The sequence below is a fragment of the Eupeodes corollae genome, chromosome 1 (assembly GCF_945859685.1).
Source record: "Eupeodes corollae chromosome 1, idEupCoro1.1, whole genome shotgun sequence".
Classification (NCBI taxonomy): domain Eukaryota; kingdom Metazoa; phylum Arthropoda; class Insecta; order Diptera; family Syrphidae; genus Eupeodes; species Eupeodes corollae.
The window spans coordinates 30,817,603-30,961,781 of record NC_079147.1 but is presented as its reverse complement, the minus strand read 5'-3'; the positions used below and the strand labels follow the sequence as shown (position 1 = coordinate 30,961,781).

Genomic DNA, 144,179 nt, shown 5'->3' with positions numbered 1-144,179 from the left:
AACTATTATGACATGAGCAAAATAATAAATGCTAAGTCATCTTCCTCATAAAAACTATAATTATTATGTTTTATCCGACTCAAAATAAAAAAATGTTTTAATTTTCAACAAACTAGTGTTTCTGTAATTTATGTAAATTCAAATTATAAATAAAAATAACTTCTTTATGTGTGCTGTTACTGGGGTGAATGGAATTTCCAAAAAACGTATACATACATGCATTTGTATTTGTAAAATTATTCTTTTTATCATAAACAAATTATACTGAAATGCTTAACTATGTGTCTAATTAATTCAATTTTAAAAGTCCCTCAAAGTAATTTATAAAGCCAATGTTTTTTTTTGTCGGAATAATCAATTATACATATTTTTTTAAACAAATTTTGATTTCGTTTTCTGCAATTTTGAATTTTTTTGCAAAAATAATTATGATTTTTTTTTGTGGTTTTTGTTTAAAATTATTGTACCCAACTAGGTCACATATTCTTGCTTTTATAATCAAAAAAAACTGATTCATCTTTTAGGTACTTATTTACTAAAAACTTGATTTTTTTTTTACATAATTTAATTTCATTTTGTTTAATTTACTTTACTTTTATTTTATTAGAATATGTTTAGTAAAGTTCTTCGTTATTTTTGCGTTTTACAACAGCAGTTTGAAAGAAGGTTGTTAATCTTTTACATTTTCAAACAAAAATGAGATTTAAATTAAATTTAAAAAGAGACTGAGGTGCAAATCACACTGATAACTTTCCATACCGTCTATCGATTTGTCTTGCTTTAAAAGAGTGTAGGTTCTCGTGTTGGGTTCAAAAAGTAGTCAGTTGAATAATTGTTAATAATTTCAAAATTACCAACAATATTATTCATATAATGTATTAGATTAGTTTTAAAATATAGTTTTGTTAAATAGATTTTTTATTTTTAGTAGGAAACACATTTTTACTAATTTATTTGCGTAGCATTTTTTTTTGTAGATTTTATTTTTTTATGAAAAACAAGACTGTTAATATTTATAAAAAAAGAACTGAATATCGAAAATGTATTTTTTATTTTTTGTAAAAAAACTGTCATTTCGATTTTTCTCAAAATTTTATTGAATGTTGCCAATAATATTTTTTAAAAGATAAAAGTTAATTGAATTTGAAAAGTTATTTTAGTCGAACATCTTTTTTTACTAACTTTTATTAATTTTATTTAGGTTTTTATTTTTTATAAGAAACCTGTCAATAAGATTTTTCTCTAAAATTTACCAGATGTCAAAAACGTTATTTTTCGTTATTCTTTCGAATTGAAAGTTTTTTAACAAAAAATAAAACCATAAAAACGCATTTCTAAAATTCGTCAAAATTGATTTTCGACTTAAATGTCTTTTCAAAAATTAAAAATATTGGTTTCAAACTTATTTTATCTCACACAAAATATTGTTTTTGACTTTCAGTGAATTTTTGATAACAAAAACAACAAAAATAATCTACGAAAAAGAGTACGAACATTTGGTAAAAATGATGTTCGGTCCTCGATATCAATTGAACCATAGAAGGTATTGACTTCAAATTGATTTCATTCATCTAATTTGTATTTGTTTATATAAGAAATACATTTTTATAAGAAATGCTACTAAAAATGATAAAAATTGGTTAAAGGCTAAGAAATCTTGTTATTAAAATTAAATTTTGAAATTAAACTATGTATATCATCATATGCAAAATATTGATATTAATTTTTAAATTGTTTAGAATAATTCAATTGAAAACCTTTTTTACAAAACATGAAAACCTACAAACCTTTCAAGCAAGACAAATCGACAGACGGGATTGGAAGTTATCAGTCTGGGTCGCATCCCAGCCTTTTTTTATTAAATTAATGTTAAAACAGAAAAGAATTTTTTTTAATTTTGAAAATGCTAATTTTATTCCTTTTACTGGTATGTTTTTAAAATTATGTATTTTTGAACTATGTTATCTTAATCCCTTGACCCGTTATTGTTATTGAATCTTCAACAAAGAAATGTAATCGTCAATGGGCAGTCATCTAGGACCAATCTTATTTATTTAATTTATAAATGAGTTTGTTTAGATCATAAAAATTCGTCAGTCCATATATATGCTGATGACTATAAACTTTTCAAAAGAATGAACTTTTCAAATGAATGAAATCTAACCGTCTACTTTTGCAATAACATGTTTCAATCTTGTTCCTTAAGTAGAGTTTCAACTTTTACTGACTTTGGTGTAGTCTTAAACTCGAAACTTACATTTACTGAGCATATTAGTTTTGTTGTTAGAAAAGCAAATAGAGATTAAGAGATTTAATCGTGATTCTGAATCACATTGCGACAGCTATTACTTCGAACGAAGACAAATACTTTGAAAGTACACGCTTCATTCCATCAGAGGCATTCCTCTTCATAGACAGGTGCGGTCTTATAACGAACATATTTTCAGCTGCGCTAATTTATCCCATATTGGGTACTATCTCTAATTAAGACTTATTTCAAAAGCAATTCTTATCGTGAAAAGTGCTTAACCGTTTGGATTTCCTTCACATCATTCCATGGACACAGTAGTGGTTTAAATTTGAAAGTAGCTATATAGGCTCTAGTTCTCTACGGATTGTTGCTCCTTCTAATTGCTATATTAAATGACAAAAAATTAATACAATTTTTTGAAGTAAATAATTCTAGAACATAACATTTATTTTTATAGTTTTTTATGTTTCAATTTTATTTTACTTATATAAACATAATATGTATTATAAATAAATATATATTTATACAAAACTAACAACATTCTTATATAAAATTTAAAGTGAATTTCCCATATCTGTTTTAAAGTTTACACGATATTAAACGGTTAACTGAAATAACTGTTTGTATTTTGTGAGATAGAAAAAATGTTGGCATTATTTTTCTTAACTTAAAGCTCAATTGTTTTTCAGATATTTGGGTTTAAGTTTTTGAAAGTACAATTTTGGGTGCTACGCTTTGGAGGAAGACATTTGAAAAAAAATGAGTGATGACACATTGTATGGCATTAATGTTAACCTTAAAATTGATGTATAATGCAACAAAAGTTGAAAATCAATACCATGTAATAAACATTACTTATATCAAAATACACCTTAATTTTGTAGGAGACTTGGGCAGATGTAAACAAAGGGTATGATCATGAATTTATAAAACTTTGAATTTGCTATAGACGTAGAGTTTCATCCTCTATAATATTTATAAACAGATCTTAAAATTCTCCCCATTGCGTTTTTGTACACACGTTTTAAGAAACAGTTCTTATTATTGATTAATTTGAATGTAATACGAATGGCTTAAATACTTAAAAGAATTGGGCAATGTGAATCAAATGATTCGATCTTGGAACAAAAATGTACAACGGTCTTATCGTTAAAATATTAATATTTTTCTTCCAAGGTGTACGTAGACCAAAAATTTTTTCACTAATGTTACTTGCAATCCACGCCATAGGCATTTGATTGATAAAAAATCAATCACTTATTCTACTTGAAAAATCAATCAAATTCAGATTTTTAACATACTAGCTGACCCGGCCTCGCATTGCTGTGGCTAACGTTATTTTGTCATATTTCATTGATGTAAACCATGTAAGCGGAACGGTACAGGGACATCATACATAGATGCCATTTGTAAAAAAAACACATACAAAATTGCTGCTAGCACATAAAATTGAAACAGTAAAATTCACTGTATTTTGTTTACTACAAAATAAATGTAATCAATAATAATCAATAAATTGTTGCAAATTTAAAACGTTTGGAAGTCAACAGATGTCACTATCGGTTAGAATAGTTTGGAGCTAACAAATAATTGTGATTTTCAAATAACAGACAAATAATATTGCGATCATAAATTGAGATGTAAGCTATCCTATCTATCAAGTTCGATCAAACTGCACACGGTGATTAAATCCGGTTAAGTAGTTTAGGAGTCTATAATAATGTGTCAACGGTCTGATAGTCTAAATAAGACAACTACGTACGCCGACCATCTATTTGCTTACAGAAAAGCCTGAAAAGTTGATATTATTAGATTTCCTTACAATGAAAATAAACGTCTATCTAAAATTCCGAGAGAATTCTGTTTTGTACTCCATTGGCTAGGGCCACACGATATTATGTGGAGTGGCGCAAGATGGTCGTTGATCCTCACGGGTAGCGATTAATCAGCAAAAACTATTGAATTAGGAGAAGCCGGAAAGGCATTAATAAAATTTAAGTTAGTTGTATGTCACGTTTATAAGTAGGCTAGTTTTATAAATGTATGCCCAGCTTTAAGATAGTCGACAAAAAATACAATAAAAGTGCATAGGACGCCATGCTAAAGGTATAGAGACCTGTTCTTGTGCCACTTAAAATGTTTGTTTCACTTCTCACTTTTCTTCTCATGAACAGTGCTTAGCCATTACAATTTGGCATACAAAAAGAGTTCTCTACGGACTTTTGCGCCTCATAATTTATTTATTATACACATATGACTTAAAACCTAAATAAAATTTTGAAGTGGATGTTTTCAAAATATAAAATGTATTTTTAAAGTTGTTTATGTTTCAACTTTCTATAACATATTTCGCATTTAGAGTTAACACGAACAAAAATGGTATCAAATGAAATTTGATATTGAACTTTGCAGATTCTCGAAATTACTGTTTATACCCTATTTCAAAATGCATCTAACTATTCCAAAAGTAGAAAATGTAAGTCATAGCGTTTAAACATAAATTTAGGAAATCTTGCTTTGGGATTTATTAAGTGAAATCAAATTATACTTATTTGGAGTTACTATTTTGTATCAAAATATACATATGCTTGGTCGAATTCAATATAAATTAAAATTTTATCATTTTTCGACGTTTCAACGTCCATAGAATCTAAATCAAAAATGGTTAGAAAGATGTTTGGTGTGCGTGTGTACGTCCGTACTCAACAAACATTAGAGATATTGAAGCCAAATACGTTTTGTGTTACAGATAATATATATCCAAATATGCAAAACGGCTTTAAAAAAATTGGGTTTTCAACAGTCAGTTTTTTTTTATACAAATTAAATTCTATAAAAATACTGCACACAATTAGGAAAAAATGAATTTCGATACCTCGCTACTTAATGAAGGTATTGATTTCAAAATGATTTCTTTGTGTGCTAAAATTTGTTTTTAACACAAAACAATGCTCTTTAAACCATAATTTATACAAGAAATACAAAATAAATCTTTCAAATGCTATTAAAACCTACAAAACAAAAAATGGTTTTCGACACAAATATCTTTTCAAAACATTGAAATTATGGCTTCCAACTAATTTTCACTTATAAGAAAAGAAATATTTTTTTCAACATTCGGAAAAATTTTACAAAAAATCGAATTGACAGTTTAAAAAAAAAAAAAAAAAAAAACAAATTAATAAAACTTGGTAAAAATTTACTTTCGAATTAAATAGCTTTTTAAGAAATTGAAAATATTGACTTCAAACTTTTTTTATTTCACAGAAAATATTGTTTTCCACATTCAGTAGTTTTTTTTTATAAAAGTCCAATAGTCTACAAAAAATAGTAGGTACTCAAATTTTTTAAAAAATGATGTTCGGGTCTTGATATCTCTTAAACTTATTTCATTCATCCAATTTGTAAAAAATCGACAAAATCTATTTAACAAAAATAGATTTTCAAAGTAAACTATTTCCTTATATGAAAAATATTGTGAGTAATTTTAAAACTTTTAAGAATAATTCAACTGACAACATTTTTAACCCAACACGAAAACCTACGAACTTTTAAGCAAGACAAATCGACAGACGGAATGGAAAGTTATCAGTGTGGGTCGCAGGCTCTTTTATTAAATGTTTGATAAAAACACAATACATGAACAAGAACTTCTTATTAAATAAATATTTTTCAAAAAGACTCATTTGTAGGTACATACATATATGTAATTTTTGCTTCATTATTTTTTTTGAAAATCACACCTATTGTTATGACAACAAAGACAACTATTTTTATTATTTTATTTTCAAATAGCAAGTTTCCGGTTCCGGTATATTTTTTAATAAACAATTCAATTTTGCTTGCACATACATATGTGTTAATTTTTTAGAACTAGCGGTTCGGTTCAAAAATTTCAATATAAAAATTCAAGTTCTTGTGCCCTTACACAAATATTTTTATTATATTTTTTTCATGTGTGTAGGCGTTCTTCCGGGCCCATTCATAATAACAAAATATATCTAAATAACTCGTTGTTGAAGTTTCCTTCTGCAAGAATAAAAGGTTCTTTTATAGGAACGTGCAAAATATAATTTTATATATTATATCGGTTCAACTTCGATGGAACTTCTATAATAATATATGGCTCTTAATCAAATTGATATTAGCATGCACATAATTTAAACCAGAATCCGCATTGATTTTGCCCCGAAACCAAACATTCAAAACTAACGTACCTAATAGAAGATTCTAAAGAAATATATATGTATAACTCTTCTAATCAATATTATTACCAGTTTTATCTTCTTCTTCTACTCTTTTTTTTGTATATTTCTAAAGCAAATATCAAAAACAAAATAAACTTGTTTCCCTTTCTTTTTATCTTTTTGGCCGGTATTTTGAATTTTAAATTTCTGTTCAATATTATAGAGAGAATTACTCTTGTTTTTAATCTTCTAATTTTTAGATTTTTTTTATCTAGATAAATTTATATAAACTTGTTCTTTAAAAACCAATCTTTAAAATACAAGGTCAAATATCTAACAAATCAATTTAAAGCTAAATTTTATCGAAACTTCATTACGGAGTGTTTTTATTTTTTATTTAAATACAAAATAAGAAACACAAATTCTTGACCTTGATCATGAAAAAGACTATACGAATTTTCATTTGACCGCCATTACGACCGGTCGGAGTTGACAACCACCCCTGACCTAGTCTTCAATTTTTGTTACAAACAAAAATCTTTTATCTTCATACCATTTCTCAAAAATCTAAGAATTGATTACAAACAAAAAAGAAACATAAAATAAAACAAATAATCCGGAAATAAATTTTAAAGAATCAAATAACCCCCATATTCAAAAATCAACCAACCAACCATCATCGTCAACAGAAGATCCTTGAAAATCGGTACTAGCAACAGAAACAGAAAGAGAAACAGCAAAAGCAACAGCATCGGCCATACATAACTTTATAGCCATTTCCTGCATCTATTCTCGATTCTTTTACATAAATTCACTTCCTCACAAATTTGTATCTTTTCATCGAAAAAATATTATAGCCATCAATGATTATACAATTCAGTCGGAATCACATATGAGTTAATGACCTATGGTCACTAATAACATGCAGCGGAATCGAAAAAGACCTCTACTAAGGTCACTCGATCGGTGGATCGATTCATGAGTTTGCATAAATTTAAAGTTAAAAATAAAGTTAGAGACTTGAGACAACCGTATCTTTGCATAGGCTTGAAATTAGTGCAAGTAATCGAGACAAAATATCTGTCCAAACAAGCTTCAAGTCTTCAAGACATCTCTTTGACAACAAGCGACGGACGCACGACGACAACGATAGATAGACGACATTGAGGGTAGACGACGACGAGCGATCGACTTCGAAGACCATACGAGCGATGGTTTGGTGGTTATAGCCCTTTTTTGATGGTACATCTTCATCTTCATTATGCACTTCAAACCATAGCTATTTACGTCAATGAGTTAGAAAAGTATCTATAACCATCAAGAATTGAGAAGGAGATGCTGAGGTTGAAAAAGAAGAAGAAGCTTTTTATTTCACTTTAGGCCAAAATTGTTAGACACTTTGATTCGGGCGGGCGGCACTAAGTATCTCTTCTCTATATACCTAGAAAAGCATTCGATGGTCAAAGCTCAGTTCGTGAATGGGTTTCGTTGAATCCGGATGGCCAATAAGAAATTTATCATCAGCTAACTGAAAGAAAAATTATATAGAATAAAAACGGGACACGGATTTTTAGTTTTGTTAATTTTTTTACTTGGTTTTTGTTTTTGAGTTTAAAAATTTTACCAAAATTTTCATTTATTGGATTTTAAGTTCTATAACATTTTTAAAAGCCTGCCTTTAACTGGGATGTCAATTAAATAACTTTGTGAATAAAAGTGTTTTATTTGAGCTGCAAAAATAAAAACAAACAAATTATACACGGTTGTGATAAATCATATATTTTTCTGCACACAGAAAAAGATTAAATTTAAGACAATTATTTCAAAAATAAAGTGGTGAAAAATAAAATATACTAATCGTGCTCTTGTGGATACGAAAAGGCTGAGAGGTGAGTGACTTAACGTTAAATGCATCCTTGCTAAAAGAAAATTTTACGAGAATGTAATTTTAATCTTCTTATTTTTTTTACTCTGCATTGAATTTATGTGCATTAAGTTAGTTTTTAGAGAGAACGAGAGAAAAGTGAGCAGTGAAATATTTTGTTTTTAATTCAAAATGTGCATTTTTAGTGCGCCAGACCACCAGAGAAAACTACCCCTATTTTTGGGGCTAATAATAGAGAGAGAGCTTTTTTTGACAAGTGGGTTGTCAGTGGGTGTCTAAGAAAGCATTTAACGTAGGCTATGAGGTTGCGCTTTGAAATTATTATTAAATACCAATTTTATCTAAAATGAGGTTAAATCTGATTTGAAGTAGAAATTGGTAGTAATAAAATTAACTTGAATTTCCACTTTTAGATTATAATCATCTTTTAAAAAAGCTAATTTTGTAATAACGAATCATTATGAAGGTGCATAGAAAGAGATCTTAAGGGTTGTTAATATGTTATGTCATTAATTCCCATAAGGGAGGAAAGTAGCGACTATAATCATGTTTGAAACATCACTCACAACTTAATTTTGAAACATAAATACAAACAATATTGTCTTTCTTGTAAATAAAAAATATGAATTAGACCTGACTTTTTATTTTCTATATATTCTAACTACAAAAAATACAATTGATTTTAAGCTTAAAGTATAACTTGCTTTAGATTTTTTAATATTTATCGCACTTCCAAAAAGGCTAAGATTTCCTTAATATATGTCTACAGTTTAAACACTCAAGAATGTTAGGAAAATACGAAAGGTTTTAAGGGTAATCCTGTTGCACATTCTTCTTGAAGTTGAAATATTTAAAGAAAAAACAGAGTTGGATAAAACATTCCACATTCTTGATGTGCAGCGAAAATAGATTCTGTATATAGACAGCGAACTCGAAATTGAGTTCAAGGGTAAATTGATGTTAAGAAATAATTACACTTATTGTAAACATCCATTTAAAGTAGAAAATTAAATTGAAGATGGTTATATTAAAAAGCAAACAACTTGAAATTTTTACAATATTGTTAACCTAAGATTATGAGTAAGTTGAGAGTTTTTTGTCTCCAGAAAGAAGCAAGTAAATTTTCTAAGTGAGTGCTTTGCTTTAGCTGACGCTTTATCACTGTGTGCTCTTGGACTTCAAGTAATAAATTCCACCAGGTTACTCGATCTCTAGCTTATTATCTTCAATTTTTAATTCCAAGCCGTCGTATATCAGCCTCAACTACTTGGTCGGTCTTCTTCTTTTGCTTTTTGTTCTCTTTGAGTATTCATTTCGTTGAACAGTTTGTGCAGTTCTTCTTTGTATCGTCTCCACCAGGTGTTATATTGCCAGTTGATACAAATCGGTCCATAGAGCGAATCTAGAACCATAGAGCGAATCATGGACCCTTCATCTGCAGAGGGTCCATGCTTCTAAAGCATACAGCAAGACTAGCATGATGTGGGTTTTTTACAACGTATCTTTGATTCTTCGCGTTATTGCCTTATATCTCAATTATCTTTCTTAGTCAATGCCTGTTGTATTTACATTTATTTTTGGTGATAGATTCTTTTTTAAAACACTTCGAATGATCCTTTGTATAGCCTCACATTACCTTTAGTTCAGTATTCATACCTTGATTCTTAACTAACAGTTTTTGACGATTAAAATAAAAATCATCTCAAACACTTTATAATAAATTATAGAATGGTGGTATAATTAACATTTTTGTAGTTTAAAAGCTACTTTCCTAAAATATACTTATTTTTAAATTTTTTCTTCATCTAAACGCCTCTTAAAAAGTTTGTTTGTAACCCTTTTTTGACAGTTGTAAATATCAAAGTCAAATTTCGAGTTGTTGGCATGATATGTACTTGAACATAAAGAAACTATTTTCGAATTTAAGAAAAATTATAAAAAATAGTACGATCTTAAAATAATTTCAAATAAGCAAAACACTATTATAAAATGGTTGTGCTTTTTTACCAAAAATATTTGACTTTCAATAATAAAAACACACTTAGAAACAATATAAAATCAATTTGATAATACATACACATAAGTTTCTTAGGCTCATGTGAACTTCCTTTCCAATCCATTTCGATCCTATGGTATTTCCCTGAAAATAATAATAATAATAAAAAAAATAGGGTGCCAAAAAAAACAACGTTTTTAATTTACATACATTATAAAGATAAAATAAATTGTTAGTAATATTATTCAAAACATAAAACGTGTGACAGCATGAAGGCAATTTTATAACCCATTCCCGTCAAAATTTTGCATAAATAATGCCCGCCAAAAACTTTGAATTGTTTCAAAAAACATTTTAAAGATATACAAAAACTTTTAAAATATATAATCAAATAGGACTTACATAAATTCAGAAATGTATAAGAATATTTTGTATCGCAACAATAACAAAGAACATGAAAATTAATTCCCAATTTTTGGTAAGGTTTATTTGAATGGATTCCAGTCAATATTATGTTTATGTATTCACAAAAATTTAAAAAAAATATTGGTTGGCCTCAGGGCTCCGTTTTGTCTCCAATTATCTTTCTCATTTACATAAATGTTCTTTTTGGCTAAATCTCCTAAACATAAACTCATATTGCCTAGAGTTATCTATACATCTTTAAGTTCAAGATTAAAGATTTAAATGATAGTGTCATAAACATAAAAATACGTTTTAGTGGCGCTGCTGTTGAGATTTTTTAGAAAAACAAAAACCATTGAACGCGGTACTTCTGAGTACAAAATGTTCGGTTTTGTTGTGTCCAAAAACACAAAACTGAAACATTTTGTAGTTTTATTCTGAACTTCAAATCTTCTTATAAATTAAGGGCAAATGAAAACTTCCAAAATACGTGTACCAATGTTCGAATGTTCAGTAGGCACCGTAAAAGAGGTCTTTAAAACTACAGTAGTGCTTGATTAAATGATTTATACTTAAACTGAAACAATTTCGTTTTCATACAATGATTCACATCATAACTGAAGGTAAGCGTAAGAGAATCGCTACATTGTATATCATAGGTACTTTGTTTAATTATATTGATTTGATTTTTGATGATGGTGAATGTTTTTTGTATTAATGGAATTGCCCTTGTTTTATTTTAAAAGTAAATTCATTACAATTAAATTCTCTGCATTGTGGTAATCACAGCTTTAGCAATAGATACCATTAAATTATGTTTTAAAAGCAAAAGAAACAAATACAAATACATATTCATATCAATTTGCATATCGCAATTTTCAGTTAGTCAAAATTTAGATTCAATTCGATATATTTCAAGAAAAAAAAATTGATTGATAGAAGGTTGTTGCTTTTGCTTTGAGATTGAGCTTTAAAATAAACAGCTATAATTTCAAGTTATGTTATGTTATTATTCCATTATTATTTTGGCTTTCTTCATATCACAAAGTAGACAATTTGGTTTTATATTATTCTGATATTGTTGGGGTTATTTCAAAATTTCATCATGACAACCAATATTTTAAAGAACATTATTCGTAGACGAAAAGTAGTATCCGTGGCATGATGGTTAGTGCGTTGGACTGTCAGGCAAGAGGTCTTAGTTTTATTCACGGGTACTGCCTCTTGCGAGGAATTGACAAATTCTCCAAGGGTAATTCTAGTCATGGAAAAGTGCTTTCTAAAATTAAATGTTCGGATTCGGCATATTAACTGTAAGTCTCCTCCATCCCTGCAATTACTTTCACACAGGAATGGTTGAGAGTTGTTAGTTCTCTACGGACTGTTCCACCACCTAATTGATTTATTTTTATTTATTCACAGACGAAAAGCTTCTAGCGACTTTACAAAATTTACGAATCACTTATCACCTTAACACTTAGCCGATTTCATCTAAGCCTAAAAGAAATTTGAAAAATACGTTTAAATTTGAACCTATTCGCTCAAATAAGTTGTTAGAGAAACTTTTTAATCACTAACAACCAAATACGGTTAAAATATGAAAGTCTTTTATTTGACAAAGATCCGCTACACTCAAAAACTTTACGGCCAAAAATCAAGATTAAATAGGACTCTATTTAAAAAATTGTTTTGAGTCTTCATAAATTAAAGTTAATTAATTAAGTTCATGTAAGTTTACAGGTAAATTTTTATTTATTGAAAAAAAAAGCTTGTTTTAAAAGTGAAGCATTCAAATTATAATTTTCCATGTTGATCAGTTGATACCAATATGTTTTAAAACCTTACAAATTTTTAATTTTTGTTTTACTAGAGTATCATACAAATCAACTTAGTTTCTATTTATAACACAACTATTTTTAACACCAATCTCCAAAGTCCATTTGCACTTAAATTGGCTTTTATTATTTATTCAATAAACCAGTCGTGCTGACTGGTTAGTTTATTTTTTTCAATGTCAAAAACCCCGCCCAATTTGACCATTGACTGTGATCACACGGTCCACGTGCAATAATCAATGAACCTTTAGGTCATTAACTGACTGACTCGATATCATAGAGCATATCTTTCTTAATAAAGATTTATACATTATTTTGATAGATATTCGACAATAGGGTACCTTATTAACTTCCTTCATTAACATAGATGTGTCAAGGTTACGAAGTTAAACTCACCGGAACTTTTTCAAGTGTTGAGGTCTATCCTCTACATAGGTGGTGCCTGGAGGTTCATTCTTATTTTTAGTTAAGACTCCAATTCACACCTTGTTTTTTTTTATGGGTGATGATGATTTCAATGTTGACACAATGAACGAGTATTTCAATCACCTTGTTTCTAAGTAGTGTCATCTTCCCATTAACCATGAACAGTACTGTGCAAAAAAAAATGACAATACATTTATTTTTAAGCGGTCGTACCAACCATAAGAAAAGAAAAGATAGGTTTAATATTCAAGCCCTAGTTGGGTAAATTCAACAATTTGGGTTAAATAATTAGAGTTTAACCACGGTTTAAGGGCCATTTGTATAATGATGACCAAATAAATACCTCTTAAAAAAACATTTGAACTGTATTCAATCCCAGGAAACCCATATATTAAAATTGGTTGAGATCAGAGTTCAAATATTAAACACAGTTTGTACAACTAACTGTCAAACTCAATCGTGTTCCACATACCATCCACACTTACTTACTCACTTAAGGTGGCGCTACAGTCCTGTGTGAACTAGGGCCTCACTCAACAAACTCCTCCATCTAGCTCGCTCCTAAGCTAGATGTCTCCAGTTTCGCGCTCCAAGTTGGGTGAGGTCACTTTCCACTTGTGCGCGCCATCTGATCCACGGTCTTCCTCCACTGCGCTGTCCTGTGAGTGTGGATTCGAAGACTTTTCGGACCGAAGCATTGGTTTACATGTGCTCTACGTGAACTAGGACTGTTACCCTTCTGGCTAAGTCTACGTCACTATAAAGCCCGTACAGCTCGTCGTTCCATCTTCTCCTCCACTCATCTTCGATGCATACGGGATAGTAGATCACACCAAGAACTTTTCTCTCGAAACTACCCAAGGTGTTTTCATCCGCTTTTGTCATAGTCCATGCTTCTGCACCGCATAGCAGGACGGGGATGATAAGGGTCTTATATAGCGACACTTTGGTCCCTCGAGAGAGGACTTTACCACTCAAATTCTTTCTTATCCCAAAGAAACAGCGGTTGGCAAGACTTTTTCTGCGTTTACAGCTGAGCCTAGGTAGACCAAGTCCTTAACTAACTTAAAGTTACTTTGTTTTGCCCTCATTAAAATACCATCCACACTGCAAGGAATAAATTGTTCGCGCGCAACATAACCTCAAAATAATAATACTAATGTTTTGTTTTTTTGTATAAGATCATGGCTGGGGAAAATATGCACAGAAAGGTAATTTAATTCGTCGCTGTCTGCGAATAGAAATAAATCGAATGTGAAAGAAGAGTCAAAATATGCGAACATCCACAGTTCGCAGTTCGTAGTTCGTAGCTCATGTGCAAGATGCTTTGTAATCAAGAAACGAAGAAATTTCTTTAAGGCTGTTTAAAGATAGAAAAATGTAATCAGCTTATAAACATTTAAACCACCATTAAAGTACACATTAGTTTATAGTTAAAACATACTTAAACACTGGCTGAAACCAAGCTAAACCACCTAAATAACTGAGGTAAGATTTTAATCCCCAGATTTAATTGTTCAAACGTTGACGGTAGGTCAATATACTTATGGAATGTTAGAATGTGTGTTATGGACTTAAAGTTAAAGTTTTCAGTGAATTATTTAATTTAATATTTACAACTTAGAATAAAAAGACTTGAATTAATATGTTCTAGTTTGTTCTTAAGAACTATTATGAACTCAAACCTAGACTTGAACTGGAAACAATCTTTACAAAAAAGCATATTTTGCTCATTTTTCAATTAGTTTAACTTTTAAGGTGCGAGTTAAACCAAACTTAGTTAATCGAACAAAAATGAATGTTCAGCGATTTTAAAAGGCAGTTTTTCAGGATTTTGCATGAGGATAGGTCTAACATAAAATATTCTCTTTTCAGGTTATTCAGGGTTATCTAAAAAAAATTCTCTGAGTTTTAGTTTCAATCTTTAAAACTGCGACTTGGTTTCAACCTCTTATTATATGCTTCAATACTTTTTACAAAACATTTTTTGTACTTCTTTTTGTTGGGTCATTCTTCCTTACATATTTTTTTAAAATTTTTTTAACACAGTACTGTACAAGTTTAAACCATTGATTTTTGTCGATTCTTAAAGGTAGGTTCATTATATAACAAACCAACATCACACCGCACCGATCGGTACGGTTGTTGGGTTTGTATATATTCAAGCTCATTGTTTCTTAATTTATAACAAATATTTAATCAAGCTTTGGACCTGAAAAACGAATAAATATTTACAAGAAGCTTACCGCAAAACCACCTTTAGGTAAATTATTATTTCGTTTCGTTGCGACCAAAGAGAAACCCTTGATACAAATTTTTCTCACCATCATGCAAAGTGAGTTTGATTTGATAATATTTGGTTAATTTGATGATGGCCGCGATAATATCAATTTTTTTTTCTTGACCTTTTTGTTTAATACAAACTCGTGGCAGGTTCTATAAACCGGTGATGCATAAATAAGTTAGCGATCTATAAAGACAGCTAAAGCTATACAGAATAAACAACACCTTGTCTTGTACCTTGTGTGATGTTGTCTATAGTTTTTGGAATTATATTAACTCTTACTAATGTATTGTCCAAGACCAAGACCATAAGACCAAGTCCAAGACAAGGTTAGCAACAAGAAAAGGAATGTTAATTTGGTCAGTGTCATTTTTAATCGAATCTTTATTTATAAGTCAATAATAATGATTATTGAGTTAAGAATAAAATATTCTTAAATGAGAAAAAAAAAAATAAAGATGCTTGAGAAGAGATGAGTTCCGGAAGCACGTTCACAAGTTTAACCTCTAAATTTTTAAATAAATAATCCTCTTATAGTGCGTCTGTTTGAATTTTGTGAATAATGTTATAGACATTTGGGGTTTTGGACGGTTGATGGTGGAAGTGGATTGCGAGCATTTTTCTTGCATTTAAAAAGACGCCATCGATGAAGAATAATGAAGTTATTTTATTTTAATTTATTGATAGGTATTCTACATTTTGGTTTTGTTTGTTTTTTATTTCCGTATTTATAGAAGTTTTTTGAAATAGCCTTCGATGATGATGATGTTAAGGATGGTTAACCCCAAATGAAAACCACAAACAATAAAATCACCAGAAGTGCAATTAATTATCTCACATTATGCTTTAAATGTCATATTGTGGTTTTGAATAAAGTTAATCTTGCATTTTATTTGAATATTAATTTGAACAATTGACAATGAATTTTAGTTAATTGTGTTGTCCATAGTGCAAAAATGATGATACATTTTTTCTTAATAAGCTTCGAGCTTCCTCGACATTTGTTGGCTTGTCCTGATAATCTGGATGCTTGTTATTTAAATAAATCCAAACTTGAGTAAATGACACCTTTCTAATCAAGCCTTTAGAAAGCTGTATAAGATATTTTAACAAAATAAAATGGTAGTTAGAAATGTTTTCAACTTTTACCAATTTAAACTAGGAGTAGATCTTTTGTGCAATTGATCTTCTTGACTATTATCTTAAGCACAATAAGTTTACAGCTTGCGAGAATTATTTTGATTCAGAAACTTAACCTTCTTTGACCTTGAAAGAGAGGCCTTTTATTAATGTATATAAGCAATGTTTTTTGGTGTGCATGCATTTGAATTCTTTTTAAATGTTTTGTTTTTTTTTGCATCTTTCATTTAGGTTGAAAATTTTTGATAAAATTAGTTTTGGTAAATGGACATTTTTATTGGTGATACAAACAATTTTATTTTATTTGAAAAATTTTTCAAAAGATATTGAGATTGATGTTTAAAATAATTCTTTATAACAATCGAAAAAACCAAGAATAATACCAGTCAAAACCACAGATTGAAATTATACAAGGAGAAGATCAAAAGTGAATCAACTCATATTTCAAATGTTACTTAAAGAAAATAAAAATAAATTTAATTTAATAATATATATAACTATAAATAAACCTGCAGTGTAAACCTGCTATTTATTAAGTTTGACAGTTGTTGGCAATTTAGTTGAAAAAAAACACTTCAGATTTGTTAAAATTGTATTACGAGTTTCTCAATCAACATAAAGTCATTTTCACATTCCAAAATAAGTTACCAGTGTTTAATTGTAATGAAAACAATGGAGACAAATTTTAAACGTTTTAGTAAAAGTTAAAGCCAGTTTCAGCAATTTATAAGTCTTTAAAGATAATTTGCCTCATTTTAAACGATCTTAACATCTCACTGTCCTTAACAATTTGCTAAAGTTAAAATCACGGAATGGCTACTCTAACTTTTAGCAATTTTCTAAATCTATATAACATGTCTACTACTATTCTTATAAGCGCAGTGGATTAGTACATTCAACAGTTGGGAATTTCAATTAATAGGTCCGTTTAAGCATATTTGTTTTGTTTATGGCTGAAACACAAACATGCTTCAGCTTCGGCTTCGTCTGACATTTTCGAGTTCAGCCATAAGAATTCAATGCATGCTATCACAATGAAGCTTCGATCTTACGTTTCATTTGACAATCTTAACGAAATAACGTAATGTGACTCCAAACGGAAGCTCTAGTTCAAATTTGCTGAAAATATCCTTTGTCTGACAGAGTGACAGCTCAACAGCCGTAAAAAAGTCAACAAACAAACTACATTATTTGCTTTTGGAGGGATTCCCAATGGTTATTATAGGCTCTGTAACATACCTCCGCGATAAATTTAATATTTTCGATCTTAAAAGTCATGTTTTTTTTATTTGGAGACAAAATAACAGCTGTTAATGACAGTGCCATTTTAGAAATGTCATATTGGAAGTGTCATTCAAAGCAACCTCGAAGAAGATCCAACGTAACGCGGACGAAGCCAAAACTGGAGCCTGTTTGTGTTTCAGCCATTATTTTCACGAACTGTCACTTTTAAGACATGTGTGGATAGCCGTTTTTTAATAAAAATCAATGAGCAAATTACTAGTAAGTAAAACGAAGTAGAGGTTCAAAATTTGTCAGTTCTTCAGAAAATTGTTAAATTAATAGAAACTTGTTACCTAGTATATTGCTTAACCCTTCACAATATGTTGTTTAAAATTTTGCACTAATATTTTTAAAAGGTTAAGAGAATCAAATTTGTAATGTTTGGTGTCAAAATGAAGCTGATCAGTTGTAGATTTTGCATCCTGAAAAATAAAGCAGAAGTTTTATTTAGTTTTTAGTTTCTCAAAAATGAAATCATTTTTAATTAACAGCTGATTGTTTATTTCACATTAAGGAACATAATCGTTCCATTGAATTTATTTTCTATGTATTTCCACAATCTTACTTTAAATAAGAAAATGGTTGATTTCAATGACAGCTATTACCTGTCAAAAAAATTCCAATGATTAGTTTCAATTATAAAAATCAATTATAGCTTTAACTGGACCGTTACAAACCGTCATCTGAACAAAAAAAAGTCAAACAACATAATGCATTCGAAACACTGAAAAGAAATAGAAACACATATTTTAGCTTGACACTTTAGGCTCTGATTAGATATAAACAAGAACAAGTCTTACTATTACTTCCTTTGCCATTATTTAACTTTCAGTAGATATTTAACTATGGGATAGGTACCAGTTATTGGTTTTATTAATCAGTAAACATTTAACTTTGTTATATTTGGTATTAAAATGGAGCTAATGAGATAGAATTTTCTACAAACAAAAATTAATATTCAAATCGTTTCTATAAGAAGTACAAAATCGTTTCACGTTCTATTTTCTTTCTTTGAAGGAATTGTTTGTGTCCAATAACAGAAATTTTTAATGATAGCACCTGTCGAAAAAATGTATAATCAATGAAAAAATCAATAATAGCTTTAACCGGACCCTTATTAAAAAGTCTGCTCAGAACATTTTCTAAAATATTAGAAACCGTCATCTGAATGGAAAAAGTAAAACAAATGTAAATATCTGAAACCACTAAGGAGAAAAAGAAACAATTTTCAGTTTGACAGTCCAGTCTTCGTTTAGATACAAATTAGATAAACGCCTGTTAATTAATTAATTATCAAAAAATGGATTATCTATAAATCTAAGGTCCTTAACACTGCTCTTTAATAAATTCTACATTATATGTTCAAATGTCATGGTTATAATAAATGTTTATACAATTTTCAAATTAAAAGATTTTGCAGATTGTACAAAATAATTGTATGGAGGAATTAATTAAAAAAAAAAAACCGAAACAACCAAATCTAATAAATTTAACATTCTGTTTCACTGACTTTTCATTTATTTTGTTTTTATTATATTTTTGGAATAGTTTATGTCTGTCTCCCATTACTACAAAGAATAAGTCAAACCGAGAGTGAAAGTAAATTTATAATAATAATAGCTTCGTGCTATTATAAAATTTGGTAGCAATTTATACAATTATCATTCTCCAAAAACACCTAATTTTGTCACAGTTTGTAGACACAACAGTGTCCATCATCACACATGGTCTTAAACTTAACATTTTAGGTACTATAAGCTAAGAGATATGTGCCTTAGGGGGATATTATAACCTATTTGCTATTGTACAGTGTACATATTATGTACCTACATAACATACACAATTTAGATATTATTACATCAGAAATGACATTTTTGATGTACTATCATCTTACTTAGTTAGTTTGTTCAACAAACAAAAAAAGAAGTAATAAGAAGAACAAAATTTTGTGTGACTTAAAAAAAGTTATATGATGCATAAACTTTAAGATGTTTTTGAAGCTCAATTTATCATTTTGTTTTTCTTTTTTCTATTACAGCTCATACTCATACGAAATCTGCGAAACTATTATCACTAATGATTGCGTAGCTTTGGAATACTCTTCTTAAAGAAAAGGTTTCCATATAAACAAGAAACAATATCAAAAAAAGTATAACAATTATAAAAGACTGATTGGAGTTGAAAACAAACAAAAAACAATAACAACAATGGCGGAAACTAATCAAACGACAGACGTTTGGAACTACCTCTTTGTAGAACTAGCTGGTAAGTTCATTACAATTTAAATTAAATTTTAAACTTTGTTTTTAAAATATTGTTGTCAAATTGAGCAAATATCACACAAATCTGTTATTGAAACTATAAATGTTAAAATTTTTAAAAAAAACCGTTCGATATTGAAATCCTATCAATAAACGGTAGCCTAAATTTTAAAATTTGTATTTTACCATTCATAAAAATATAAGAAGTGACCTTTTCAAAAAGTCCGTCTACTTAATAAAACTTGTTTTTTTTTTGTTTTTCTTAATATAGGCAACTACATTCATAATTAATTAATTAAAGCAGAAATAATATTTTATAATATTCGAACTGGTTAAATTAATCCAAATAATATAAACTGACCCATGATTTGTAGCCTTAGGCATAATATTTTACACGTGCTTTGTATTTGTCTAACCTATTGACAGGTCAAACCTAAAATCAATATAAATATTCATCATTTAAAAATTATTAAATTTTGTAATATATTTATTTTGGTTTTTGTGAGTTCATTGACATTTTTTTATTGTTAAGAAGTCATTCACATCATTATTACCGTTATGGTAACTGTTTGCCAAAATCATACCTATATGATTATATGATTAATTTATTTAATATTTAAAGCCGTTTTGATTTATAAGTTTTAGCTTTAACTTAATTAGATTAGATAGATTGGAAAAAAATTATTCAAATTGCATTCTTAAAAGCAAGGTATCTTTTTTCAAATTGGAACGTATTTTAGACTTTAATATGCTTAGAGAATTCATACAATTATTACTTACTCGTCTTGAGTTGTCAAAAACCCAAAAATAGATAAGAGGGATGAAAAGTTACCATTTTAGATTAAATATGTAAATAATTTTAAAGTAATCGGGTTTGAATCCTACTTCATAACTATAAATGTAGAGTTTCCCAATTAAAGGTTTCATTTTGAATATCCAGCAATCTGGACAGCTGTCACTTATAACACTTACGTCATTACTTAAAATGCAATGATACAAGTTTCAACAACCCATAATTCGTACTTTCGCAAGGAAAGTTTTCTGACCTTGTTATTAAGGCAAAAGCTGATCACAATCGTCTTGCAAAATCTTATGATCTAACACCTAAAGTTTTTTTTTTGAGCCCATGTGATAGAGAAGGGTTATGCCAATACTAAAAAATTGTTTCAAAACCTTTAAATTGAAATTGAAATTTCTTGAAATGTTCTCATTAAAAAATCTTCTTTTTTTAAATAAACTTGAAATAAGTACACTTCTAATAGGTGTAATTCTTGTGTACTTGTATTTGAACATTTTTAAGAACTGGCTAGTAGAAGATATTTTACTCACACCTTATAATTCATTTTTCAATTCCCCAAGTACTTTAAAGTTGATGTTTTTTTGGAAGTCGAATTAAAAACTACATATAGAAGTCTAAGGTTCAATCCCTGCCTGTGCCACCTTAAATAAAAAAAAGTTTTGATGGGTACTGCCTCTTGCTAGGAATTGAAAAATCCTCCTAGAGTAATTCTTGTCATGAAAAGTGATTTCTCAAATAAGCCGTATGGATTTGGCTTAAAACTGCAGGTCCCATACATCCCTGACAACTTTACTAGCACACAGGAATGGTTGAAAGTTTTAAGTTACGAGGCCCTAGTTCTCAATAGACTGTTGCGCGACCTTATCTTATTAGTACCTGCTTAGAAAATTAAAATCAAGAACTAAGAAATTCTAATTTTATGACTTTACTTCGTTCGCTCTTAATTAAATTTTCAACTAAATATAGAAAGCATCATCAAAAATAAGCATAAAGTAGTGATTACTCACCTTACTTACATTTTGACTTATGAATACTTCAATGGCAATACATTTCCCATGTTAGCTCTTTAAAGTATGTAACAAAAATTTCAACTCCTAGAGCCTAAAATTATGTGAATTGTCAGACCCCTGTAACAGATTTTAAGTTCAAAATGTTGTGTTAACGAAAAATAAACAATTAAAATTTGATATTTTGCTAATTAAATTTATATTTATATTTTATAGACCCCCGCACAAATGATTGGCCAATGATCAAATCACCTGTACCTGGTCTAACAATAATCGCTGCATACCTTTACTTCGTATTGCATTGGGGCCCTAAGTACATGGCAAACCGAAAACCCTTTAAATTAGAAAAGACTCTCATTGTTTACAACTTTATCCAAGTTTTAGTGAGCATGTGGTTAGTTTTTGAGGTAAGTTACACAAAAAATAAACATTTCTCATCTTTGAAAATATATTAAAAAAATTATATTTGTTTGTTTTGTAGGGTTTGGATTGTGCATGGATGAGACATTACAGTTGGCGTTGCCAGCCCGTTGACACTTCAAACACACCCCAAGCTTATAGGGTAAGTCTTACAAAAAGAAGATCCTAAATAGGAAAATATTTTATACATATATTGTTTTCTTTGTCAAATAGGAAGCGAGAGGCGTTTACGTATACTTCTTGGCGAAAATCTCTGAACTCCTGGACACAGTGTTCTTTGTGCTGAGAAAACGTGACCGGCAAATGACCTTCCTGCATTTATACCATCACACAGTAATGCCAATGATTTCCTGGGGAACAACCAAATACTATCCAGGTGGACATGGAACTTTCATCGGCTTAATCAACTCCTTTGTGCATATCATCATGTACGCTTACTACCTGCTATCAGCTCTAGGTCCTAAGGTCCAAAAATATCTGTGGTGGAAGAAGTACATTACAAACATGCAAATGGTAAGTTAGGACTTTTTTAAAACTCTATTAAACACAATCGAAATTCTATGAGCCAAAACATTTGCTAAATTTATGTTTTTTTGTTTGTTTTATTTTCGTTCTTGTTTTGATTTCTACACCTTTACCCACTCCTGCTTTGCTGCAACACTATGAACAACACACAAACAGATCCAATTCTGCATGGCCTTCATTCATCAAACTCAACTGCTCTACACAGACTGTGGCTACCCAAGATGGTCCGTATGCTTCACCCTGCCAAATGCCGTGTTCTTCTACTTCCTGTTTAATGATTTCTACCAAAAGTCCTACAAGAAGAAGAAGGCTGCCGCAGCTGCTGCCGCTAAGGTTAAGGCCGAAGAAGCCGAACGTCTACAAAATTCCAAAGATGAATGTGAAAATAACAATAATATCACTGCCAAAAATCATAATCAAGTTGTGGCTTCTCACGAAGCTAGTTCTGCTGAGTACAAGAAAGACCTATAGAATTTTAGACAAGTTAGCAAAACAAATAAGCAAAATTAATTAAAAAAATAATAGTTTAATCACTTTGGCTTCCGTAAATTAAAATTTAAACAAAAAAAATAATAATATTAACTAAGCCCCTACCATGTAAGCCGACAGATTCAAATGTCGGTAAGGAAGTGTATCGATTGAGAACTGTTAATATCACTCATGGAAACTTAGACCCATAACCGATTTAATGTAAAAAGAGATGATGGATCTGTTTGTTTATTTGGCAAACAACATATTAGCTACAAATTGACAGTTTTAGGAAGAAAACAAACAGATCTTTATCTTTCTTTGCTTCGTATGTGCCATGTGAATACTACTTTATCGATGAAAACTACACTACACTTAAAATTGTTCTATTTTGACATTTGATAGAAACACTTGAAAACTAAAGTAATCAGAATCGAGCTCACAATAGGGGAAATGTAAATTAAAAGTATTTCCTTGACATTTGTAAATAGTTAAACAACAAAAACAAAATAATTAATGTCTTCTGATTTATTCTTTACCATATGTACAAGGTGATGCAAAAGTTGTCACCCGGAACAATAACAGCTGTCATCAATGAAACAGCTTATTGCGAAAAAGTTGTATTAAGGATTCATGTGACATGTATGGCTTTTGACATTTCCAATGGCAAAAATGAAAATGACAGCTTTTGCAGCATCTTGTATAACCTAGTCGTACAACCTTATTTATGGTATTTAGTCTTCCGATAGAAGTCATTTACAAAAATATACGAATGCAAAAAATTAATAATTATACATAGATCTAAAATTTTACTCAACCAAGTCTGTTTAGTAATTACGCGCATTATTATAAAACTGTTTTGTTTTTAATTTTAAAAAAGGTTTTCTATTTTTGTTTTATTGTTTTTTTTGTCTTTTTAGTTCTATCATTATTATAATTTTTTTTTGTTTTTATCAAAAAAAGAAATTGTCAAAGACTCATTTATCTCTATAATATTGTTTTGTTTGTGAAGTGCGCAAGAAGTATTTTTACGTGTTTTCATTTTTAGTTAGTTTATAGAAAATATTAAATAGAATATAAGATTTATAGAAATTAAGAACTGAATTATTATATATACCGGTATATATGATAGTGTTAAATAAATGATTTTTTTATATATAATTACTTAAATATGTCGTTTTTACTTTGTTGATAAAGAATTGTGAACAAATTGGGGAAAATAACACCAGGTTAGTATAAGAATGGAACGCTACAAGATATGATGAACTCAAACATTTAGTCTTGAAAAGTGGCAACCCTGTGTAAATGGCCATAACTCCCCATCAATATAACGGGTTATCCATTTGACATCTGTCAAACTATGTTGTTAAACCAATCTTTTTATCTGTCGAAAATCTTGCATTTACGAAAACGTATCGCTTAACTATCGCAAAACGCACTCAAACTGTTAAAACCTTTTACAAAAATGATGATTCTGCCACAGTCACATATCAGGCTTTAAGAGTCAAACTACGCAAGCAATTAGCAAAATTGTGAACATATTTGAGGAGGCTAGAATAGTTACAAATATTGTAGGGCCTGTGCAGCATCGTTTCGCTCGTACCACTGGAAATATAGCTGCTGTAAGTGAAAGTTTTGGTTCTAAGAATCCTCAAGTAATTGAAGAGAAGCCATTAAATCCACAAAAAGTCACTGCTGGGCAAGCTCTTTGGTCCGGAGGGGTGATTGGACCTTATTCTACGAAAACGACTGTCACCGTCAATTCGGAGCATTATGGTCATATGATAACCGCCTTTTTTTGCCTGTTTTTGTAGAATACGACTTGGAGAATATGTGGTTTCGAGCTTTTTTGTAAGAGACATTTCCTGCCGCGTAATTTCTTTATGTGGTAATATCAACTGGCCACCAAGGTCATGTCATTTGACACCGCTAGACTTTTTTGTGGAGCCACGCTAAGGAACGTCAAGTCATGGCTGATATACTGCCCAATATGTGTTAAAAAGTCGTCGAAAATTACCTCAAAAGATTCGATGCTTGCAATAATTCGCGTAGAGGTCATTTAAATGATGTAGTGTTTGACACATAATGTCAACGTCCAAACTTTATAATAAATAAGAAATGTTATGATGAAGAGAAATAATTTATATGTGCTATGTTTACGTTTACATTTATAAACGCAAAATGGATAACCCTTTATAAAAATCGACAATAAGGTATTTGTTTAAGGATAAGTCAATCAGGTCATTCATCTCATTTCTCAGTGCTAGATTGCTAATACATAACGGTACAAATTTTGGCAAACGTTTGTTTTTATGAAGAAAAATGGTGAGAAGATGCCGTTCAGGATATAAACAATAGAATACTTATAACTTTATTTGAGGTATATAGATCCCCATACAGCAATTAGCAGTACTTCAAAACCTTGATTTTTTAAACAGTCGTATTTTCATTAACGAGTTGGTCAAATGGGTCACTTTAAAATTAAACTTAATATCCGGCAATACAATCACAAGAAAACGTTAAAATACACGGTATCATACTTTAATACTAGTTGTGATGCTGTATTTAATTAAAAATGGTTTTGATTGCTTATTAACTTCAAAAGGGTGTTATTGTAATCCGTCCGATTTGTAGAATGAGAAATGTTGACATTTCTCGACGTTTTTGAGTGTGTATGTGTACGAACGTTCTTCCATTTCTTAATAACCAGTAGAGATATCGACTTCAAATACATTTTTTTAAACATATACTCCAAATTGACCCCAAATATCCCATGAACCAATTACTCTAGCGACTTCAGTTAAATGTATCATCAAATGCGTAGTGATAAAAAGTCAATATATTATTTTGAAAAAAATTCAATTAACGGTTCTGTATTCTTACCACAAATATTTTAGTAACCCAAAATCCTCCGGAATACTTTCATACGACGAAGAAAATTTAAAGAAAATCGAAGCAACGATTTTCTTACAAAGTATGAAAAAAACATTATAAAAGTTTATAAAAAATTATTTTCGAATCGAATATCTTTTTTTAAGAAGCAAAAATTATAACAAATAAAAATTGCATTTTGATTCAAAAACGTCGGAAAGAAAAATAGATATTAAAATCAAACATATGTTTTAACATGGAAAATACTGTTGCTAACTTAAAGTTAATATTTTTACGAAAAATCTCATAAATACTGTATCAACTTTGCAATATTTTATTTTGTTATGAAAAAAATTCTTTGTTAATTTATTCTGTTTACAATTTTAGAACCAATGATTCAAAGCTTTATTCAAGCAATTATAGGTTTCATAAATGTCCAACTGATAAACATTTTTGGAGTAAGAGAAATGTTTTTCTTTTAATAATTTCACATTTGAAAAGAAAGAAAATCACAAGAAAACAATCAATTAAAAAAAAAAAACAATATAGATAAAACAAAACTATGTAGCAATTTTTAATACAGATACAAAGCCGCACTTACGGCACACAAAACTATTCCCAAAAATTGTATTTTTATTTCAAGAACAAAATTCTTTTTATAAAAATGAAGCCACAAAGATTCTTTAAATACGACTTTAAATAAGAGAATTATTTCTTTCTTAAAATAATATAGTTCTCCGATTCTGTGTTTGAGAACTATTTTTCTTAAATCAACAAAAAAGTTCTTAAGCCATTAAGAAATATATTCTAATGATAAGAACGAAAATCCTTGTTCGGAAAAAGTATATACCACAACTTAAACAAATTTTTGAGTGAATATTTGAGAATTTTCTCAAATAAATACTGTTTCAACTTTGCGTATTTGAGAATTTTCGCAAATATTTCTTTATAACGATTTAAAGAAAAATTATTCAAAATTAATTAAATCTACTTAAATCAATTCATCTGAATTACCACACTAATTATTTGGTGGAAACTAAAAGCCATACTCCTTAGAGGAAGAAATTCAAACGTTTTTTCAGAAAAATTTCAATATTATAATTATAATTATGAAAGAGTTGAATTATTATAATATAAATTAGATGGCGCAACAGTCCTTTGAAAACCATGGCTTAGTGACTTACAACTCTCATCCATTTCTGTGTGCGAGTATTATTGTCAGGGAAAGGGGGGACCTACAGTTTCAATCCGATTCCAAACGGTTAATTTTAGAAAGCACTATTCATGACAAGAATTACTCCTGGAGGATTTGTCAATTCCTCGCAAGGGGCAGTACCCGTGAAAACAACTTTAGATGGTACAAGCAAGGTTTGAAGACCTCTAGCATGACAGTCCAACGCAATAACCATCACGCCACACGTACTACTAATAGAATAGAAAAAACTCGAAAATTTGTCGCTGCTGTAAAATCAATTGTTGTAAATAACATGAAAACTGTTATTTGTCTTTAAAAACCAAAGTTCAATAACATGTTACAATAAAATTACTATACCTAATCAACAGAAAATTAATTTTATGTATTTTTAATAACAGTTCACTATTATTTGCTTTTTAGCAAAGCTAAATCTATTATCATGTTTTATTAAAGTAAGCTTGTTCTAATTTCGAATCATTTTAATAATAGCTGAATCTTAAATGTTGGGGGTTTTGGTCCAAAGCTGCGAGTTCTTCATATCGCAAAGAAAATACTTCTATCCAAAACTCACTTATTACAATAGGTATGTGAGTTCTTATTTTTGGTAGAATTTAAATATCTGAGTACAAAAATGTAAGTTTTTATTAAAATATTAACATCTCGCTCTCTTAGATGAAGAGTTATAGTTGTGTGGTAATTTTTAACCCACATATTTTCTTGAGACAAAGTTCTAATTTGTTGGAATTACAATTGTTCGTTGGCTTCTTTTTTGCAATATTCATATATTTTTGTTTTTCAATTGGTTTCTGAAAGAGCTGTTTCTGTAATGTAATAATGAAATAATACTACTTTTAAACTCTTTTAAAACAAAACATTGGGGAACCACTGAAATTTTTAGGATTTAATTGCTTACTACATAATACCATTCGAAAAACAACGTATTTTGTTTAGTTAAAGTAAATTTTAAATTTATTTTTATTTTTAATTATCTTATTTTTTACCCAACAAACTTCTTCATCTAGCTCCGTCTCTAGCTAGATGGGGCACTTTCCACTTGTGCTTGCCACTTGATCCGTAATCTTTCCCTACTGTACTGTGAGCAGCACCGCTTTTAGCTTTCTTTGGCCCTAGGCCTGAGAGTAAACAGTGCTCCTTTGCATATATTCTGTTATATTCTATGGTTTACTTCATACAAAATTAAATACCTACTTAAGAAAACAAACAACAACGAATTCCATAAAACTAAAATTATTTTATTTATAAGTTTATAGAAATCTATTTCATCAAGCACCTAGAGTTCCCTGGAGCTTATTTCAATAGTGTCAAAATTATCACTCGTTTTCTCCAGTTGATCGGAATTTAATCTATATAAATTCGCGCATGTGATTAGTGTTACTTTTTGCTTTGCAAAACCTTAAAGACTTTTGTAAAATATCGTTCCAAATCACAAGCATTGAGGCAAATTCTAGTTTATTCATTTTGTTTAGTAGATCAATAGCTTCCCTTCTAGCATCTCCTTTTAATGTTTTACTCGTATCTTCAGAAATTTCGTTGAAAGTATCTTATAATTTATTATATGATTTATTGATGGCAAAAGTAGCTGCAGCATAAGCTTCCCATCTAATATCTGAGTATGATTTTATCACATTATCATTTTGAAGAGCAGATTTTAACGTTTGCCATCTTCTAATAGTTGATGCAGAAAAAAACTGTAAGCGATGGTACGACAGAAAGAAAAAAAACAACTGAGATAGGACAGCAACTAACAGCACAGCACAGCGACCAACAAGATTTAACGAGTTTGATGCACAAGGTACATAGACTGCATATGGATTTGTCAGAAGAATTTGCTGTTGCATCCCTTTATACTAACCGAAACTTTAATGTTTGATTAGCAATACCGGATGCAGTATAAGAATGCATCTCTAAAATCGTTAAGAAGCGTTCAAAAGACTAGCCATCTTTAACATACCGCATAACAATACTTAATTTATCCACATGAGACAAATCTGGCGCAGAATCTACAGACAAGGTAAAATACCCAGAAATATTTATTTGTTTAATGATTTCCTCGCGAACTCTTTGAGCCATTATTTTAATAAATTCTTCTTATATAGTTTTAGATAGATATGAAGTTGCCCTGAACCAGAATGTCCAAATTTTGAAATATGAGTGGACTGCAAAGGATCAAACTTTGCTATTAATTCAAGAACATCTATACAATTGTCATTATTTGTCGAACCAAGTTTTTCTTCAGATCCTCTAAATGCTAGACCACGTTCAAACAATGTGCAAATAACAGCAACCACCATTTTAAGTACATTTCATCAATTTTGCTCGTATGAGCAATACAAATTCAGTTGCCTCTCTACTTAAATTTGTGGCCTCTTTTTTCGTGATGCCTCAGGCCTGGGCCTGCTTGGCCTTATGGTAAATCCTGGGCTGAGTGTGAGCGTGGATTTAAAGACTTCCCAGGCCGGAGCATTCGTTTCCATACGCTCTACGTGACACAGTCATTTTCTTCAGATTATACGAAGAACTACAAAAAGCAACCTTAACAGCAAAACGTGAAGAGGCACGTCTTAACTTTTGTTTATTTTTATAATAAAGCCAGCTCATAAAATACCCAGATTTCTAAAAGTATTCTGCCCTCACGAATTCTGTAGTCAGTGACTTTTACCAATCCCGAAAAAAGTATTACAATCTCATACAATTTTGCATTACGAACGGATTTCGTAATATGGTTTTTCGGCATTCGTGGAGGTTTTTGATTAAGATGTAATTCGCGATAGGCCTTGTATTACCACTGTTCTGGAGCAGAAATCATCCATTAATGGTTTTAAGATCATTATACTACAAATTTTTCAAAATTTGTACTATTTTCGAAAAAGTGGACAAAAGTTAAAATGCTTCATAACTTTAGTGCCCTCATACTTTGTTGCCATTAAACCACCTAAAATGTTAGAAATTGAATGACAACCAGCCATCGTAAAATTATGGAGTCAGAAAACTATGAATAGTTTGCCCAAACTATATCATTCAATTCCGACAAAGATTGTTCCCTTTAACCAAGGTTGGAATAAAAGTTAATCTGTTGATAAAAGTTGCATTATTTCATATTAAAACTACGAGCTAAAATAATTTGTGTGTTGAAGTTATACGTTCTTTTAAATTTATCAGCTTCAAGGTGTTCCAAAAGAATGAATATTCTACAAGAAATTAATATTCCGAAGTGTGGCCTATTAGCAGAACGAAGAACCCATTTCGAAATGCTTTAAATATTAATATAATCTTTACACATATAAATTGCCATCATTAAAAAAAAGTATGATTAATCCTATACTGCCAAAAGCGTTTGATTTCCATTTTTTATTATTAAAATAAACTTTAAAATTAAATATTTACCAGGTGGCATGTATAAGTTACATAACATCGCACTATCAAACATTATCTTTAGAATGATTGCCTTAGTGACAAAAAAGTTAAAAACTATAAAATATTCCTAGATTTTTTATTAATCACATCACAAATTTTGTGGTAAAGACTTAAAAAGAAAAAAAACTTAAACCCTGAATGCTAATTTCCCTAACTAGTTTCATTCTACACGATCTTTCTTTTGGCTTGCTTGCTCTGCTCGCTAGCTTGCTTAAGGCTTCTTCCGGTTGAGGAAGATTCAAAAGATACCACAATATCGAATGGGCTTAAAGTCCTCCACATTATACAAAATTCGTATGGTTTTGGTTTTAGCTTCTTGGACAAGCTCTCAAAGCTTGTATAGCAATTAAATCTTTTGTCAAAGACAGATCATTAACATTTAAAAATTATATATGAATTAACATAAATTTGTATGTGAATTGAATATACTTAGCTTGTCTATTATATTGAATTATTGATTCAAAAGAAAAGTAACAGTTTTTTATTATAGATGACAGGTTTCTCATAATTAAAGAAAAAATATACATAAATGCTGATTGATAACAAAAACAACATGCCAATGACCTTGATTGTACTAAGACTCATTTGCATCAGCAGCAGCGTTCCGTTCAAATTAATAATAAAAACCCATCAAGCACTCTATTGAACTTGACCTTTAATTTGAGATCATTAGCAAAACATTCATAGTTCAAGATATTTTTGTGATCTGGTATCAGCAACATTATTACGGTCTCTTTAAGCTGGTTCTACAAAACGATTAGATCCGCGGATTAAGAATTTAGCAAACTGATTTGGTGGATTATTATCATTGCCAATCAGGTATTTCAAAGTCAGCTTTATAACCTTGATCCGTAGATCAGATGGTGAGTATTCAGTTAATGACAACGTTATGCTAGACTTGAAGTGATTTGGAAAGGATAACAATAAATAAACCACATATTAATAATTCAATTTTATTAAAATAGAGCAAATAGTTAGCTATACATAAAATTAGGACGTTCATCAATTATCAAGAATGTCTCGATCACTCGATCGAATCAAAATTGTTGCTTTCTTTCAGCTCATGGAGATAGAAAAAAGACTCTGATAGCTTTATCTATGTTCACCTTGAATTTGAGTCCTTTGAAGGTACGTATTTACAAGTTTGCGTCTGATTTTATATTTTTCGACTAAAGTCTAGAGTTGTCTCTTGTTTTAGAAAATTGTCTGCCGTTTGTCTACAGCTGACACGATGAATCCAACTATTTCATTAATGGTATTACTGAAGTTATATCTAAATACAAAAGTCAATGAGCTTTCGTCTGATTGACAGAAGTTCTGGTTGCTCCATTTTGCTGGCAATATGACTGCTTAAAAGTTCACCAATTGCTTTGATTAAGTCATTTTGAATTTCTACTTGTACATTCAAAACTCGTTGGCGTTATCGTTCCAAAATGATAAGTTAATGAGGGTCGTAATACTTCAATAAATTCAAAAATTCAGTGTAGTTTTCTTAATTTAAGGAGCACACAGCTTAATTTTGCCCTCTAAACGATAACTCCGGATTTGCAAAAAAACATATCACATCTATTAGGCACCAAGTTGAGTGATCGAATTTCGTTTTCACCAAATCTTGATAATTTCAAAACACATTCCAAATAGGATATGCTTTGTTTGTGAGCTTTTGAAGTGAAGCCAAAGTATTATGACTGTCCACACCCGACGTATCTTAGGGTAGATTCGGGATAATAGTAAACATGGCCAACAGTAAATTATTTCTTTTATTTCGGACACAGCTTCCCATGGGTAAAGAGAGAACTGATTTTGTTTGAAACATTGATTATAATTTATTTTTCCATACTTGTGGACTGATTTTAGTTTTGACAGCTGAGGACACCTCCGCGCGTCCATTTTGAATAATGGAAAGCTTTTTCTCAGACGTTATTGTTCGAAATTATCTTTGTAAAAGATCTTGAATTATTGACTTTGTATCAGCATAAGGGAAAATGAAAATACAACAACAAAAAAATAAAGATAATTTATTTTAAACGTTTAAAAATAATTCTTCATCTTTTCACTCAACTCCGTTTCACCGTTAAGAATATTAACAGTCACCAACAAGACTTCTGTAGTAATCTTTAATTAACCTTGCCAGAAATGGTACAATACAACCCATTCTACCACATTTGGCTAATGCTAGCATACATTTAAACTATTGCTAATGCAAGAAGGCAAATATCAAAGCATGCCACGCGACTAGGCGTATTCTCAAATTACTTTAGCAGAAGTTGTATAAATGAGGAAGAGGAGGAAACAGTCATCTGTACATGCCCTGCTCTAGCTGAAAAACACAGAATTACCCAGGAAAATTCTTCTATAGTGATCTAAACGATCTCAATAAGTCTTTCGTTAGGGAATCAAACTATTTTCGTTGAGCTTAGAAGAAAGCCCCATGTGGTATCACTATGGACCATTAAACTGGCCTAAGTATGTCCTACTTCATCACGGACAGCCACTTTAAACTAACCTAGCCCAAAGTAGCTTTAAAATTTTAATATTTGGTTATTGGTTATTGTATTAAGCTATATTTCAGTTGTTTGAAAAATGTTTTCGAAGATTTAGATATTTTTGCAGATTTTGAGCTATTTCGAAAACCAAAAACTTACAACAACCAGATGAATACAAATCTAAGAGACTTTGACAAAACTTGGGCTTTTTATGTCTACATCGTTTGAAGAAATGTTTATCAAGTTGATGTTAGTAGGTAAAATTTCAGGAGCCTTGCATGGAAATTCGCAGGAAATAGTGGCTCAAATTCTTCAATTGATTGTTTATTGTTATTTGTTTTCTTTGGTCTCTAAAGTTTGTTTGTTTATTTTCATAAAGTATACTCCTCAAATCGTATTTGAATTCCTTAACTATCCGTTTTTGGGGTTTATCGAGTAAAGTTAACTGTGGATGCAGCCTAAATGTAATACTATTTGTAAAAACGTTATTGATTATTTATAGTTAATGAAAGCCTAGAAGAAGCTTTAAAAATTAAGTGAGTTTTACTTAGATTGGTTTTTCTGTACAGTAGATTTTGTAGGGACTAAGTAGGGGATCCACCTAAAAAGTACAGATCAGTCAAACAAATTCTATATACTTTGAACAACTATGCGTTCTTTGTAGTTCAGAGCATTTAGCACATAATGTAAACAGAGCTGAATATTGTTTTACTGTAAATTATATTTGACCAAAGATTAGCTTAGAATTATATGTCCAACTTGTTTCAAATGTTAGTTTTTTATTGAATGGCTTATCTTCTAATCAATATCCATGTATCTTCGGTGACTTTAATCTTGGTGACATTGATTGGCGCTATCTAGAAGATGAGCAAATCCTTGTCCCTTTTAATGTTTCTAGGGATATGGAAGTTGAAATAGTTGATAATTTTTCCTCGTTAGGATTAATCCAAATTAATCATGCAAAAAATATTGCAAATAGATTTCTTCATCTTGTATTTATTATTAAGGATCTTAAATTTATGGTCTTTGAATCAGACTTTCCCTTAGTAAGATATCAAATTCATCACAAAGCCAATAACTGTTCTATATTTAATTATAAGAAGGCTGACTTGATTTCGCTAAATATTTATTTTAATACCATAAATTGGGAGCAACTATTTCCATTAGATCAGACCATCTTTACAACACTTTTGTTTGAGGGTGTTCAGAAGTTCGTTCCGGTAGTTCGAAAGAGATCGCCTTTTAAATCTCCCTGGTTCAATAAAAGACTTAAAAATTTAGAAAATGTAAAAAACAAGGCTTTTAAGAGATGTAAGGTAACAGGTAAATCTAAATATAGAATTCGTTTTATGCAACTGCGAAGGGAATTTGATTTTTTGAGTAGATTTCTATATTCACAATATATAAGTTCGGTTGAAATTGATATCAAATGCCACTCAAAATCTTTTTGGGTTTTTTTAAACTCAAAACGCAAAAGTTCTGCGTTTCGTAGCTCTATGGAGCTTGATGGAGCGACCTCCCATAGTACTGAAGCTAACATGCAATCTTTTTGCTAATTTTTTTTTCAAGCGATTTATAATATAGATATTATACCTAAAAACCTTTATAATGATATTAGTTTTCAAGTTGATTTTAATGTGTTTTCTCTATCTGATCAAGAGGTATTTGACGGCTTAGCTTCTATTGATTTTAATATAAAAGCTGGAGTAGATTTGATTCCTCCTCTTTTGATATCGAAATATGCTGTTTCGCTTTGTAAAGTACTAATAATTATTTTCAATACATCGCTCCATTGTGATTTGTTTCTAGAAGAGTGGATATATCATCCATCAGCCCTATTTATAAAAGTGGTATCAAGCTTTTAATTAAGAACTTTAGACCAGTCTCAAAACTTTCATCGATTCCAAAACTTTTTGAAAAGTTGGTGTTCAATAGGCTTAGTTTCACGGTGAAAGACATAATATCTTCGAGACAGCATGGATTTTGTAGTGGTCGCTCCACTACTACGAATTTGTGTCTGTTTACAAGTTTTTGGTTATCTGCTTTAGAAAAAAGAATGCAGGTCGATGTTTTGTACACGGATTTTGTGAAAGCGTTCGATAGAGTCCATCATAGACTTCTATTAAGAAAGTTGGAGAGGATGGGATTCAGGTTCAGTTTTCTTAAATGGTTAGAGTCTTATTTGTCAAATCGAAAACAGATTGTTAAAATCGAAGGCAATCAATCTTTTTTTATTGAAGTCTTATCGGTACTGCCTCAGGGAAGTCATTTGGGACCCCTCCTTTTCAATCTATGCGTCAATGACATTCCGAACTGTCTGCAATTTTTTAATTGTTTGATGTTCGCAGATGACTTAAAACTATATTCCCAAATTTCTTCAGTTGAAAATTGTGTTAACTTTCAAAAAGATATATGCAGATAAGTTTTTCAATTGGTGTAAATAAAATCATCTCGACCTAAATATCTCTAAATGTAAAATATTTAGAGCTTCTCGTACAACACCTAAAGTGCTGTTCAGTTACAGTCTCGGCAGTGAAAGTATTTCAACCATGAGTGAAATAAAGGACCTTGGTGTTATTTTTGACACTAAGTTTTCTTTTTCTGAACACATACATTTTATTATTTAAAAGCAAATTCTTTGCTAGGTTTTTTAAAACGCAACACGGGGTATTTAACGATAGTTATACTCTGAAAACGATTTAAATATCTTTAATATAACCCATACTGGACTACTGTTGTGTTATTTGGTCTCCTTTTTATCAAAATTCCCAAGACTGGATCGAAAATATTCAAAGAAGATTCACGCGCTTTGCTTTAAGGAATTTCAGGTGGTCAGATGGTTTGCCCGATTATTGCTCTAGGTGCGCACTGATAGATTTAAAATCTTTAAAAAGCCGTAGAGACACCCTTGTGGTTCATTTTATCAAGGACATTCTCAATGGTAAAATAAAATCACAGAACGAACTATGCACTAAATGAACCAATAACTCGTAATTTATCTCTTTTTAATTTAATTGATAGTGAAGTCGACCTTCAAATGAATAGGGATATGTATAAGAGTATTGCTTTAAACTTTTTTACTGATGTATAGTGATAAATTATAATTTAATTGTAGTAAACAGATTATGTATCTGTTGATGAATAAAGAAATAAATAAAATGTATATACTTATGTAACTTAACAAAAGTAATCACATGCTTTCCTATTTTATTACAAGATACGAAAAAAACCGTCATTTGCGCATTTTTAAGTGCAAACCCCTCCATTCTATTTAACAATTAATTAGGTTGCGAAACAGTACGTTGAGAACTTGGGCTTTATGTCTTACAATACAACTCTCAACCATTAAACCATTTCTGGGTGCGAGTAATATTGTCAATGATAAAGGAGACCTAGAGTTGTAATTACTCTTGAAGGATTTATCAATTCCTCGCAAGAGGCAGAAGCCGTGAAAAAACACTTTAGATGACACAAGCAGGGACTGAACGTAAAAAGTGACATGACGCTTCTACTTACTTACTTACTTAAGGTGGCGCTACAGTCCGGGGCGGACCTGGGCCTCAACCAACAAGCGTCTCCAGCCAGCTCGGTCCCTAGCTAGCTGTCTCCAGTTTCGCACGCCAAGTTGGTTGAGGTCCTCTCCCACCTGGGTGCGCCACCTGAGTCGCGCTCTTCCTCTACTGCGCCGTCCCTCGGGATTGGATTCGAAGACCTTCCGGGCTGGAGCGTTGATGTCCATCCGCTCTACATGACCTAGCCATCTAAGCCGTTGGACTTTGATTCTGCTAACTAGGTCAGTGTCGCTGTACAGCCCGTACAGCTCGTCGTTATATCTTCTCCTCCATTCTCCATCTATGCGTACGGGACCAAAAATCGCCCGAAGAATTTTTCTCTCGAAGCATCCTAAGACGCTCTCATCTTTCTTTGACAGGGTCCAGGCCTCAGCGCCATAAATGAGAACCGGGATGATGAGTGTCTTATAGATGGTGATTTAACATGCTCGAGAGAGGACTTTACTTCTCAATTGCCTTCTTATTTTAAAGGAGCAGCGATTTGGTAGAAATATTCTTCGTTTGGTTTCAGAGCTGGTGTCGTTGTCTGTTTTAATGGCAATGCCTAGGTAGACAAAGTCCTTAACCACCTCAAAGTTATAGCTGTCCATGGTGACGTTTTGTCCAAGACGTCGTCGTTCAGTGTCCTTTTTTGATGACAGCATATACTTGGTCTTGCCCTCATTGACCACTAAACCCATCTTCTTCGCTTCCGTCGCAATGCTCAAAAACGCTCCACTGACATCACGCTTTGATCTTCCAATTATGTCAATATCATCTGCGTATCCGAGTAATTGGATGGATCTTTGGAAGATTGTGCCTCTAGTGTTGACGGTTGAGTTTTGCACAATTCTTTCCAGAACGATGTTGAAGAAGTCGCATGACAGTGCATCGCCTTGTCTAAAACCTTTTTTGACATCAAATGCATCGGTAAGATCTTTTCCGACCTTGATAGAGCAGCGTGCATTCTCCATCGTCATTCTGCACAAACGGATAAGTTTGACAGGGATGCCAAAACTAGACATTGCTCGGTAGAGCTCTTCCCTATAGATGCTGTCATACGCGGCTTTAAAATCGATAAAGAGATGGTGGGTATCGATTTGAAGCTCCTGGGTTTTTTCCAAGATCTGCCGTAGTGTGAATATTTGGTCGATAGTGGACTTTCCTGGCCTGAAGCCACACTGATAAGGACCAATCAGGTTGTTGACGAATGGCTTCAGACGTTCACATAATACGGCAGAGAGGATCTTATACGCAATATTAAGGAGACTGATGCCTCTGTAGTTGGCGCAGTTTAGAGGGTCTCCTTTCTTATGTATCGGGCACACTATGCTGAGATTCCACTCATCGGGCATGCTTTCTTCCGACCAAATTTTGCAGATGAGTTGGTGCATGCTCCCTACCAAGTCATCGCCTGCTGCTTTGAATAGTTCGGCGGTGATGCCGTCAGCTCCAGCAGCTTTGTTTGACTTAAGTTTAGATATATCTTCACTTCGTCAAGGTCGGGTAGGCGGAATTGTTGATCTGCGTCGCCGAGGTTGAGTGGTTCTATCTCCCTTACAGCGGAGTTCGGTTCGTCATCGCCGTTATATAATTTGGAGAAGTGATGTTTCCATATTCTCAGCATCGACTGTGGTTCTACTACGATGTTCCCTTGATCGTCTTTACAGGCTTCGGTTCGTGGCTGGTACCCTTGGGAGGTTTTTTTTACCTTTTGGTAAAATTTACGAACCTCATTCCTGTTGTGACATCCCTCTATCTCCTCGATCGCGCTCTTCTCATGCTCTCTTTTTTTCCGTCTAAGAAGCCGGTGTTTCTCTCTCCTCTTCTGCTCGTAGAGCTCGCGAGCAGCTCTAGTCCTTTTGTGCAGCGCCGTTTTGTATGCCTCTTGTTTCGCTGCGTGCGCTTGCCGGCATTCGTCGTCAAACCAGGGGTTTCGCTGTGGTGGCGGTGTGAAACCTAGCACTTGAGAGGCGGCATCTCTGATGGCTGCAAGGCAATGTTGCCACTGGTTTTCAATGCTTAATGCAGGAAGCATAGGACTCCTTAGGAGGTTACTAGAGACTCGATCGGAAAAGGACATGGCAGTCTCTTGCGATTGTAGCCGTCTAACGTCGAATCTTCTCACAGTACTTCCTTGTTTTGGCTTGGATCGGGATATCCGTAGCCGTACCTTGGCTACAACGAGGTAGTGGTCCGAGTCAATGTTGGCCTCTCGGAATGTTCGGATATCCTGGATACTGGAGAAGTGTCGTGCGTCGATCGCAATGTGGTCAATCTGGTTGACGGTTGATTGATCAGGAGATTTCCATGTCCCCTTGTGGATATTAAGATGCGTGAACTGCGTACTAGCTACCAGAACGTCTCGCCTCGCAGCGAAATCGACCAGCCTGAATCCGTTGTCGGAGGTGGTGTCGTGCAGGCTGTATCTCCCGATTATGCCACCAAAGATGTCTTCTCTTCCTAGCTTGGCATTAAAATCTCCTAAGACAATTTTAATGTCATAGCCAGGGCACTGCTCATATGTCTTGTCCAAGAGCTCGAAGAACATATCTTTGGTGTCTTCATCTTTCTCCTCTGTTGGGGCATGCGCGCATATTAGGCTTATGTTGGCGAATTTAGCCTTGATGCGGATTGTCGTGATGCGCTCGCTCACACTGTTGAAACTCAAGACTTTTTGCCTGAGCCTAGTTCCAACAACAAATCCACACCCAAATAGACGCTGTCTTTGTTCTCGGTAGCAGTCGCCGTAGTAGATATCGCAGTCTTTTAGTTTGCGTTTACTCGGTCCATCCCATCGCACTTCTTGGATGGCTGTGATGACGCTTCTACGCACTAACCATATCGGAGTTCCGAAACAAGTGCTTTCTTGGAAGCAAGCATCATTTATGAAGTGCAGCTTTTATTTTACCCAATCCGATTTTTAAGTTCTCTGGAATTTTACGATCCTGGTGTTGGATCGGAACATTGGATTGGAACTATAAGGGTCATAACTCAACAGTGTGTCTTTCCCCTTGCGAAGCAAACTACGCTTTCACTACAATGGACATCGGAGCATACTGAAGCCAGAGTGTGGTGGAATTTTCAAAGAATCATCTTTTGGAAGGAAGATAATAGCCTCCTCCTAAACTACTTCCAAACTCTGACTACCACTGTTTTCATTATATGGTTGGAGATTCGGCGTTCCCATTGAAGACATATCTAATGCGACCCAGGAAAGTAATTAAATACAGGTTTGAAGACCAATTTTAATAATTTTAATAAGACTTTCCGGGAAAAGTCTCTCAAGATTTTAGTTGCCAAAGGGCGTGGCGTATACTAACGACAATCATTAATATGCTGCCAAACAATGTAGATAAGGCTGTTAAGGCCAGTGTTACTGTTGCCTTACATAATTTTATTAAACTTATTAATTATCTCCCAAAAGACCAAATTATAAAAGATGTTTATTGAATATATAGATTTCAACTTTTGCAACATCAAGGCATTTGGGTTCTAGCAACTCGTCTCAATCTGATGAAAAATCTTCATATATTCATAATCTATTATGTTATAACCATTTAAACTCTAGTCCTAAATAATTTAGTAAAACCAAGACATTTTCATAGCTAGTTTTTATATTTATTAATTATGAGAGAAAGGATATAAGAGATATAGATGTACTACACTATAATACTGTTTCCAAAATTCAGTTCTACGAAATTCCTTAATCCAACATTGTTTTCAAAATTTGTGGAAAACGATGGCTTCATTTTATTTGACATGTTTTGAATAAACACTATAAACCATCCATTAAACTTTTAAATGTTTCATTAGCCACCTTCCGCATGACGGAAGCCACAAAGCTACATTGGGCAAGTATAAACGAATCAAGGGACTTGAAATTAAGACAAGTTTCTAATATCTGATTGGCCACCTACCAAAATTAGAAAAGGAAATAATTAATATTTCTTTACAATACAATATGCAAATCTTGATGAACTTGTAGGATGCATGAGAGGTGTTTTATAGCAAATAATGTTTCCAGTAGTTTTTTGCATGCTGAACTAAAGGTAAAACTTAGTGAAGTAAAGTTCTGCGTTTAAAATGTTTTACACTTGTGATAGGTTGTTAGCAATTCCAATAGTTTAACTTTACTCAACGCTAACAAAAAAGTAGGGGAGTCATTCCGTAATTTCAGAAACGATAATCGTCAAAACGATGATCATTAACGATATCGTCAATAATTTGCTTCACGTAACTTTATCACTATTGTCTCGTTCAATCGTTTTCGTATAAGTTCGTTGAGTATATTCAAAATGTCAAAATGAACTCAACGAAAGATAATGCTTGTTCAATAACTTGAAAATGTTATTAAACTTGGTTTTTCTCTATGGGAAATTTTAAAAATTTGCAAAATATGTATTGTTAATAAACATGCCAACTATTTTGTGATGTTTATTGTTATTGTCACTTTTTGTGTTTTTATTTGTTGCCGCCAAAGACAAAACTATAATATCAAAATGTTTGTTCAATGTCCGATATTGTTGTAAATCAGCTGCAGTAATAAACCCAATTTTGTTTTGTGAAGACTCATTTTAACCACTTGGCTTCAAAAATATTTTTTGTTTTCAAAACTACTTTGGATTGGTACTTTGTGTAAGAGCGACACTAAAATCGTTGCCTGTCCCAAAGTTTTATTAGTTACAACAAATTTAAATATTGAAGGTATATACATTATGTAGTACTACAACCGTCTGGCAAATTTATTGTTTATAATATCATTATAAAGTCCTCTTTGGCAATTCCAAAACTACAACTGATTTATTTATTTTTACAACAATTAAGCGATATTACTAATGTTTTGTATATAAAAAAATGATTACATATGGGTTAGAATAGATAGAAAGCCCGATTCATCTCTTGATTTTCTTCGTAACCGAATTAATTTTTGTTTGAGTTTTTATTTTATTTTTGTAACAAAACTTAACTAAACCGAAACTCCTACAATTTTCTTAGTTATTAATGGAAATTAATACCAGACGATACCTACTTAGCTGTCTTGCAAACGCTATCGTATCACTTTGACGATTATCGTCTTACGAGAAGTGAGACTATCATCAAAACGCTATCGTCTGATTGATTATCGTTTTACGGAATGACCCCCTAGTTTTGTGTTTTTCGCTTGTTTCGATTAAGCTTGGGAACATAATAACTTCTATAATTTTATGCCCATTTTAATTTAATTTAGTTTTTGTAATTTTCTGTCCAATTTAGTTCTCAATATTTATGATCAGAACTGAACTGTCAAAAGACTTTTGTATCTAAACGATAAGTTTTACATAAATTATATCGAAAACTAGTAGCATTTCAAAGATGAACTAAACAAACAAACCGTTTGGAACATTCAGCGCTCAATTAAATGTAAAGAAAACAGCTAATATCTGTTGTCAAAAGAAATAATTTACTTTAATATTTTGAACTTTTGTACACGACTTCAGAGGTTTAAATTTAAATATTTTCTAAGCACTCCAAACTTCCTGACACAATAACGCATATTGTAGATATGCCTTCCTCTTGAAGATAGCTAAAGTCGTCCTGTATTCAGGGGTTGTTCCTGTGTATATATTCATTGGAATGGCTATTTTTTCGGTGTGATGGTGTGCACTTCATGAGGTTTCTAGATTGCATTTCCAGATAATTTAGTTCATTGCAGCGTAGGTCTTGTAAAAGTTCTGTGGCTCATTCTAACATGTTGTTTAACGTTCACGTTCCCAAAAAGGCTTCGTACGAATCAGAAAATATGTAGTAATATAGTTTTCTTTCTAACCTCTTTCCAAATATTCCTTTGTCGATCATAATTTTCAATTGCATTAATCATAGCTTTTCTTTTATTTCGAAGTTGCTGAATTTTCAAAAGAAAACGACGTTTTTTTCTTATGATAGAGGCTTGAGATAATGAAAAAAAGTGTAATGAAATCTTCATATTGTTTTCAGTTTTAATAATATTATGTAATAAAATTGATTTCAATTGATCAGAATGCAATTTATTTTCTCAAATAACAATTGAAGGACTAAACTTTTAGTCACAAATTTTGTACCAATACAATATTTGACAATCGATGTTGCTAAAACTGAAATATCAAACGCAAACGTTTAAATGTTCAATGTGAACGATTTTCGAATTTTCGAACCGGTTTTTAATGGGTAACACATTTTCTATTTAAAAAGTTACCAAACAGAGCTAGAAAAATTCTCTTGGTCCGGAATGACATGTGTTCGATTTCCTTTTTGTTTCAGTTCTTTCAAACTTCAAACTCTGATCTCAAATTCTCAACTTGAGTATTCTTTATATAAAAAAATTGATAAACTCAAGTGTCAATGTCAAAGGCAATTAAATCCTTAGGGTAATGAGTGCTGATTTAATGACAGTTGTTATCAATTGCATTGTGTGATTTTTTTGTTATATTATTATAATAAACAGCTTCCCTATTAAATGACATTGACTTAGCATTTAAAAGTTGACAGTGGTGGAAATACCTACTACAGCAAAGCAGGTAACAAAATGTCAAACAACACAATGAAACCAGCTGTAAATAGGGAAAGCTGGAAACCCTTTCCTAGAAACCCTTAATTTATAAAAAATAGCCAGGGGTGTAAAGTACATAATATTGTACTGAATAATCTCTACTACTTTTATTAGAAGATTTGCTTTTTGTAACTTGAATCTTTATTCCAAAAGCATCAACGTGCAAAAATAAAATTCTTTCAGTTTTTTAATGGAATACAAGAAAAGAATGATATTTTGAAAAATATAACAAAATTTGATGTAGAAACGATGTTTAAAATGTGTCAAGTCGTCAAATTCAATTTTTATTTCTAAAAGCCTATTCATATGAGAGCGACCAATGACCGGAGAATGAAGGAACATTGACATTTTGTTTACATTTAATTTTTTTTGTTCGTCGCGAACGACGTTCTACTTTGACATTTCACTTTATGAATAACGATACCAAGAATGATTTTGAGGTTATTCGCGCTTGAAAAATTCGTTTGTTGCAGTGTGGATGAAACTTAGATAGAGTTTGACAGTTCTTAACAACCTGATTGCAATTCGTGATGACCAATTGATTTTTTCAAATTTTTCTTAGTCTAGCAATTAAAACACAAATCTTAGTATCTTAATATGTAATTTATAAAGTTTTCTACGATTATGTTTATTTTTTGTGAAGGATTTAGACTTATTAAATGTTTTAAATCCCATTTGTTTTTTATTCGTCGGTCGTTGTGAATAATCCTTAAGGGCGTCATCCCATGTGACGGCCTGTATTTTAAGGAATTTTAAGGATTTTTTTTCTTTACGACCAGTAAATAGGTACAACTTTATTATCATTTATTAACAAAGTTCGACAGTATAAATATAAAATTTGAATTAAAAATATTTTAAAGAACACGAGTTACACCGGTGTGAACAACTCCACCTCGAAAAAATGGGCTCGCACTTCCTCCACGATTCCGGCTGTTTGACTTATTTAAAACAAAAAAAAATAAACTGAGTTTTAATCTGTGAACCTAAATGCATGGAATTAACTATAATCAAATGAATATACCAAAAATTGGACTTTTGGGAGACATTTGTTTTGTTTTTTGCTATAAAAAAATCCAAATATTTGGAATTTTTTCTTGTCGATAGTTCATTCCATGGGCTTACATGTGCTGAATCCAACCCATCAAATTTCAAGTGATTCGGTCAATCCGTTTTGAGATACGATGGAGGAAAGTTTGAAAAACACAGTTTTGAGAAAAACTCGTTTAAATTTTTAAGTCCTCTTAACTATGAAAATATCAATTTACCTTTCAATCGGCGATGCCTGGTCCATAGAGTATTCCTTCCTCTTCTTCTTGACACTCTTTTAAAGCAGATTGACCAGCTCTTGAATCAATTCTGACTTGTTTAACTGCATCACTTACGCGCCGCTCAGAACGTGAGCTAGCAATTTCAACTATCTTATAGCCAGAATGGAGATGCTTAGGAGCAAAGGTCCAAATCAACGAATTAAGAGATTCGTTATTGTTTTGTGACTCTGCTCCTAAACAACAAATTAATAGTTCATCTTTCGATAAATGTTCGAAAACAGGTTTGATAGATACTTGTACTTCTGGTATTAAAGGTGGTTTATCATGATGAAATTGGTCGAGCTCATTCTTAGCTTCAGCTTGACGCCATTAACACCAACTGTCTGGGCCTTCTGGACAAAATTATTGTTGAGGGTTTTCATCTGAAGAACATTTGTGATAATAAGTTGCCCAAACTTCCTTCTTCATATTTTCAAGAGAGTCTGGATGACTTCGAATAGCTAATCAGTAGAATTTCCTGAATAACTTTATCAGTAAGTTTACCTGGTCCTTTTCCACCTATTGCTTTATTCGTTTTATCATTTTTAACAGCCCGAAGTCGTGTTTCTATCCTCTTTTCTACGTGACCCATACATTCCTTTCTTATTACTACAGTATGTCCATACGGTTTAGCATCTAGGATCCCTTTGTAAGTTTTACTGTCACCATCGCCGATTTATGTAATAAACTTTACCTAATATTTTTCCATGGATTTCAAAAACATTTGCGTGATAGCACTTATTTCCATTTTACCGGAACTTTCGGTATAGTTTATGGTGCATTCATCTACATGCGTTTCATACAACATTTTGTACTCTAAAGCATCCACTGTTTTTTACTTTTCCACTTAATACATGCACCACAAAAATTACTCATAACCATTACATCTAAGACTTTCCCGGTGTACTTTCTAATCAATGTAGAAGTTCCAAATAGAGATGAAAAGCCTTTTTACTTACCATCACCAGACACAGTCAATTCATCTTTTGGTTTACCTGCTTCTTCATTCAAAGTTTTTTCTTGCATGACAGCGAATGATAATAAAGTTTCACACAGTGAAGATGTGGCAACGTGAATGTTTTTCAGTAGTGCAGTATAAGTTGAATTTCCAATACCCGAACACATGTCCATGAAGCTGCAGAAAAGATTTATTCCTTTGTGACCAACTCCTAATAATCGCATCACAAATGCAAATCGGCGATTAACTTCAAACGCATTCTCAATCAACGAGCCCGAGTTTATAACTGTCTGTTTTTCACACTCAGACGATAATTTAATTTTTGAAACCTAACCCTCGAAAACGTGATCGGGAAATAGATACATCGCTTTTACTAGTTTTGCATATAACCTTTTCAGAAATCGCAGTACAGAAACAAACTCAAAACGAAATTCGAAGCGATAGGAACCAACATCTTCATGCCATTTTTGAGTTTTTTTGCCGAAGCTGAAGTAAATTCCGTTTCATTTTGGGTGGTAAAACGATTTCCACAAACATTTCTTTTTTTACTAAGACTAGGATGAACATTTCCACTCGTACTTCCTTTACGTCCACTCGTTATAAAAAAGAGTAATTTTGAGTTGTTGCAATAACTTAAAATATTTAACAACTATAGAAATTCCCGTTTAAGCCTATAGAAACTGTATGAACGTACATACATATATTCATATGGTATAAAGCCGACCGTACACTACGTCGACTGCCAACTCAGCGCTCTGAACAGCTGCTTATTCTAACTGCTGTATCTTTAAAACGACTCCGAATTTTGAAAAATCCCTTTACTACCGTATTCTACACATATTAAACTAACAATTTATGAAAAAAAAATCGATTTTTTCAACTCATCACATGGGATGACCCCCTTTAGTCGTATAAAAACTTTTTCTAACCTAAAGAAATTCTGCATTAAGCAATAAAAGAAACGAAGCTACTAAAAGACTCAAGGCTACATTCAGACTCTCTGTTCAAACATTTCTGATAGAGAATGACAGCTGCCAAACTGTCAATTGGGTCTGGGACGGAAAATTCTAGAAAATTTTAAAGGTATTGATATTGCAGTGCAATAAAACTGCTTCATTTTTACGATTTTTTCAATTTACTCTCAGTTGCAAAAAAAAATACACTGATTCCGAAAAAACAAGCATTTTATATGCATCGAACCTGAATTTTGTATTCAATTGACAGTACCTTAAGGGCTTATCATTTTCATCCCTGATATTCATCAGAATAAATATACACGAGCCCTACCTGTGCATGTGTTTTGTCGAAATGACAGATGACACATTGAGAGGCAGAAACCGGACCAGTTTGAAATCAAAATCAGTTTCGTTTGCGTTTCGTTGTTCGTTCATTGTCTTGTCGTGTGGGGTAGTTTCTATAATTTTAGTTGCCAAACGATTTCAATTCAGTTGCTCACAAGTTGGATTGTTTTTCTTATTTTAAGTTTCTGTTTTATAGTTTTGCATTACAAAACCTTTTGAGTGACTTTTGTTTTAAATTATTAAAAACATAAAAAATGCGAATGGGGATGAGTGACCAAAGATTGAATTTAAAATTTGTGAAAGAGGTTGAGAGACATGAATTACTTTATAATTATAATCTTCCTGGTTATTCGAGAAAAGAAGAAGTTGAAAGAGCCTGGAAAGAGGTTTCAGAAGCTGTTAGATTGCCAGGTAAGTTTTGTTGCTCATAAGTTGATTTTAGTATCTTTTGTTTTTGTTGCAACTTATAATCTTTATTTTATCACTCATTACTGTCAGCGGCTGTTTCAAGGTTTAGGTACTCAACTTAACTTTGTACGCCCGCCAGCTGGTTTCTAATTGTTATGTGCTGCTTAATGATGCATGTTTTATGTTGAAGGTGCATTTTGATTACACCTAAGGTCTACCTAACTTGTTTCTCCTTCATTTATTTATTACCTAAAGAGGAAATATGTAGATATAAAGGTACATAGGTATAAACAGATAACTCAATTAGTTCTTAGATATAAACAATGCTGCTATTCGTCTGAAAGAGCTTTATATTATTGCCAGTTCTTGTGAATTTGTTTCATATGAGAATTTAATGTTTAATAATGTTGTATGTATACAAAATTATTGCGTTTTACTATCGCGCGCCAAAAAAAATAATCCATTATAGAGCAAGGTTTGGTTTTATTACCCTAAACAATTAACAAAGAATTCGAGTTTTCTATCTCTTTTTCTTTGACGTTTGTTCAGTTCTTTTCTTACATTCCTGTCGTTGTTCTTTACACTGCCGTTTGCACTGCCTTATCATTTTTAACTGAAGAAGCCATCTACATGTCATTGTGAAAACTAATTTCGGTGGTTCTGAAATAAAAACTAGAATCCGAAATTTTGTACAATTGAGAAATTAAAACACCCACATTGTGATCTTTTGATAATCATATCGATGATGTTCGGCATTCTTCTTACTGACTTCACGATTTTACAATATCATGTGTAATGAAACCTATGGCTTAGAAAGTTTTCTTAAATTTGTTGATTTATTTTTTTTTTTTTAAATATTGAAAAAAAAAAGAAATTAAGAGCCAGCCAGTTGAGCTCGAGTTAAATATATTTACCAACTAAAGCGATTGAGGTAACATTTCAGATTGCCACTTAAGAGTCCATTGTTTGTCTTTATTATGTCAAAAACCATTCGCCTGAACGTATGATTGTAGCTTAGTTAAAGCTTTTGTTACTGAGAATTTAATTATAACTACCTTACCTTAGGTCGAAGTCGGCTCCAAAATCAATTAATAACTTCAGGTTTTTTAAATATATCGCTTAAAACAAAAAACCACTTAAGTATGATTTTTTTAAGCTACTATGAAAATAATATAAAAGCAGTTTTTTTTATTTTTAAATAAAGTTCGTGATAAGTTTTCAAATCCAATATCCATATTTATATAACGGATTCTCATAAATCATCAACTAAATAATGAGAACTTCCGTATGAAAACAGAATCATTAATAATAAAAACGATTATTATTAACGATATCGTCAATAATTGGCTTCACTTAACTTTGTCACTATCGTCTCGTCTACCAACCTACCTACCATCGTCTCGTCTATCGTTTTTAGAATAAAGGCCCAACTATAATAGGCATAAGCTAGCCTATGCGCGCATAAGTAAACGTGCGAATACAAAGAATCTCAATACGAGTGAACAGTTTCGTTAACTTAAGCAAACTTAAGCAAGAGCAATCCCAGTCGCTCGCCGCATAAGATAACCGAAATGTCAAAATGAACTCAACGAAAGATAATGCTTGTTCGATGACTTGAAAATGTTATTAAACTTGGGTTTTATCAAAAGGAAATTGTGAACATGTTCAACTATATTGTGGTGTTTATTCTCACTGTTAAGGCCCAACTATAAAAGGCATAAGCAAACATAAGCTTGTGTAAAAAACCCAACGAAAACACACTTAAGTTTGTGAAATTACTGCGGACAGCCATAATGCAATTTTGCTCACGTATCTACATGTCAGATTTTACTTATGCGGGAAGCGACTGGGATCGCTCTTGCTTAAGTTTGCTTGAGTTAACGAAACTGAGAAAAATTGAACGAAACGGAGCTAGACTCCATTATGTTCACTAGTATTGAGATTCTTTGTATTCGCACGTTTACTTATGTATGCTAGCTTATGCCTATTATAGTTGGGCCTTTACTGTTTTTTTTTTTTTGTCGCCGACGATGTAATTTAACTATAATTTCAACATGTAAATTATTTATGTCTGAAACTATTGTGGATAATGTGCTTCGTGTTGGGCCGAATTTCGAGATCCAGCGGCATCGGGGGCATATAGAATCGGAGGCCCCCTCGCCACAAATTATTTTCAAAATAAAGTAAACCATTTTTTTCACTCGAGTTTTTCAATAAATAATTTATTGTGAAACCAAGTAGATTCCATTAGTATTGAACAAACACATATAAATATAAAGGGAAAAAAGAATTATCTAAAATTAAATTTTAGGGGTAACGAACGGAACCTTTCGAGCTTTTTTTGCCGAAAAATTGTTGAAGATTTTGTTGAAATCCGGTCCTCGTAGTAAATCGCTTTCAATACTCAGGAGAGAAAGCTTCGATAGAAGGTTTTGTCCCATAGTGGTTCGAGCCTATTTTTTATAATTTTCATTTTTGAAAATGAGCGCACTCCAGTGCAATTTGCTCCCATCAAAACCAAATACAGTCTCAATGTAATTTCGAGGTTTGATAATGTAGCTCTGAAATTTTGATTTTCGAGAATTTGGTAGTAAAATAGTTCCGGCGATTGATCTATTTCATAGTCCTTTTCCTTTTTGTATGAGTCCATCCAAGACACAAATTGAAGCAACTGATCCGGACACACTTTCACCAATGCCTCTGTTGTAGCGTGCAAATTTGCAGCATCCATCTTCTCGATGTGATTTAGGAATCATAATCTCGAACTTACAGCTTCATGGACGTGCAATCTTTCAGTAAGAGAAACGGATAGCTTTTCAATCACTGAGATAGAGGCGGATACTTGGTATATTTCCTAGGGTGCCAGATTTGCGTCTTTTGCTTTCAGTAATCGAGCGGATTCAACCTCACATTTCCCGTTCTGGTGTGGGTGCTTGAGTACATATTCATCAGTATGGGATATTTTTTTGGCTGCTTCCTCGTATTTATCAAAATCATTTCGTTTAGATTCCAAGAATGATTTCAATGGTTCTAGTGCACGCATTGCCGATTCAAGAATCATTTTCGGGTCTTGCAACATCTTGTTTGTAGCGAAGATATCGTTCCAAAACGTTGCAAACAAAGCGGTTTCGAGATCACTCATCTTCTGTAGAAGGTGCGTTGCTTCATTCCTCACGACGTCTTTTTGCTCTTTATTGGAAGATATGCTGGTTAGAGCTTCTTCAATTTCCGAATAGCCGTTGACTAAGGCTTTCGTAGCTTCAGCTCGACAAGACCAACGAGTGTCGCTGAGCTTATTCAAGACTAAAAACTTTTCTTCTCCGATAATTGCCCAATCCGAATTCGGTGCCGCTCTGTACTGGCTGTGAAAAACGTGTACAAATTCTTGACGAATTAGGCAATAAAAATTGATTTTTCCAAGAATTGAAGTGCAGCGATTCTTCATATACAGCAATTAGTTTATATAATTTATAAAACAAAATTGTCGAGACACGGTACCACCCCACTCAGCCATTAACCGATTGGGGTTCTCTCTCAAGATGGGTAGTGAATTAGAAGTGCTTCTTATAAGAGCCATTTGAGATTTTGATATTTCACTGATTGATTGAAGTGAACAAACATTGATCAATGATTTCTGTTATTTAAGATTAATATAATTAAATAATTATGTATGTACAAAGTACTGTAGGTTGTATTTAAAGGTAAAAGACCAACAAACAAAATACATATTAAAGGAAAAGATGTTTACTAGTGTTTATTAGTTGATATTTGAAACAAAAAATTTCCGAAGTCTCTATTGAGGGGGGCGACCTCGTTTGTGGAGGCCCCGGGGCTTCTGGCCCGGTTGCCCTCCCCTAAATCCGACTCGAGCTTCGTGCAGAGCATTGGTCAAAGTTACAGCAAACAGTCTAGCAAATTCATTGTTTTCCAGTATCTTTATAAAGGCCTCTTTTGAAAAACTTTTAACAAAATTGCAACGGTTTAAATTATTTTACGACAAGTGAGAGAGATAAAAAAACAAAAATGATTGCATATAGGTTGGAAGAGATAGAGGGTCTGATTTATCTCTTAATTGCCCCCATAACCGTATTAATTTTATTTTTTCTGCATTTTTTTATTTTCACTTTGTAACAAAACTCGATTACGCCGAAACTTTTTTATTTCAATTTGCTTAGTTAGTATTTTGAAATCAATGATAGACGATACCTACTCAGCTATAGTGCAAACGCTTTCGTTGACACATCTGCGATCACTTCTGCTATGACGACCCTAAACGTCGAATACTTACTCTGTGAGTTGATTAATCTAATGCTAAAAAGCAGGATCATCAACTGTAACATGGGGGATTTTTGCAAGAAAATATCTTTCGGTAGAGGAACTTCACAAGGAGGTGTTCTGTCCCCTCTCCTGTGGAACATAAACGAACTACTTATATCGCTAGAGAGGGAGGAAGAGACAGAGTGGTTGACTATGCAGATGATGTTGCTATCGCCGTCACAGGAGAACACCCTATTACACTGAGAGACCTCCTCTAAAACGCACTCAATATGCTCACTAGATGGGCTGATCACTGCGGACTTAGTATTAATCCAAAAAAAAAACAGACCTCGTCCTTTTAACACGGAAATACAAGATCCTAGTAATTGTACCTCCTTCAATAAAAGGTATACCACTAATTTTTACCAATGAAGCCAAATATCTTAGTCTGATATTGGACATTTCATATTGCACTGCATGTCTCTGCATAAGTGGGACATTGAGAACCACTCCCTCGACATCTTCAGTAAACAAGTGGCAGCGAGTACAGCTACAAGACTCAAAGCCTCATCTCAATGGACCAACAACAATGTGGGCACTCCATCATTTTAAACCTCTTTGGTTCTATACCAAAGTACATAGACTACACTATTCCTAAACCCCAATTTGGAAAAAAACTTCCAGGTATCCATTCCATCCAGAGATGAATGGGAAGACAAAAAACTCCTGGATAACAAAATTATTGATTTTTATACAGATGGATCCAAGACTGATTAGGGAGTTGGTAGTGGTGTGTACTCATAAAAGCTTAATCTAAGCATCTCATTCCGCCTTGCGATTAAAGAGGTTCTCTCCTGGCTAAGAGATATCACAATCTCTCACCTTCTATGCACTTACCGTGCTCTTTCAATAAGACGCAAACTTCATCTGGGAGACTACTCTTTTGATAATCCCAGTGAACTAGCTAAAAAGGATATCAAATATCTTTTTCGCTTTATAAAAAGCTCAAAATGGTTCTACCTTTTTTTTGGCCTAAGTGTATGCATTCTAAATCCGCAGCCACTTTAACCTAACCTAACCTAGCGTTATTATTTCGTTAGATATTGATCTTTTGTTGTTATTATCTTTAAACAAAATTTATTTAAATTCGATATCTATAATGATTCTTGACATATGGACGACAAAATGGTATTCAAAACGTCGACAAATTTTTAGTTCGCAAATCAGATCGATTACTACAACTTACTATTGGAAGTTTTAAATTCCTTACTCAGATTTCTGACAGAAAAAGTGAGACATTTTGTTTCTGGAAATCTGTAGATTTTATTGTTTTTGAAATTAAAATTAAAGATTATATAAATCTGATATACTGATAAGCCATTCAATAAGTTTTACGGTTCAATTGCTTAATGAGAGAATAACAATCAACTATTAAAAAATTTCGACGGGGATCTCAAGCCATCATTCAATGATGTTATAATTAACAAAAATGTTTAACGCTCTTCTATTAATACTGTCTATTAAAACATATTAAAATTCCTGAATTCGGTTTTATAGTCAGATCAAAAAGGGAGAAAAACATTTTGGCTCACCTCAGGAAATCCAATGCTCTTGCGTTATAAATGAAGAACATAAGACTGAGTCTTAAGTGAGATGCTCACAAATTTCGACTTAACTGTTTGGATTTATATATACGACTCATAGAAACTCGACTATGGATATGATATAATCTTGTTTGCCAAGGCCTTAACAATTCTGAAAACTATATTGCATTTCACCTTGTTATCTAGCTTCATTTAAATATCTTTAAAAAATATCTATTGCCTTTGCTCAAAAGTAAGCTCAGATCCATTACACAACCATTACACTTATGAAAGCTCACGAATTTAGGACCATTCTAAAAATATTGTCTCTGTCTTTTGCGTACTACAACAAAAGACAGTTTTAACTCTTCTAGACAAGGGTGAAAGAAGCTTAAAATATTCCCTAGCATAAGGTAGGAAAATAGATTAAATGTAAATAAAACTATCTTTCGCTTGTTTGATAAAATTTGAAGTTGCCCAAAACCTAGCTATTTGTTCCTTACACAATTAACGTAATTTTTTTTGTATATTATATCATCAACACTATTTTCTCAACTTTTGGTTGTTTTTAATAAATATAAAACTTACATCGTACTCATTCTAATAATGTTCATTTTTTTTTAATTTCAGTAAGTGAATGCCGAGAGAGATGGCGCAATCTGCGTACAGTTTTCATTCGAAAGAAAAAACCATCACCCAAAGGATCTCAAAACAGAAGAAAAGCGTACTACCTGGCCGATGCCATGAAATTTTGTTTGCCATTCATAAAAATCTTAGCGCCACCATCATTTAAAAAACTCGACACCGATGAAGAAGTGATATGTTTGAAACCTGAAAAATCAACTGACGACGAAAATGAAAATGAAATTGAAAACGAAAATGTAAAAGTAAATCCAATTGAAAACGAAAATGAAAACAACTCAATGATGGATGATGATATCTGTGAAATAACACAATTCGATCAAGAAATCGAAGCAATACTGCCAGAGTTTTTCGAATCAAAATCTGTGAAAAAACGCAAAATAGATCAAATATCAAAACAGACAACATCATCATCAACAAATACACCAGTATCAACTTCTTATGTTCAAGAAACGAAAAGTTCTTGTTCTAAGAGTGAACAGAAAGAAGCTATGAGAATGTTTCTTCTTAGCTTAATGCCTGAGGTAGAAAACTTTTCCGATTCCCAAATAAAACAATTCAAGAGACGAATATTCTCGGTAATTGACGAGATAACTGGAATTTCGTATAATAACAATGACCCTCTGGTTAATTCAACAATGTAAATCGTAGATTTTAATTTAAGTAGATATGCCATAAGATATATACATAGTTTTGTTTTCGTTTCAATTTACATACAGATTCAACATTGACATAGTGATTAAAATTAAGATTTTATCGAAAAGTAATTGATTAAATACATCTTTATATTATACATACATTTAAAATACATACATACTTTTAAAACATAATTTTTATAAATTTGCTTGGTTATCAAATAAACAATATTTTATATTATAATGTAAATTAAAACTTATTTTGGGTTTGTTTTTTAAAAGATCTTCTCGATGTTGATGTTGACTAATTTACAATTAAGGGACGCACTAACTTCATCTTACCGACGATATTGCAAAAAATAACAACTTAAAAAAGGGCTGTGTTTATAAATCATAGAAAGCTCAGTTTTTGAAGAATTAACAAATAAATTAAAATCTGTATTTCGAATTTTTTAAATCTAGTAATTTCGTATTGAAAACACTGATCAACAAGTTAACTGGCAATGCAAACTGGTATTTTATACATTTTAACTCAAAGTTCATAGATTAAAATTCAAACCCTATGTTATTGACATCTAACACTAATTTTGGAATTACAAAAAACTTAAAACCCTTTTAAATCATAGTTTTGCTGTTGGCAGGCCGAACTGAGCAACCGGGGCGGAACCCAGAACGAGAAATGTGAGGTTAAATCCGCTCGATTACGGGGAAGCACAAGACGCAAATCTGGCACCCAAGGAAATATACAAAGTATCCGCCTCTATCCCAGTGATTGATTAGCTATCCGTTTCTCTTACTGAAAGATTGCATGTCCATGAAGCTGTAAGTTCGAGATTTGGATTCCTAAATCACATCGAGAGGATGGATGCTGCAAATTTGCGCGCTGTAACAGAGGCATTGGTGAAAGTGTGTCTTTGATTATATCCTAGTCTTGGTAATCAGTTGGTTAAATTTGTGTCTTTGATGGACTCATACAAAAAGGAAAAGGACTATGGAACAGATCAATCGCCGGAACTATTTTACTATCAATTTCTCGAAAATCAAAATTTCAGAGCTTCATTCCCAAACCTTGAAATTGCATTGAGAATGTATTTGTTTTTGATGGTAACAAGTTGCACTTTAGATGGCTCATTTTCATAAATGAAAATTATAAAAAATAGGCTTCGAACCACTATGGGACAAAACCGTCTATCGAAGCTTTCTCTCCTGAGTATTGAAAGCGATTTACTACCAGAACTGGATTTCAACGAAATCATCAACGATTTTTCTGCGAAAAAATCTCGTAAGGTTCAGTTCGTTAACTCAAAATTTAATTTCATATAATTAATTTTTCGGTTTTTATTTATATGTGCTTGTTCAATACTAAAGGAAACTACTTGGTTTCACAATAAATTATTTATTGAAAAATCCCAGTGGTTAACTTTATTTTGAAAATAATTTGGGGCGAGGATGCCTCCCCTCCTTAATTGCCCCGAAGCCCCTGAACCTCTAAATCCGACCCTGGCTGTTGGCGTAGTTTCAAAGAAAATCAACGATAACGTTTTAAGAATTCCGAAAAATGAAGGTGATACTTAATTGATTTAAAATATATGTTGGAGATAATGAAGATGTGTGGCTTGTGATATTATCTTAAACATTTTTTATAAAAATTTTGTTTGTTTAAAATAAATTATAACGTTATCATTTAAAGAATTGATTATTTGGAGGTTCCGATAATAATTTTGCTGGAATTCCCAGACTATAAGACAAATGTCAATTTGGTATGCAAGAGGTTTGTTTCATCTCGACATTAATTTTCAAAATTTCTTCTTCAAATCAAAGTAGTGTTTTTGTCAAGAAAACAAGGTTCCTGATTTCTCTTAAATTATTTAAAATAATACATTAGTATTGTTTAGAATTGTTAAACAAAATAAAACATCATATTTACAGCTAGGTTCCCAAATAGAGTGAAATACAATCGAAATCTAAAATAAAAATCTAGTGAAATTGTTTACAGGGTTCTATCATTCGATCGAAAACTGTTCCAAATCACTTCAAGTGAAATTAAAACATTTTTGGGCATTGTCTTAATTTTTATAAATTTATTATGTTTATATTTTTCGTGAATTTTAATAAAATAAATACAGATTATTAGTGTTTTTATTTTATTTGCACTGTGGATGCATATTTGGCGCAGACTTGCGGTTCTTTGTGATAAAGCATTTTCCAAATATTGATTGGAAAAGGCTCTTGTATAAATGAATAGTATCTGCATGTATCTTGAACATTTTTGAAAGACCGTTGTGTATAGTACAGAGATGACATTCGGTGTGTTAAAAGTTGTTTTAAATATTTTATCCTGAAATATTAAGTAGAAGATGCAACTTCTCACCAATCTAATGTATTCTATAAGAATCTTAAGGTTTGTTTCCCTAAAGTAAAAATATTACTGTTTTTAAATTATTTCCTCTTGTCAACTTCAAATTACACCATCTTAATCTCGTCAAATTTAAATCTCATGAAAATCGCAAATATCGAAATGTAGAACACGGAAAATTTATTTCGTTTTGAGTTCGAAAAATATGAAATCGATAACAGTGAATTTCAGAATCCCAATTAATATTTTAAATCTCGAGTGAAATGTAGAACCTAACTGATATACAAAAAATACATAATTCTTACTACAACAAACTTTTGGCGAACTTTGTATATCAATATCGTCAATTCAGGATAGGAAAGTCAAATTTTGTAACCGAATTATTTTCTGTAACTTTTTTTTCGTCTATCGTATTATTTTGTTATAAGCAACCACGGTGATGATCCTGGAAACCGAGTTTCGCTTTGAAAAGTAGGATCACCAACGAATCGAAAAAAAAATTATTTTATTCTACATAATTTCGTCGTTAAAATAATAAATATAAACAAATTTTGTTGAAAACATATTTTTCAAAGCTATAAATGGATAAAATTTAAAACTTTTAATAAAGTCAAATAAATAGCCATAACTATTTGGAATTTCCAAAAATTAAGTAAGATACTAAAATGATTTTAGCTATATGTATGTAAAAAAACTAAGACTTTGCAAAATCATAATACAATTTATGTTTAAAAGATTTATGTTGAATTTTAAATTAGGCTTAAAATGAAAAAAGAGGCTGGGATGCGATCCACACTGATAACTTCCCATCTTTTGTTGTTAGTTGAATTATTATTTTAAAATTACCAAAAATATTGATCATATAAAGAAATAGTTTAGTTTGAAAATCTAGGTTTGTTAAATGGATTTTTGGTCGAAAAATTTTGTTTACCAAATTCTTAAATTTTTACAAATTGGATGAATGAAATTAATTTGAGATATATCAAGAACCGAACATCAATTTTTACCAAATTTGTACTAATTTTTGTAGATTTTATATTTTTATGAAAAAACGGACTTTTGGATTTTTATAAAAAAAACCAGTGAATATCGAAAACCATATTTTCTGTGAAACAAAACAAGTTTTTTAATTTTTAAAAGATATTTAAATCGAAATTCAATTTTTACCAACTTTGAGCAATGTTTTTTTTTTAGGTTTTTATTTTATATAAAAAAAAAACTATCAATTCGATTTTTCTCAAAATTTACCAGATGTTTAAAACCTTATTTTTCTAGTTGTACAAAATTGTTTTGAAGATAAGATCATTTTGTATTCTCAAAATTTTCGACGTGACACATTTTTTTTTAATTTATAAAAAAACCGTTAATTGGATTTCTTTCAAAAAATATATTTGTGTGGTATCACGTTACAATATATTATATACAATTTAGCTCGAGACTCTAGCGTTTTTGGTAAGATTTGGTAAGATATTTAGGGTTAACCAAAATTTGCACATTTTTTTTAAATTGCTATGGTAAAAAAAAACCACCCACGTGATTTTCTTGAGAGCTCTTTATGCATCTTTCTATCTTTCTATCTGTATAACAAAAATTATTTAAAGTCGAGATCTCTTCTGGTTCTTGAGCTATGGACAGCGAAAAAAAGTCGCGAACGTACGTACATACGCACGCACAGGAATCTTTCTAAAAATCTTTTATTTCGACTCTAGGAACCTTGAAACGTCTAGAAATGTCAACATTTTCAATTTGACAAATCGGACCCACTTCAATAACTTCCTATGGGAAGTTAATAAGAGACAAAATACTTGTATGTTCAATGACAATATTTCTGCATACGTAAATTATAAAGTTGAGATCGATCTTAATTTAGTAAAATTTGTCTCAAAACTGTTTTGCTAGCAAAATCTCAAAATTTTAAGATTTGACACTGAGATAAAGCTGGCAGATACTTTTCAACAAAGAGTGGTTTTATCTAAAGTCTCAAGATCTGACTAGATAAACAAAAAAAGAGGCTGGGATGCGACCCACACTGATAACTTCCCATCCCGTCTGTCGCTTTGTCCTGCTTAAAAGTTTGTCTATATGTACTAGTATCAATTTTACCAAATTTGCGTGCTATTTTTTGTAGATTTAATTTTTTATGAAAAAAACGGATTGTTGGATTTTTATATAAAAATTACTGAATATCGAAAACTATATTTTCTGTGAAATAAAATAAGTTTGAAGCCAATATTTTTAATTTTTGAAAAGATATTTGAGTCGAAAATCAATTTTTACCAACTTTTGTTAATTTTTTTTAGGTTTTTAATATTTTGTACAAAAACTATCGATTAGATTTTTTATCAAAATTTAACTGAATGTTAACAAAAATATTTTTTGAAAGATAAAAGTAGTTTAAAGCCAATATCTAAACTTTTTGAAAAGAGATTTGAGTCGAAAATCAATTTTTACCCACTTTTATACTTTTTTTTAGGTTTTTATTTTTTGTAAGACAACTGTCAATTCGACTTTTCTTAACATTTTTCAAAATGTTGAAAACAATATTTCTTATAAGATAAATTGAGTTTGAACCTTTATTTCAAGTTTTTGAAAAGATATTTGAATCGATATTCAATTTTTACCAACTTTGAGTAATGTTTTTTTTAGATTTTTATTTTTTATAAAAAAAAACTGTCAATTCGGTTTCTCTCAAAATTTATCAGATGTCAAAAACATTATTCTTCGTTGCACAAAATTGTTTTGGAGATGAAATCATATTTTAGTCGTAAGATTTTGTTTTTTACATTTACTTTTTTTTCAGTTTTTTTGATTATAAAATAACCGTTAAATGGATTTTTTTAAAAAATTATACTTCTTTGATATCACGTTACAATATATTATATAAAATTTAATTCAAGTCTCTAGCGTTTTTGGTTCGTAAGATATTTAGGGTTAACCAAAATTTTCACCTTTTTTTCAAACGGCTATGGTAAAAAAAACCACCCCCGCAATTGTCTTGAGAGCCCTTTCTGCATCTTTCTGCCTTATTATCTGTATAACAACATTTATTTGAAATCGATATCTCTTCTGGTTCTTGAGCTATGGACAATGAAAAAAACGTCGCGAACGTACGGACGTACGGACGTACGGACGTACAAACGTACGTACACACGCACGCACAGACATCTTTCTAAAAATCTTTTATTTCGACTCTAGGGACCTTGAAACGTCGAGTAATGTCAAAATATTCAATTTGACAAATCGGACCCATTACAATAACTTCCTATGGGAAGTAAATTAAAGATTTTACGCATGAATTTCAAAAATTAGATAAATGATGTCTTAAGCAGGAAAGAATCTGTGTACCAGAGATTTGGTAATTTGTAAATGTACGTAAATGGGGAAAAATGAATTTAAGTTAAACCTCATTTTAATTCCTTGAAGGTCAAGCGATCAAAACTGATCAGAATTTTCATAAACTAAATATGTAAGATACTAAAATTGTTTGAATTGTATCTTAGAAGATAAGTATTTGCTCTTTCCACAAAAACATTGTGCAACTTATTGCTGGGATATATATTTTGTTTTATTTTAGCCTTAAAAACATCGTTTTTGGATGCATTTATTTTAAAATTTTAAAGAATCATATTTAAAAAAATGGTTTGATAGTAAATTATAAGGTTAGATTCGAATCAACGTTTTTTTATTTTCGAGATAGAAAAAAACTTAATTTTTCTGACTAGTGGTATCAACGAAAAGTTTTGACTGATCAGACTGCACCGAAGTATCAAGTTCTGTGTTGAATAAGAGCTTCAATTATTAAGGGAATAATGCGATCAAATCTATGCCCCCATGATTGATTTAAAAACAGAATATTTTTAACGAAAATGACATAATTCTTGCAGCATTTTTCATTTTTCTTAAACTTAATGTTAGCAAAATAATATTAGCCCAAATACTAATAGTATGAAGATCGTTTGTTTTCAAAAATAACAAACATTTCATAGGCAAATTCATGAAGGATCTTTATTTTAATTGTTATGTTTATTTTAATTGCCGGAAATATTAAGTTCAGCCTTTGCATGATTTGTTCGTACATTATTAACTTCCCATAGGAAGTTATTGTAATGGGTCCGATTTGTCAAATTGAAAATTTTGACATTTCTCGACGTTTCAAGGTCCCTAGAGTCGAAATAAAAGATTTTTAGAAAGATGTCTGTGCGTGCGTGTGTACGTACGTTTGTACGTCCGTACGTCCGTACGTCCGTACGTTCGCGACGTTTTTTTCGTCGTCCATAGCTCAAGAACCAGAAGAGATATCGACTTCAAATAAATTTTGTTATACAGATAAAAAGGCAGAAAGATGCAGAAAGGGCTCTCAAGAAAATTGAGTGGGTGGTTTTTTTACCATAGCAGTTTGAAAAAAAGGTGAAAATTTTGGTTAACCCTAAATATCTTACGAACTAAAAACGCTAGAGACTTGAATTAAATTTTATATAATAGATTGTAACGTGATACCAAACAAGTATATTTTTTGAAAAAAATCAATATAACGGTTTTTTTTTTAAATCAATAAAACTGAAAAAAAAAATTTGTCACCTCCAAAATTTTACGACTGAAATATGATTTTATCTCTAAAACAATTTTGTGCAACGAAGAATAATGTTTTTGATATCTGATAAAATTTTGACAAAAATCAAATGGACAGTTTTTTTTATAAAAAATAAAAATCTAAAAAAAACATTACTCAAAGTTCGTAAAAATTGAATATCGATTCAAATATCTTTTCAAAAACATTAAATTTGGGCCTCAAACTTATTTTATCTTATAAGAAATATTGTTTTCAACATTCTGAAAAATTTTGCGAAAAATCGAACTGACAGTTTTTTTTACAAAAAATAAAAACCTAAAAAAAAATTTATAAAAGTTGGTAAAAATTGATTTTCGACTCGAATATCTTTTCAAAACTTTGAGATATTGGCTTTAATTTACTTTTATCTTTCAAAAAATCTTGTTGTCAACATACAATCACAGTTTGAAAAAAATCAAATTGACAGTTTTTTTTACAAAAAATAAAAACCTAAAAAAAAAAATGTATTAAAGTTGGTAAAAATTGATTTTCGACTCAAATATCTTTTCAAAACTTAGAGATATTGGCTTTTATTTACTTTTATCTTTCGAAAAATCTTGTTGTCAACATTCAGTTAAAGTTTGAAAAAAATCGAATTGACTGTTTTTTTTACAAAAAATAAAAACCTAATTTTATTTCACAGAAAATATTGTTTTCGATATTCAGTAATTTTTATATAAAAATCCAACAGTCCGTTTTTTCATATAAAAAATAAAATCTACAAAAAGAGTACGCAAATTTGGTAAAAATTGATACGAGTACAAAAAGACAAACTTTTAAGCAAGACAAATCGACAGACGGGATGGGAAGTTATCAGTGTGGGTCGCATCCCAGCCTCTTTTTTGGTAATAATCTCGAAATAGTGTAAAATTTATATAGCAGAAGTATTTGTAATTTTTTATAAATTCACGGTAGACATTTGCAATTAAATGGATCTTAGAAACCAATGGCGGATTTTGGATAGTATCCAAAATACAAAAATAATGTAAATAAGTAACAAGGTGGGGCGCAAAACCACATAATTTGCATGATCAGTCAGTAAGTAATTCAGTAATTTTTGAAGTGCTATATTTTGAAGGAGGCACTCTTACTCTGCAGCTAAAATATGTACATAAATAAGTAAAAAAAACTTTCAGGTTATGCTTAATATGTTCCAAAGCGGAATTCAAAAATGTATTGAAACCATTTTAACCACGTTAAACATATTCTCAGAAAATAAAACAATTAAGGCGTTCGTTATGGAAAATGTGATGGCTTTTAGTTCTAGAACTAAATTGAAAGTATAACAAAAACAAAAAAACATCATTATATTTAAATTTTTACAAAATATTCTATTTTATTTAAAAAAAGTCATTTATTACATTTATTTTTTGTGGTTTACATAAACTCTCATGGAGAGTTTAGTAACAAATTCAGCTGATTTGTTCTCCATTTGTATCGCTTTGCTTTTTGGCAGCTCTTAAAACATTTTATTTATTATTATATTTTGCACATGCTGCAGTATAAAATTATTTTATTTATTTGTAATTATTCTCATTCACTCAGTTCTATTTGTTTTGTGTCACAATTCATTCAAATATTATAATTTTTGTTTTAACCTCATCATTATTTGTTCCCGTTTTACAAAAATAATAATAATATATTAAAATTATAAAAACCTTCATTTACCCTATAACTTAATTATTATTCTAATTAACTAATTAATTATGTATAATTAAACAAAAATAATAAAATTAAAATAATAATTAAAAAAAATAATAATAAATCCTATAACAAATCTCTACACACAAAATCTATTCGGCCTTGAGCGCTTTTGTTGGGGCTGCATTGTTGTTGTTAACATCAATAAGTCGTTTCATTTGATCGCCTTGAGCGAGTAATGAATTTTTCTTTGGTTTCGCACTCGTTCCAGAAGTTGCAGAATTTGTGGCATCAGCTTTTCTATTTTTGTTATAGGTTTTTCTGTAGAAGTTTCCGAAAAGGAACAAGAAAATCAGGGCGTTGACAACAAAGAAGAAGGTTAGAGATTTTGGCATTTTGCAATCCTTAGCAGCAACAATGATCATGTAAGTGAGGATTAGAACGAATTGGATAAGTTGGATAGATGTCATGTATTTCTTCCACCAGAGGAACTTCTGGTATTTAGGTCCCATTGCTGATACCATGTAGTAGAAGTACATGATGATGTGAACGAATGAATTCACAATACCAATAATGACTCCTTGCTCACCTGGAATTTGAGAAGAAGAAAATTAATAATGATTGTTAGAGAAAAGTTTATAATAATTGAAAAAATGTAATGTGTAGACAAAAAAATCTATCGAAATTCTGATATTTTCAATTTTAAAATAAACTGATTTATTTTTGTTTCGTCGAATCAAATATTAACGTCTATGTTTTTAAAAGATTTACACCATCATCAATACACTTTGTAAATGTTAGTTTGGCTCATGCCTACAATAATATGATTCTTTTATAAATAGTTAAAATTATTTATAAAATATAGAAGAAAAATCCTCAAATATGGAAGCAGTTCTAAATAAACTGCATGGGAGATCAAGCATAATTTCGGCTTTAAAAACGCATTTGCATACATCTGATTTAATAAAAAAGTCGTGTTTCATTGGCATTTGAAAGTTCAAACAAAATAATAACTGTCACTTTTGTGGACATTTTCTTTTAATTTAATTTGATGGATAGAAGAACTGACAATTAAACAGCAGAAACATATGTCAATTGTGATATAAATTGAAATATCATTTAAACCACAAATACCATTGATATAAAGAAGAGCAAATATCATGGATTTGGAGTAGTGTAGAGTTTACGTACAACTAATAATGTATTTTTTAATCAGACATCAAAAAGACTTCTAAAAAAAAGAAGAAATTGTGTCGAATTTCCAAGAATTTACAATTATATACACAGCTTCTGATTTCAGAATGGGTTGGATGTATAATTGAAATGTCAAAAATGAATTGAAGTTTTGTTCGCTGAGTTCAATCCCAGGCAGATAGGGTATCCGGATACCTTTTTGTTAGTGTTTATGTGTAAAATAACAGCTGATCAAAAACAGCTGTGATGTCAAAAAAGAAATCCCATGGTATCCAAGAATTTCTTGGGTATGTAGATATCTGATAGAACAGCTTATTCAACACAATATTGAATTTCAAGAAACTTGAAAATTGATTTCAGCTTTTAGAACTTGTTGGTAAACAATAAGATACAAAATGTTAGTTGAAGTAAAATTTGAGGATGTTCTGTACATAATAGACGATGAAGAAGCTATTTTCCTCCGAATTTTAGAAGGTAATTATGATTATTATGCTCATTCGGAAATGAGATTGAAATTCTTCCACATTATATGTTGGTATTGTCACTTCATAATAGTCCTCTAGGATAGTTTTCTGTTAAACGTAAATCGCTTAAAGCCGGAGGTTTCGCAAGTAAATTATTAATCGTATAGAATTTCAACTGAGCACAGAGGAAATTTAACATAGATTACAGATTAAGGTTATCTCTTATTTATTAAATTGTTACGCACTTATCAACTCATCATCGTCCAACGAATTAGTTGAATTATCCATTAAATGTTTTATTTTACAACAATTTTGTATTCGCAGCTTAAATGTTTCTCTGCTTTTGTGAACAGCTGAAAGTTGTTATTTTTGGACAGCTATCTCAATACAGCTATCCAACTCGTTCAACAAGATATCCAAAAATCCACCTACCCAAGATATCCTATTCAACAAGAGATTAAACGCAGCCATTGACTGCGTTCAACTTAATTTTGATAGTTTAATTTAAGATAAATCATTGAACGAATTAGATAGCTGTCAAAAAGTAAAAAAACTTTCAGCTTTTCACATAAAGTGTACCAACAATTTAATTCGAGGTCCAAAAATATTTTGTAAAATAAAATTTTGAATAGAAAGTTTTAATAACTCACAAAAAAAATATAAAAAGAGGCTGGGATGCGACCCACACTGATAACTTCCCATCCCGTCTGTCGATTTGTCTTGCTTAAAAGTTTGTCTTTATGTACTCGTATCAATTTTTACCAAATTTGCGTACTCTTTTTGTAGATTTTATTTTTTATATGAAAAAACGGACTGTTGGATTTTTATATTAAAATTACTGAATATCGAAAACAATATTTTTTGTGAAATAAAATAAGTTTCAAGCCAATATTTTTAAGTTTTGAAAAGCTATTTGAGCCGAAAGTAAATTTTTACCAAGTTTTAGTATTGTTTTTATTTTAGAGTTTTATTTTTTGTAAAAAAAAACTGTCAATTCGATTTTTTAAAAATTTTACCAACAATATTTCTTATGAGATAAAATTACTTTAAAGCCAATACTAAAAATTTTTAAAGAGATATTTGAGTCGAAAATAAATTTTTACCAACTTTTATACATTTTTTTTAGGTTTTTATTTTTTGTAAAAAAACTGTCAATTCGATTTTTTCAAACTTTAATTGAATGTTGACAGCAAGATTTTTTGAAAGATAAAAGTAAATTAAAGCCAATATCTCAAAGTTTTGAAAAGATATTTGAGTCGAAAATCAATTTTTACCAACTTTTATAAATTATTTTTTTTAGGTTTTTATTTTTTGTAAAAAAACTATCAATTCGATTTTTTTCAAACTTTAATTGTATGTTGACAACAAGATTTTTTGAAAGATAAAAGATAATTAAAGCCAATATCTCAAAGTTTTGAAAAGATATTTGAGTCGAAAATCAATTTTTACCAACTTTTATAATTTTTTTTTTAGGTTTTTATTTTATGTAAAAAAACTGTCAATTCGATTTTTTTAAAACTTTAACTGAATGTTGACAACAAGATTTTTTAAAAGATAAAAGTAAATAAAAGCCAATATCTCAAAGTTTTGAAAAGATATTTGAGTCGAAAATCAATTTTTACCAACTTTTATAAATTTTTTGTTTAGGTTATTATTTTTTGTAAAAAAAACTGTCAATTCGATTTTTCTCAAAATTTTTCAGAATGTTGAAAACAATATTTTTTATAAGATAAAATAAAATTGAAGCCTTAATTTCAAGTTTTTGAAAAGATATTTGAATCGATATTCAATTTTTACGAACTTTGAGTAATGTTTTTTTTTAGATTTTTATTTTTTATAAAAAAAACTGTCAATTAGATTTTTCTCAAAATTTCATCAGATGTCAAAAACATTATTCTTCGTTGCACAAAATTGTTTTAGAGATAAAATCATATTTCAGTCGTAAAATTTTGGAGGTGACAAATTTTTTTTTTCAGTTTTATTGATTTAAAAAAAAACCGTTATATTGATTTTTTTCAAAAAATATACCTGTTTGGTATCACGTTACAATCTATTATATAAAATTTAATTCAAGTCTCTAGCGTTTTTGGTTCGTAAGATATTTAAGGTTAACCAAAATTTTCACCTTTTTTTAAAACTGCTATGGTAAAAAAACCACCCACGCAATTATCTTGAGAGCCCTTTCTGCATCTTTCTGCCTTATTATCTGTGTAACAAAATTTATTTTAAGTCGATATCTCTTCTGGTTCTTGAGCTATGGACAACGAAAAAAACGTCGCGAACGTACGGACGTACGGACGTACGGACGTACAAACGTACGTACACACGCACGCACAGACATCTTTCTAAAAATCTTTTATTTCGACTCTAGGGACCTTGAAACGTCGAGAAATGTCAAAATTTTCAATTTGACAAATCGGACCCATTACAATAACTTCCTATGGGAAGTTAAAAATTGAATTCAATTTTCAGGTTCCTACAAATTCGACTATATTTTAAAACTGCTGTTCTGTCAGATATAGTCGCATATACAGACATATCTAACAGACATTTTTGGATGGCTTTAGATTTCTTTTTTGATAGCACAGCTGTTTTGGATCAGCTATTATTTTGCTCGTAAAACACTAACAAAAATATATCCGGCTACCCTATCTAGCTCAGATCGAACGCAACCCTCACTATAAACGAGGAGAAACGTCAAAATTCAATACATCTGTTTCAAGTGTGAAATTGTTTTTTTTTTTCAAAATTTTATTAAATAACACCATAAAAGATCTTACTATTAAAAAACGAGTCATTTTCTAAAACCAAATGAGAAATGAAAGGTAAGGCACTTTGAGCTATCGTCTAATTATCCATTAATAGGTCTGTTCGTAGCATCTGTTCCAAATCAAAAAAAAGCAGAGCAAAGTCAGACGACTCAAGGATTTTTCACTCAAAACCATCACGCCCAAATGGTGTAAAGCCCAAAAAGTTAAAAAAAAATCGCCAAAATAAACCTAAAGCGAAATTCGGTTTTTTCACATAGGGGCTGGGCTTTATGACATTTAATTATGACATTACTAGTGTTATGATTTCTATCATTCAACTTTCAATGTCGTAACGACCAAATTTAGAAATGTCATAACGTCCAAAAGATTTTGGTTGGTTGCGCTTTGTGAAGTTGGGTTTATGCAGTTTCTTGCAAAAAGCCAAAGCCAAAAATCATATAGTGAGCTCAAGCAGGAGTGTTACGGGAGGGGGGGTTAAGCAAGTCTCTTATACATATATCACTCTTTATACGCCATAACGATAGGTCCTAGCATGCTGTGAGCAAGGAAACCATTTCGTTAAATTTCACTTCGAAAATTTGCCTTATTTCGAATTCTGAAAGTAAAATAAAGCCAAACTTATTTCTTACGTTTTCTTGACGTTCCGAGTTTTTGTGTCATCTGACATTTTTTTGTTTAATGTTTTTGCTTGAGCGATAGAATTTAAAACTTAAAGTGTTGTAGTGTTTTTTCGGCGACTGCCTTTGACATTTCGTCTTGCTCGCTTTAAGAAACTTCTACACATTTTTTGTCTGTTTAACAATAAATAATACGTCAAAAATTTTAGTCACCTAAAATCAGTCTAAAACATCGTTTAGAACATATGTACATACATTTATGACAATTATCTATCTGTAAGTTGTTATTATTAGGCCAGTTTAGATTTCGGTGAATTTTCTTATTCGGGTTGACAGAGCAATAAATTTAAATATAAACACAATTTACTATATTCATTTTAACCTAGTTATTAAATTAGGTTTGTATTTCTTTTCATCCTTTTTAAATTGTGCGATATAGAATTCTTGAGAAATCGAATCATAAAAATTCTTTTCAGAGATTTTTGACAGCGAAATTGAGAAATTCGTATGACAAATTTTGTTTATATTTCTGAGAAGACAGAAATCTCGGGTCGGAGACCTTTGATATATAAACTGGCCAAATTACACTTTTAACTTACCAGGGGCGTATTTCAGATATCCCCATGAAAATAGCGCCGTTGTTGTATGATGGTAAACATGCAAAAATGTGACTTGGTTTTGCTTTTTACGCAGCACAAAGAATATCGTATCCAAGAAGTCGACAATTTTTGAAAAGAAGTAAAACCAAGCACCGGAATATAAGAGTAAAGTTTGTTTTCTGTCTCGATGCACTTCACATTTCTTTTCCATCAAATGGGAAACAATGCTGCTTTCTTGAATTGACTAAAATTAAATAAATATATTTTATTATTATTTTAATTTAATAAAAAAGATTAAACTACTCACAGTATAGCATAACCAAGTTGAGAAAATAACTTGAAACGCATTATAAGCTACCATAGCTTTTTGTAGATTATATGGTTTCCTATTGGCCATAAATGCGGGTCCAACTTTAAGTACAAATGTCAGATACGCTCCAAGTAAAGTCAGAAGTGGCAGGGGTGAGCTCATCAGCAGCCAGTTGTCAATTGTTTTGTCTTAAGAAAGAAAAAGTTGTATATTTTTTAAAAATTTCAAATCAGTAAATATTTTCAGAATTACTTACCAACTCCATTTGAAAGACCAGCGATCCTATCGTTGAATATTCTTATAAATGATGTCATGTTTGCAGGAGTTTATTTTTTTAAGGTTGAGGTCTGAAATAAAAAAGATAGAAAAAGTCTAGATGAGCATAATAATATCATAAAGTTAATATTTTTGCTTATTCGAGTCTAGTGATTCAGAATATGTAATAAGTTTTAAAGCTTTGCTAAATTTTGAGCCTTTTTTGAATAGGTAAGTAAAAATGATGACTGTTAAAGGCGGTGGTGGTGCTTTAACAACATGACAGTTTATGTGACAAGTTTTTTAAAAATCTTATCACGTATTTCAACATTCACCGGCATCATTTAACAATCATCCAGAATATTGATTTGAAAGTTTTGTTTGTTTTTTATTTTCAGATCTTCACATATTTCATATGTGGAATTGAGGAGATTCATAAAATACGTCAATTGCAGTTTTCAGTTATGTGATGATGATAAATGCGGTAACATATAAAGTTTATTGTTTAAGGAACGCAAATTTTTATTTTGTGTGTTTGGTATAAGAAAAAAATCTAAGTAGGTTTAGCCATAATTACGTGTACCGAGTGAAATTTATACGATCACGTACTTCACATTAGGTACATAAAGACTGTAGTTATTTTAAAATAAATGATGTTGGCAGGTGATGGGAATTAATATTATTTGTAACAAAATTTAAGCTTTACAGTATATGTAGGTAGACATGGCGGTATGAAAATAATGTGACTCAAGGTTGCTGAAAACAATTCACACATTTAAAAACTGCCCTTGAAACAAAAATGTGTCAAATTTAAACAAATCTTAAATCAAACAGAACGCTAGAAATCGATGCTATAAATCTAATGTATTTCAAGTACTCTCTTTTCTTGGTTATCTAGATTCCACAAACTGACAGTATTTCATCCGAATGCGAAGAGATGGGATATTCCTTTGCATTAGACTTAAGAATTGACCTCAACATCCAAATTTAAAAGTTAAGAGGGGAAGGAAAGCAGATGTCACCAATGCTGACACAAAATTGATAATGCATTAGACCTGTTATAAGTTCTTTGTTGGTATTTCTTCTTCCAAGGCACCTGCCAAAAGATCCGTTGATTAAATAAATGTATCCAAAAAATAAAGTGTGACAATGGTCGCATTAACAAAGCTAGTGGCTACGTAGTCAAAATTCAACTAGCTTTGTGAATGCAAAACTACACTAAAAAGCTAGTCAATCTGGAACTGTCATATTATTGACAAATGCGAATATATAAAATAAGACACATTTTTGATTTGATAACTTTAACTTATCTTTCGTGTTTTTAAATTTAATTAGGTATATCAGATTTAAACACAATTTTAATGATTTATATTAGTATTTAAATGCTCAACGATTTATTTCATTTCGAATTCGTGTGGTTTAACGAGCAGCTGATTGTGAAACGTCAAAATCATTCTCCACTAACTTTTTTACACTACGTCGGAGGGAAAATTTCAACTACTTTTGTAGTTGGATTTAGCGAATCAGAATCTCTTGACTAAGTGACCACTAGCTTTGTGAATGTGACCAATCAACACTTTGCAGTAGTTGACAGATGAAATCATAATAAAGTTCGAAAATTAACAAGAATAAATAATAAATAATAATGTCTGGTGCAATTAATACATTTCCTACATAAATATGTTTAAAAGAAGGATGAATAAACAATATTATGATATATGTAAATCCAGCAAATACATTTCTGTCAAATATACTTCTTAACTTTGTTTTTTGATTGGTGGTTCAGAAGCCTTCTAAAACAATACAACTCTTTGCGAAGATAAAAAAGAAAATGCTCCTCTGTATAAATTCAGGAGGTATAATAAATTTTGAAGTTTGATTGCTTTTGTGTCAATTCAGTCTTAATATGTAACTTGAGGCTTTTGGCCGATATTGAATTGAAGTTTAGAGGCAACATTTCTTTTCTATCTAAAAGATGAACTGTCATTTTGTAGTCTTCAAAAGTTTATAGATATCGATTTAAACTGATTGAAAAAAAATCCTAATTCAATTTAGATATTTGTTTGTGTTTAAGTGAAGGATTTTTGAACAAAGAAGAAAATGTTTTGACACCTCTGTCACAAAAAGTAGTCCCTTCAAATTCAACCAGCAGTTCTGTCAGATTCCAAAGTATACCAGAAACTCTTGGATAACATTGGAATTTTGATGTTTGTTTTGCATCAGCTGTACCTGTTCTTTTACACATTCAAACACAATAAAAAGATATCTGGATGGCCTTTAGCAGATATTCAATTGCAGTTTAGAAAAGTTTTCTTTTCTAAAAGAAACTGAACTGTCATTAAGTGTGCTTCAGAAGATTGGACGACCAATCAGAAGTATTATGATTGTACATGCTCATTTCTATTCAAACAAATTTTTTGCATAAGTAAGGGATTTTTGAAAATTTTGACAACTCTGTCACCGAAATTGAGGAACTACAGTATCAGTATCAGATAACAAAAATTTAAATGTTAACGTCATTACATATCTGTCAGTATACAAGTCATGTTCAACTAAGGCATCTATTTTTAAATTAATTCCAGGATTACCAAGTTCCACAAAGAACTTCTCAATGTCAGTGACAGCTAGGTTCTTATGTTATATGGGAAACATATTAAATGAAGAGAACACCATGACTGCGTTCATGGGCTATACTGTATGTGGATTCTAAGATACCTTACTGAACGAGTTAGACACCTAAACAGAGATAGCTGTCAAGTTCCTTTAAATTCAACCACCTGTCAGATACAAATATACTCGTATACCTGGAATTCTTGGATACCTTTGGATCCTTTTTTTGGAATATAAGCGAGAATGAGAATGATAGCTATTTAGGTTTTAAATACAAAGACAAACGTTAAATGAGAATACTAGAAAATTGTGTATATGAGGGATTGATGAGTTTTTCCTTTGATAAAATTAATCAATTTATTTTTTAATTGAATTATTCCAAATGCTAACTTTTTCGTTCTTCGTGTTAATTGATCAGAAATGATTGATTTTTAACTATAAGTTTGGATGGTTTAATTCGTTATTTATTTCATAATTAAAACTATTTATATATGAAATAATTCTCCTCAATTATGGAAGCAGTTTCATATGAATAACAAAATAGTTGTTATGAGCATTTGAAAACTACCTGACAGTATAAGTATAACTTTGGCCATGTAAAGTACTTTGATCATATTGATATTGAGATCAAAGTTGACCAATGGAAACTACATTGCCACTTGGAACAGAAGGTTTTATTTTGATGTAGGAACGAATATTAAAAAAATAACTATATAAATGATTTTGTTACAAATGTTTACTATTAAAACACATGATCCTAGGAATTCGTAAATTAAAAGTCGACAATTAAATAAAGAATTTTACTTTAATCAATTTTTTTTTCCAAAACAAACTTTTATTATATTTTTTTGTGAAAATTCTAGTGTAATAATCCAACTCAAATTATATTCTTGTGTTTTATGTTTTTCTTTTAAAAACAAACTTAGACTCTTTCTCGCGAAGAAATGCCTAGATTAGGAGGTCCCAGTTCAATACGTTCCTTGGCTACAAAAACCTCCGAAACTGACGCTCTTGCTGTGCGGGGTTACAATGTTGGTTCGAAAATTGGTGAAGGAAGTTATGCCGTAGTCATTTCGGCAAATTGTAAGGAGAAAAATGGAAAACACCTTCATTTAGCATGTAAAATTATCGACAAAAAGAAAGCTCCCGTAGACTATTTGAATAAGTTTTTCCCTCGTGAATTGGACATTTTAATGAAGATCGATCATCCGAATATAGTACAAGTCCATAGCATTCTCGAAAGGGGACCAAAAATATACATTTTCATGCAATTCGCCGAAAATGGTGATCTTCTGTCGTACATCCTCAAGAACGAACAAATTGGTGAGCTTCAGGCCAAAGCTTGGTTTCTACAAATGGCCAAAGCTTTGAGATACCTTCATAGTAACGATATTGCTCATCGTGATTTGAAATGTGAAAATATTCTGCTGTCACAGAGAATGAATATCAAATTGGCCGATTTTGGTTTTGCTCGTCATTGCACCGATCAGAGTGGTCAAGCGATTTTGTCACGAACCTATTGCGGATCAGCAGCTTATGCTGCTCCCGAAGTCGTTGGGGGTTATCCGTATGATCCAAAATTAGCAGATGTCTGGTCATTGGGAGTGGTGTTGTTTATAATGCTCAACAAGAAGATGCCGTTTAGTGACCAAAATATCCAACAATTGCTGAAGGATCAAATGAATAGGAAGTATGCTTTTCGGAGGAAGTATATCGATCAAATAAGTCAACAGGCCAAGGATGTTGTGAAGGTGCTTTTGGAACCCGAACCAAATTCACGCTGGGATTTGACGGACATTTTAAATTGTGGATGGTTGTTGGAGAGCAATTCAACAGGGTCATCGAATGAAAACATTTAAGAAAAGGGATTTTTTGGAAAATTATATGGATTCAAAAAGATCTTGATGGTAGTTTGCAAAGGTGTTTTATTCACTGTCAAAATTTAAATTATAAAAATTTTAAAATGTATGAAATTACGAAGAGCGGTTGGTGTTTTCTTTAGTTGTATAAGAAGTTTTGATATTTGTTGTTTATTGATTTTTATTCAGTTGAGAATGTGAAATTGTATTGACATTTCTATTCAGTAAGTTTTGCTGAATTATCATATCCATTAACCGCCATGTCATAACAATGCTTCCAAATTCTGGAAATTTATTTAACAAAAATATATCCGTTCTAGAATGTCATAGACCACAGCGATCGAAGTGTTACATAAAGAATATTACATCTACAAATGTGTTTTATAAATATATTGCCCGAATAGTCGGCTATTATTTTATATGAAGTATTTGGTTTCAAAAAGGGCCATTTCAGACGACATAAGGGAACTAAAAGTAAGGCAGATTTTTAAAATTTTACTGGCCAGCTGGCAAAAAATTTTCTTCCAATTAAGAAAAGTTTTATTAGAAAGTTGAATGGAAAGTTACTGCCTGAACACGATGGGTGAAATTTGAAGCTTAAAAAATGCTTTATGCAGAAGCTGTCATTCAAAACACCCATTTTGAAGCAAAAAACGTCCACATTACCGCAACAAAAATTGAAGTCTTAAGCTGTAAAAAAAAATAATCAATTTTGTGCTGCAGTTTTGTTGTGTTGTATTTGTGGAATAAATTCACTATTTTTAAAGATAATGACCTTTTTTAGCCTCCCCCCAATCTGTTTGTATTTCGTTTACCCGGCATAAGCTCTGAAATATCGTGTCAAAAATCTACAAAGCATGAAGTCAAAAGTTTTTAACTTGATCCCTCAACTATCCATATAAACCATACAAATGTCAAAAATCTGCGCAGCATGAAGTTTAAAGTAAAAGCTCATCCAACTTAGGGCCCAACTATAATAGACTTAACAGAGTTTAAGCCAGCTTAAGGGACCGAACCCATACGTAGTCTTATATGTCACTAACCATAATAGACGTTCTGCCCAGTTTCGTTAAATTTCGCTAACTTTCGCGCAATTACGCAAGAGCCATTTAAATTGCTAGAGCTTAAGCAAATGTCAAATTTGAAACGCATTTCGTTTGACATTTGCTTAAGTTACTTGAATCCATTATGGTTACTTTTTATTTTGACGATAACTTCTGATAACGTTCGGTTTTGACATTAGCTTACTTTCGGTTAAGTCTATTATAGTTTGGGCTTTACGCTTCAGCTTCGGATTGCAGCGCTGTGTGTTGTTTTTGTGCTTTTTAATTTTGACAGTACCACAAGCTTCAGCTCCACCAATCTGTTGAGGAAGTTAGTCAAGAAAAATCTCCCTAACTTTCAATTCAACGTCACTTATGTCAAAATGACAGCTAAACATAATTTTTCATTCAAATCAGAGCTGCACTTAATTACTCTGTGATTAATTTATTTTATGCACAATTCTATTTGATGTTTTAAGTAAAAGGAATCCTTTTTTAAATTAATATTTGTTCAAAATACAAAATCCATGTCGAGATCGAATTGCAGTTTGCCTGAGGATAATTATGTCTTTGATAGTATTGCACGATCAACTAAAGGTAGATGTTAGTGAAGTTAAGTTCCGAGTTTGACACTTGAACAGCTTACTAGTTGCCTTAGCCAAAAAGTCCGTCCAAAGAATGCAGCTGACTGCCCAATATTTGTATTTGTCAGTTTGACTGATGTGTGTTAGAGAATATGATGGCAGTAGTTCTTTATGAAATATAGAAGGAGCTTTAAATGGCGTATTTCAGACACCAAGATCTTTTTTTCTTCTTCTGGAGTTCATCAAGCAAAAGTACTTTTTCAGTTGGCAAGAAAGAAAATTGACCAACAAAATTTAGTTTCGTGTTCTATTAAAATTCAAATTTTATAAACAATCGACATTAACAGTTGCTAATGTTGAGCTGACCGACACTGCATTATCATACATAAGGTAAGGCAGAGCCGGTCAGTCGCCTGCATGCCGATAAAATAGTTTCATGTTTTTGATCTTAATTGTTAAAGTTTGCATAAAATTGATCTAGAAATGATCTCAATGAAAAATTCATCCAGCTGAAGAACACCCGTCAAAATTTGATTAAAAAAAAAACAATCAAAATGCATCACTTTCAGGAAGTAGTAATGTTGATTTCATTATTAATTTCACTTTTTAAATTCCATCCACGTGCTAAGTTTTGATTATATTTTATTATATCGTTTGTTTTGTTTTTCAAAAATCAAATATGATAAGTTTATATGACGGATACAAATGTATTCATGCCCATAATAAAACATCAAGTAAAACCAAATAAGTTATCGTCATATACCTACCTAATGAAATCAATTCAAATATAGGTAGGTACCTTCATTCACATAATGATTAAGAATTTATTTATTTTACTCTATGGTTAAATTTTAGAATTAAAGTCAAGCTTGATGCAAGCTCACTCACAATCACAATGAATTGGGTTAAATGCATTCTCACTTCTGACTCCAATAATAATTGACGTCGACGCGACATACGACTTGTTTCTGGGGTGCTACCATTTATACAAAAATCGAAAGCCTTTAAATGGTTTATAGTTTTTATGGTTTAAAGAGAGAATATTTATTTATAAAGCTTAAAGATATGTATAGATACCTTTGCAGAGCTCATATAGGTATTCTATAAGTAAAATTAAGCATAAACTTATGATATGGTAACGTTTAACGTGTATTAGATCGATTAGCAGTGTAAAAACGTAGCTACCTATTTCAATCTAATTCAGGGTCAATTTGGAAACGGAGTTTGTTTGCTTTTATAGATTTGAATTAATTTTGTTTTGTTTTCAGAATGAACGGTATAAAAGCTTATGAATGGAGACGCGGCTTATTATATGCCTTAGAGAAGGTTCTTTAGAGATGGATTGTTTAGGGAAATATTGAAATTAGAACTAATATACAGGAAATAGTTTTGTTTTGAATTCTACCTTTACGGTGACGGCGCTAAATAAAAAGGGATAAGTAGTTTAAGTTCCTTATATAAGTTTCCGCATATTTAATTAAATTAATAAAAACAAACATTGAAATTGTTATGATTGTAAGTCGATTAAATATTTTTAGGCAACATTTTAAGTACCCTAATATTTAGACAGCAATCAATTTTGAGGTTTTAAGTTTGTTGACATTTGACAACTTGAACTCTTGAGCAACTAATTGAAGTTGTTAAAATAACTACAAAAATGGTGAAAACTTTGCAGTGACAGTTCGAAATTCAGCCCTGTTGATTCTTGACAAAGTGCTTACAAATCTTGTTTTTATTTGAGCCCACTTAAAAGATAAAAGATCCACTGATTTCTTTTAGAAAAAACTCGTGTTTGTTAATTTTCTTATTGAAAACCCCTACTTTATTAAAAAATTATTCTATATTTAAATCTATGTCAACATTTGTTTCAAAAGTTAATTGGCTTTTCACATTATTATGTTTTTATTTTTACTCTTAGTTTTATTTTCTCATTTATTATTGTTATTTGCAAAAATTTACTACAATTTGCAATTTGTCACGTATAATTTCAAAAATACTGTGAGTTGTTTTTATATTTTTGTTTATTTTAAGTAACTACTGTCGATAATATTTTAGGTCTTTCTGGTGATGAAATAAAATGTCATTTGTTGTACGTACAACATTACGTATGTTAAAAAAGTAAAAAAGAGCAAAAAAGTGTAACACTTCATCAGATAAAGGTAATTTTATATTCAGCGTAGCAAATCAATGATATTTATGTGTACTTTTTGTTTTTAAAATGAATACAATATTGCAATAAAAGTACCATTTGCTTTTGATAGCTTTTTTGTTTTATGTAAATGTTATAATTTGTATAGCCTTTTTTTTTATTACCTTAAAATTAGTTCGGTAATGTTTTTGGTAAACTCTATTTTTGCAACTTTAAAAGGCTTGATTTATTTGTTTTGGGATTTAACTACATACTTAATATTTATTTCCATATTATTGCTAAGTATTTGTATTGGCAGGCATGTCTTTCTGCTTTCCATACCAAGTCTAATTACCAAGTCCCTAACATTATCGTCACTTGATTTATATGGAAAGCAGAAAGACATGTCTGCCAATAAGATACTTAACAATAATATGGAAATAAACATTAAGTATGTAGTTAAATCCCAAAACAAAAAAGAGGCTGACATGCGACCCACACTGATAACTTCCCATCGCGTCTGTCGATTTGTCTTGCTTAAAAGTTTGTCTATAATGTACTCGTATCAATTTTTACCAAATTTGCGTACTATTTTTTGTAGATTTTATTTTTTATGAAAAAACGGACTGTTGGATTTTTATATAAAAATTACTGAATATCGAAAACAATATTTTCTGTGAAATAAAATAAGTTTGAAGCCAATGTTTTTAATTTTTGAAAAACTATTTGAGTCGAAAGTAAATGTGTACCAAGTTTTAGTATTGTTTCTTTTTAGAGTTTTATTTTTTGTAATAAAACTGTCAATTCGATTTTTCTCAAAATTTTATTGAATGTTGACACCAACATTTTTTGAAAGATAAAAGTAAATTAAAGCCAATATCTCAAAGTTTTGAAAAAATATTTGAGTCGAAAATCATTTTTTACCAACTTTTATTCATTTTTTTTTAGGTATTTAATTTCTTGTAAAAAAACTGTCAATTCGTTTTTTCTCAACATTTTTCAGAATGTTGAAACAAATATTTTTTATAAGATAAAACAAGTTTGAAGTCTAACTTTCAAGTTTTTGAAAAGATATTTGAATCGAAATTCAATTTTCACCAACTTTAAGTAAAGTTTTTTTTAGATTTTTATTTTTTATAAAAAAACTCTTAATTCGATTTTTTCTCAAAATTTTATCAGATGTCAAAAACATTATTCTTCGTTGCACAAAATTGTTTTGGAGATGAAATCATATTTTAGTCGTAAAATGTTGGAGGTGAAAATTTTTTTTTTCAATTTTTTTGATTTATGAAAAAAACGTTAATTGGATTTTTTTCAAAAAATATACTTCATGATATCACGTTATAATATATTATATAAAATTTAATTCAAGTCTCTAGCGTTTTTGGTTCGTAAGATATTTAGGGTTATCCAAAATCTTCACCTTTTTTTTAAACTGCTATGGTAAAAAAAACACCCACGCAATTTTCTTAAGAGCTCTTTCTGCATCTTTTTGACTTATTATCTCTATAACAAAATTTATTTGATGTCTATATCTCTTCTGGTTCTTGAGCTATGGACGACGAAAAAAACGTCGCAAACGTACGGACGTATCATTCTTTTGCTACTCTCAATAAAATTGTTGGTGTCTTCAAATCATGTGAAGTCTTAGAGTCTATCAATACTTAGGTTTTTCTTTTAAGACATAAAAGAAGAGAAGTCGAAAAATGTATTCAGAAAAGAGTTACAAAGAACTGGAGTGCATCTTTTACACTTCAAAACTATTACCTACAAGAATCAAACTCGGCGACAAAATAGAGCCCTGTGGGACACCAGATTTTTACTTTTTTTAAGAAAATATAAATACATTGGACCAAAATCTTAAACGATTTAATAAAATGTTAAAGCCAGTTTTAGCAATTGCCTTTGCTCAAAAGATGATTTTTTTTAACTTTAAACGATTTTAATATCTTACTATCTCTTAACAATTTAAAAAATAAAAATTAGGTGGCTCAGCAGTCCGTTTGAGAACTAGGGCTTATGTGCGAGTACTGTTATCTTAACAATTTGTTTGAGTTAAAATCGCAAAATGGCTACTCTAAGTCTTAGCAATTCGGTAAATCCATGACATCTGTATAGTTATTCTTATAAGAGCAGTGGATAAATAGCTTTGTTTGTTCTCACGAACTGTCACTTTTTAGACATGTTTGGATGCTTTTTTTTTAAAAAGCCAATTACTAGTTAGGAAAACAAAAAAAATAGGAACATTTTGGACTCTCTTAGTAAATTGATAAATATTTAACAAATTGCTAACTAGTAAATTCTTAAACCCTTAAGAATAGGATGTTTAAAATTTTGCGCTATAAACTTTGGTATTACAACTTAGTCAGTTGTTTGCAATGTTGGTTTTGTAAGTTACCTAGGTTTTCAACACTAAGTAGGAAAGTCAATATACTCAAAAGTACGATTCCAACGCTGAATTAATTATTTGAACATAACTATCATTGGCCTAAGAGTGTAATTCTAAAGGGCCTTGCACATGAGAGCGAACAACGAATGAACGAATGGACGAACAAACGTGATTTTACACATTTTATAAAATCAATTCCAAACAAAAATACATTTAAATTATAAGAAACCAATTGGTACTAATGTTAGGATAATACAATTTGCATTTTGTTCGCTAAAACAAGACAATTTTGTAAAAAAAAATTGGTAGCAACGAATTGCAGTGTGGTTGCTACGAACTGTCAAACTTTATTCGCGTTCCACATGCCATCCACACTGCAACGAATAAATTGTTGGCGCTCAACTTAACCTCAAAATTATTCCACTCTTGTTTTGTTTGTTGAAAAGGGTAATTATAAATTGACAATTCGTCGCTGTCAAAATATGCGAACATCCACAATTCGCAGTTCGCCGTTTGTAGCTCATGTGCAAGATACTTAAGAGTGTAATTCTAAAGGGCCTTGCACATGAGAGCGAACAACGAATGAACGAATGGAGAAACAAACGTGATTTTACACATTCTATAAAGTCAATTCCAAACAAAAATACATTTAAATTATAAGAATCCAAATCCAATTGACACTAATATTAGGATAGTAAAATTTGCATTTTATTCTCTAAAACAAGAAAATTTTATGAAAACAATTTGGTAGAAACGAATTGCAGTGTGGTTGTTACGAACTGTCAAACTCAATTCGTGTCCCACTAACAATCCACTAAACCTCAAAATTATACTACTCTTGTTTTGTTTTTGTGGTCATTTTATCATGGCTAAGGAAAATAGGGAGAAAAGTAAGTAATTATAAATTGACAAATCGCCGCTGTCTGCGATTAAAAATAAAGCTCATGTGAAAGAAAAGTCACATCTTGCTCATGTGCAAGATGCTCTAGTATACACTTCCAATATTGTCTGAACTGTCAAAAGCCTTCCAATAGCATCCAATTAGGTGACAATTACCTATTTTTTGTTAAGTACGAATTGGCTGTTTATACTTTGATTATAATAATCAAACTCTTTCATCATATTCAAAATGTTGTTTGTAATTTTAAAACATCGTTAAACACGAAAACCTACAAAAACAACAAAAAACTGATAGAATTGGATTTCGATCCAAGTGTTTTAAGAACAAAAAAAGATTTTGACTTCAAATTATTACTTCACGTTTTAAATAAATTCAAAGACGGGTACAAATGGAAAGTTAGTAGTGTGGGTGGCATCCCACCCCCTTTTTTTTAATTAACTTTTCCTGACTTTAAAAAAAACTTGTATCAGAATATTACGTGCGTTTTGTTCGCATTTCATATATAGTAAAGTGAGAAATTCCCAACAAAACGATCCGCATTGGCCAGATTTTTGTATTTTAAAATTGGTACAACTGAAAGAAGATTTGTCAAATAAATAATAAAAAACTTCAAAAAGGGTGTTTGTTCGTAGACTACTACATTAACATGTGGTGTTGAAGCGAGCTTGAAGCTCGCGCAATTCTTTATATACCTGAATCGAGTTGAGATTTATCTATTCTAAACTGATATAAACCTTTTTTGGAAACATAGCAAAACATAAATATCTTTTCTATTGTTTTTTCTTGCAAAATAAGCCCACTTAGTCCATTTTCACTAACAAAACTAATATCAACAGTAATAGATTCGTTTTTTCCGCAATGGAAAACACACATGATTCCAAATGCACAATTACTCAACGAACACAGCCATCGAGATACAAAGGCAATATCAATCGTACCAACATTTGAGAACGAAATCACATAAGATCCATTCGAGGCTCGTATAAATGTCAAAAACCTATCCATAGTGAGATTCTACTCTAACTTTTATCGGTGTTATTCTCACTATGGATATTGTTTTTGTTATTCGTGTAAAATCCTACTTTACTATAGATAGATTCCCCAACAAAACACGGGTATTGTAGATGTCGCCGTTGTATTCCAATATTTCATTTTGTATTTCTATAAATTTTTCTAGGAACTTTGAAGAAATAGAATCCATACTCCTGCTCTCAAAAATGTAATACAAAATAAAGGAACTTACTCAAGTAACCAAATTTTAGTAAGTAAGTTACTCGTAAATTATTCAATTAAGTTAATTATGTTGAGTTAGTATTGTAACTGAAGTCAGTTAAGTAAGTTAAATAAGTTTAGTAAGATGGTAAAGTTAAGTAAGTTAAATAACTTAAGTAAGTTAAGTATGTTTATAAGGTTAAAAAAGTTAAGTACGAAATGTAATTAAATTTAAAAAATTGCAAATAATAGTTAAAAAAGTTAAGTAAGTTAAGTACGAAATGTAATTAAATTTATAAAATTACAAATGAATAGAAAAAGTAAGAACAGTGATATATTCTTACACCTCTAACCCACGTGCCTTTATAGCTTTGATTAATACGAAAAAACGTAAGGAATTCAGTGTTTATTGTTCCTATTTTACATAAAATATAAAGGTATTCGCATAATTTCAAACCTGTTACCAAAATTAATTCTTATAACATCCAAGATTTTTTTAAATTTTTTTTCTATGAATTCCTTTTTAAAGTTACATTAATTTATAAATTTGTATTTTTGTAATGAATATTTATTATTTAAAAAAAAACTGTATTTAATATTTAAATCAGCTATTTAAATTCTAAAATTTCTTCCACGAAATATAAAATAAAATTATTTCCACGCGTCTTATTTCTTAATCCTTGAAAACGATAAAATAAAATATCAACCAAAATTGCTGTAAATATATTATATTACCTCAGTAGAAAAATCTAAAAGACAAACCGATATATCAATATACATGTATGCATGTATACCTAAAAACATATGTTATTCTGTTTGTATCTATTAAAACTTCAGTATGGCATTATTCAAACTCGATACAAGATAGAAACTAGAAGAGATGAACACCTTGACTTCTATTTTGCAGAATTGCTAAAATTGTGTTCTTGAGTCGAGTCTTGTCTTGACTGTGGCTTTGCTTGCGTTCATTCGTTAGCTTGTTCGTTCGCATGGCTATAACGACATTTACATTCATTTAGCCTAAAGATATCTTAGAGATATAAAGCTTAATAGATACGAGTATAAGCTGAACTTCAGAATCTTAGCGAATTAATCTGATGTTGAATTTTATATTCGCTTTGAAAAAAGAAAAAAAAAAACAATTTTGGTGTTATTTGGAAAACTTGTCGACTTTGAAGTCGGAACGAGACCACGAGCTTGAGCACTAAACAGCAGCGTCGCACCATCAACAAGTGTTTTGCAAAATGTATTCTCCTTCTTTTGTGAATAAAATTTAAATACAAGGTACGGCGGCGCAGGTATTTTTTGGAAACTTTTCATGAATGGAAAAGTCAATGAGCCTTTGATTTAAAAGTTCAAAGAATATAAGAGGATAGAACGTATTATTATCTTATATTGAGGATGATTTAATCAATATGGTGAAATACTAATAACCGCTGAGCTGATGATGAATAAATTGTGGGTTTATTTATGAGTATGTAAAATTTTAATTATAAATTATCATAGTTCACATCTTTGTGTGAATTTAAATACGTGTAAATTTATATGAAATTCCTTAAATTGATGCCGATGGGAAATATAGTATATGAACTTAAAAGACTAACCCATTCAACTTCAAAGGTATAATTAGAGCTTAACAGGTGTGAATATGTTCAAATTTTTGCGAAATCGAAAATTACTGTGTTCATTTCTTACATTGTATTAGAGGAAAACTTTATTAAGGGATTGGACCAAAATTCAGAATATTGTGAATTTTGGAAAAAGAAAAAAATATAATGCTTAAGTAACAAAGCATAACAACTTTTAACATAAATAGAACCGGCTCCAATTGTTTAACAAGAAAATGTTAGAAGCTACATTTTGAGACAAAAAGCGGTATACGTTTTCTAAGAAATTGGATGTAAAAAACAGTAGGGCTATAGTTTTTCTCAACCCAAACTGACTTGCTTTGAATTTTGTTGAAAGAAATCAAGGTAGGTATAAACTTTTGAATGCTTCCTATTTTTTTGTCAATCCACTATGTCTATGTTTTTTTTCAATGCAAATTGTATGCTATGTTTTCCCTGTTTATTAGGTTCTGCATTTTGTAAGGTTGTATTAAGGAATAACAACCCTTTAAAGATTGTGGAGTATAGTGAGGAGTGATATTTGTATTATATGTTTTCTATTTTTTTTATTTGTTCTAAAATTTTTAAGGTATGAAGGAGGTAAATAATATTCTCTTTTTCGAAACGTTGGTATTGATTTGAAGATAATTGCCGGAACTTTATTTATAACACTTCTTGACAAAATTACATTTTGTTTATGTCCTTCAAACAAAACAATAATTTTTTATCGTAAATTCGAATCTCGTCTGTACATTTTTCTATTCGTGTCTAAACTTTAATTTTAACTATCCGTTTTTAACACTATTTTTATATTTTTTAATAAATTTCAAAAACATGATATAATAGAATCGTGTTGACAACAGATTCGTTGCAAACACAAAATTTACTTTTAAAACGTTTTTTTTTTTATTGAAAACTGTTTTAGAATAAATGGTTAAGCGTTTCATATAGATTCTTTTAAGACAGGTGAATGAAGATTTTTCGAATATCATATGAATTAATATAAATATATCAATCAAAGGATTACAACTTGAAAAACCGTCGCGGATTTTATTGAAAAAAAACTACTTCACAAATTTAAGTAGCCTCAAAAAGCTATATATACGTATTTTTTCGAATTTTTAAAAGAAATATCTCAAAAACTTGACTTTTAAGTCAGATTTAATACAATGCCATAAAAACATATTGACAAAGTGCAATTTTATTGCCAGGAAGAATACCTTGCCGAGCAGAGTGTTACTAATAAAATAGAGAATTATTTTTAAACTTAAAGTTTGAGAATTTTAGTAATTTGATAATAAGGACATATGAACATACATTTTGTTTTAGCCTCTAAAAATAATTCATGATCGTTTTCTTAAGGCCTAAGAAGTTAAAGTAATAATACAAGGCGGAAAAAATTGTTGAAAAAAAAGTGAAAGGCGTTAACTCACCAACCAAAATTAATATTTCAATGTATTGACAAGTTGCATCTTTTCAGTCATAGTGGCTCGAAAGCTCTCGAAATAAAGACTGATGATGACGCCAGCGAGCTTTTAAGAAAAAAGTCAATTTTAATTAATGAATCGTTAATACGGCTTAGTGTCGAATCCATAACTAAAAATGACCTTCGTCACTAAACACAATACTTCGGAAAAAGGGCTTCATCAATTTTGCGATTAGATTAATTTTTCTCACACTTTAGAAACGTGGTTTCGTCGTTAAGTGATTTATGCGATTAATTTACAAACCTTAATGAATTGAAATACCAATTCAAATCCACTTATGTCAAAATGACAGCTTAAAATACTCTGATATTTATTTCCGCACAATTCTATTGAATGCTTAATATAAAAGGGTTCTTTGTCAAAATGGAAAAGAAATAAGTAATAATACATTTGGTGGATTTGTATATCATGCCTTAGGAGTTCTTTCCAAATAATATTGTTATTGTCCATTTCCGAGTTTGAAATGTATGACACTTAAAAATTAAAAACTTAAAAACGTCCAAAGAATGCAGTTGACTGCAAAATTAAGTCCCTTATGTTGCCTGAACCTGCCCATATTTCGACAATCTCAACTGTCAAACCATAAACAAAAACCATTGAAACTTTGTGTGCAATTGAAAAGCATCTTATTTTATATCTGATATTCAATCCTTAATTAGTTAATTTTCGTCAGCATCAAATGTATTCTTCTTAGCTTTTATTTAACAAGCATCAACCCATTGGCCTTAAATTCCCACAATAATAAACTAATAACTGAATGAATTCTCTACAAGTATCTATAAGAGCATTAGCATCTGCTCATAAGATAAAGTAATTGCTCCCATCACCTTGTAACATAACTTCAATCCATCGCCGTATTGCATATATAGGAGGTGAGGAAAAACCATTAAACTTATTAAAAAAAAAGATACAAAGTAAAAACGAGACAAAATAAGGTAGTGAATATTTTTGTTTGATTAACAAAAAACAAAAAAACCCATACGTATATTATCTACATCACCTCATTAGACGTAGAATACCTATCTACATTATGTAGATACATTACCATTTCGCGATATATCGCACTTCACACTGTCTATGATATAACTTAAGGAGTTCATGGTCTTTTTGCCGCAACCAGATTTATGTATGATTTTTTCTCATCTCAAAACATCACACTGAACTGATTGACACTGACGACATAAAAATTCTTGAGATTAAAACCCCTCATATTACGATTTCTTTTAAACGCAGAGGTGTAAGGTGTACCTTTAACTAATGTAAAACAAAAGTTTTTGAAGTAAATAATTGCAAGCTATTGATAAATTTTCAATAGAGATACAATATGCGTGTGTGACTAATTTTACATATCTATACTCTATCGAGCTTAGCCTAAATATTGCTAAAAGCCTGACAGTTTCAGTTTTCCATAACCCATACCTCCTCGCAACCCATCGTCTTAACGCCGTGAAGCATTGACGTCTGTCATTCCAAACGTGACTGGAATATTGAATATTGCAAGCAAACTTTCAGTTTGACATTATTTGATTGATATTTTTTTCATTTTTCGGCACAAGAGTGATGACCGTCAGGTTGAAGATTTGTTTTAAATATGTTACTACTTATGTACATTGTAGATACATAGAAACAGTTCTAAGGAAAAAGTTTATGATTTTAATATGATAAGTCACTTGGTAACAGTCGAAAAAGTTTAATTTCGAAGAAACACATTTTGAATTGTTAATAAAAATCTCACTTGCATGGGAAGCAGTAGCGAAGTGGTGTGTATGTCAATTGAGGTTTTGATTCTAAAATTTTTTCGTGACAAATTAAAATGTTTAAATTGGTCGGCACTTCACCAAATGGTGTAAATATGTCAAAAATGTTTTATATTCATTGGAGATACATAATCTGAACGTGTAAGCCCGAATAAAATGTACCTTCCTACAAATTTCTCGAAACAAAATTCTCACAGCAAAAATTTGAAGTATCAACATATTTACTGCGGCTCCCTCTAGGACAAGAAACTTGAGAAGATATTACCATAATCCAGAATTATTGTTTAAAATACATATAATAGAGCTAAAACAGCTCCAATATGGATAATGAACAACTTAATGGATTTTAGTGATGTAATGCGAAACGAATTTCTGTCTGACATTAACAATTATATTCTTTTGAAATGTTTTCATTTACTCCAAAGCAATGAAATTTCATAAAATTGCAATAAACTAATTGCATTAAAATGATTAGAAGAAAAATGATTACAATCTTTTTAATGTCTAATTTTATAATCTTAAAAGAACTGAATGAACTTTCAATTGAATCAATTAAAGATCGTATTCACAGAAGATTGCATTCTCTTATAATACTCATAGAAGGAGTATTCTTCAGAAACATTTTTTAAAAGTGTTTGTTGTAAAATATTGTTGTACAAAAATCCTTGAACTATTTGCTTACTTTTTGAAGGAACTGTTGTGAAATGTAAAAAAGAAGTAATGATGCTTCTCAAAAGATGTACAGATTGAGCTTTTAAAAAATAAAGTAAAACCTTCCGATAATTCTTATGAACTATTTTTTCGTTTCAGGAAAAAGTTTGTTTTTCTTTTAAAAATGTCTGTATTCTAATTTTGTTTATCCTGTTGAAAGTAATCTTAGGCAATTTTAAGCATCTTTTTAAATACTAATCGTTAATTTCTTGGATTTCTTAAATAAATCAAAACCTCGATCTAGTAATTTTCAGTGTATTTATGGAACTTCGTTTTAAAAGTATTAAGATTTCGAGCATTTCTTCACATCTAATCATAATATGTGTAGAACTCGGTTTAAAATCATTGTTCTAGGAATTTTGTATGTCGAAATAGAACTGAGTTCTAACGTGTTCTTTGGGTATTTTTGTAGCACCCCGTACATATACATACATATATTTGTGTTGTAAGATCAAAAGAAATTAGTTTCAAATCCTGCCATGTCTAAATGATGTAATTCAAATGATTCAAAGTATTATATCGAAAATTTTCGAGAAATCATTGGATTCAGCTAAAAGATTACTGTCGAGATGAAACATGCAACAATATTTCTAAAAGTTAAGTACTTTTAAATATTTCTTCAAATGCACATAATGTCAAAACGGGAACGGAATATTGATTATTTTAGAATGGATGTTATTTCCCGACTTTTTACCGTCCATGTTGAGAAAGCCGTGATACATTAAATAAAGTCCAACGTTCAGCTTGCCTATGTATAAACGGATAGCTTCGCACGACCCCATCTGCGACACTGGACACCTTACTCTACCTAACACCTCTTGACATATTTAGGAAACGAATAGCTGCAAGCTCTGCTATTCGCCTCAAAGCTTCCTTCCTGGATCTTTCTGGGAGGATACAAAATTCTTGGAAGATGGATCAATCCATTTTAATACAGATGGTTCAGATGGTTCAAAAACAAAAGAAGGGGTTGGTGGAGGTGTGTACTGAACGGCTGAAATTAAGTCTCTCATTCCTCCTTCCCAATCATTGTAGCGCGTTCCAAGCGGAACTTTTGGCGATGAAAGAAGCCAACATCTGATATCTGTATTTTCTCAGATAGTCAGGCTGCTATCAAATCCCTGGACTCTGTCTTTACAAACGTTATAACAGTCCATAATTGTCGATCATCTCTAATGGAGATGGCACAACAGTTTAATATTCACCTTTGCTGGGTGCCGGGCCATAGAGACATTCCAGGTAACTGTAAGGTAGATGATAATAATGCATGGTAATGCAAGACAATGTAAGGAGGGCAGGCACCAGGTGGAACAACATCACCACGTGTCAAGTCACAAAAAACATCTGGCCAACACTAGATTTAAAACGTTCAAGGTGCTTGCTCTCTCTAAGCAGATGGCATATAAGCTCAAAAATAGGTGACATAACCGGACACTGTCTAATAGGAAAGCACGCCAAACGACTAGGCGTATTCTTAAATGACTTTTGCAGAAGCTGTATGGACGAGGAACACGAGGCAACAATTCTTCATCTTCTCTGTACATGCTCTGTTCTGGCTCGAAAGCGCAAGAATTACGTAGGAGAATTTTCTTTAGCGATCTTAATCATATCAGCATAATCATCCTCTCAAGTTTAAGGGACTCAAACTGGTTCCATTGAGCTTAGGAGGAAGGTTGAAGATTCATATGGTATCACAATGGGCCATTAAAAATATTTTCTAAAATCATTTTTCTATCGCACACAAACATTTTTATGGTCTCAAATTAAAGCCAAGCCCGGAATGAATTTAAAAATTAGGCCTTTGGAAACGGAGTTCTAATGCATGAGAACTTGATGAAGAAATGGGTTAGAATTCAATTGAGTTTGAATTTATTGTCAAGAAATGTCTATGTTTTATTGTAATAATAAAACTAGACATCCGAAAATTCGTGCAGATTTTTTCAAACAATTCTTTAAAAGCCTTTTTAACTCTTCTACATTGCAACAAATAATCAATACATTAATTCCTTGCCTTCTGTTTTTGTGATAATTCTAATAGCTTGACTTAAGTGATATCGATATTACTTTGGTTAAACTTAAACCTCAAAAAGACTGCAGATAAATTATTGTTCTCTTTCTGTTCTGAAATTACAGAAATGTAATGAATTTATTTTAAATGGTATTTTTTTATATGAGTGATCCGATTTTTAAATCTGGGTCAACTAATCTGGTAACGAATTAGGGACAAAGAACTAAAATATCTGTTATTGCAAAGCTTTTGGATAACCTTTTTCGAGATAAATTTTAATCCATCATGAAGCAACACATTAGTTAATCTCAATATGGTTTTTGCAAAGGTAGGCTCACAAATTTGTGTTCATGTGGTAAACACAGACTTTGTTAAGGGCTTTACTAGAGCTTATTCACATATTTTTCTAGAGAGTTCAAGCCAAGGAAGGGTACATGAATAGTTTTCTTTATATTTACTCAGCCGAATTTTTTCTCATCAGAAATAAAGGTAATTTCTGGTGTTCCAGAAGGAAGTCATTTGGGTCCCTTATTATTTATACTTTTAATAACAATCTTCCGAATGTTTTTAAAAACTCTCATGCGGATAATATATAGGTTTTCTTCTCGGTTTTCGTATTTAAATACTTCTTTTGTTTCACAATGATCTAACTTTTTTTATCGATAAGTGCAAGTCAAATGATTTTTTGTTAATGTAAACAAGTGTGCTTGTATGGCCTACAATAGAACTCTCCCAAATATTATTTCAAACTATCTAATAAATAGATTTCAGTTAAAACTTTATGAATGCTTTATATACTTGGGTCTTCCATTTGATTGGGAAATTGAATTTAAATATTAATTCCGTTGTATCCAATGCATACTCCTTACTCGGATTCATCAAAAGAAACACATTAGAGTGTGAAGACACCTTCTCAGTTACAATATTTAGACTGCAGTATTGTTCGTAATATTCTTCATTCTTTAATGTTACTGTGTTGTTTGGAGCGCTCTTCAACTGAACTACATACGAATAGAATGGAAAATGTTTAACCAAAATTTCTCAGATTTATCCTTCGAAATATTTTTGATAACAATGCAGAGGGTTGTCGTCATTCTTATAATTCGAAATGCTTATTTTTGTAATACGGACTCTTGAGACTAGAAGAAAAATGTATAGTGTCATTTTTATTCGTGATATTTTGACGTCACCCATTGAATGTAAGTGTTTGCTTAACTATGTTCTTTAAGGGCTAGACCACTACTGGCTATGACATAGTTTCCATCATAAACTTTATGGACAGCGTGAACCAAATTCTGCAAGTTGTAATTAATTTAATTGTATTTATCCAGAAAATTATTTAAACATCGATTCCTAACTTTATTTAATTATTTTTGTCAATGTTTGAGTTTTAGGTATAAAAGTTAATTTGAATTTATAAATAAATTAATATATGTAAGTTCGTAGATTGCTTACTTAAATAAACAAACATATAACAAAGTTAATGTAGCCCCAGATCTATAAGCAACATTTTAAAGGTAAAACATAAGTTCAATAATCTAAATTGCATGCACAATTTTCAGAGGTCAAGACTAATCTCCTTGTATAGTAAAAAACAAAACAAACACTTCTCTTATGTGTTATATGTTTTATGAAACATTCAAAATCAAATTGTAAGGTTATGTTAATCTAATTTTATTTAGTCCGCATTAGAAATATGGAAAAAACGTTAATTTTGTTTAAATAAATCAACACTCAATCGTATCATTTGAATTCTTTTACAATTAATTATTTACCAGACCGGACTTCCACTACTGTCAAATATTACTAAAGGCATAAGTTGGACTTTATAATATACGGAAGCGTAAATATATAGTTTGCTAAATAATTGCAGACATATTCGTGTCGGTCCAGTAATGAAAGTTTATATTATCATTTTAACAACGCATAATTATAGTAATCTTTTTGTCCCGATCGATGTTGATATTCAACGTTTTATTGAAAAATTTCTTTTCTTTTTTCTTTTTTTAAGTAAAACTCGTTCAATCTTATGTAACTCTTCGTAATATTTATTTCTGGTGTTTTCTTTTTCGGTGGTGTTTTATTCGATTATAAGATGATGATGAATTATTTTAATTTGATGTTCATCATCGTTTAATACCTTTTATGAGTACATGCATGTAATATTTTAACGACCAACAGTGTAAAACAATGTAAAAGGTACATTATGTTAAATTAAATAATACATTTTCTACATATGTACATATTATGAACATTATACTTGTATTGCTTATGTAGTTAAATATTGTACATTAACGACAATTTTAAGAAATAATATTAAATAACCATTAAAGAGACATTTGATAAAAGTGAGAAATTTCTCACAGGTAAGTCAATAATAATGACATTTTAAGAATTCGCAAGTAATTAATGACAGATAGGTAAATATTTCTAAAACAAGAATGTAAATATTATGAAATTACTTGAGAAAGTAAGAGAAGTATTTTAATTGAGTTGATGCAAATCTTAACTAATGAATATCAAATTATTTATTTGGAATTTGTTAAGAGGATTGTTCATGTGTCCATTTACATGGTCAATTGATTAATATGTCATTATCGTTGGTTTGTAAACAGAGTGGTTTACAAATAAGTATAATTAAGTCTAAATTGATAAAGACAATTCATTATAACTAGGATCTTAAATAATGGGTACAAACTATAAAAGTGCGTTCTATTTCTGACGATATTCAGAAATTATTAATTAACAAACATCGTTTTTTAGCGTTCCTTAGTCCAAGATTGTAACTACTTGTAAGAATATGATGTCTTCAGGTCGTTCCTAAACTCATTCTCATTCTTAAAGAGTAAAAAAGTTAAGATATTTAACAACTCAGCTCTGGAAGAGGAATTGAAATTTTTTAACTGTCAGAGCAAATTATTTATTTACAAACGAAAAATCTTTTTTGTTTGTATCAGATGTGAGCTTATTAAAATGCTATCAATTGTTCTTAAGCTTGTTACTTGATGTTTCTTATACTTAAAAGCCCTGTTTACACTGGAATTTATTTCCCAGCTCTGATTTCAGCCCAAATGATAAGGGCTTGTTTACACTACATTAACTATTTCGTCTATTTTCACACAAAAAATAATTCTCAGTTTAAGCCTAGTACACAGCTGAAGTGAAACGAATTTTTTCGGCGGTCTCCAAGTGCAGAGCAAAATGAAAACGAAAACCACAGCGGAAAAATATTTGTGGAGAGTTCTGTCAGCTGTCAAAAACAATTGACAAGTTCTGACAGTCAGCTGCTGTAAACAAAAGTGAAAAAGTTTTGTTCGAGCTCGAATTTATGAAATTATTAAAATGAATTTTCAAAATAAAAATGAAGACGAAGATGATTTAATGTTAACGACAATAATCACCTCTGCGTCTGTGTTTTTATCTATGATAACGAAAAGAAAGAAAAAACTTCCATCTATCCGTGTTAGACCATATCTGCAGAACAGGCAGACAAAAACGCAACGGCTGAATTATTTTTGTGAAGACTATGCTCCAACTTCCAAATAGCTTTTCTTTTTTTCCTCGGAAGAGAAATCATTTTTTTTTTCTTCGGCTTATTTTTTGGAAGTTGAAGTTCACTGCTTGTTTTCATCACTTCTTGCACATCACCAATAACATCCTGAGTTTCCTATTCAGAAATGTAATGTTGGAACACATTAGAAAAATACATTTTATTAAATTTTAACTCAAAGATAAATGCAAATCAAAACACCGAAAGTCACGAGTAAACAATTTTTTTTTTTAATTTTAATTTGTAGACAATTTTTTTCAATAAATAAATTATATGTCAAACTTTCGCAAGCAATTAATATGCCGGGCAACTAGATTGAGAACGAAAAGAGTGGAGAATTGTATTAAAAAATCTAGTACAGCTTTCCACTAAAATGACAAATTTCGTCGTTCAGCGACGACATTTTTCGTTTATGACTTCGTTATGTCACTTTTTATGGGAAATTTCGTTTCGCGTCAGCAGCGTATTAGGCTTTAATATTAATTTTTTGGTTTCCATGACTTCGCTATTTATAATAAACTTAAATTGCTTATGGTTGAATTTGGCTTTTTGTTTTTAAAAATAACACGCATTTCATTTTTGATATTTATATATATATAACATAAGGTTTCTATATTGATGTTTGACTGTTCTAAATTGATTTTGACATGAAAATAAAAAATCTTTTATTTGGACTCTAGGGACCTTGAAACGTCAAAATTTTCAATTTGACAAATCGGACCCATTACAATAACTTCCTATAGAAAGTTAATAAATTAGGTGGCACAACTGTTCGTAGGGAACCAGGGCCTAATGACTTTTAACTCTCAACCTTCACCGGTGTGATTTATTTCAGGGATGAAGGGGATCTACGTTTTTATGCTGAATCCGAAATTATATGAGAAGGCACTTTTAATGACAAGAATTACTTTTGGAGGATTTGACAATTCTTCGCAAATGGTAGTACCAGTGAGTAAACTTTTTAAGTGGCATATAGGCAGGGATTAAACCAAGACATTTGGGATGACATTTAATTAATACAACCTCCGAAGGAAAAAATATATAATTTCCAAAAAAATTATCGATTGTGAATTATGTATGAAACAATATTGTCGGTAACCCAATTATTTTCACCGCGTCTACCTCCAACTCAAGTTTATTTAGCTAAGTTCCAAAAGTTACTGGTTTTCCTTAAGTCAATTTTACTGTCATTATTGCTTAGGGCTTAAGTAGTTTTTCATATATTTCCGCTTGTGATGAGCGGAAAAAGAACACCTCGTATCTACATAGTAATCACTGTGTTAGCCAGACACAGTCTTATGTTAGGTGTTAACATTGGTAAAAAAGCCCTCTACATTTACAAATGTTTTTCAAATGTCTTCTTTTGTTCTTAAGAAAGCATCGTAGGAGTTCTTTTTTTAACTTGTACTACTATGAGGTCAAATTAAATTAATCAACTGGTGCCAACTTTGAATGTTTCCATGCGGAGAAACTATCAACCAAATCTCCTAAAATTATGCATAAGTATAGAATTATTAGCTAATTATTTCCAGTCTCATTAAATATTATCTACCGGCTAAAGGATTAAAGAAGAAATATTCGATTTTATGTCAGAATTTCTATTATCTAAATCAAATCTAAATGTATTCAAAATTAAAACAGCTAAGAGTCAGACAAAAAAAAAATGCAAACAAAAACTCAATTTTTTGCTATCATAGTTAAAGAATCAAAACTTCCTAAAACGTGAACATTAATATTCTATCTATCTAATAAAACGTAATAATATAACCTTGTGGCTCATGGACACATTAAATTTAAATAAATGTTAAAAAAAAAACTTTTTTCATGACTTTCATTCCAAAGTTAGGGGGATATTTCCGCACCACAATAAATTAAGATTTTGATAAAACACATTTATAATTAGAATTTTAGATTTAAAATATTTTGTTTCTAACTTAAATTAACACAACTTTTTTTGAATGGTTCTACATAAAAATCAACAAATAGCTAAATCATATCCGACACGATAGTCATATAGTTAGTTAGTTATATATTTATTAGAATAATCTCCATCACGCGCATTTCTAATTTGAAAATATATAAAATAAAACATCAATCGTAAGGAATTTTTCATTTGCATAAATTTGATTGTTATTATTTGATCAGCATTAAAAAATTTTGAATTATACAATAATTAAAAATAAGAATACTAACATAGTAAAAATTATAAATAAATTATTAAACAAAAAAGTGAACCATGATAGTGATTATGGAATTCGCAGAATTTACTTCTTTGAAGTCAAATTAAGCAAATTATAGCAGACATAGACTCTAGACGAATTAACTAGCGTTTCACGACGTGCATATTATATTTTGGCCAGTTTTTATGGTAGCTGTCGCTTTTGAAGATGTCATATTTTGACATTTGATAAATAAAGACTAAGCCATTTGACAGGTCAAGATGACATAAGAATTGACAAACAATTTCCTTTCAAGTTAGGCATTTTAATTGGAAAGATGACTGGAAAGGTAGTCAAGAAAAAATCTGCTAACTATCAAGTCAATTCCACTTGTATGTCAAAATGACAGCTAATTATAATTTTTCAATTTCAAACTTAAAGCTGAACTTTATTACTCTGTGATTTATTTATTTTTCACAATTTTATTTGATTTTTATGTAAAAGAATTTATTATGAACTTGAAAAGGAATAACTAATGTTTCTTTAAAATACAAAATACAAGTGGAGATGGAATTGTAGCTTGCTTGAGGATTAATTTTATAGACTCAAGGTAGAAGTTAGTGAAGTAAAGTTCCGAGTTTGAAGTTTATGACACTTGAAAAACTAAATACTTTCCTTAGTCAACATTTACGGTCGAGGAATTCAGTAGACTGCACATGGAGTCCCGCATATTGTCTGGACCTGCCCTTTGCTTTGTAGTTAGAGTTCAAAGTTTCGAAATAAAAGGTATGATCGTGTTATTTCTCGAAGTTGTGATTGTTCACCTAAGTTTTGGGATCCTACTCCTTATAATAAATAAATGTGTCAGACAACTATGGGAACGCTGCAATTAATCAAGATCGAAAGTCAATACTCGATAGATAAACTCCTAGAAGATGCGTCAGTTCGCTATAATCCAGACCTATTTTTATTAAATAAAAATTCTAAAATTCAACTTGCTTACTATTTCCTTGAGCGCAGTTACATAAATCTATGTACGTTTTTTTTTGCCAATGCTTCACAATAAATTCAACATTTTTAAAATAGAATTCAAGAAGTTATCGAAGACATAAAATCACAAATGTGCGAATTTGTTATGGAAAACTTTATGAAAAGGATAAAGTGCTGCAACGATAGCCGTGGCAGACATTTCGCTGAAAATTCTTTCTATTAAGTGTTTTTTGTTGGAATTCCATAAGTACAGTGAGAAATTGTCAACAAAAGGTTCTGCAGTAGCCAGATTTTTGTATTTAAAAATTGGTACAACTGAAAGAAGATCTGTCAGAATGATAATAAAAAAACATACAAATAAGAGAAAGACAGTTTTCAAAAAGAAATGTTAAGAAAACATCTGGAAACTGAGATTATATAAAAAAAAGTTTGTTCGTAGACTTCTATGTGGTGTTGAAACGAGCTTGAAGCTCGCCTCAATTCCTTATATACGTGAATCGAGTTAAAATAAGCTGGATTCGTCTCGAATCCCGTCGGGGATCGCAGTCGAGATAAAATTTGTGAAGAAAAAAATGTATGGAGGAGATGGTTTTACATGTTTATTTGCATGTTTGAGTATAAAAAACATAGTTTTGTTTTAATCAAATTACTTGCACTTCACACATCGAAAACATCGAAATACTATTTGCATTTTTATAAAGTGCTGTCAAATTTAATCATTTTTAAATCTTTTTGTGCAGTGGAAACACCAAAAAGTTTTATTTAATCTAAACTGAGATAAGCCTTTGGTGGAAACATAGCAAAACATAAATATCTTTTCTATTGTTTTCTCTTACAAAATAAGCCCACTTAGTCCATTTTCACTAACAAAACTAAATAATATCAACAGTAATAGATTGATTTTCTCCCCAATGGAAAACACACATGATTCCAAATGCACAACTACTCAACGAACACTCACATCGAGATACAAATGCAATATCAATCGTACCAACATTTGAGAACGAAATCACATAAGATCCATTAGAGATTCGTATAAAACCCATCCATAGTAAGATTCTACTCTAACCTTTACCGGTGTTATTCATACTATGGATATTGGTTTTGTTAATGGTGTAAAATCCTACTATACTATGGATAGATTTTCTAACAAAACACGAATATTGTTAATGAAGAAGAAATACTTTTTTTTTCAGTCTCAAAATGTTACCATTTATCAAAAACCCCAATAGATATTACATTAAATACCATTTCGTACAAAACCTATCCATGGCTCTAATTTAAATAGTTTTAAGTCTAATAGCAGTCTTAAAATTTGACATAAGCTTCTCGTTAAAGTATTTAAAATCATCCAACAAGTAACAAAATAATGACACTACCTTACCTACAGCTTTATTTAGTGATTAATTCAATAGTTCAATGTTGTTAACAAAACTTCCGAAATATCTTAAACCTTTTTCTAAAGAGTTTAGAATTTTCTTGCTTAATTAGTATTTAATAATTTAATCAAAAAAGATTTAAAATTTCTTGAGGAAATAATTTAACATAAAATACTTCCATACGGAAATTATTATTATTTATTTTTGGTTTTTCCTTCAAACTAAAAGAACACGCAAAAATGTGTATTGTGATGTTAACCTTTTAATAAATAGTTTTAACTATTTATTATGAATCAATTTTACATAACTTGTTCTATGTAACTTTGCTTAATTTTAGGGTGTTAATGTTGTTACAATAATACTAAATAATACTGGACAGAGTTAATGATCATCTTTCACTTTTTAACAAATTTGCAATAAAATTCTAAAGCAATAAAAAAATATCTTTCTTTAAGGTCGAATGACTGAGTACCAACTCATTGAAAAGTTTATATTCGCAATTTTGCGAATCACATTTAGTACGCTATACACACCACGCTAAGCCGCTGCTGGGTGACCTGGAAACCTTATTAATTATGAAAGAATATATCATAACATTATGACCCATTGTTTAAGGTGTTATTAACACACAAAAATATAAACAAACTTTCAATACACATTTTGTTGATTTACTCGTATACATAGTAAGAGTATGTTGAGAAATTTAAAATATTTCAGTTCTTATATTAATAAAAAATGCTGAGTATTGAGTATTAATTTTTCTCGTGTTCTTCTTTATTTAAATTTATTAACCGGTGTTTTTTGATTGAGAGTAGGTATTAAATTGCTGATAGAATCTTTATACGACACACGACGGCCTTGAATGTTGATTAAATTATGTAGAACATGATGTTTCTTTGATATTCTGATGTTCAAGCTAAACACATAGATACTTAAAGTATTGTCGTTATTTCTGGTTCTTGAAAAAGGGAAAGGGTTTATCTTTTAAGAACTGTTTTTATAAGATTGTAAAATTTTATTTTGTTAAGATCTTAGAAGAACAAAATATGAAAAAGTTAAAAAGTTTTTTATTTAGAGTTTCAGAAATAAACATTAATTTGGTTACAAAATAGATGATTAGTTTGGAAAAACAAATTTTGGCTTGAGTAAAGATCTGACAAACAACAACAACTTAAAATCATATTATAATTTGTAAATTTTTCATATACAACAATAGTTAAATAGATAATATGTAATATTTGTTATCAGTGTTTTAGAAGAATTGTAGCAGAATTTTGAATATGCAAAAATTTTGAAGTATGTACAATAAGATCATAGTTATTTGAACTTTTGAGAATATTCATTGAGTAGTCAACACGTAGAATATTAGAATTTATGAAAATTACTACTTAGAAATTCTGCCGAGTTAGAAAATGGAATTAACAATTAACTATTTGATGTCACACTCACTTTTAGAAAGAGAAGACTCATAAATATTGAAACAAAGCAAAAAAGACTTAGCTAACTTGTCATTATAGAAATATTTACCCTTAACAAACAAAAATATTAATTTTCTGTTTTTATAACTAGGTACCCTACTTTGCAATGTTTTATAAAATAGACTGTCAACACAATAACTGATATTAATTTTTATTTTAAAAAAAAGTATGCTATTTTATACAGTTGCATTTAATTAAATTATGAAGTCTTTAAAAAGTACTTTGAAATATTATATTTATAAATTATTGTACAAAAATGTTTAAGTTTAAACTTTAAGTACACAAAATAATCAAATATTTCATAAAATTAATTTTATAAATGCAACTTAATTCGTAGTGGAAATAGTTTTAAACAGTAAAGTAGAATGTGAAAGCCTTTTAAGTACTTTTACAAATTGAAATCACAAAGATGGCTTCTTTTTCTGACATTTCAGTTTTCTAGAATTCATCCTGTTTGTTTTGTCACGAACTGTCATTATTAAGAAGTGTTCAGATGCAAAGATTTTAATAGAAGAGTTAAGTATGTTTCTAAAATTTTGAAATAGTAATTAAATTGCTAAACTATAGTCAAATACCTAACTACATAAGTTGTTCAAAATTTTGCGCTAATTTTTTTAAATTTGACTATGTTTGGGAATAAACATGTTGAAAACCTTAACTAAATATGAAAATAATAAGATAATATGACGGCGAATCATATAAAAATTACATAATTTTGAATTTTGAAAAGCTAAGAAAGCAGAATTAGTGACTTAAGTAAAAGTAATACTCGAAAAAGGGCTATAAAAGTAATAAAAGACTTTCGAAATGTAATTTATTAATACAAACATGTCATGCCATTCGATATATTAAGAAACATTTAGCTTTCCAAAAATTTTGAACAATTTGGTACAGTTTTTAATTTTTTCTTACAAAAGTTATATCCACTAAACACTCAAAATTAATTTAGCACTAAATTTTGAAATGTAAATAAGTTAATTATTTGTATTAATTTCAAACTATACAATGTTTTCTACTTTAATATTTGATGAGATTTCTGAAAGAATGGTATTAGTGATAGTTTTCAAGTTTTAACCTTTAAACAAAATTCCCAATTGAACTTTTTCTAAAGTACAAAATTTAAATTGTTAAACAAAAACAAGAATTCGAATGTTTAAATATTCTTTCCGAGTTTTAAATCCTTTAAGTAATAAAACTTACTTAATAGGAACGAATATTTCCCGTTTATTAATATCAGTTAAATGCTCTCCGCGAAAGTCAGAAATTGATTTCTGAAAATGTTGTTGATTATGTTGCTAATATTTCTAGAGTATAAATCTTTACAAAAAACTAATAAATTTATATTGTTAAACAAAAATAAGATTTCGAATTTTTAGGTATTATAGGAATTAAAAAAAAATGAATTTTTTTACCTAACATGAAATTGTTTGCAAATAGGTAACTGCAACACAAAAACTTCATCATAGAATCAGCTTTGACATTTGCATTTTTGGGTCATTTTGCAACTGTGGGTCAAGAGTCAAGACCTTGAAAACGATTTAAATTTTATTACTTCCGCTTGTAAAAAGAAGTTAAAATATATCCGAAGGTTTTTCATTGATCTTCGTGTGTTAAGCTTTGAGGAAGTAATCAAGAGTAATCAAGGGAGATGATTAGAGACTTTCAAGAATATTTCAAAAAATCTAAGTGAACATCAGATTCTAACCTAACCTAAAAAATAAAAATGTATTCTTTTTTAATTTTTTGGGATTAGATTTCGGTTTGAATAAAAATAATAATGTACCTACGCTAAGCTAAATTTTTTTTCGAAAACTTTACCAAAAATAGAACGAAAAATGAAAAAAAAAGAATTATTTTTGTATTTAAAAATACATATTTTTTTTTAAGTTATTGGAGTGTTAATTTTTTTTTCGAAAACTTTACCAAAAATAGAACGAAAAATAAATTTTTTTTGAAGTTTTTGGAGTGTTAAGAAAAGTTAGCTTCTCAACTCAAGAGTTTCAGAAATAATAATTAATTTAATTTCAAAAAAGGTAATTAGTTTCGAAACACAAATTTTGTACTAAGTAAGCCTGTGTCAACACAAATTTTGTATCACATAACAATTTTGAAATTGGTTATTTACAAAAAAGATAGATAAAGTATAAATTTACAATAATAGCGAAAGTTTATCTCTTTTTATTAAATACAATTCGAAAATCGTAAACAAAAATTAAAAACTGACTTTTTTGACGAAAAGAGAAGATTTCTACCCCAAAAATTCCCAAGCAGTATTAATATGTTTTTATTCGTAATTTTAAATTCAATTTCAAATCCAACGTTTTTCTAAGCTTAAATTTGAAAAATAACGCACCAGCACAATTTCAAATAAGTCTTTAATTGCAAAATCGTAACTGAAACGATCAAAAAGTTCTTATATCACTAAAAAATGTCTATTAATTTTGTTAAAGAATTGTGATTTAAATAATTATCCACCACACCAATTTCTAATATTAAAAAAATTGTCTAAAAGTTTTCTTAAACTTACAGTAGAATTACTGCTTCACTTTTTGTTAAATTTTCTTTAAACAACTTTGCTTCTCTCACTGTTTTTTTTTAGATTTTTCTTCTGATTCAATAATAATTTTTATTTAATCCTGAATTCACTTTTAGCCACTTGGAACTCTTTTATTATTACTGATTTATGATCTTGAAGAGAGAGAGAGCTTCAGCCACTCCGCTGACACTGGTGACTTGAGACTAACTTAAAAATGAAATTGATTCTGAACCGATAGCCGTCCGGGCCTTAAACAAACTGATACCAAGTCTTAAATGATTATGTGTATAAATAAAAGTGAGGATTTGCCATTTTGTCTTTTGAATTGAACCAAACACATATGAGACACGACCAACTTCTTATACGACAAACGCGAAACGATCGACGAACGCGACGACGACCACGACGACGACGCTACGTGCCTTGCTTTAACCACTATTCGCGTCACATACATCATATTATACACACTTGTTGTGATCGTACGTCATTTATTCTTTGGTTTATAATTATGATCAAAAACCGATATCATTAAAAATCAATTATTTTATAGCAACAACACAAAACAGCAAGTTGTAGGTTTTTGAATTTTTGTGGGTTTTTTGAAGCGCACTCTCTGTTGATGCGTCTGATGATGCGTTTAACTTCATACAATTGAGTTTTCTAATCTATTACAATTGTTCGGTACGACCGACGACGACGACGGTACGACTGCGAGCGTAAGTAAGTACAACTCTCATTCATTTAGTTACACTTAGTGCAAACATTGGTCTTAGGTATTTTTGTAATTGCATTTTCGAGCATTTGGTCAAGGAGAACCTACATCACCAACGATTTACAGTCTGATTAATCAATGATTCAGGTAGGTATAGGTAAGCTAAGGTAAGGTAAGGTATATCAATAGGTACAATGGCCTGAGATTATTGATTTCAGAAAAAAGGTAAATATGAGTAAGATATCGTCATTAGGTTTTGTTATGTTACTTTTGTTGACAAGGTCAGTTTTTGGAACTTAAGTCAGGTGAAATTATTTGTTTAAGAGATTAAATTTATAAATACAAAAGAAATCAGGATAAGTTAAATGGGTTTTGATTGATTTTTTAGTATTTTGTTGTCGTTAATACGACAAGGACAAGGGCATTCGTTTTGAATTCATAAATATTGCAATGACTGGGAAAGACAGAGTGTGCTGAGGTATTCCACATTCGCGTAGTACGACCAAAGAAAGCATCTCTATACTTGACAGTTTAATTGAATTTTTACTTGAAGGTATACGGACACGGATAATGAATGTTATTTCATTGCTTTTTAGCTTGAAATAATCCGTTAAATAAAGATGAAAAAATTCGAAACAAGATACTTAACGTAGGTGCCCAATCGACGTAAATGAATAAATCACCTATCAATTTGAAAGCTCTTCGTTGAATACTGTTCAAAGGACTTAAGTACATAAGAAGAGCACCAACCCAAGGGGGGGGGGGCTAATGGGTTGGATTTATATAAGGGTTTGTTTAAGTGTTATAGCCAGATAAGTGTTTCAGGCAACCATAATTTTCTGTCGGTACTTTTATGGTTATTGCTTATGTGATCTTTTCACAAAAGGTGATTGTTTATACAAATGCTGATATTTCTACTTACTTACTTTGGTCCTTTGGGAACCCCTTTAGGGGCATAGGGCCTCTACTACGCCTACGCGCCATCGCGCCACATCCGGAGGTGTGTTTCAGCTCCCTCCAACTCTTGCCTAGTGACTCGGTCGTTCCTTCTTGTGTGAACGGATTCCACTGCACTCAATTGCCACTTCGTATTATAGAGTCTATAGGTTCCTGAGCTGTCCTTCTATGAAGAAGCTCAATTGATATACGGTTTGGCCAGAAAATCCTTAGGATGTTACGAAGACATCTATTCACGAATGTTTGCAGCCTTCTTGTAACCGCTGACGTAATCTTCCAAGTGCTGCACCCATAAAGAAGCACAGATTCGACATTTCTGCGAAACGGTCGTAGCTTTGTTATATTTATAGATAGTGAAAAAGTTGGCAAGAAGATCAGGGGTAGAATCGGCTAAGATGTTTGTTGATGACAATCCAAATGATTGAATTTGATCTACGTAACTTGATAGTCAAATTGAAGATGAAATGTTTGTTAATGAACACCAAATATTTTTAATAAATATGATTTAAAATCATGAAAATTAAATTTTTATTTTTAAAATCATGAAATGAAAATAAAAATAAAAATAAACCAGCATAGGTGTTCTTATATGCGTTTTGCCCCGATGTAATGGTGGGGCTCATCAGAAGATGAGCGTCAAGACAAAGTGATTCCATCCCAGGATTTAATAAGGTTATCATTCATTGCTGTAAAGCAGGGTTGTGTTTCTATATTGTGGGCAAGGATTAAACACAGTGCAAGCAATTAAAAAATGAGGACAGGATCAGAAAGGAGATACCGATGGACATTTGTTTTAAGTGTCTGCTTACTGTAATTAGAGGGAAATATCGAGCCTGGTAAATCATTCATAAAAAAAGAATCTCTGTACTTTACAGAACGTCCAAAATTGGGCTCAAGCGTAAATTAATGGGCATTCCTAGAAGAATGGGTACTAAAGTTGAATTGTTTGAGGGAAGGAATGTAACTAGATCCCTAGACTATTGTTTGTGCAAACAGCGATAAAATAATGACAGGCATGAAACCTTTCGACGCACGATGCTTAAGAGATACAAACGTTTCAGTAAGACAAAGGTCACCTTTTGTTTTTAACTTCTAATGGGAAGTTATTGTAATGGGTCCGATTTGTCAACTAAAAAATATTGACATTTCTCGACGTTTCAAAGTCCCTAGAGTCAAAATAAAAGATTTTTAGAAAGATGTCTGTGTGTGCGTGTGTGAATACGTTCGTAACATCCGTGCTTTCGGCACGTCTTTTTCTTCGTCCATAGCTCAAGGACCAAAAGCGATATCGACTTCAAAAAAATGTTGTTATACAGATAAAAATGCAGAAAGATACAGAAAGGGCTCGCAAAAAAATTGCGCGGGTGTTTTTTTTTGTCCATAGCAGTTTAAAAAAAGGTGAAAATTTTGGTTAACCCTCATGAACCAAAAACGCTAGAGACTTCAATTAAATTTTATATTATATATTGTTACGTGATACCAAACAAGTATATTTTTTGAAAAAAAATCCAATTAAAGATTTTTTTTATAAATCAAAAAAACTGAAAAAAAACTGTCACCTTCAAAATTTTACTAATACAAAATGATTTTGTCTACAAAATAATTTTGTGCAACGAAAAGTAACGCTTTTAACATTTGGTAAGATTTTGAAAAAAATCAAATAGATAGTTTTTTTTTACAAAAAATAAAAACCTGAAATTTACTTTCGACTCATAGCTTTTCAAAAATTAAAAATATTGCCTTCAAACTCTTTTTTTTTTCACGGAAAATATTGTTTACGATATTCAGTAGTTTTTTTTTTAATCCCACAGTCCGTTTTTTCGTTAATAAAATAAAATCTACAAGAAATAGTAAACAAATTTGGTAAAAATTGATGTTCGGTTCTTGATATCTCTCAAATTACTTTTATTCATCCAATTTGTAAAAATTTGAGAAATGCTACTAAAATTGGTACAAATTTGTTTTTGACTAAAAATCTATTTAACAAAACTAGATTTTCAAACTAAACTATTTCCTTATGTGAAAAATATTGTTCCTAATTTAAAAATGTTTAAGAATAATTCAACTAACAACTTTTTTAACCCAACACGAAAACCTACAAACTTATAAGTAAAACAAATCGACAGACGGGATGGGAAGTTATTAGTGTGGGTCGCATTCCAGCCTCTTTTTAAAGATCTCATTTAAATTTCCTCCAAGAGACTCAAGTGATATTTTTAGACGAATATATACCTTATATGTTATAGCGACATCAGAAGGGGTGATCTTGCAGCCGCGGAGAAAACATAAACACTAAGAAGTGCTCTAGGAGACTTCAAATATGTACTCACTACCTAGAATTGAAAGCTATTTAGTCTCCTCGATGCAAGTACCACTCTTGGAAAGTGGAATTGAGTTTTTGAAGCATTATCTTCTATATTGTTTAATGAGCTGCCGTTGATAGTCCACATCGAAGGACAATGATGAGAATCTGAATATGAAAATGAAAAACTGAGGGACCTGTCATCAGTTAAACAATTAAGTAAGTTAAAAATTTCAGACGAAAGATCATTTATAAAAATAAGGAAGACAAAACGGACACCAGCGTTTTTTTTGTGGATATCAGATTTTAACTCGTCCAATACTATTTTAATTAAAAGGCCATTGTTACTCAGCAAAGAAGAGATTCATCAATACTAAATACACGCATTTTTAATAAGAGAGCTTGATGCCAAACTTTTTTTTTACTATCTCCAAAAACATATAAAGATTTGTTCCACTGCACTGTTCGGTGAGATAAACTGTGAGATCACTAGTGGACTTATTGCCATACTGCAGGTCATTTAAAAGCTTCCATTCCTCAATTTTTTGCTCAAACTACAAATTGAGCAGCCATTCCATTACCTAAGAAAGAAGCGACGTACTCATAAGTGCAATTGGCCGATAGTTAGAAGGAATTTGCGGGACAGTCGGGACAAAGACTATTTTCCTTCCACTCAGAAAGAGACATGTAGAATAGGACAGATCGAAAAGCTTAAATCAGGTGGCGCAACAGTCCGTTGAGAACTAGGGCCTAGTCTCTCAACCAATTCTATGTGCAACTAAAATTGTCAGGTATGGAGGAGACCTTCTGTTTTTAAGATGAATCCGAACGGCTGCAACTTGCGAAAGCACTTTTCATGACAAGAATTCCTTTTGGAGGATTTGTTAATTCCTCGCAAAAGGCAGTACCCGTGACAAAATTTTACTTGTTGAGGCAGGGATTGAACCCATGACAATGGAATGGTACGGGATCGAAAAGCTTACGCAGTGATTTTGACTGCGTTGAAAACAGCTGTTTAGAACAATAGCAATATGTCAAGATCGTTAAGGCCTCTAGCAACTGTACGAGAGCGGAAGAAGAGTGGTCCCATAGAATCGCTTACGCTTTCAAGTACATGTGTAGTCATGTCACTCATTGACAGCATCGAATTAACAGCAAACTGTGCTGCAAGCAAATCATGTGAATCTTGAAATGAATATAAAAGGCTGAAGGAACTGTTGTCAGCAAAGTAGGTAAGTGGATTAGAAGATTCAGACATGAGGTAAAGTAAAAATAATAAAAGTGGCGGAGACAGGACAGAACCCTGGGACAGACCATCGTTTTTTTGTGGTTTTCAGACTTCAACCCATCGAATACTACTTGAAGGGTTCTAAAATGTAGTGTCTTCTTATTTATTTAAAAAAAAAAATAATAGGGATATCACAGTTTCGAAAGGCGATAACTCCTTAAACCTTTCTGTCTAACTGACTTTCATTTATTAAGTATACATTTTCATCCATTCAATAGATTTAGAAACCTGACTTAAAACCGCAACATAAAAAGAAAAACATTGACCAAATTCAATCTTGATTTATGCGTCAGGCAATTTTCTTTTTAATTGAAAACAGAACCCAAATTATTAAAATTCTTAACATCAGTTAGCCAACAATATCAAAAAAAGAAATTGTTTTGCTCTAAGTCTTAATTTTCTATTAAAAACAAAGACATTTTAAATGTTTCTTAACATGCATAGGTATCTTCCTAAACGTAACCAAGTTCTGTATGTTGATCTTATTTACACAAGAAAAAAAATATAATATTAACAATGACTAAAGTAGAAATTCCCAAATTACCAACTAAATGAACCTTCAGAAAAAGTTAATTACAAGCTGGAGGGCATAAATATATAAAACCTATGGAAAGACTGGTCTTTCAGTCAATTGCAGTTTTTTGATTTTGTTTTTGTTTTTCTTTTTGTTCATTATTTTTGTTTTTCGAAGAAAAACCATATTATGAGTCAAACATATTTTAGTGCATTCCAATTATAGGTACCTTACTTACCTATAGGAGGTATCTTTTTGTTCATTTACCGGTTTATGACGATTTCTCTGAAAAGCCCATAAGGCATCATAAAATAAATACGTCAATTTCTACAGACATGGTACTCGTATCTTAAAGTTTTTATTATTTTTATACTTATGAGTGGTAAAATTGGGGTTGCATTTAGTAATACCATTTTTGGATATGAGAGTAAAAGTAAGTACATTTTTAGAAGATAAGGTATATTTAGAACAAACTAGATACTTCTTTGTAGATAACTATCAAATAGAAAAAGTTGATCGAAATGTTATTTAGATAAGTTTCTTTGGTATTGTTATAGAAATACATTATTTCATAAATTATATAGAAAAAAGAGGCTGGGATGCGACCCACACTGATAACTTCCTATCATGTCTGTCGATTTGTCTTGCATAAAAGGTTTGTAAATTTTCGTGTTTTTTAAAAAAAAATTGATGAAAATGATTCCAAAAAATTTAAAAATTAATACAAATATTTTACATATAACAAAGTAGTTTGATTTTAAAATCTTTTTTATTCATTAACCAATTTTTACCAATTTTAGAAGCATACGCATAGAATGTCGAAAACAATATTTTATGTGAGATAAAATAAGTTTGAAACCAATACTTTTAATTTTTGGGAAGCTATTTGAGTCGAAAGTACCAGTTTCCTGAAGCCGCACTTAACCGTCAACGTGTTTCCGTTGCCTGCTTCCTTGACGTCAAAAAGGCGTTTGACAGCGTTTGGATCGAAGCGCTCATACATGAATTAAACATGCTTGGTTTCCCACCCGGTCTAATTAAAATTTTGTTTTCATTAATTTTTTCCAGGAACTTCTTGTCCAGTTGGGAAAATGCAAATCTTCATTGAAAATCATAAGAGCAGGGGTAGCTCAAGGCTCTAAACTTGGACCGTTTGTCTTCAACTTACTGACCAGCGACCAACCCGCATCCAGCGACTGTGAGAGTCTTCTTTTCGCCGATCACATACACTTCATCGAAGTCCCCCATTATTGCAGCCAGGAAGATAGAGTCCACCTTAGCAGACTGTTCAACTTCTACAACAAATGGGGAATAAGAATCATCACCATGAAAAAGGAACTAGTCTGTTTCCGAAGGTCCAAAAACGGTAGAGGTCGATCGGCGACAAGGTGCAGAAGCATTTCTATCTCATTCCCAGATGGATCAGTGATAGCAGCTAAGAGAAATGCCAAATATCTGCGTATTCACTTCAACGAGTAGTTAAAATTCAACCCCCACTCGAGAGCTGTCTTAAGAAAGGCTAACATGGCACTGCACCGCCTTAACCTTATCTTCAAAAGAAAAATGGGACTCTGCCAGACTACCAAATTATTATTTACAAGCAATTATAACGTCCCATCGTCGCCTACAGCGATGTGGTTCACAATCTCAAAGACAGCCATGAAGGACCTTCTCGTCTTCAAAAGAGTAGAGGAGAGAGGAACACTGGCTTCTTAGACGAAAAAAAAGAGAGCATGAGAAGCGCGCGATCGAGAAGATAGAGGGATGTCACAACAGGAATGAGGTTCGTAAATTTTACCAAAAGGTAAAAAACTCCCAAGGGTATCAGCCACGAACCGAAGCCTGTAAAGGCGATCAGGGTAACATCGTAGTAGAACCGCAGTCGATGCTGAGAATATGAAAAGATCACTTCTCCAAATTATATAACGTCGATGACGAACCGAATTCCGCTGTAAGGGAGATAGAACCACTTAACCTCGACGACGCAGATCAACAATTTTGCCAACCCGACCCAGACGAAGTGAAGATAGCTATATCTAAACTTAAGTCAAACAAAGCTGCTGGAGCTGACGGCATCGCTGCCCAACTATTCAAAGCAGCAGGCGATAACTTGGTACGGAGCATGCATCAACTCATCTGCAAAATATGGTCGGAAGAAAGCATGCCCGATGAGTGGAATCTCAGCATAGTGTGCCCGATACATAAGAAAGGAGACCCTCTAAACTGCGCCAACTACAGAGGCATCAGTCTCCTTTACATTGCGTAAAAGATCCTCTCTGCCGTATTATGTGAACGTCTGATGCCATTCGTCAACAACCTGATTGGTCCTTATCAGTGTGGCTTCAGACCAGGAAAGTCCACTATCGACCAAATATTCACACTACGGCAGATCTTGGAAACGACCCAGGAACTTCAAATCGATACACACCACCTCTTTATCGATTTTAAAGCCGCGTATGACAGCATCTATAGGGAAGAGCTCTACCGAGCATTGTCTAGTTATGGCATCCCTGTCAAACTTATCCGTTTGTGCAGAATGACGATGGAGATTGCACGCTACTCTATCAAGGTCGGAAAAGATCTCACCGATGCAATTGATGTTAAAAAGGTTTTAGACAAGGCGATGCACTGACATGCGACTTCTTCAACATCGTTCTGGAAAGAATTTGTCAACACTAGAGGCACAATCTTCCAAAGGTCCATCCAATTACCCGGATACGCTGATGATATTGACATAATTGGAAGATCAAAGCGTGATGTCAGGGGAGCGTTTTTGAGCATTGCGACGGAAGCGAAGAAGATGGGTTTAGTGGGCAATGAGGGCAAGACAAAGTACATGCTGTCATCAAGATAGGACACTGAACAACGACGTCTTGGACAAAACGTCACCATGGACAGCTATAACTTTAGTTAAGGACTTTGTCTATTTAGGCACCGCTATTAATACAGACCCTGCTCTGCCTGTGCCACCTTAATTTAAAAAAAAATAATTTTCGGAATTGACAAATCCTTCAAGAGTAATTCTTGTCATGAAAAAGTACTTTCTCAAACTAGCCGTTCGGATTCGGCCTAAAATTGTAGGTCCATTCCATTCCTGACAACAGTACTCTCACACAGGAATGGTTGAGAGTTGTAAGTCACTAGGCCCTGGTTCACAACGGAATGTTGCGACACCCCATTAGATTTTTTTGATTAATAGATACAACGACACCAGCGCTGAAATCAAACGAAGAATAACTCTTGCAAATCTCTGCTTCTTTGGATGCTTCGAGGAAAAAATTCTTCGGGTGATTTTTGGTCCCGTACGTATAAATGGAGAATAGAGGAGAAGATATAACGACGAACTGTACGGTCTGTAAAGCGACACTGACCTAGTTAGCAGTATTAAAGTCCAACGGCTTAGATGGCTAGTTCATGTAGAGCGGATGGACATCAGAGCTCCAGCGCGAAAGGTCTTCGAATCCAATCCCGAGGGACGGTGCAGTAGAGGAAGACCGCGACTCAGGTGGCGCACCCAGGTGGGAGAGGACCTCAACCAACTTGGCGTGCGAAAATGGAGACAGCTAGCTAGGGACCGAGCTGGCTGGAGACGCATGTTGGTTGAGGCCCAGGTCCGCTCGGACTGTAGCGCCACCTTAAGTAAGTAAGTAAGCAAAATAAAGACAATTATTTTATGTCCATTGTCTTATTTCGGAAAAGATTTCGCACGTTGCAAATTAGAATTTGGTGAAACGTAATTTTCAAAGAAGAGGTGCAAGTTGCAAGGTTAAAAAGTAGAAACTTTCATTTGAAACAGGGCCCAGGTTTTTGTGTTTACTACAAAACATAAGAACCTACAAAAATACTATAAAATTGGTTTGAGTTCTTGTCAGGAGTTATCGCTGTGTGTAGCATCCATATTTTTAACTTTTATACTATTGTAATGGGTCCGATTTGTCGGATTGAAAATTTTGACAGATTTTGCAGAAAAGAATCTCAAGAACATTGAGTGGGTGTTTTTTTTTACCGCAGCAGTTTAAAAAAAGTGAAAATGTTGGTGAAAACGCTAGAGACTTGAATAAAATTTTATGTAATATAATGTAAATTCTACCAAACAAGTACATTCGAAAAAAAAATCCAATTAATTGTTTTTTTATAAATCAAAATCATAAATCAAAAAAAAAACTGACAACCTCGAAAATTGTACGAACACAAAACAATTTTGTGTCACGAAAAATAACGTTTTTAACATTTGCTAAAATTTTGAGAAAAATCGAATTGACAGTTTTTTTTTATAAAAAAAAACATAAAAAAACAATACTCAAAGTTTTTAAAAATTGATTTTCTACTCAAATTCAAAAATTTGAGATTTTGGTTTCCAGCTAATTTTCCTTATAGGAAATATTGTTTTCATGATTCTGTAAAATTGTGAAAAAAATCAAAATTACAGTTTTTTTTACAAAAATAAAAACCTAATACTAAACCTAGTTAAAAATTTACTTTCGACTCAAATAGCTTTTCAAAAATTAAAAATATTGTCTTCAAACTATTTTTGTTTCACAGAAAATATTGTTTTCAATATTCAGTAGTTTTATTTTATAAACATTTAACAGTCCGTTTTATCATAAAAAAAATAAAACCTCAAGAAATAGTACGTAAATTTGGTAAAAATTGATGTTCGGTTCTTGATATCTCTCAAATTAATTTCATTCATCCAAAAAAAATTGTTTTCGACTAGAAATCTATTTAGCAAAACTAGATTTTCAAATAAACTGTTTCTTGGTATGAAGAATATTTTTGGTAATTTTAAAATTTTTAAGAATAATTTAACTAACTTTTTTAACTCAACCCTACAAACTTTTGCAAGAAAAATCGGCAGACGGAATGGGAAGTTATCAGTGTTGGTCGCATCCCTGCCTTTTTTTAACTAATTTCATAATAAACTTTTAATACCCCTTTGTGCACAGAATCGGTAATTTCCATAATTTCTCTTTGTGTGTTTCCTTGCGGTTTAAAACGTTTTATCGGTAATATTATTTACTACAGGGTATCAACTGTCAGTTTTTAAACTTAAACTTGAAACTTTATTCAGGGAAATTTAAATTGATTATCTTATTATTATTATTTCTTGTTCACATTTTCAATTTTCTAAATTGTTTGGTTTTTGATTTTGATTAACTATCAATTGACATATGCATTTTATATAAAATGCTAACAATTTTGTTTAAAAATTCTGAGCAGAAACAGAAAACAGAACATACTATCTTAGCTTTACCTCTGCTTGATTAAACCGCATTATTTGTTTAATATTCACAAAAAATTGTAATTAAACATTAATAATTTAATTGTATATATAAATTTACTCGGACTTATTCTTCACTCAATCATTTATTAAGATCAAAAAAACTGTGGACAAATGAATTTACATGCCTATAAACCTTAAGACTAGCCATACCATAAAAGTAGACGATAACGAATTTTATCTTCTGTGTAGAAAGTTTTAAAGTTTTTACAAAAAATAGTTTTTTTCCAATCCTATAGTTGGTTTGTTAATAATCAGCATTATCAATAAAAGCAATAATAATAAGAAATAGATACACTCTTTCAAATCATGAAATATTGAAGTTATAATATGTGATATTGTATTGCCCTTAAAATCCATACTGATAAATAGTTATTACAATAATGCCAAAGACAACATGTGTGATGGCCTTATCTCACTGCAGCACCGTTTATTACCTTATATTTTCGGTCAGTAAGTCAGCAGAATGCATAAAACCTTAAAGAGGCCACATTTTATCACTCGTGAAAAAACATTTTGAAGTGAAGAATGAAACTTAAAAATAAGAAAATATTCTCTGCAGTATATTATTACGAAAATATAATAATAATATAAGACTTTGTAACGTTGATACCTACTTACTTTTCTTTAAAAATAATAATAATAAATCTTATGTTGCACCTTAGACAAGGCGCAAGGTTGCTCCACAAAACAATAACAATAGTTCTTTACAACAGTTACGAATATTACTTCGAAATCAATAATTAAAATATTGTTTATAACTCAGTTTGAAATATACATCACCAAAAATAAACATAAATAAAACTATGAGACTTAAAAAAAAAGTATGAGTATGCTTCAATACTTAAAGTAAATACTTAATTTTTTTCCCGAACGTAATCCAGTTTTAAAGAAGGCGCATTTATGAAAAAAAACTTTATATTAAAATATTTTATATATTTTAAAACTTACAATCAATTTATTTAAAAATATATATGTACATTTGTTTAATAAGGTCTTCATTAATAGAATTTTCTTTTAAACTCATGCACAAATATATAGGCACACTATCTAATTTTAGAACCAAACTAAATTATGTTCCAATTTTTCAATCAGTTTTTACGACGACACGTTGTTAATTTGAATAAAAAAAAGTTGTGCTTTGAATTTGATTTCATTAAATTTGCACCGTCTGAAGCGTGTATACCTTAACTGAATTACAATTCAAAACTTTACACGCGACAGAATAAAGCTTTCGCGCTCCTTATTAATTTTTGTTCTGAATTCTCAAGGTTTTATAGCCGAATGGATAACCGAAATAATAATGCGATTTTTAAAACCTATATAACATTCCTAATTGATTAATGCAAAATCTATGTATTTGGTTTCATGAAAAGAATACTTATTCAAAAAGGCTCAAATATATTTTTAATGGCACGTGTAACTTTAGGTGTACATAGTTTTAACCTAAAAAGTTTTACTAACAGGCACGAGACAAAAAATTATTGTAATCTGTCCTCTTATTGCAATTTTAAATACAATTAAACTACGATATGCAAATATTGAATATAAATTAAAAAATCTCTAAGTTATTAAGATATATACATATCTATGTATTGATTTTAAGAAAGCCTTTCACCGTATATACATCCATGTTGTCTTGAGCAAATTAATGAAATCGGGGCAAAGATATTCAATTTTGTGAAACCCTTCTTAAAAAATCGTAAATTCAGAGTTACATTTAATAATACCTTTTCAGATACCTACAACCCTAAGAATCGGCAATTTGCAAAATCTTACATCCAACCTCTTAAACCACACTATCACACTGCAATCAGAACCAGCCTCAAAGAACCAGTCCAATAAAAAATATTCTCGCAGAGGGTGGTTTCTCATCAATCGAGGAAAGAGAAGAACTTTTTACATCAAGACTTTCAGGAAAAATACTTGTATCTTATAACTCTCCAATTCTTTTGAACTGCACTAAAATCAAAAACCCTCCAAGACAATAAAAAATCCATCAGCTACGAGTATCTACATCACTTTGATGATTAGTCGAAAAATCGTCATAGACTCAAAAATTAAAGAAAAAAATATTCGGGAATCACCCACAATTGGACAATTGTCTTCACTAATGGCTCTAAGCGCGAAAAAGATACTTTTCCTTTCATCAGTTTAACTACCACCATTTTTCTCCATATTCACTGCCGAAGCCTTAGCCGTTTTAAAAGCCACGCAAATTGCTTCTTATTAACAAAAATCGGTTGTTTGCACAGACAGTCTATCTACTAAACGTCAACAATCGGACTTTACCCTAGAAAGATAACCTAGAGATAACGTCATTAAATTTGGAGAACGAATAAAAATTTGTTGAGTTCCTTGTCCCATTGAAGTTAAAGGCAATGAATACGCATATCATTAACTCAAAACTACTGCCATTTAAGGATATCAACAATATTTGTTAGAATCAACAAAATTTGCAACAAACTTATTAGAAATGTTCTAAAAACATAATCCAAATTTAAAAAATCAATTGAAATAAAAATGCAATAATAATTTATTTTAGGTTGTCGTGTTGGGCTAAAACAGTTGCCAGTTGAATTACTCTCAAAAGAAATAGTGTAGTTTAAAAATATAATTTTCTTAAATAGATTTTCAGTCGAAAAGAAATGTTTACCAATTTTAGTAGCATTTCTTAAATTTTTATATATGGAATGAATGAAATTATTTTTAGAGATATCAATAACCGAACATCGATGTTTACCAAATTTGCATGCTATTTATTCTAGATTTTATTTTTGTATAAAAAAACAGAGTGTTCGATTTTTATAAAAAAAAAAACTATAATTGTCTTTACTGATGGTGCAGCTCGAAAAAAATACTTTCTTTCCTTTTCCTTTCATCGGATAAACTATCTCCAACTTCACTGCCGAAGCCTTAGCCGTTTTAAAAGCCACGCAAATTGCTTCTTATTGAAAAGACAGACAGTCTATCTACTGTAGTAACCATCGAAAACGTCAACATTCGAACCGACTTTATAACAAAATTAGTGATAACGTTATTAAATTTGGAATCCGAATGAACATTTTTTGGGTGCCTTGTCACATAGTTGTTAAAAGTAATGAACACGCATCTCATTAACTCAAAACTACTGCCAACTCAGAATATCAACAATATTTGTCTTCCGAACGAAACATTACAAATGTTTTTAAATTTTAAAACTATTTGATTTAGAACAGCATATTTAAAAAACATCTGTGGGAGTGTGGTCTGTAGTCAGATTTATTACACTTACTACCTCCGATCGCCCCGGAGTTAATAAACATCATAATATTTTTAAAAAAACCTTTCTTCATACTCAGCTAGAAGCCCTAGTAGCTATTGGCTTCTATTTATTTATTTCATCAATATGAGATTTTAAAATTTACTGTTAGAATACAAGAAAGGTATAAATGTACATATGTATGTATGTACAATTTACTAAATAATGCTTAAGTTTAATATACAAAATACTTAAAATATAATTAATATGAAAAACAAAATTTTTTCTTAAAACAAAATCCAAATTTAAAAATCAATTGAAATGAAAATACAATAATAATTTATTTTTCAAAGAAGATCAACTTAATACAAGAAGTTGACTATAACTGATTTATACAAATTAGGAAAAGGAGTTGAAACCAAAATTGGTTTAGAGAGAACTTCGTCAATGCAAACAAATTGAACTTGAACCTTAAGATAGGATTCCAACCATTTCAAAAACGTATGTATGTGTAATGCCTTTATTAAAAAAAAGGAACTTACTCTATCAAATGCTTTTGAAAAATCGGTATAAATTGCATCAATTTGATGTCTATCTTCGAGATAAATTTTGCTGATTTTGTGCGACGTGATCGGAATAGACCTGAATCTCCAATTCATATTGTGTTCTTGGTCCAGCTCTCAATTAAAAGCAGAAATTTTAGCCAAAAGGTGGAAAGCACCAAGATTTTAATTTTATTTCTACTCGTATCTATACTAATATTATAAAGAGGAAAGATTTGTATTTTTATATGTAACGAATAAACTCAAAATGTACTGGACCGATTTTAATAATTCTTTTTTCATTATCACTGAGTAATCTAAGCTATATTTAGTACTAGTTTACTATAGAAATCTTTAGAAATTCTTATTAAGACCAAACGGAGATGTTAAAAAATTGGCCATAAAATGTTTTTCATCGCATACGCTGCCATTACGGAATCGATAAGGCATAACACTAGTAGCGGCGTATATCGAATAGCATTCTGCGGTTCAACTCAGTAATATTTTTGTATTGTCTTTATCTGTTTTGGTTTTTGTTATTTTTTAATTTGAAATAGCTGTGAATTTCAGGGTAGATTGTTGTAATATTCGCAATCCCACACTGTTTTAAACAGGCTTGCTGTATTGGCACTAAGTGAAGCCCAAATAGGTGAGGATTCCGATCCCGCTGAATTTTGTATTCATGGGTTTAGCTATCCTCGCACTGAAATTACGGGCGATTTCAATGTACACAATTTTTCATGGCTTCAACATTCGGGCCAGACAATATCTGGAGGAGTGTGTGCTGAGATCTTCGCTGAGTTGTACCACCTAACTTAGCCGTTCAACGACCCCACTCGAATATCGGACGTGGTAGGTCGAGCAGAAAACACCCTTGACTTGTTTCTTACTTCTGACCCTGATAAGTACACTATTAGTGTTCTATCTCCTCTGTGTTGTATCTGCAAATTTCTCGGATCTAAACTCCTCAGCTAAAGAAAGAGCTCCTAGGAGAACAGTTTGGCAATACAAAAAAGCCAACTGGGACGGTCTCAACAATTATTTTAGGATCTTTAACTGGTCACTATGCTTCCTCGATAGTGACGTTGACGCTAGCACAGATATGATCACAAGTTTGATTCTCCTGGGAATGAGAACTTTTATCCCGAATGGGGTTAAAAGTATCAAACCTAAGGAAAACGCATGGTTCGATGCGAGCTGTAAAGAGGTTGTTAAGGTCAAGAACGTAAGTTTCCGCTGTTTTAAAGCCAATCCAACTGAGGAAAACCGGAATAAGTTCAAGCAAGCCAGAGAGGCCTGCAACGCCCATATTCGACAGACCAAATTTTTACATGACCAAAAATTACGGCAAAAAATACTGCAATGTAAAATAGGCTGTAAAAATTTTTGGTCACTTGTCAATTGTATCGAAAATGCGTGCTTTTGGTATTAATGAATCTCTTCTTCGCTGGATTAGAAATTACTTTTCTAATCGTTCAATACAAGTTGTATTGGATGGTTTCAAGTCTAAAATTCATAAAATAAATGCTGGTTTTGTCTCCGACTCTCTTCCTTATATTCATAAATGATCTTTTGTCTGCCACTTGTAATCCATTAAACTGTTTCGCCGACGACAGTACCCTCAGCTTTTTATATTCGTATCAGATTCACATCCTTGTCCTTCGGATGCGGAACTTCAACGGCAGCGTATGATAAGCTCATTAAATTCTGATTTTGATTTAATGCTTCGAAAACTCAATGCTGTCTCCTGTCATTAAAGCGTAACATACCCGATGCCGATATCTATGAGTGGCTCTTGCATCTAGGAAACTAATCAACTGTCAGTACTCCGTATGTGTATCACAGATCACCTTATGGAATGATCACATATTTGATATTTCCAAAAATACTGTCAGGTGCTTAGGATTTCTCCGACGTTGCAAGAAATTTGTTACTCCTTCTGATCTGGTAGTAATATATAAATCCTTCATTCGTCCAAAAATTAAATATTACTCGCATCTTTGGGCAAAACAAGTTTGAGCCTTTTAGATAGGATACAAAAAAGGGCTTTGAAAATGATAGGCGATAGAACTATAACCAAAACATTTACATCTCTCGAAAACCGGGGCAATGTTTCATGCCTTCCGTTGTTTTACAGATACTTTTACAAATAATGTTCTGTCGAATTAGCCAGTTGCATTCACCCCCTCAAACAATTCAGCTGTAATACTCGCACTTCCAGGAATGCTCATCAGCTTACCCTCGAGCTCAATTTCGGACGCACTTTTAAGTATTACTTACTTACTGTTAAGTATAGAGATTCTTTTTTAAACCACTCATCAAGAATGTGGAATGCTTTACCCAACTCTGTTTTCCCCTCCCATTTCAATATTCAAGATTTTAAGACCAATGTGCACAGGTATCTCTTCTTTCATCCTTTCCTACTTTCCTAATACTCGCACTTGAGTGCCTGTACTTTATAAAAAAAAAAATGTAATATAAAATTTAATTCAAGTCTCTAACGTTTTTGGTTCTTGAGATATTTAGGATTAACCAAAATGTTAAATTTTTTTAAACAACTATGGTAAAGAAAACCACCCACGCAATTTTCTTGATATTCCTTACTGCATCTTACTGCATTATTATCAGTATAACAAAATGTATTTGATGACGTTATCTCCACTGATTCTTAAGCTATGGACGAAGAAAAAAACGTCGCTGACAAATCGGGCCCATTACAACAACTTCCTATGGGAAGTTAATAATAATTAAGTTAATCGCTAGAAAAATGTCAATCTGGTAGAAAGTTTTCTGCCAAAACCTAATCAATTTCTAATAAAAATGATATTTTGTTAAAATTGTATTACATTGTTTAAACAAAGATAAATAAAAAGCCAACTTAACAAAACTTCTTTCGTTTTAAAAACTAACTAAGATACCTACTGAACCTTAATAAACAATACCCGTTAGCAATTTACTAGATTATATCCGATAATATGAATACCAGACGCTTAGGGATTCAGTAAGATTTAAACCGGTAAAATTCATTAGTTAACGTTTTAGGCAGCCCTATATTCTTGGTTTCATCTCACATTTTACTTCGTTTTTATGAAAGATAAAACTAAAGATCAATTAAATGGAATCTAACACTCAATATATAACTTTAAGTTTTATTTATCAAAATTATTTAGATACAATGCTAACGATTGCTGAATGAATTTGTATAGGAGGTCGTTGTATTCGAATTCTGATTTTTTAATAAACATTGAAGCAAAAAGCAAGGTGTCAAAACCAAAACAGTAACCAATTCTATATACAAAAGTGTATACATACGAACGACATAAGTATCAAACATAATTTTTTGAAGGGAAGATCCGACTCACTATACTTTACCTAAAATTACGTACGAAATTTACAAAGACAGGCATTTTCAAAATGTTTGCTAAAGTAGTTATTATTGTTATAACTACTTCAAAGCATAATAATAAATTCTATTCAAATAAATTTTAAATCAAACAAAATGAGTTTATTTATTCAAAAAATCATGAGAAACAGAAACTTAGCAATAAATACATATGTTAAACATACTACTGCTCAAAACTGGTAAAGTAAGTTTATAACATAGTTTTAAATTTGAGTCACCGCGTGCGTTAGTAAAACATCGTGTTTCCATTAGTGAGTAACCGTTATTTCCAACCACCTAAAAAATGTAAAGTTCCTATTTATAGCGTCCGTTGATACATTTCAAGCTTACATAATCTTGTTAAATATTGATTATGCTCAGAAGTTTTAACTAAAACTGCTGTTCTAATTCATAATTAATTTAATTTTAAGATTATTTTAATAAATCTATTAGCTTAGTTATGTTTAACATTGAAATTATAATATAAACTGTTAGATACAGGTTATTCACCGGATATAGCTTGATCGACTATATGTATTTCGGCACGTTTTTGGCAAATTTACTTTCTCTGTCTTACATTCACAAATTATAGAAGATTCATTTTTATACATAGTTTTTAAATGGAGTCATAAAACTTCCGGTAAAACATAATTAACAATAGAGACATCATTATAAACATTAATATTTATTTTGCATTCTCTATTATCAATTCATACAAGTTGAAAACATACAACAAACTATAATAAAAAATGAAGTCGACAAACTAAGTTGCTAATTTCAATATCTATGCAAATTCGAATGTCTTACAAAAAGACAATAAATATTGTTGGAATTATAATTATATTATAGTTACCTTGAACTTCACGCACTATTATAGTTCCTTGACCGATATTGCATTTATTTGATGAGGTAGCTATAACGCTTTGCAATTTTTGTTTTGTTTAAGGAAAACATAAGTGTTTAGAATTAATTAATAATAAACACTGTTCAATTCATTAGTGTAGTATATTTAAGTTTTTGGGGTGCAAAATGAATTGTAGAAAGGCAGAACAACATTAAAAAGAAGAATAGAAAAAATATAACAATATTTTGTGTAGCTGCCGGTTGTTTAAAAATAAATAATTTGTATTAGAAATTAACATTCGGAAGCACCATCAAGTGTCAAAAGAATTATGCCAATGAAATATAATGCACATTATTTTATACATATTTATGAATATCTACCTTGTTTATTAAGCGTGTCTACAAACAAATGAGTGCTTGAATTAATAAAAAAAAATATTTTTCAAAACAATACAGTTCTAAAAAAATGCATCTCTTGAGAATACTTTGTGGTTTTAAATCTGTGTACGTAATAAGAAGGCCATAATACGAAGCTTCGCTGAAAATGTAATTAGACCTTTTACAACCCATAGAAATTAGATAAATTTATGCTGACATTTATAGGTTTAGCAGAGTCATTTATGCTCGGAATCCTCCGGAATCCTCCGGAATCCTCTTAAGATTCAATAATCATGAAACGGAGTATAATCCAATCGATGACTGCTTAAGTAAGCTACTGGAGCACCAGCTCAGAGATGGGAGTTATACTCAAGTGTTGGAAGTATATAGGTTTGTAATTGTTGGCCAGATCAGTAGTTGATTGATTGCGTATGTGATCCTTCCAAGAACTTCTTTGTCCAGTTGGGAAAATACAAATCTACAGTGAAAACCATAAGAGCAGGATTAGTCCAGGCTCTAAACTTGGACCGTTCCTCTTCAGCTTGCTGACCAGAGACCAACCTGCATCCAGCGACTGTGAGAGTCTTCTTTTCGCCGATAACTCGCATTATTGCAGTCAGGAAGATAGAGTCCCATCTTAACAGACTATATAACTTTTATGAGAAATAGGGAATACAAATCAACACCACGAAATCGGAACGAGTCTGTTTCCGAAGGTCCACCAACGGCAGAGGTCGATCAGCAACAAGGTGGATCAGTGAAACCAGCAAAGAGAAACGTCAAATATCTGAGTATTCACTTCAACGAGTTGTTAAAATTCAACCACTCGAGAGCTGTACTAAGAAAGGCTAATTTGGCACTGCACCACCTTAGCCCGCTCCTCAAAAGAAGAACGGGACTCAGCCAGACACCCAAATTGCTTATTTACAAGCAATCCCATCATCGCCTAAAGCGAAGTGGTTCACAATCTCAAAGACAGCCAAGAAGGGACTTCTCGTCTTCGAAAGGAAAATCCTACGGAGATGCACGGGACTCTGCTTCAGCTACTAGAAGCAGAGACACTTCAGCAACAAAAGAGTCCACGACGAAGCCAACATAATTCCCTTGGACAAATATATGTTCCAAACAGCCATGAAGATCACGGGAGGATTGAATAACCACCAAACCAACCTAATCAGAAGGATGAACTCCCAGCAACGCCACCCTGAACCCAGATATCTGTGTGCCATGGATATAATAAACGAGGAACTTGATCCCACCATCGAAGAATATCTTCAATTTTACGCTGACACGGAGTCAGCTTACCACCGCGGCTACCAGCCCAACAAATAGACAACCGGACCTGAACACCCCGAGGATTTATAAATTTTGCATTGATTTTTTTATCTGACAGCATTAATATTTTAGTTTATTCTTTAATTTATCAAAACAAACAATGTATAGAGTTTAGCCGCCTAAGTGCCAACAAAATATGTTACCATTTAATATTTAATTATAAGTTTAATTTAAGACAATTGTATAATTTAAAAAGTTCAATAAAGATAAAAATATATAAAAAACAAACAAAATATATGCGTATGTGATCAATCTACAAGAGCTGGTTGACGAAGCCCATACCGACAATATCGAGATGTTCAGTTTTTCTGATGGAAGTACCTATCATAGACAGCGGCATACCCCCTTTGCCTCGTTTCAACGATACAAGACAGTATTGTGATTTGGAAGCATTAAATTCCACGGGGTTTTTAATTCCCCATGCATTGATGTTTAGGTCGGAATTTAAGGAGCTTTTCATATTTTGAAACTGATAAAGCAGCGAAACAATTACATAATTGGATTAGAAGTTGAAGACTGGAGACAGGTAAGGTGGAATTTTCGGCAACCTTACATGGTGGTTCGGGGATTCTATTCATCTGTCTTCATCGCTACAGCCCAATCTGTTGGGTCAATTGAGTGCAACCTTATTATTTAAGGTTTTGCGTTAAGCGAGTTAACACATAAATTTGGGAAGTTTTTTTCGTCCATCGTCCATAGCTCAAGAACCAGTAGAGATATCAACTTCAAATAAATTTTGATATACAGATAATAATGCAGAAAGATGCAGGAATGACTTTCAAAAAAATTTAATTGAGTTGGTGATTTTGTTAGCATAGAAATTTAAAAAAAAGTTGTATATTTTGGTTAACCCAAATTATATGATATATTTCAACGTGATACCAAACAAATATATTTTTGGAAAAAAAAACAACAAAAAATTATTTTATATGCAAAATAATTTTGTGCAACAAAGTATAATATTTTTAACATTTTGAGAAAGTGTTTTAACAATTAATAGAATTCTAAAAAAAATTGATAAGAGTTGGTAAAAATTGATTTTGACTCAAATATTTTTTAAAAATTTTGGCTTAAAATAAATTTTATCTTATTCAGTTAAATTTTGGGAACAATTAAATTGATAGTAGATAGCATTCAAGACACAAGCGTCCACAGGTTTTTCTCAAAACCCACCTCTGTCTATCAACTCCTACTCTCACCTCCCCGTGATGAACATCGGGTGCCTGGTACCTCAACTGGAGATTTTGTTCCAACCCCAGTGAAAAGTTGTTGGAGGCAGCAAACGAGAGAGGGGGAGAGGTGTTTCCACTTAGGTACATCTCCTTATCCAGACGGCAGCGGAGGAATTCCAGAAATGCGGAACCCACGGTGGCGTCTACAGTTCCAGTAAGGTTGAAGTACTTAGTGAACACCTTATAGGGCTTCTTCGACATATTTGGAGCCCAGGCCTATAAATAGCGGTTTTATCCGGCTCCCCATCCTTGAAGTTATACTTAGGATCTGGCCCTACAGGTTTGGGGTTGTGCCGTCGGGGTGACTTGCTGGCCACGTAAAAGCTTCATAGTTGCGAAGCACCAACAAGCCTCGTATACGGACGGATTTACTGTTGACAACCAACGCAAACGAAATAAGGACAACGAACTTCGGATATGCACGTGGAATGTTAGGTCCCTTAACAGACCACGTGCGGCCGATGAATTAGCGGAGGCTCTAGACCGCTAAAAAGCAGACATCACCGCCATCCAAAAAAAACGATGGGATGGGCTGGCCAAAAAGGATGAAAAACTGCGATATTTACTATGGTGACTGCTTCCACGAAAAATAACAGCGCTTATTTGGATTCGGCATTGAGATTGGAGCCAGACTTAGGCAAGAAGTCTTGACCTATAGGTGCATCAACGAGCTACGTCATGGTAGCCAGTATGCGTTTTACACACCTTAACATCCACAAAGGAACTTGGACTTCTGCAGATCAATCTACCGTCAACCAGATTGACCATATTGCGATCGACGCCAGACACGCTGCCAGCATCAGTGCAGTACAAAATTTTCGAGGAATTAACATCTACTCGGACCACTACTTCGTTGTAGCTAAGTAGCACTTCGGATTTCCAGACCCAAAGCAAAATAGGGAGGTGCTGGGAGAAGGTACAACGTCGAACGGCTACAAACGCCAGAGATCGCCAAATCCTTTTCCTACCGAGTTACAAGTAACCTCTCTCGAAGTTCTCTGCCGCCAACACAATGTTTTGAAAACCAGTGGAAATATTGCCAAGATGCAATCAGAGAAGCTGACGTGCTGGGTTTCAAACAGCAACCAACAAGGAACTCCTGGTTTGATGAGGAATGTCGGCAAGCAAATGCAGCCAAACAACAGGAACGCAAAGCGGCAGGCGCTGCATAATAGACAAGAGCTGCCCATGAGCTCTAGGAGCAGAAGAGGAACACCGACTTCTCAGAAGAAAAAAGAGAGGGCATGAGAAGCGTGCGGTCGAAGATGTTGAGAGGTATAAAAGCAGGAATGAAGTTCGAAAGTTTTATGAACAGGGGAAACGAAATTCACAGTCACATAACCTAGAACCGAAAGCTGCAAAGACGAAAATGAAAACATCATAGTGAAACGCAGTCAATGGTGAGGATATGGAAGGATCACTTCTGCAGACTGTATAACGGCGACGACGAACTGAATTCCGCTGTCAGGCAGGATGATCCATTTAACATAGACGACGAAAGCCAACAATCCCGTCCTCCCGACTTAGACGAAGTAAAGATTGCCATATCTAAGCTGAAGTCTAACAAAGCCGCTGGAGCGGATGGCTTGAATGCCAAGCTCTTTTAAGCAGCTCGATATAAGTTGGTTAGGAGCATGCACTAACTTATCTGTAAGATATGGACGAAAGAAAGCATGGCCGATGAATGGAACCTCGGTATTGTTTTTGAAAAAAAGAGACCCTCTAAACTGCACCAACTATAGAGGAATCAGTCTACTTAACTTCGCCTATAAAATTTTCTTTGCCGTAATATGTGAACGTCTAAAGCCCATCGTCAACAACCTGATAGGTCCTTATCAGTGTGGTTTTAGACCAGGAAAGTATACAGTTGATCAAATATTCACATTGCGGCAAATCCTGGAAAAAATCCAAGAACACCATTTCAAGGCCGCATATGACAGCATCTACAGGGACGAGCTCTATAGAGACATATCTAGTTTTGGAATCCCTGCTAAACTCGTCCGTTTGTGCAGGTTGACCATGGAGAATTCACGCAGCTCTATAAAGGTTAGAAACAACTTAACAGAACCTTACCAGGTCAAAAAAGGTTTTAGACAAGGTGATGCGCAGTAACATCGTACTTGAAAGAATAGTGCAGAGCTCCAACGTCAATACTAGAGGCACTTTCTTTCAAAATTTCAATTAATAGCATATGCTGATGACATTGACATAACCGGAAGAACTCAGCTTGATGTCAATGGGGCTTTTGTGACTATTGAGGCAGAGGCGGCAAAAATGGGTTTAAAGGTTAATGAGGGCAAAACAAAGAACGTACTGTCGTCAAGAAAGGACCCACAACACCGATGTCTTGGTCAAAACGTCAACATCGACAGATCTAACTTTAAGGTAGTCAAGGACTTCGTCTACCTAGGCTACCCCGCAAACGCAGAAAACAACACCAGCGCTGAGATCAAACGCAGAATATCTCTTGCTAAGCGCCGTTTCTTTGGACTAAGAAAGCAATTAGTTAAAGTCCTCTTTCGAGGGACCAAAGTGTTGCTATATAAGACCCTTATGATACCCGTCCTGCTATACGGTGCAGAAGCATGGACCATGACAAAACGGATGAAAGCACCTTGGGTCGGTTGGAGAGAAAAGTTATTCGTGTGAACTTAGACTTAAGCAGAAGGGTAAAAGTCCAACGACTAAGATGGCTGGGTCACGTAGAAAGTCTTCGGATCCACACCCACAGGACAGCGCAGTAGAGGAAGACCGCGGATCAGGTGGCGCGCACAACTGGAGCGCGTTACTGTAGACATCTAGCTAGGGACCAAGGTAGATGGAGAAGTTTGTTGGATGAGGCCCTAGTTCACACAGGACTGTAGCGCCACCTTAAGTAAGTAAGTAAGTAATTACATTAAGAAGGTGCAAATTGATCTAAAAATGACTCCAAAGTATTTTTAGAAGTTTATAAAAATAAGAAAAACTGGGGCACTTTAAACTGTGATAAATCGGACGGAATAGATTAAGGCTTTGATCTATTAAAATCCTTCCTTTACTTGACTAATATGAACTTTAATTTTAATGCAGCATTTATATTTGACGATACTTGTATACCAGGTCCTCATGGTACTCCATCATCTATTTGAAAAATTGTGTTTGTCACCTGTAGTTTCAATAGTTCTCAATATTCCTGGTGTATCTCCATTTACTTGGAAAAGTTTCTTAATAATCCCTACAGATTACTATGTTTTCGTATTAAATATATGATCGTTCCAAATCAGCACAGTTTTACTAAGGGGCGTTCTAGCATCACTTTTCCAATGGAACTAGTAACAGAATAGCCCAATAAAGGCGTTTGACAAACTCTCACATGAACATTTCGTAGACTGCCTTCATTCTTATTTATTGGATAGATCATAATTGGTACTTTTCAATGGTTGCGAATCAAACAAGTTCAAAGTCAACTCTGGAGTGCTACAAGGTAGTCATTTAGGCCCTATTCTCTTTACTTTATTTATACATGATTTACTTTCTACGTGCATTATTTATGCCGACAATGATACAATTTCCAAAGCAATTTCAAGTTCTCTTGGTTGTGAAGAATTTCAATGTGATCTTAACTCGATTTTTGATTGGTACATGTGTTCGTAATTATCTTCTTCTTAACGTTGATAAATGTAAAACTATGAGCTTTACGAGAAAGCTTTCTTTAATTTCTTTTAATTATATGTTTCACGGAGTATCGTTATTTTGCGTAAATGAAATGTCTGTCCTTGGCGTATAGTATTCCAAGCTGTCGAACTAATTATAAACATATCCTTTTTTGAATAGTATGTTTAAATTATTTAACTAAATATTAAATTTAAATATATCAATTTGTTTGCCCATCGAGTGCATTTGTCAAGTAAATTTAAATCATTTTTTTTTTTGACAATTACTCGTGGATTATAAAATGTGAACGAACTCTGTTAAGCTAGTACTAAGCTAATTTAAATAAATAAATATGCGACACTCAGGCGTATACGTACCATTTGTGTGAATAATTTTTTAATTCTATAAATATGAATATTTTAAAAAATGTTACTGACTGGATTATTTTCTAAATTTGTATCAGTCAGTTTAGATGCGGAAAGCCACAAAATTAATAAACGGAAATAAGTGGTTAAACTATATATAGGTTATTTCCTTTTATTCTTATTAAAATAACTTAATAACTGTATTCAAAGTAAATTTTTCAACGATCGGAAATATGTATTTTTAGTTTTGTTTATACTAATTTCAACTTCCTATATCACTGCAATTTTTGATTGGCAAACTAATTCTGTATGCCTTCAATAGTTTACCACAATAAAGCCTTGAAGCTAAATGGCTTCTGAAATCTATTCGTGCAATTTATTGTATATTTCTGTTCATAATTCTTTGATTATTTAATGAGTATATTATTTTACTAATTTGAATTCTTAATACCTTAAAGTTTATATACTAGAATGTTTAGAAAAGCATAAATATTTAGATCAATTGTCATGTTCTTGGAATTTTTGAATCTATGAATTTTTAAAATATACAAATCACTCAAAGATTGTATTAAGTATTATAAGAGATTTAAAAAAGAAAAAGTTAAAAAGCTGGGCTCAACCGGGATTTGAACCCGGGACCTCTCGCACCCAAAGCGAGAATCATACCCCTAGACCATTGAGCCGCTTGAAATAACGGTATTCAATAGCACATAAGAAACAGTAATTTATATGAAAATACGTATCTTTAGAAGTCTTCACAATTTTTATATTTTATAGCAGAATTTTAGGATGATTTAAGAGTAAAATTGCAAGGGCTTATTGTAAATTAAAAATTCTTAGTAAAATTGTGAAATCATAACACACTGAACCACAAACCAAAATAAATCCACAAGCAAATATCTTACTCTTATAAACTGTCAAAGATTTCTCCTTAATTCAAAAAGTGCTGCAATTGCAATGCAAATTTAAGACCATCCCAACAAAGTAGTAATTGAATTAAAAACACAAAAACTTATAGATTAATTGAGTTATGATGAAAAACCACATTAAATCAAAAAGCTTTAAAAATGTAAAAATCAATCTATCCATAATTTGTCTTCTTGCTCACTAACAAATTAAAAAAGGAATTTTGTAAAAACTAGGTACCTACGTCAAAAGCAAACTTAATTATTGTTGTTAGCCTTAGATTTTAAATATTGTGAGAATGGTAAATATACATATCAATATAAGCAATAATAATTTGCCTCGTGTAATCACCCCTACGACCTCAAATGAATTTACAAAGTTTATAGGAAACTAAGAAAGCTATATGAATTTCCACTGCAGCCCCGTATATGAGTAGGTAACTTAAACCTAGACAAAACTGAAAGCGGCTTCCTTAAATTTGCATTTAAAAAACAATAAAAAAAAATTTTCGCATTCCATAGCGTGTTTAAAGTTTTTAAAAATTACGTTCCAAAAAAAATTACTAATCAAAAGCTAGACTCAGTCGCCCAGCAAACTTGCAACGATTCACAAGTTATAAACTTTTATTTGTCAACAATCCCCAAACCCCAAAAGTTCAGTGCAGTCCGGCCTCTCTCTTCGAAACACAAAATGGCGTTAGTTTTAGAGATGACTTATAAGTATTACCATGACTTAATGGACCACTATTCCGGTGAGATTTTGATAAAAATTTCATCTCAAAAAAACAAACATTTATATATTTTTTTTAAACCCTAAGATCCTCGGACCAAAGATTACTTTCTGGCACAAAATCCATTCATACCACTTGCATTAATTGTGCTTTACTTGCAATTTGTTCGGAATTGGGGACCACGTCTTATGAAAGATCGTCCAGCATTTAATCTAGACAAAGTCTTGATTGTTTATAATGCAGCTCAGATATTTTTATCTGCTCGACTTTTTTATTTAGTAAGAAGAATAATTATTGATATTATAATCCTTGAATTACGTAAGTCAGGTAACATTGAAATTAAAAAATAATACATTTTTTAGGCTTCCAAGTATGCATACGTTTTTGGAAACTACAGTTACATTTGCGAGCCCGTTGACTATTCGGATAATCCGGTGGCACTTATCGCTGCAAAAGAAGTACACAATTATTATCTGCTCAAATTGCTGGATCTTATGGACACAGTATTTTTCGTTTTGAGAAAGAAACAGAGGCAGGTCTCATTTTTACATATTTACCATCACATCGGAATGGTTATTGCAGTGTGGGTTGGAGTTCGGTTTCTTCCAGGTGAGTTTGAATTTATATCAGTGTTTTTCTTTTATAATTTCATAATTCCAAAATGTATATTTGATTTTAAATTTTTATCATAAATAGTTCCCTCTGTAATTGCAAAGTGTTTAAGTGAAAATTTGAATGTTATTTTTTTTTTACAAAATGCATCTTTCTTAAAACGGATGATCTTTAAGATCCTAAAACATCCTCTTTATCAGCTTTCTTGGAAACATGTATTTGAAACTTTCTGATTTTCAAAAAGTTATAATTCTTTCAAACATTGCTATTTATATTTTTAGTTGAGTCTTGACTCTTTCAAAGGGAGGTCAAAAACTTGAATTATTAATCATAAGCAATTTAGCAGTTAAGGAAAGTAAAACTATTTTTTAGTTGTTTATGGAATTTTAATTAACTTTTGATAACATTATTTGTTTTATCGGATTGTTGAACGCAATTTTTAAGGCTCTGGTGAGTGGTGGCACATAGTTCAATATTTTTCAAAGTCATTTGAAGCCACTATTTATTTTAATCGTGAGGTGCAACCAGATCAAAATAAATTGTTTGTATTCGGAATCATTTAAAAAACATGTCAGAAACAGAGAAAATTCCTGAAATGTTTTTGTTTCGTCTGGAAACTCACGAAATTAAATTTTAAAAAAGATGAGGCAGATAAGAAAAATCTTGAGGATTAACACGACACTATCACTGCTACTTGTTTAACACTCTATTCTCACAAAACTGGGAAACAAAAAACGTTTCAGAACTTTTAATCAAAGCACCAAAAAACCATATCAGAAGCTTTTCTGCAATGATTTTGAATTTTTTTTTTTTAATAAATGGGTAACATTACATAGACATTTTTTAAACAATGTTCCTGAGAAGATTCGTTGGCATGGACACACCTAAAAATCAATAACTTCTTCTTTAAAAAATATATTTGGTTAGGCACATTTTTTGTAAGAAACTCACAAAGCATAACGAAATCCCCAGCTCTACTAAGGAGTAGAAGATTCCTAAAAACAACACAAAAATTTGCTCTTAATTCAGGGCTACCGGATTGAAATATCTTCTAGTGTACTTGAAAGTCAAATCTTGTATAGAGTAATAAAAGATCTTATCACTCACAAATCTACTATTTCGGATAGTTTCCCTCCGATTATTCTGAAAAGGTGTTCTTTAGGAAAACAAATGCTTAAGCTTTTACATCTGTCCTAGTTTGCAGGTCTATAGGCGATTCGATAGAAAACAACAATCGACGAGCCTATTCCTAAATTCCTACATTCATTACACTTGAGTGCCTTCTGTCCTGGTTGTATCTCGAAAGTCCATTAGTGAGTTTTTAAGCAATTGGCCCACTGGTGACCTCGTCATTCATTTATGAATAGTGGAACAAATGTTTACATCGTTTTAAAGAAAGTTTGATGGAGTTTTGTATCAAGCTCCCTTATCGCATCTACAAATCATACTGAACGGTTTTGAATGTGATATCCACAAAAAAATACACTTGTTTCTAAGAGCTCCGTTTTGACTCCGAAACTGTTTCTTTTGTTCAATAAAACTTTTTCATTCTGAAGCGTATAATCCACAAAATAGTTTCACTGACGAAAATATCCTTAGATTTTCACATTCATTCTTAGATTCATATGATTTTCTTTCGGACGTGAATTTTTCATGGAAGAATATGATTACCTTATTAACTATGATCTTGATTTGTAATCAAAACAGTGTTTAATTTGATGCTTCGAAATAGCAATGCAATGTATTTTGTTCTATGTAGTTAAAAACTTTAATAAGTGTCTGCTTCACTAATTTCTGTTGCCGTTTTCTGTAAAGCTTTTATTTGTCTGAAATTCAAGTTAAACTCCTATATTTGAATAGATGCTCCAATAACCCGTGTGAATCTCTACAAAATTTTAGGCAACCGTTGTCTAACTGAAGCGTCTGCCTTTTGGAAATTCCCAACTGTTAAGTATAAAGATTATTTCTGTAGCTGCACTACACGAATGTGGAATGTTTTTCCAATTCATTGGAATGTGCAAGCATTCAAAACCAATGCACACACACATATAAGCATATCTTTTTTAAACTAATAGGATTGTTCAGATCCTCTATAGAGCAGGTAAAATGTATATTATCAGGTGGGAACTGCAAAGTATTGATCGTTCAGGGGGAATTTTTAAGGAAACTCAATTTATTTTTAGTCATAATAAAGTCACACAATTTTTAACAACCTTTTACTAAACTGTTGCTATGATACTTTCTAAAATTTTCAATTTTAAAATCACTAACCTAAAATAATGATAATTAAACTTTTTCAAATAGAGATCAAATGAACGCACCAAAGACAGATCCTAAATTAACATTTATGCATATCAAAGTGTCATAATAATGGATATTTTGTTATATTTATTTAAAAAAAAAAGGATGCTAAAAATTCTGTTAAAATAATGTTACGATCTTCTGTATATACTACTTGTTTACTTATCCGGTTCACGATCCATTGAGGGTCTCAGTCTGTGAAGGGCCGGATGTAGAGGTCTAGAGGCCTGCCTCGGGGCCTCGCCCCAATTTTGTTTACTCGAGTTTTTCGATAAATAATTTATTGTAAAACCAAGTAGATTCCTTTAGTATTGAAAAAGCACATATAAACATAAACGGAACAAAATATCTAAAATTAAATTTTAGGGTTAACGAGCGGAACCTTTCGAGCTTCATTGAATTCCAGTTCTCGCAGTAAATCGCTTTTAATGCTCAGGAGAAAAAGCTTCGATAGACCGTTTTGTCCCATCTTGAGTCGAAGCCTTTTTTTATAATTTTCATTTTTGAAAATTAGCGCACTTCAGTGCAATTTGTTACCATCAAAACCAAATACATTCTCAATGCAATTTCGAGGTTTGGGAATGTAGCCCTCAAATTTTGATTTTCGAGAATTTGGTAGTAAAATAGTTCCGGCGATTGATCTGTTTCATAGTCCTTTTCCTTTTTGTATGAGTCAATCAAAGAAACGAATTGAACCAACTCATTTCCAAGACTAGGCTATAAATCATCCGGACACATTTTCACCAATGCCTCTGCTGCAGCGTGCACATTTTTAGCATACATCTTCTCGATGTGATTCAGGAATCCAAATCTCAAATAGGTACAGCTTCATAGGCATGCAATCTTTCAGTAAGAGAAATGAATAGCTGGTCAATCACTGGGAAGAAGGTGGATACGTTGTATTTTTCCTTGTATGACAAATTGGCGTCTTGTGCTTTCCCGTAATCGAGACGATTCAACCTCACATTTCTCGTTCTGATGCAAGTGCGTGATTGTACATAGTCATCAGTATGGGATAGTTTTTTGGCTCCTTCCTCGTATTTTTAAAAATTATTTCGTTTGGATTGCACAAATGATTTTAATGGTTCTAGTGCACGCATTGCCGATTCAAGAATCATTTTCAGGTCTTGCAACATCTTGTTTGTAGCGTTGAATAGCTCCAAGATATCGTTCCAAAATGTTGCAAACAAAGTGGTTTCGAGACCACTCATCTTCTGTAAAAGGTGCGTTGCTTTATTCCTCACGATGTCTTTTTGCTCTTTATTGGAAGATATGCTGGTTAGAGCTTCTTCAATTTCCGAATAGTCGTTGACTAAGGCTTTCGTAGCTTCAGCTTAAGAAGACCAACGAGTGTCGCTGAGCTTTTTCAATACTAAAAACTGACCGCTTTTCTTTTCCTATAGTTTCTCAATCAGAATTCGGTGCCGCTGTGTACTGGCTGTGAAAAACGTGTACAAATTGTGGACGAAATCAAAGAATTCAACAGCCGATGAACAAATTACATATTAGTCAATAATAATTGATTTTTCCAAGAATTGAAGAACAAAGATTCTTCATATACAGCAATTAGTTTATATAATTTATAAAAAAAAAAAATTTCGAGACACGGAATCGAATACCCAACCATTAACCGATTGAGGTACTCCCTCAAGATTGGTAGTGAATTGGAAGTGCTTCTTGTCAGGGCCATTTGAGATTTTGATATTTCACTGATTGCCTGATTGAAGTGAACAAATATACATACATAGATCAATGATTTCTGTTATTTAAGATTAATATAAATTAATAATTATGTACATATGTACAAAGTACTATAGGTTTTAGTTAAAGGTAAAAGAGCAAAAAAAATAACATATTAAAGGAAAAGATGTTTACAAGTGTTTATTAGTTGGAATTTAAAATAAAAAAATTTCGAAGTCTGTAATTCTTTGTCGGATTTCCGCTAATGGATCTTTCGTGGAATTTATATTTGTTCCAAGGCAGGTAAAATCCTTTACTACCTCGAAATTACTGCTAATAAAAGATGTCGATGTCGTCCACGTAGTCAATCAATTGCGAAGACATCCAGGTTAACCCCACTTTTGCTGTCTTTCTTTCTGCCCTAGGGCTATCTTGAAGAAATCACAGGATAGCGCATCTCCTTACCTAATATAGCTGGGTCAGTTGTTTGGGATCCCAAGTTTTTTTTTTTATGTGAAAATGTATTCTATCGTTTATCTGCACGGCCTGAAGCCATACTGTTACCGGGGCGACTTTCCATTACCGCAACACGAATTTCCTTCTGATTTTTTTAGAATTAGGTTGGGGTCTCATTAGAACATGTTTTAGTATTCAAGCGAGGAAACACCTTTAAGTCATAGAAAAAATATTTTCTTTTTTGAATTGATAGTACGGCCGGCGGCGGCGCGGCTGCGGTAATGTAAGGTTGAGCCCCGTTACGTACCAATCCTAATCTTGCAAAATGGTTTAAAACGATCACATTGTAGGTTGGATAGGATCTTCTTAATCTTCTTTGCGTCCTGCAAATCAAAAATATGTAAATAATTTATTTGTTGTTATTTTTTAATTTGTCTGCATTCAAATGAAGAAATATTTGAATAATTACATTTTGTTACAAAAGCCAATTGTAACAATTTCTTAAAATTAACTACTTGATAATTGCATAGTTCTTGAAAACTTTTTTAAGCCTCGACAATCTCAAGTATTGTAAAATCGGTGTAATAAAAAAAAAATCTGTAAAGATTAAAAAAAATTTTGCTAGTTTTGAAGCAAGTAAATAATATGGTATGATTTACACTTTGTTGTCTTCTTTATTTTGATTATAAATTGTTACTTTCGTTTGTAAAAAAATGAATAATTTTCATTCACTCACAAGCCTTGAACTTAGTTTGTTAAATAAATAATTTTTGCTTTGCAAATAGTAATGTATTCATAATGTGAAAAACATTTTACAAAAAGAAAACAACAGGTAAAGTTAAAGCGTAAGTGACAGGAGTAGAAATTTATTTATGCATTACCATTGACGCCATTGCATCATTTGTAGTATTTTGTATTAAATTTGTATTTTTTGTTTTTTAACTTGAAATGTAAACATGAAATAAGTTGAAATGGGACTTGAAAACATTTGTCACTATATTGGCTGCGTTCAATCTCGTGTTGGAAAGGGTATCTTGAATAGGTGGATTTGTAGATACCTTGTTGAACGAGTTGGATAGCTATATTGAGATAGCTGTCAAAAAAAAATAAAAACAACGTTCAGCTATTCACGAAAAGCAGAGAAACATTTAAGCTTCGAAGTCAAAATTGTTGTAAGATAAAACATTTAATGGATAATTTAACTGACCTAGAAAATTGGTCGTCAACAAAACAAGAACAAAATAAGTCAATTTTGAAGTTTAAAAAATAAATTTTAATTACTTTCTATAATTCGGAGGCAAATAGCTTCTTCATCGTCTCTTATGTAAAGAACATCCTTAAATACAACTTCCACTAACATTTTGTATCTTTTTGTTTACCAACAAATATAAAAAGCTGAAATCAATTTTCGAGTTCTTTGAAATGCAACCATGTGTTGAATCAGCTGTTCTGTCAGATACCTACATACCCCAGAAATTCTTTGGATTCCTTTTATGACGTATCAGCTGTTTTTGATCAGCTATTATTTTTCACGTTAAACACTAACAAAAAGGTATCCGGATACCATATCTGTCTGAGATTGAACGCAGCCATTCTATGTCAGTTGTATACCAACGTCAAACTATCCACTTTGAAGAGTTATTGACATTTAAGTTTTCATTGTTTATTTATTTTGACAATTAAATAAACAAAAAATGGATGTTGATTTTGACGCTTGTACCAAAATTAATTTTCTTAGGTCCTCCCTTACTGCACTTAAACTAAGAGTTATTCCGTCCATCGAGCCTGAGAGCATAAAGATTTTCCCTATCCAAAAAGAATTTTACTATGTCAACAATTCATACAACAATAGGCAGGTTCTGATAATATAAGGGACTTCATTTGAAGTCAACTGCGTTCTATGAACGTAAATTTTGACCATTTTGACGTACTAGTTAGTTTTGTAAGTGCTTTAAACTTCAAACTTGGAACTTTACTTCTCTAACCTCTACCTTCAATTGATCGTGGAAAAATTCCTCAGTATTGTTTTTTGCTAAAAATTTATTTATTCCTTTTACAATTTAAAAAGGAACCCTTTTACATAAAACAAGAAATATAAAATAAATAAAGCATAAAGTAATAAACTATAGCTTTCAGTTGAATAAAAAAATTTGATTAGGTGTAATTTTGAAATGAATGGTATTGATTTGATAGTTAGGAAGATTTTCTTGACTAATTTTTCAGTCAATTGTCCAATAACCCTCATGATGGTAGAAACTTTCCTTACTTTCAAGTCACTTATGTCGTCTAAACCTCCCTAAGATATTTGGAGAAGGTTCCTTTTGCTTACCTTTTGGCAACAAGGACTTGACTTTAAAACATCTGTAGCAAATCATAATACTTTGTTTAATAAATTTAAAAGTTTTTGAATTTAAATTAATACATTAATTAATATTTTCTTTCTTTTTTCTAATTTAAGGTGGCCAAGTTTTGTTCATTGGCTTTGCTAATACTTTCGTGCATATTGTTATGTACTCATATTACCTAGCAGCTGTTTTTGACGATTCATCAAGGATATGGTGGAAGAAGTACATCACTTTGCTGCAACTGGTAAATATTTTAAACAAAAATAACAGCTTTTAAAATAAATTACTTATTCGAATGTAATTTTTATTTCAGTTTCAATTTGGTATTATAACAATACAATGGGCGTTAATGGTCTTAGCACCGCCTTGTGGTTTTCCAAAAGTTCTAGCTCTTATATTTCTACCACAAAACTTATTTATGACAGCAATGTTTTTGGACTTTTATTATAAGGCATATGTTAAAACCAAATAGTTTAAGTTCATAATGATTTATACATATATTAAGTTATAGTTATTTTAAATTTATTCAATATAATATTATGTTATAATAATAAATTGAAAGAATAAAATTTATTAATAGATAAGTTTCAGTAAGTTTTTACTAATTGTAAGCTAACATGTTTTATTGGGAATAACCGAATTAATGAAGGAGTGACTCTAAGAAAATGATTTTATAATCTGCATTTATGAAGACTTCTTCATTATTCGACTACTACGAAGATTTGAACGTTTGATTAAATACTTGTAGACTTTTTTGTATAAGGCTTTGTAAAAAATGGATGACAACCGTTTCCATAAAATCATCGTCCAAATCATCGAAAATGAACTTTCAACAATACACAGATGCAAACGATGCATACATAAGTAAAGAGAAATTTTATTTGTATGTAGTTAGGTACTTCTGATTGTTCCAACAAAAAAGAAATTTTCAATAATTTAATATGCGTTTTATTAAAATTGATTTAGACTATTTTTTGGTGTATGTGAAATTAATAAATGTAGTAAAATTTTGGTGGTAGCCTAAACAAAACTTAAATGCATTCTTTTACGCTTTGACAGGGATGCCAAAACTAGACATTGCTCTGTAGAGCTCTTCCCTATAGATGCTGTCATACACGGCTTTAAAATCGATAAAGAGATGGTGGGTATTGATTTGAAGCTCCTGGGTTTTTCCAAGATCTCCCGTAGTGTGAATGTTTGGTGGACTTTTCTGGTCTGAAGTCACACTGATAGGGAACTAGCAGGTTGTTGAAGTACCGTTCAGACGTTCACATAGTACGGCAGAGAAGATCTTATATGCAATGTTAAGGAGACTCATGCCTCTGTAGTTGGCGCAGTTTAGAGGGTCTCCTTTCTTATGTATCGGGCACACTATGCTGAGATTCCACTCATCGGGCATGCTTTCTTCCGACCAAATTTTGCAGATGAGTTGGTGCATGCTCCCTACCATAAGTCATCGCCTGCTGCTTTGAATAGTTCGGCGGTGATGCCGTCAGCTCCAGCAGCTTTGTTTGACTTAAGTTTAGATATAGCTATCTTCACTTCGTGAAGGTCGGGTAGGCGGAATTGTTGATCTGCGTCGCCGAGGTTGAGTGGTTCTATCTCCCTTACAGCGGAATTCGGTTCGTGGTCGCCGTTATATAATTTGGAGAAGTGATCTTTCCATATTCTCAGCATTGACTGCGGTTCTACTACGATGTTCCCTTGATCGTCTTTACAGGCTTCGGTTGGTACCCTTGGGAGGTTTTTTTACCTTTTGGTAAAATTTACGAACCTCATTCCTGTTGTGACATCCCTCTATCTCCTCGATCATGCGCTTCTCATGATCTCTTTTTTTCCATCTAAGAAGCCGGTGTTCCTCTCTCCTCTTCTGCTCGTAGAGCTTACGAGCAGCTCTAGTCCTTTTGTGGAGCGCCGTTTTGTATGCCTCTTGTTTCGCTGCGGGCGCTTGCCGGCATTCGTCGTCAAACCAGGGGTTTCGCTGTCGTTGCTGTTTTAAACCTAGCACTTCAGAGGCGGCATCTCTGATGGCTACAAGGCAATGTTGCCACTGGTTTTCAATGCTTAATGCAGGAAACATAGAACTCCTTAAGAGGTTATTAGAGACTCGATCGGAAAAGGACATGGCAGTCTCTTGCGATTGTAGCCGTCTAACGTCGAATCTTCTCACAGTACTTCCTTGTTTTCGCTTGGATCGGTATATCCGTAGACAACCTTGGCGGTAGTCGTCCGAGTCAATGTTAGCCTCTCGGAATGTTCGTATATCCTGTATACTGGAGAAGTGTCGTGTGTCGATCGCAATGTGGTCAATCTGGTTGACGGCTGATTGATCAGGAGATTTCCATGTCTCCTTGTGGATATTGAGATGTGTGAACTGCGTACTAGCTACCATAACGTCTCCCTCGCAGCGAAATCGATCAGCCTGAATCCGTTGTCGAAGGTGGTATAGTGCAGGCTGCATCTCTCGATTATGCCACCAAAGATGTCTTCTCTTCCTAGCTTAACATTAAAATCTCCTAAGATAATTTTAATGTCATAGCCAGGGCACTGCCCATTTGTCTTTTCCAAGAGCTCGAAGAATATGTCTTTGGTGTCTTCATCTTTTTCCTCTGTTGGGGCATGCGCGCATATTAGGCTTATGTTGGTGAATTTAGCCTTGATGCGGATTATCGTCATGCGCCCGGTCCATCCCAGCGCACTTCTTGGATGACGGTAATATCTGCCTTGCAGCAGTTTAGGGCTTCCGCTAATTGTTCGGCTGAACGTGGTTTGTTAAGGAACCTAACATTCCACGTTCGTTTGCGTGGGTTGCCAACAGTGAATCAGTCCGTATCCAAGGCTTTTTGGTGCTTCGCAATTAAAGGTATTTTTTAAGTTGCCAGGAAGTCACCCTGACGGCACAACCCCCAACCTGGAGAGCCAGATCCTTAGGAAGGGGAGCCGGATAAACCGCTCCTTACAGGCCTGGGCTCCGAATATGTCGAAGAAAACCTATAAGGTGTTCACTAAGTAGTTTAACCTTACTGGAACTGTAGACGCCACCGTTGATTCCATCTCGAGAATTCGTCCGCTGCCGTCTGAATAAGGAGAGGTGCCTTAGTGGAAACACCTCTCCCCCCTCACGAAGGAACAACATCTGCAAATAATAAAAACGTTCTACTGAAGTTCGGAGTCTGCAACCGCAACTAAAAGATCTCTATTTTTGCTGTATTTTATAACAAAAATAAAAATTAAAAATTCAATGCACTGCGTGATTGATCCGTGCTGTTAGGACGTTATAAGGATCTAAGATGCTAGCCTCCGGAGTTAAAAAGCCGATCCCACTGAGGAAAACCGTAATGAACTAGATAGATCTATAGCGGACATATTTGACGCATTACATTTTTGCATGACAAACAATAACGCTAAAAAATACTCCAAAGTCAAAAAGTAGATAAAATGTCTGGGAATTTGTAAAAAATGTGTTAACAGCATGTTATATTTTAATGCGATGCCCGGGCACGGGACGGAAATATCTTTGCCAATTTTTTTTTAAATTTCAAAGTATTAACATGGTACGATCTTATTTCAGAAACAAAAATAGAAGAAAAGAAACTTTATAAAAACAGAAACAGAAATAAATATTTGTGTTTTGTTTTAAGTTGCCGGGCCCATTATTTTGACATTAAAAATTTTCAAAATGAAATAAATATACATACTTAACGTATTAAATAAGAAAAGCGAAACAATTTATTATAACTCTCTTTCAATAGTTCAAAGTTGCCCAATTTTTCATTCAATATTAACAAAAATGTACGCCAATAATAATCAGGGGCCCAGATTGGCAAGCAGGCGATTTTAAATTTCCAGGCCCCTAAAAATAAGTGGGAATAGGTATGTTGATGATGAATAGAATATATAGAAAAAAAAACACTCTTCTCATTGCTTTCAATATTACGACGGGCTGAGAGTACTTATGAGATTCACAATACCGCTGGCACGGATAGTATTCCTTCTATTGTTCTAAAGAGGTGCTCTTCAAAGCTAGTAAAGCCACTGCATGAGCTTTACCATCTATCCTACTCTACAGATCTCTCTCCAAATCCAGCTGTCCCCAAAAAAGGTGAATCCTCCTCCCCTTCTTATTTTATAGTTAAATTAAACTTACGTTCATTCTTTCCAAGGTCATGTAAACGCAGATCAACTTTCAGGTTAAAACATATCTTGAAAAACGTAAGCTTCATAATGAACGGCATAGTGGCTTTCGTAGCAATAAGTGTACACTAGTAATCTCAAGTTTCATTTCACCTATCTGTGGAACTAATCTTTACATCATTTTGGAGTAAGCTAATTGATTACACTTGATTTGATAAAGTTTTACATCATTGTCTCTTATCGAAAATGCGTGCTTTTGGTCTCGATGAATTTCTTCTTTGTTTGGTCAGAAATTACTTTTCAGACCCTTGAATTCAAGTATTTTTGGACGCGTTGGTGTGGCTCAGGGCTTCGTTTTGTCTCTGACGCACTTCCTTACTTGTATAAAATTTCAAATCCACTTAATTTTTTCAATGATGACACTACCCTCAGTATTTTTAAATTTTTATTCTTGTCCTTGGGATGTGGACTACCAACGGTAACTTATGATAAACTCTTTAAATTCTGATCTTTGCAGCATCGGGAATTAAAAACCGTAGAGAATTCAATATACTGACTTCAAATAATGACTGTGATGTAATTGAACTAAAAAAACAGTTCGTAAGTTCTGTTTCTAACACAACTAATGGTGTTGCGTTTGACACAAACTTTGAAAGAAGTAATGAGCTTCTCTCAAGTTTCAGTTTTAAAAGAGTTTTTGAAGTTGAGGTATTTAAGGCCGTAAAAGACATAAAATCGGACGCTATTGGACTAGACAATATGCATCCTAAGTTTGTAAAAATTATTCTTACTTTTATATCTCCTTTCTTGACACAATTCTTCAATTCAATATTGACAAAGTCCTGTTACCCGGCACTATGGAAAGCTTCAAAAATATTGCCAATTCTTAAAAAGTCTAATTCGCAACAAAAAGAATACCGACCAATTTCTATCCTACCATTCATTTCAAAAGCGTTCGAAAAGATCGTTAGTCAGCAGATAACAGCATTTTTGGATACACGGAATTTAATTACACCGACGCAATCTGGCTTTAGACCGAAACACAGCTGTACGACAGCGCTTCTTAAGATAAGCGACGACATACGACAACAAATCGATAATAATAAAGTCACAACTCACGTTCTCCTTGATTTCTCTAAGGCGTTCGACACTGTTTCACATACAATTCTTCTGAAAAAACTGAATTCTTTCTTCTGCTTTGAAAACTCAGCCTTAACCCTCATAGCACAGTATCTAAGCCATCGAACTCAGGCTGTTTTTGCTAACTCTAGGCTGTCGGATTTCCTCCCTACCCCTAATGGTGTGCCCCAGGGATCGATTTTGGGACCACTCTTATTCACACTTTTCAATAATGACCTTCCATCTGTACTCAGGCATTGCAAAATTCATATGTATGCTGACGACGTTCAAATTCATTTGAGCTACAAAATCGGCATGGTTGAAGACGCAACTGCAAGAATAAATGAAGATTTGATGTGTATAAACCAGTGGTCCATTGAGAATCATCTTAAACTTAACCCTAAGAAATGTCAGGCAATCGTCATCAGTAACACTGCAATAGATACTTCTTATTTCCCTAGTATTGAACTTGAGGGGAAAACGTTAAGCTACGTTAGAACAGTTAAGAATCTTGGGATTGTTTTTAACCAGAAACTTACATGGGACGATCACTTGACTTGTGCCGTTGGTCGAATATATGCTGCTTTGCGGGTTTTATATATATCTGCCAGTTGTCTTCCAGTTTCAACAAAAATGACTATAGCAAAATCTCTTGTCCTACCCAATACTTTTCTATGGCAGTCCCATTTTCTGTGCCCTTGACAGCGCTAATAAACGAAAACTTCAAGTCGCGTTTAATAATGTTGTTCGCTTTATTTATGACTTGCGACGGTTCGATCATGTTTCGATGCAAGCAAGTAGTGTTTTCAACATGACCTTCAACAACTACATAAACTATCAAACTTTGACATTTCTTTTTAGACTTATTCATACTAGATCTCCTGAATATCTATACGAAAGGCTTAGGTTCCCAGTATCACAAAGAAGTAATGTTCTAATTGTCCCTTCTTTCAAATTCAGAAATTCAAAACAACAGTTCTTTGTACACGCTGTTGCCCTATGGAACTCCTTGCCTGCTAACCTGAGAGGAATACACAGCAGCACTCGTTTTGAGAGCAAAATAAAAATCACTTTGTCTTAGAATTTAAAAATGTATGTTATTTAATTTTTCATCATGACCATTTATCTAAAAATAAATTTTCTCTTAACTTCAAGCAAATAGTAAATTTAGCATACTAATTTGATTCCTCTTTTTAATTTGATAAAATTTAAATCTGAACATAATAAGTATTAAAAATAAGACCCTATGTTTTAAAATGCTTAATGATAATAAATACAAAATACAAATACAGGCAGGCCCGCTTCAATTGACGCATTGGAAGACAACATTGAAACATTTATTCGTGAGATACCGGCCGAAATGTTGGTAAGAGTATGTCAAAATTGGACAAAGTGGATGGACTTTTGAGGCGCAGTCAAGGTCAACATTTACATGAAATAATATTCAAACATTAATTTATATGGACCGTACTATCGATTCAAATAAAGATATTATGCATTTTTCTGAATTGTATGTGTTTTTTTTTTAAACTTTACTATAGCTTTTAAAAATCACCTTATACAAGTGGCTCTTGTATCACTGCAGCAATATATTTGAGTTTTCTGAGACGAACAAACACATTTTTCTTTTTTTCTGATCTAGCTTTAGTTTACAAAACAAACATACATACGTGCCATATCAGGGATGGTGCTTCAGCAACTTACTAAATACCTCTTAAATTTCAAACTTTAAACATGATTGCTGACAAATTTATAAAAATAATAGATGGCTATTTTATGCTGCAAATGGTAAGGTAGTGTAAACTGTTGAGATAATAAAAGCAGAAATGTTTGAAAAGTTAAGCAGCTCGAGCTAAAATTTTGCAAACTATTTTAGCCGATAGTACGCAGCCTTAAGAAAAATTGTATACATCGTTGAGCTGTCAAAATTTAACGGATTCGAGCTAAATTTAAATAGATTATTGAAGGTCTTAGCTAAAGGGGGTTTTAATGTTAAAACCCTCAAAAAACTCGCTTTAACAAATAAAAACTATATTTTGAATATAAAAACAATAACAATTGAAATTATTTGACAAAAAGAATTCAAAAACTACATATTAAATAAGGGTTTTGTAAAAATATGTCTCAAATTTTATTTCAATTGAGTTAGAAAAAAGAAATATTTTCTCTATTCATTTTGTGCTATGCTTTATTTAAATGGATATTGTAAAGTTATTTGTGAAAGAAGGTCTTTCGGAGCCGTAATTGAGAAAAAGAATCTGGCGATGCTTGTGAAGCCACATCGAACAACTTGTAACTTGAAGGATAGTTCACCAGA

The 144,179-nt window shown here is 31.7% G+C and overlaps 5 protein-coding genes and 1 non-coding gene across 8 annotated transcripts in view; 4 read left to right on the top strand and 2 right to left on the bottom strand.

The window, feature by feature from the left end:
- Window positions 1-24,343, top strand: part of LOC129941819 (elongation of very long chain fatty acids protein AAEL008004) — a 45,238-nt gene extending 20,895 nt beyond the window's left edge. Inside the window, exons 1-6 of one of the 2 annotated variants that reach the window (XM_056050553.1) lie at window positions 7,853-8,327; window positions 19,732-19,958; window positions 21,977-22,167; window positions 22,242-22,322; window positions 22,394-22,693; window positions 22,862-24,343. In XM_056050553.1, the coding sequence (XP_055906528.1) occupies window positions 19,901-19,958; window positions 21,977-22,167; window positions 22,242-22,322; window positions 22,394-22,693; window positions 22,862-23,176 (945 nt within the window). In that variant the 5' untranslated portion in view covers window positions 7,853-8,327; window positions 19,732-19,900 and the 3' untranslated portion in view covers window positions 23,177-24,343. Of the gene's footprint in view, window positions 1-7,852; window positions 8,328-19,731; window positions 19,959-21,976; window positions 22,168-22,241; window positions 22,323-22,393; window positions 22,694-22,861 lie in introns of those variants that run through there. The other variant, XM_056050554.1, reaches the window with a different exon arrangement.
- A 22,565-nt stretch (window positions 24,344-46,908) lies between these two features.
- LOC129939244 (uncharacterized) lies at window positions 46,909-54,630 on the top strand. The gene is made up of 2 exons (XM_056047191.1): window positions 46,909-47,256; window positions 53,724-54,630. The coding sequence occupies exons 1-2, from the start codon at window positions 47,100-47,102 to the stop codon at window positions 54,377-54,379; spliced, it is 813 nt and encodes a 270-aa protein (XP_055903166.1). The 5' UTR covers window positions 46,909-47,099; the 3' UTR covers window positions 54,380-54,630.
- An 8,010-nt stretch (window positions 54,631-62,640) lies between these two features.
- On the bottom strand, window positions 62,641-128,503 carry LOC129941562 (elongation of very long chain fatty acids protein 7). 2 transcript variants are annotated; one of them, XM_056050236.1, is made up of 5 exons: window positions 128,485-128,503; window positions 69,188-69,278; window positions 68,929-69,119; window positions 68,622-68,865; window positions 62,641-63,565 (listed from the first exon to the last, which is right to left on the bottom strand). In XM_056050236.1, exons 2-5 carry the CDS (start codon window positions 69,243-69,245, stop codon window positions 63,129-63,131), a joined length of 930 nt encoding a protein of 309 aa, XP_055906211.1. In that variant the 5' UTR covers window positions 69,246-69,278; window positions 128,485-128,503; the 3' UTR covers window positions 62,641-63,128. The 2 variants fall into 2 exon arrangements, with proteins under 2 accessions (XP_055906211.1, XP_055906210.1); XM_056050235.1 differs by lacking the exon at window positions 128,485-128,503 and adding an exon at window positions 101,566-101,906.
- LOC129941563 (testis-specific serine/threonine-protein kinase 1) lies at window positions 72,539-73,778 on the top strand. Its single transcript, XM_056050237.1, has one exon. It carries the CDS (start codon window positions 72,741-72,743, stop codon window positions 73,653-73,655), a length of 915 nt encoding a protein of 304 aa, XP_055906212.1. The 5' UTR covers window positions 72,539-72,740; the 3' UTR covers window positions 73,656-73,778.
- On the bottom strand, window positions 128,191-128,262 carry Trnap-ugg (transfer RNA proline (anticodon UGG)). The gene has a single exon. It is a non-coding gene; the product is annotated as a tRNA-Pro (tRNA).
- Window positions 128,504-129,039: 536 nt separating the features above from the next.
- On the top strand, window positions 129,040-137,199 carry LOC129940629 (elongation of very long chain fatty acids protein 7-like). The gene is made up of 5 exons (XM_056049019.1): window positions 129,040-129,236; window positions 129,303-129,493; window positions 129,578-129,824; window positions 136,723-136,853; window positions 136,923-137,199. The coding sequence occupies exons 1-5, from the start codon at window positions 129,176-129,178 to the stop codon at window positions 137,079-137,081; spliced, it is 789 nt and encodes a 262-aa protein (XP_055904994.1). The 5' UTR covers window positions 129,040-129,175; the 3' UTR covers window positions 137,082-137,199.
- The last annotated feature ends 6,980 nt before the right edge of the window (window positions 137,200-144,179 follow it).

What these genes read in the sequence shown, in the direction of transcription:
- LOC129939244 (XM_056047191.1), top strand. Translation starts at nt 47,100, where the DNA reads ATGCGAATGGGGATGAGTGACCAAAGATTGAATTTAAAATTTGTGAAA. An exon ending in AGAAGCTGTTAGATTGCCAG is followed by an intron (nt 47,257 to 53,723) that starts GTAAGTTTTGTT and finishes TTTTAATTTCAG; the next exon opens with TAAGTGAATGCCGAGAGAGA.
- LOC129941562 (XM_056050236.1), bottom strand. Translation starts at nt 69,245, where the DNA reads ATGACATCATTTATAAGAATATTCAACGATAGGATCGCTGGTCTTTCA. An exon ending in CAACTTGGTTATGCTATACT is followed by an intron (nt 68,866 to 68,928) that starts GTGAGTAGTTTA and finishes ATTTAATTTTAG; the next exon opens with TCAATTCAAGAAAGCAGCAT. An exon ending in ATATCTGAAATACGCCCCTG is followed by an intron (nt 63,566 to 68,621) that starts GTAAGTTAAAAG and finishes CTCAAATTCCAG; the next exon opens with GTGAGCAAGGAGTCATTATT.
- LOC129941563 (XM_056050237.1), top strand. Translation starts at nt 72,741, where the DNA reads ATGCCTAGATTAGGAGGTCCCAGTTCAATACGTTCCTTGGCTACAAAA.
- LOC129940629 (XM_056049019.1), top strand. Translation starts at nt 129,176, where the DNA reads ATGGCGTTAGTTTTAGAGATGACTTATAAGTATTACCATGACTTAATG. An exon ending in CTGCTCGACTTTTTTATTTA is followed by an intron (nt 129,494 to 129,577) that starts GTAAGAAGAATA and finishes TACATTTTTTAG; the next exon opens with GCTTCCAAGTATGCATACGT. An exon ending in ACATCACTTTGCTGCAACTG is followed by an intron (nt 136,854 to 136,922) that starts GTAAATATTTTA and finishes TTTTTATTTCAG; the next exon opens with TTTCAATTTGGTATTATAAC.